At 37.2% G+C, this 144179-nt stretch overlaps 1 protein-coding gene and 1 non-coding gene across 9 annotated transcripts; one reads left to right on the top strand and one right to left on the bottom strand.

The window, feature by feature from the left end:
* Positions 1-45761: 45761 nt before the first annotated feature.
* On the bottom strand, positions 45762-142886 carry SS18 (SS18 subunit of BAF chromatin remodeling complex). 8 transcript variants are annotated; one of them, XR_004277926.1, is made up of 12 exons: positions 142179-142335; positions 139677-139753; positions 126306-126390; positions 99231-99384; positions 95432-95653; positions 71716-71883; positions 70917-71021; positions 67952-68044; positions 67120-67242; positions 64685-64818; positions 52824-52893; positions 45762-47544 (listed from the first exon to the last, which is right to left on the bottom strand). XR_004277926.1 is itself a non-coding variant. In XM_032309647.1 (11 exons), exons 2-11 carry the CDS (start codon positions 139751-139753, stop codon positions 47518-47520), a joined length of 1188 nt encoding a protein of 395 aa, XP_032165538.1. In that variant the 5' UTR covers positions 142687-142886; the 3' UTR covers positions 45762-47517. The 8 variants fall into 8 exon arrangements, 7 of the variants coding, with proteins under 7 accessions (XP_032165538.1, XP_032165544.1, XP_032165545.1 ...); XM_032309647.1 differs by lacking the exons at positions 52824-52893; positions 142179-142335 and adding an exon at positions 142687-142886; XM_032309653.1 differs by lacking the exon at positions 52824-52893 and having other exon boundaries at positions 142179-142399.
* On the top strand, positions 95993-96099 carry LOC116572517. The gene has a single exon (XR_004278377.1). It is a non-coding gene; the product is annotated as a U6 spliceosomal RNA (small nuclear RNA).
* Positions 142887-144179: the final 1293 nt, after the last annotated feature.

The following is a 144179-nucleotide window of genomic DNA, read 5'->3' as shown; positions in this document are numbered from 1 at the left end:
CAATTTGCGTTACCCAAGCAGCCCCCTCCTCGAGACTACAATAAAAATCGATTGTTCAAAAAGAGACATGATTCCTGGTGGCGCCTGGGTGGCTCGGTGGGTTCAAGCCTCTGCCTTCGGCTCAGGTCATGATCTCAGGGTTCTGGGATCGAGCCCCGCATCGGGCTCTCTGCTCAGCAGGAAGCCTGCTTCCTCCTCTCTCTCTGCCTGCCTCTCTGCCTGCTTGTGATCTCTCTCTGTCAAATAAATAAATAAAATCTTTAAAAAAAAAATAAAAATAAAAATAAATATAAAAAAGAGACATGATCCCTGAGATAGTTGTCATGCTTCCTTTTTTTTTTTTTTTTTTTTTTTTTTTGCAGCAAAGGAGAAAGAAGGTTGATTTCTCAAGCCCTCACTGCACTGCTAAGGGATCTCAAGACTCAAGACTTTGATGATTCAAAAAATCCTGCAGTGTTGTATGAGGACAGCCATGTGTACGGAACAGGCCTGAATGTTATGGACTTTAGTAAAAAAAAAAAAAACAGAGACGTGTTGGAAGAAAAGGAGTCTTGAAATAAAGAGTCAAAGAATCCCAGGAGAGCAATGGGCCAGCTGTCCCTCAAAAGAGCCCTTTAGCTGACGGCACATCTTTTCGGACTTCTTCAGTAGACGAGTTCAATTATCTGTTAAACCTCTCCTGACCCTTTCACGGGCACATTTTCACGCGTATCTGTTACTTACAACAAAGTGAGACAAATAACCCAAACGGGGAAACAAAACTGTATAGCAACGCTTACTATAACCAAGAACTTAGAACTTGGCCCTTAAAAATGAGTTATAAAAGTTTCGAATAACTTTGGCTATTTGTCATTTTTATGTAAGAATAAAATGTACAGAATCTGCAGAATGTTCATATGTGCAAATGGCTCAGGAGGCATATGTATAAATTCAGAGATTAAATCCCTTTGGTGTTTCACATATTTGAACTCATGTAAGTCAACAAACTTTGAAGTTACAGATTTCTAGAGCAACCAGAATTTTCCAATTCCTCCACAGTGAATACTTTATACTTTTAAAAATATATATGCAAAACCAAAGTGAGAGACATTCAACAAAATCACTGATCTGCCCTCTTCAAAATGTCAAGGTCACAACAAAGACACACTGGAGATCGTTCCAGATTGAAGGAGATTAAAGAGACTTGATGGTTGAAGCTAATGCATGATCTGGGATTTTCTTTTGGTACAAAGGAAATTATTGGGAAAATCAGCAATTTGAACAAGGCAGATTAGATAATAGCATTACATCAATGCTAATTGTACGATTTCAGTGATTGACTGTGGTTATGTTAGGGAACGTCCTTGCTTTAGGAGACATACAATGAAGTATTTCAGGGAACAGGAGCATCATATCTGCAACTTACTCTTCAAAACAGTTCAGAGAAAACTAATAAAGCGCATATACGTGTGTAAACATGCATTATACACATGAGCACACGGAATGGGGAGGCATAAAGCCAATGTAGTATAACATAAAAATCTAGAGAATCTAATTATTATAGGGCACACTTTGTACTATACTTACAAGATCTCAGTAAATCTGAAACTACATCAGAATAAAGAGCAAATAAAAAATATTTTAAAATAAAAATGTATAAGATTAATTTTTTTTTTTTATTTGACAGAGAGAGATTACAAGTAGGCAGAGAGGCAGAGGAGGAAGCAGGCTCCCCGCTGAGCAGAGAGCCCGACGCGGTACTCGATCCCAGGACCCTGAGATCATGACCTGAGCCGAAGGCAGCGGCTTAACCCACTGAGCCACCCAGGTGCCCCAATAAGATTAATTTTTTTACTACATATATTCCTACGTGACCTTTAGCTGTACTTAATAAGAAGACTGTATTAAAAGGTCAAGACTCTACTAGAGTATTTTATCCTAAAATTACGTATGAAGGAGGACTATCTCAAAAAGGAACTATCTAGCAATAAGAAGTTAAAAAAAAAAAGAGATCATTACATTCACAACCTGATATCTGGAAAAAAAGCTTTACAATGGAGACAAGTTCCTGACAGGTTAGCAATAAATATGTTTTAACATTTGAAGTTTCCTTATTTTCAAAAGGGGAAAACATTATTACCAAAGGAAAGAATCATGCTCCCAAAATATCAATACCTTTTAAAAGAGCAAGATTTAGGGCACCTGGGTGGCTCAGGGGGTTAAGCCGCTGCCTTCGGCACAGGTCATGATCTCGGGGTCCTGGGATCTGCTCAGTAGAGAACCTGCTTCTCTCTCTCTCTTTCTCTCTCTCTCTCTCCCTGCCTCTCTGTCTACTTGTGATCTCTCTCTCTCTCTCTCTCTCTGTGTCAAATAAATAAATAAATAAATAAATCTTTAAAAATAAATAAATAAAAGAGCAAGATTTTTCCCCACCTCCTACTGTGCTAAACACAGAAGTTTGAGGATAGGAAGTAGATGGGAATAGAAGTAACAATACCCATCACTGACAGAAGTCCCAGAGCAAAAAATGCCTTCAACTGGGTCTTACTCTTGGCTTCACTGGGACTGCTTTAACAAATGGTCAAATGGTTTTCAAGGAGCACATAAGAGTTCTTCAACCTCTTTTACAGCAGGCAGTGGATCCCTCCTTCTAACGATGAAAATCGCTCTCCATTTTATTTTAACTCTAAACCACAAAAGGGAGAAAAATATCCTGCAGATTAATTTATCTGGAACAGAGAAATCAAGTGATGGCCCTAGACAGTCTGCAAAATCCAGTGGCAAAACCAAGAGCATATGCCTCCTGGGTTATGTTTTATGTATTTAACATTAATAATTTAGTCATAAACTTAATAACATCACTTTTTAAAATGTCCCTACTTTTCAAGTTAATGTCTAAGAGAATGGGTCAGTCTTCCCACTCTCTACAACACAAGTTCTCCAGACTACAATCAGAGAACCCCATCATAAAACATGAAATAATAAGGCCACATTACCAATCCTAATTTTTTCAATTTCAGTAAAATTTCAAACCACAGTACTTCATTTCCCAATATAAACATTTTATTAACATGTATGTTTGCGTTTAATTTTTATGAGTACAAAAACTCCTCAGTACCGAACAAAGCAAATTTAAAAATTAATCAAGTGGTAACTTGTTTTAGTCCTACCCAAGCATCTCTAAAAAAAACCCTGTGAATTGTCATCAGTTGTCTAAATGGCAGGACACGGCTTCAATTTTTCATAGTCCCATCTAAAATATATGAAACCATTTTTTTTTCTAATTTGACTTCATTTTCCTTGCTCAATGAAAAACTCTACTCACATACAGTTTGAAGTCTATGGCTTAAAGCTCTCTGAGTTATATAAACCCAAAAAGGTCAGATCACTTATTTTAAAGAAGGAAGGTAGTTATTTTACCCTCCTCTGACTCAAATATGGCTAAAGTGACCCAGCTGAAGCTTTAAAATGACTCACCTACCAGTAGTCTGGGAAGTTTTAACTTTAGACAATAGAATCCATAACTTAAAATGAGACTTTTTGGCAGCATGTTCTTTTTTTTTTTTTTTAGGATTTTATTTATTAATTTGAGAGAAGAGAGAGAGAGAGAGAGAGAGAGAGCAAGAAGTGGAATGGGGGGCAGAGGGAGAGAATCTCAGGCAGACTCCCTGCTGAGCACAGAGCCTGACACAGAGCTCAGTCTCCTGACCCTGAGCTGAAAGCAACAATGGGATGCTAACCTACTGAGCCACCCAGATGCCCCCCTTTTTAAGATTTTATTTATTTAGTAGTAGGTTCTTAAATTACCTTGATTACATGTTCTATAGCAACATATGCAACCATTTATCAAAGTTACCAAGTCTTAAACTCATAAGGTTTAAGAATTTAACAAAATTATTGTTTGATTTGGCAATACCCTCTCTAGACTTTAAAGAAAGAGGCTACAAGTGTATTAATAAATTCATTTTTAAAGTAAAGCTGTTCAGTTAAACAAATAGGGTCAGTAGTCATAAAGTAATTATACTTGTTTCCTACTCTCTGGAGCTAGTTTTCCCTACCTCCTTGAATGAAAATTAGGGCAGCTCCCATAGCTTTTCTGATACTCAGGCCACAATAGTTCCTGTGGTGACTCCAGTCTCCCAAAGACTACCAGTTCATTAATAAACTGTTCAATCCCTGATACCTGTTGAACTCTCCAACCATGCTTAATGTTTAGTTGTCTTCCCTTCTGCAGCTAGGCCTTATTCAGGCTGGACATCAACAACGGTGAAGGTGAGCAAGGGTCACCTCATCATTTACTCATCCAGCAGCATCATCCCCCCCAACTCTAACCAACTCTGTTCCAGCCACACCTTAAGCATGGGGTTGGGGGGTGGGTAGGAGTAGCCACATCATGTGAAACGGTCTTCCAGAAGACTTTCTCAACTGACTCTCCCTCTCATGGGCTCTTCCGGGGGATCTTGGGCCATAGAGGATCTCTTACTTGTCAATTCTCACATCTTGGGAAAAAGGTCTTCTTGGGCTGTGAGATTACACCTACTCAGTCCCTGCCATCTGGCTATACTGTTCCAGTATCTTTTGGCCAGGCTCTCCTTACTGTTCCAGCTGGACCCTTGGGTCAGAATCTTGGCCAATCCCATACCAGTTCTACTCTCTAGTGGCCCACACTGGTTCTAGAGAAACCATCAGGCATTTGATGTTCCATAAACCCTGAGTGAGGTCTGTCCCCTTCCCAGTAACCAATATGCCCCATTCTGTCAAAACAAGCAATCAATGTCAGCCCATTGAAGTATCTTTCCCTGGGCCTGAGATGACATAAACACCACTTCCTCCTCTTCCTTTGGAATTGTAGAATATTTCCTAAACTTGCCCCAAAGTTCCTCCCCCTCCCCTTCAACTCTCCTATTAGTCTCTCCAACAGCTCTTACAGACTAGAACAGCTAAGAGTTATAAAACCATTTCCCAGCAACCCTTTCACAATTCCCAAGTTGGTAGTCTGGAACTCAGGAATAGTTGGCACCTACTGTCCTGTGATCTGAGCCAGAACTGATCACATTTTTAACATCCTGTTCTTAATTCTTCTGCAATATCTGTTGAGATAATTACAATTACATTGGAACGTAACAAAGCCAGGATTGGAAAATGAGGTAGTAAGCATTCGGCTTATACTGTTTTAATACATCATTTTTAGATGCAATATTGTATGTACAAGTAAATCTAGAAGGAGGGAAAAAATATATATTACATTCTTATAACAATATTAAGGTGCTTGAGAGTTCCTTTCACAACACAAAACTCTAGTGGAACTATTAAGAGTGGTGTATCCACATGCATGACTTCTGTCTATAATTACCTCGTGACCAGATGCACTGACATTCTTCCAGAGTTCTACAGGACCACTTCAGAAGGATTTGCAGACCCCAACATGGTACTGAGTAAAGAATTTCCTCCCCATGAGAAACTTTGGGAACAAGCAACAAATCCTCTACCCTTTATGTGTTTTCTTTTCTCCAATGCGTCTAGAAGTAACTAAATGAGGTCTACCGTAACTACAAATAAAGTTGACCCAACAATTAATTATAATAACATTGCACAATTTGGTTCTCTATAACATAAGCTAATATAAAGCTATTTGTTCCCTTCCATAAGTAACTTTATATTTGTAATATTTAGTTTCTTTCACTTCCGTTTTAATGGAAAGAGAAAACATACAATAAAGGGAGAACCTATTCTATCCAAATTATTGCATGACAATACTTATCGTTCATTTCTCTCCATCTAACAAAGCAAATTATAGGATTCTGATACTTCTGGAACAAAACAGACTTTAGGAATAATTTGTTCCAAACTAACTGTGTAAGTTTCTTATGGCTGCTGTAACAAATGATCACAAACCCTAGAGGCTTAAAACAAAGAAAATTCTTTCTTTCACAGTTCTGGAAGCTGTCCAACTGAAATGAGTATCCCTGGGCCCAAATCTCGGTGCTGGCAGGTCTCAGCTCCCTCCAGAGGCTCCAGGGCAAGTCCATACTTGCTTCTTGCAGCTTCTGGGGGCTGCCAGCCCTCTTTAGCTCATGGCTGCCTCACTGAAGTCTCTGTCTCCAGGGTCACAGTACGTCTTCCTTTTCTGGGTGAAATCCCAATCTGCCTCCTCATCAGAAGGACACCTGTGATTACATTTAACATCATCCAGGAAAACCTCCCTTCTCAAAATCCTTAATCTAATCACATCAAGCCCTTTGTCTTCTTAAGGTAAGATTTATAGGTTCCAGGGTTTGGGACGTGATCTCTCTGGGGGCTATTAGTCAGCCTACTAACCTGCCTATTTTAGAAACAAGGAAACCCAAGACCAAGAGAAGAGATGTTGCCCCCCAAATCACACAACTAGTTAGAAGTAAAGTCAACATAGAAACATAAATTTCATGATCCCCAGGTGAGCGCAGTTCCCTTCATTACAATGGCTCTGTGATTTTTTTCTATATTTGTAAAATTACAAACTACATGGGCACACATGCATTTGCTTCTCAAAATTGGCATCATAATGTATAAATTATTTGGCATAAACTTCTTTCCATGTCGATTATTATTCTTTCATTTCATTTTTAATCACTAGGTACCATTTTGTGGCAGTTAAGTCAGCAAAATACATATATCACTATCCTTAAATTCTGGGATATTTAGATTGTTTCAAGTTTTTTTGTCAATGAACTTTTTCTCTGTACTGCAATGAATATACTTGAAAATCTTTGCATATATTTGCATCTTGTATGTATTTCTGATTGATTTCTAATGACAAAATCTGAGAAACCCAATTGTAGGGGTGCCTGGGTGGCATGTTCAGTTAAGTGTCTTACTTTGGCGAAGGTCATGACCTCAGGGTCCTGGGATTGAGCCCCACATCCATCAGTCTCTACACTCAGCGGGGAGTCTGCCTGTCACTCTCCCTGTGCCCCTCCTCCGACTCCAGCACTCTCTCACTTACTCTCTCTAGTAAGTAAATAAAATCTTTTCAAAAATGAAATACAATTAATTGTACATGACAGAGTATATATATTTTTGAGGTCATAAAACAAACTGCCCTCCATAAAGAACAAATGTCAGCGTGTTTATGAGTGCCCTTCCCCCAATGCTCTTGTCACCAACAAAAATTGGCATTCTTCTTAAATTTTATCTGGAAAATTAAAAATGGTATCCTACTGCTGTTTTAATTTAAAACCAACTACTCTTCATCCATTCGTGTTTATTACTTGATATATTGCCTACTCTCTCTCTCTTTTTCTTTTTTTGGGCCTACTTTTCTAGTGGGATTTCTATCTTTTTGATATTGATTTTCTGAGCCTGAGCACAAGGTTCGGGACTTTCCACTTCAGCTCCAAACAAACAGCTCAGATTTTCCCTGTTTCTTTATTGGGCTTCCACAAAATGTTCCATTTTTTTCCTAAAGAGTGCCTCTCAGAAACAAAACCCTAATCAAAAGCAGTCTACTTCTTTACAAAAGCCACTTGTGGGCTTTCAATTTCCTATCACCCTCATTGTCTTGCTCTCTGGTAGAACTCCATAAATGTTGGCTGAATTAAGTCACTTGCCCAAAACACAACTGGTGAATGCTAAGTGGGGACTGGAACCTAGGACTCCAGAGACCCAGCCCAGCATTATTAATGCCACTGTCACATTGCTTACAGTTCATATGACCCTAAATTTTATAAATATTTGCTGAATAATTGTGCTAATCTCCTACTCCATAGAAAAATAGATGCATGCTTCAAAAAAATATATTTTCAGTCCTATCGTCATGGTTAGTCATGGTTGGTCACCTTGGCTTTTCTTAAGACTTAGCCTTGAATTGAGGGTCCCCTAGGTAGCAGAATTTGGAGAGAAGTGGCTAAGGCAATACCTGAGAATTTCCAACTCCCAGAAGTCCTTTTATAGAGAATCCTGTTCATCATACTCTTGTTCTTTTAGTATAAAATTTTGCATCACCAGAAGTTCCTTTTTCTAATGCAAATGCTCTTGGATAGGCCAGTTCCTTTGGTCCTTAAAAACTTTGAAAATGAATCAAAACAATGCTTCCCCTGACTGCCTAGCCTTCTCTGGAACTCTTGTTCTAAAGCTCCTTCTGATTCAGCTATTCTGGAGCAGGGCCTGGCTTTCTGCGTTTTAAACAACCTCCCAACCTCCCGCTTGGGGCAGGGAGGCATGGGATGCAGGGTGTGGGAGGGCAGCGTTGGTTTTCCTGAGCTGAGTGGTCCATCTGAAATACGCAAACACATCTCCAGAGAAGATCAAGAGGGAAGAGAATAGAGGCATAAATCTGGTGGCAATGAGGCTTCTGCATGAGCTCCAGACTCAGAAAGGCCACCCCTTGGCGGGGCGGGGGGGGCGGTGGGGTACTGTAGGAGGGTCTAAAAAAATTCTAGGAAGGGCCTGAATGTGCTTATGAGGGGCAAAAAAAGAGCACCGAAACTTTGCTTTCTTGGAAGCTGCCCCATTTGAAAATAATAATAATAGTACAAAGTTGGGTTCATCAAAGGGAATGGGTGAGTCATACAATGAGCAATCTATATGCCTAGCACCCACCTGGGCCTCGAGGAGAGCCGAGTGCCCTGCTTTGTTTAATAAGACCCACTTAGCAGGCTCCCTTGACTTTCAGGTAAACACCTGGGGGGGGAGGGGGTGACTGAGCCATGAGCACACTCGGTCGCACCCAGGCCCGTGATGGCAGCGGTAGCATCTGACCAGAGATGATCTCCATCAAGGCTGGGGGACCAGCGTGTTGGCTGAGCGACCAGCGCGTTGGCTTAGCAGAGTTTCAGTGAGACCCTCACAAAGCTCCATAGGCAGTTCGCCTCCAAGCAGGCAATATTCAGCCTTCCTCCCTCTGTGGTGTTATGCAGGGGCTCAGAGCTTCATTAGCCCCAGCTTAATTTTTACCAGATCCCCGCTGAGCATATACAGAAGCAATGTGTTTAATTGGCTATTTTTTTTATATTTTGTACTTTTCCTTCTTCCCTTTTTTTTTTTTAATTTTTTTTAAACTTACACAAATACTACTGCAGCAGGGAAATGAGTCATTGGCAAAGTCTGGAGAAGTGATGTTGGTTAGGACATTTCGAAGGCATTACGGTAATAATGTTCTTCTCTTAAAAAGAAATAAATAAAAATCAATGAACACCGTTTAAAAGAACATTCTTCTCTTTAAACCTCTCTGACTTAGAAATATATTTGGAGAGAGATTCATTTATGATGGGCATTATCTTTGTATGACAAAATAAAGAAAAACTAGCTCTAAAATATTTCCCCTACTGCATATGTAAAATGTATCATTCATTAATTTGCCCAATTAAGTGTAAATTTAATTTCTAGACATGACAGTTATGCACGCTGTGCTTATCTTGAAAACATCTTTTCTCTTATTGAAAAAAAAATGGATTGTTTTTCTTCTGACTCGTCAGTCACAAGCTTGAGACAAACCCGAACTAGCCCCATCTTGAACTCTCTGAGTTTGTTGACGTCAGGTCGCATTTCCAGAATCTGCTTTGGAGACGCAGTACCCGGTCATGGAGGTGTTTCAATTAGTCAGCACTCAGCGCTCCTCTTCCCAGAAAAGCAAAATTTCCTGCTGGTGATGAGGGTATTCTACCAGGGTTTTTCTAGCTCTGATCTGCACGTCCCATGTTGAGAAGTTTTCCTCCTCTTTTTCTACCACTGGAAAGTTAATGTTATTTTAAAATGTCCCCTGTCACAGCCCAGATTCTCCCGAGGAGCATATTCCTTTCCATAGAATGGGCATTTTCGCAACTTAATATCTTACATTTGATTACCACTGGTGCATATTTAAGTGCTGTCTTGCTCATCTTGTTTATTACATATATGTATTAAAAACTAATAAAAGCAAAATAATACAAAAAAGGAGCATTTCATTTTGGCATCCTCTCTGCTACAAAACCCTGCAGATGTTTGGCTGCCTGTGATATATTTTGGAGGATGGAATTTGCAACTGTTATAATTAAGCAATACCATTAAGTCACCCGAGAGTAAATTAGAAGCTAAACTGGTGCTGTGTGCTCAGGAACCCAAGATTATGGGCTGAGATCTCTATTCAGAGGATGAAGTCAGCTCCTTTCAAACGGATTCTGAAATAAAAGGTGTTATTTCTATTCCCCACCCCCCAAATACATAAGTGTATTAAACATGTCCTTAATATCGATTTGGCATGCCAGTTATAATCTTAAATTGTAGGGGGGAAATGTTTTAGTAAATAGAGCTATTTCTATTTTGTTACTACTGTTTCAGTTGTAATGGGCAAGAGAAATGTGTAGGTCTGGATTATTTCCAGGGATCTGGCTGAGATCCATGGACTTGGTAGCAGTTTAAAAAAAAAGGAAAGAAAGAAAGAGAAATCAAGAGAAAGGGGAAGGAGTCCTACATCCTGTTGCAGTTAGAAATGATAAAGGTAATGTCACTTCTCAGGTTTTCCCCGCATAATACCATCTGGAGAGAGATGATCAAATCCCAACAACCAAAAATAACAAATAGTCAGTGATGTGAATAGGACACTGATACAAGGCAGCGTCCACAACCTAAAATCCAATATATTTAGAAGATTAACAATTACAAACATGTTAACTAACTACCTAATAAAATTAAACATATTATCTCAAACATACCACTGTACTAAAAAGTCCTCTTTGACAACAATTTAAGTTGCCCAAACTATGACATAGTGGTCGGGGGCCCTTGTTACTAGCTCCTCCAAAGGTGGTGTTTAGAAGTAGCCCCTGGCTCCTCGAGCTGTGGTCATTGAAACAGCATTATGAGCACGGTCTGGGAGTTGGCCGGAAATGCAGAATCTTGGGGCCACCCAAGGCCTACTGTATCAGAACCTACGTTTTACCAAGATGCCCAGCTGACTCATTCACATATTTAAGTTTGAGAACCACATATCCAAGACCCTTGGCCTCCTGGTTCCAGAGGCACCTGGGCAGCCCGGTTCACAAAGGCTCTCAGTCCCAGGACAACTGGCATCTTTTCTCTCCCCACTTGTCAATCACTGCCTTGGCTTTTGCAGTTTGGCTGATCTCCCAAAAAACACATTCTGTTTTGGCAGCTTCCAAGAGTTCTTCACAGATATCACTGATGTAGAGGACTGAATCCCCTCTCTTGTTTCCAGAGGAGCTGCTTTCACTGGGCTCCTCACAGAAACAATGACAAGATATTGATGCTGTACGTGCTCGACTTAGTCTTTAGACAGATCTTCCTGGACCTGAACTGCTGCTGGGATGGATCCCTTTTCTCCTCATCCCTGACATATGTCTCCCCCAATCTCACAACCTGCTGCAACTCAGCAGCCTACATTCATGAAGTTTTCTGTTCTTCCAGTCTGTCTTCTCGATATTACTCTGCTTTTCTTCTTCGTCTGTCTGGAATGAACTGGTTTTCATCCGACAGTCTTTATCCAAAAAAAGCAACTCTTTTAGAAGGACATTTGTCCTTTATGTATCTGGCCCACTGGGAGTGTGTCCTCCAGAATAATTCTGCAGGCCTTCTTCCATGGCCTTCTCAGGCTCCCACTCTTTCACCCTATCCCAACAACGCGACAGAACACCGTTTCCCATTTTCTACGATTCTGGCGGAAGACTGCGAAGGACATCTATACATAAGGGCACAGACCCTCTAGTGATCTTTAAGTAAAAGAAAAAACACAAACACAAACCTAACTACACAAGGCCCATGGCGTCATATTTACTCAGATACAAAACGATTTAATTATAGCAATGTTCAGTCAATCATTATAGTAACTCGTACATTGACCAAAAGGCCGAGGCCTGCTTTGTGTTCAAGACAACCTCCGTAGATTCTCCTCCTCCCCAAAATATACTCGCTTGTCAGCTGCCTCCATGACTATGTTCCATGTAAGACGTGCGACATAGGGTTTGCTTTTATTTCTACTTGGCGATTTCGGTATTGCTCTGCCTTCCACGATCTCTAGATCATGAATCACTTGAACAAATAATGAGCCAATAAGCTCAAATCCGAGGGAAATTTCTGCAAAGCTGTCTTTTAACTCTATTTTCACACAGAGTGAAGTGTTTCTTGTCAGAGAATAATAATCTGAGAAAACAAATTCTCGCTAGATCCACTACTTGGTTTCAAAGAGCGTATTATTTTCGTATGTTGGAATAAACATTCCTTTATTCAATCCATATCTTTTCAGCGCCTACTATATGCAAGAACAAAAGAACAAAGGAACAACTCTTACAGCTAAATGATCTTTTTCTTATTTCTTCTCCAATCTAACACGAGGGCCTCCCGGCTAACTGAAAGGTCTCCATGGCTCTCCCTATTCCTAAACCCTCATGTCGGCCCTGGGAGCATCATCAATTCAGAAGAGGCCTTGAACGCTTTTCAGCTCCCCATGGAGGCACTCTCCCAAGCATCTAGAAGAGGGAGCAATTGATGGCAAATCAAACATAATTTTAGTTAATATGTTTCTTAGTCATCTCAGCTTAATTTTTGTCCTCCCCCCACATGGACCATTTTTCTACATGACTTCCAATGGTAACAATTTCCCAGCCTCTTGAAACTCTATGTGCTTAGCACCGTGGGACCTAATCAGGTTTTCTGAACAGCTCCACGCTGCGCTCTCAGCACTCTGGGACAGGGGAAGACAACTCTGAAATAAATCAGGGGGAAACAGGTTTTTCCTTCCCGATTCCCAAGCAGGTAGTTGGTTCTCAACAAGTTTGCTTTGGATGGAACAGGTGGTCATAAAACCTCTGGGTCCCATTGAGAATCCCTGCCCCACCACGATGCATCCCAAGGCCCTGAGAGACTCCTGGGACAGCCGGGGACATGCACCAGACAAAGGAGGGGCGGCTCCGGAGAGCAAGTCTCCACGCTGAATGCTGGCTGCGCAAGTCAGCGGCGGAGGAGAGAGATGTATGTGAGCAAACAGAACCTCACGGTGATGAAAGCGCTTTTATTTCTACTTGGCGATTTCAGTATTGCTCTGTCTCATTCCTGACATCCGCTACCTGCTCTGATCTGGACTGTTTCCCAGTTGCGACGTCCTTCACCTTGGAAGAATTCTTTATTCCATTTGCCTAAAATATTCCCTAGTAAATTCCTCTCTCTTGTAGATGGTAACTTTTTTGTTGTTTTATTGTTGTTGTTGTTGTTGTTGTTGTTGTTGTTGTTGTTGTTTCCAGATCCTTCCTTTCTGTTTCCCCAGAGCTTCCCACAACCACTTTTAGGAGATACCATAAGAAAAAACCACCAACAGAATTATTCAGTTTCGACAAACGCTGTCCGATTCTCAGACAGCCAACAACAAGATTCAGCTATTGCTACCTAGAAAAACAAACCTTATTAATAATCATATGATGCTGCTGATACATTCCCTACTTTCTACTTTGTAAATGAGTCTGCTGTTTTCATCAGTCACCCCTCAGGGTTGGCGAGAAGAGCACTGGAGCCCCAGGTAATATTTTTTTGGCAACCCCTCCCCAAAACAACAAAGCCAGTACCCCACTGCTCGCGCTTCTCCATTCCTCAGGTCGTCCCCATCTCTCTAATTGGTATTCATCCAACGCGGAACAGTAGCTATCAGTACTAGATGATTAACAGCCTTGTGAGACCTTGTGCTAGCAGCAAGAGTTGGCTCTTGTAGCCACCATTTAAAAGGGACGCTAGAATGTGAGAGTCTTGTTTCAAAGAGGTACAGATGGATGGCATTGTGTCCCCACTATCTGAACTGGTCATGGAAGCAAGAGATGTGCAGTGGAGGACGGCCACCAAAGTCCCTCTCCGACACTGCGATCCCTCTCAACGCTGCTCTATTGCTCTATACAAGGGAACTCATTGAGCTTGATCTTGACTCTACATTGCCCCAACATAAATAAATCACTTGACTGTTCCATGTTGAGATACCCCTTTGTATTTCAAAGGGCCTTATGATCTTCATTCATTTTTCCCACACTGATCTTTGTGCAGTCCAGCCCCTCTGACCCCCAGCAACCACAGACAAGCTCGGGACTCTGGACTCCCCACATTGAGCCAACTTCATGGAGTCACGGGAAATTGGGGTCATCTGTAGGTATAGACTTACCAGGGCGTAACCCAGAGCTACATACAGAATTCAGCTTCTATTCTGAACGACCCTAAAGATCCCTAGTTACAAAGAATTTCACATGTCAAGATTATGATCCCACCATATGGGGCTCTTTGCTTTGCATTGGAGTTGGCCACGGGATTTTAAAAAGATGTTTTGGGTCTCTTGGAACTACCAAGTCTGTCTGGACTGCACCAGATTTTATAAGCCATGGAGCAAATGTAAATACTTTTGGATGCTGGTACACATTTTATAAATAATTCTGGCAGCGTTTTAATTCTCTAGGACTTCAGGGGTTTGTTATATTCCATTTTTCATTATTTGTTCATTTCCATGTGGCCTTATTTCTGCAAACACGATTTCTTGAAAAACGGAATTAGGTCCAGATTTAGCAAATACAAAAGGATGATTTGTAACATTTCTCTCATAAACTGGATCCAAGCAAAGCCAAAATGAACTCATTTATACTTAGTGAAACATAATTGTCAATTTACACATAAAAGTTGAAGGGGAAATTGATATTTTAAATTTCGCCAGTCTCTCCAGTCACTATCCTCTCAGGGTGACCAGGCCTTTCTCTCTCCGTCAGTTTTATGCCCACGATCCCAAAGGGCCTGTATACTTGACTAGGGGAAGCAATGACCAAGTGGCCCCAGTGACCAGTTCCGCTCAGTGGAACTATTTCTTCTTCAAGGGCTTCATACTCACCGCTCTGCATTGGTTCTGCAGAGTGACTCAAGGAGAAAAGAAATGGCTCATGTTAGGGGAAAAGTCCCGAACTGTTCACACGAGGACTTGTGAACACGAGGACTTGTGAACACGTGCCACCACGGCCTCACTCACTCACCTCTCGGATCACTCAGCTGCCACCTTAAGGAGGATGTCCCCGACTGCCTGTTTAAAACTGCAACTCCTGCACCCCCAGACCCCCTTCCCCGCTCTCCACCTGCTTGCGCCCCAGAGCCCGCGTGCGCGCGTGCACAGACACACGCCCCGCCAGGATACAGGTGCCATGGGGAAAGAGATCTCCTTTTTGTCTTTTTTTGTTTACTCCTGTGTCCCTCGTTCCCAGCATAGCACGTAGCACAAGAGAAACAATCAGTAAATATTTGCTGAATCAGCGAATGCCTGCAGTCCGCAAACACGGCGCATACACACACAGTCAGCCGCCTGCCTCATACACACACAGTCAGCCGCCTGCCTTGTACACACACAGTCAGCCGCCTGCCTCATACACACACAGTCAGCCGCCTGCCTTGTACACACACAGTCAGCCGCCTGCCTCGTCAGGGTACGCTCGCGCTCCCCCAGTCACGCCCGCCCGCGACTCTGCCTTACTGGGACAGAATGCTTGAAATCCCCTTTAACCTGCTTTCATCTCTACAAAGGTTGGAGGGAGGCGAAAAGGCATTTCCTAAACGCTCCACTTTACTACAAGGAACCAGTCAAGCCTCTAAATGACCTGTCCGTGCCATTATGTCCCCAACAGGCGAGCTCCTCCCCCGCTTCACTCTCCACTCTGAGCCCGCTCAGCCGCACAAGAGCGCTGGGACTCTTCTAGCCCGGTCCCCAGATTCAAGTGAACCAGCCTCCACGGCTCGCCCCCTCTCCTTTCCCTTCCTCCCTTCTCCCTTCCCTGCCCTCGTCCTTCCGTCCCTCCTGCCCTCTTTCCTTCCTTTCCTTCTCTTCTCTCCGGGCCAGCGGCCAGCGGGCCACATTTGCTGGGACTGAGGGCTCCTTTCGTTTGCGGGTGGCCTTCTTAGCAGCTGTCCAGCCCGTTGCCTGGGCTTATCCATTAGATGCCAGGGTTCAGGGCTCAACCTACCATTTACAACTGGTAATTCCCCAGGACTTGTCTCCAGCTCAGGTCTTGCCTCCAAATTTCACACTGTGGTTTCTACTCATTCGCTTCTCTCCACTCGAGGTTTCACAGCCCCTCGGATGCCACACGCCCGGAACCCAACTGCTCATTTCCATGTTCCCTCTCACTGAAAGGTATCCCCAGCTGCCCAGTCGACTAAATTAAAAACCTTGGACATTCCCCTCACCCTCAAAATACTTCCATGGGACAGAGGTCGCCAAACTAGAGTAGGAAGCAGAGGCTTTGGGGCAAAGCAAACCTGGGTTCAAATCTGGACTCTGTGTGACCTTGGGCAAATGATTTAAACTCTCTGAGACTTAACTTTCTTAAATATAAAATGGAGACTTCTGTCATATAATAACAATGCCTATCTTTTTTTAAAAAAAAGATTTGATTTATTTATTTGAGGGACAGAGAGGTAGTGAGAGAGAGCACGAGGCAGTGGGGAAAGGGAGAAGCAGGCTCCTCGCTGAGGAGGGAGTCCTTTGCGGGGCTCCATCCCAGGACCATGGGATCATGACCTGAGCCGAAGGCAGACACTTCAGCTGAGCCACCCAGGTGTCCAACAATGCTTATCTTTAAGAATTGTCATAGGGCTCGTTTGTTCACTCTACAGAAAGCAACGTGTCAGGTACTATGCCAGACACCACAGTTCAACAATGAACAAATTCGGTTGCCTACTCTCTGAACCACATGCTGTAGGAGACCATGAGTTAAGTATGTAAAACATCTTATCCTAAATCTAACAATGCCCAGAACACAGTAGGTGCTCAATAATTAGAAGCTTTCTTCATTATTATCCTAGTCACTAAGATCTGTTAAATTTACGCTATTGATATCTATCAAATCCATACCAACCTCTTCCTCCCCTTCCTCAGATCGGGCCCTTATTATTCTATGCCTGACTTATTTGTTGGAATTCCTCTCCTTCTGCCATAGATCAAATGTCTGTTCCCTCTCCACCACCCCCCCCCACCCAGAATTCCTATGTTGAAACGATGAGGGTGGAGTCCTCATGAATGGCATTAATGCCCTTATAAAAGAGACCCCAGGGGGCTCCCTCAGGCCTTCCACCATGTAAGGACACAGCAAGAAGACAGTTGTCTATGAACCAGGAAGCAAGCTCTCTCCAGATAAAAGAATATTCTGGCACCTTGATTTTGGCTTTCCAATCCCAGAATGATGAGAAATAAATTTGTGTTTATAAGACATCTAAACGATTCCATTATAGGAGTGGAACTGAGACATCTTCTGAAAGGTTTCTTTACTACCATTCATTCAGCATTCTTTCAACAAATACATAAGCTCCTACTTTGTGCTAACCAGGTAAATAGTATTCTAGAATCTGATAACGTAACAGTAAAAAAAAAAAAAAAATAATAATAATAATAGTCCCACCTGCTCCAAAAAAATCCCTTCTTCATGGAAGTTGCATGGTAGTGGGTCTTACCTCACTTTGGTTCATTCTCCCTAATGATGTCGCAAGGCTGTTCCCTGCTCTACACTCATTCTTCAGGCTGGAGCTGAAATGCCACACGCTCAGGAGAGCTTTTCCTCACCTTACAGACTGGGTTGGGTGCCCAGGTCAGATGTCTTCACAGTGTCCTGCCTCTCTTCATTATGGTCCTCATTACTCTTGAAACTGCTTAAAGATGAAATTCAGACTCTTCACCGAGATATGATAGATGGCTTTTACTGCTGGTGGATCCAGCCATCGTGTCCACACTTGCCCTGTGCCCCGTTCATCACCACAGCAGCTTTCCCTCGGTGCATGGTAAACTCTCCATTCTCTGGGCCTTTGCTCAGAACAGGAGCCAGCACTGCCTGATATAGGTCAAAAATGGTACCAGGCACTTTTAATATACTATCTCATTTAGTCTTCAAAACAACCTGTCTAGTCAGAAATTTAAAAAAAAAAAAAAAAAAGATTTTATTTATTTGAGAGACAGAAAGAGCACAAGCTGGTCGAGGAGCAGAAGGAGAGAGAGAAACAGACTCACTGCTGAAAAGGGAACCTGATATGGGACACAATCTCAGGACCCTGGGATCATGACCTGAGCTAAAGACAGACACCCAACTGAATGAGGCACCCAGTTGCCCAATATCTTTGTTTTCATGCCATGGGACAGAGACCCTGGCAGAAAGCAGCTTATACCTAAAGGAGATCTGATTTGTAATAGAAAAGAGAAGTAAAGCTGGTGTCAGACTTGGCCTCATGAAGGTAACAGCAAGAACCTTGAGACCCACTTTTCCTTTTCCTACTTCCTACCCCTGTTTTCCTTATATTTGCATTTCTGTGGGATTTGGGTGGCTATAGAAGTTCTAACCCTACTAATTCTAGGTTCAAGGCTTCCCAGAAAAAGAGAGAATGCAAACAAAAGTCTCAAAATTGAATCTTACCGGCTGTCATGTGTCTCATAGATGAACCACTGCCATCGGGAAGATGCGAGGCATTGAGTGGCCCAGGCCCAAGACATACATATGTCTCCCCTGGAAGCCAGAGTGAGCTCTGCCCTACAAGGCTCAACCGAAGATGAGAGAAGGGTGGTTTCTCCAAAGCAAAATTCGCATACATTAATAATAAGAGAGAGAGATGAAGGAATAACTAACAAAAATAACTAATGTCCAATATGTAATCTGATCATAAATAATGCCCCCCCCCTTTACAGTTCTGGCAACTAAGACTCACAGAAGTTAAGGCATCTGGCAAAGATCACAGAAGCCAGGCTCTCTCTGGTATGACCAGTGCTTCCTAACACCTCTCTGCTCCCTTTGTCTAGAAGGTTCTTAACCTATTTCCTCAGCTGTCTAGCTCCAAAATGTGCTTTGAAATTCAGTTCAAGTGTGACTCTCTTTTGGAAACCTTCTCTCCTGCCCATGCTGATAAGCTGATACTCCACTGGTCAATCTCCCTACTGCCATAACTTTTTCTCTCTTCCTCCATAAGTCTTGACTGTTCATTTGTCTTCAACAGAAAAATTTCGGAGCACATGGGTGGCTCAGTCAGTTAACTCTTTATCTCAGCTCAGGTCTTTAGCTCAGGGTCTTGATCCCAGGGTCATGAGTTCAAGTCCTGCCTTGGGCTCCATGCTGGGTGTGGAGCCTACTTTAAAAATAAAACAAAAAATGTAACTTATTCATCTGTAGACCCTAGTGCCTCAATAATTTTGTTGAGTAAACTGAGCTAACATGGTGCTTTAATGTCACAAACACATATGAGACAGATTATCTGCTCCATTCTATACATGGGAAAACCTGTGGCGTAGAGGACTGATGTGTATCTCCTCTGTTCATAGTATCTTGAACGAGCCAGAGTGGGAACTAGGTCACCATGGGCTGAAGCTAACACTGGATTACTCCGGTAAGAGAGACTAAGAGTGAAGTGAGTTTGAATCCAGGTTTTAAAGAATGCTGGGAGTTAAGAGAGGAGCAAGACAGAAAAACAGGATGCTTGGAAGCATGGGGACACAAGCCAAGCAAGGAGGAGTCTAAACAAGTCCCACAAAACAGAAGAGCTGTCCGCATATCCAAGATTTACATTTACAGGCTGGTGGGTGGAATTGGTCTGAAAATGTTGCAGCCAGGACTCCAAGCTGAGACCCTCTCCCACTAAGTCAAATGCTGTTAACGTTGTTTTTTATGGTATAAAGCTCTTGGTCTCCATAATCCATTGGGTTGCAGATGTCATTCCATCCAACATTTAATAATTTCCCTTGTGTAGCTCAAATTTGGAAGGTGATTAGGAATCAGGAATGTGTACTGAAATAATTTACCTCCATTTTTATGTTAGTAGGAAAAGGACAAGGGAAGAAGAAAAGAATCGGGAGGTCTATGGCTTCAAATACCATGGCTAACAGGGGCACCTCGAGTCAAGGCCATCCACTGCTGCCTAGTCTTGCTAGGGACAGAGCCTCCTCGTTCTGAAAGGGCAGCTGAAGACCTAGCTGCTCAGGTCAGGTGCAGTGTGCTTTCCAAGAAGGCACTGATGCAATGGGCAAGAAAACTGCCTTCTAGGAAGGGGAAACTCTGGAGAGAAATGACCCCATGTCTCCTGAGAGAAGGTAAAAATGATTCAGGAGAGGTAAACATGAGTAAATGGGACACAATAACAATATTTGGGTCTACTAATAATGTGACTTAGAGGACGTTTTTTATGATTCTTGTTTTGGTAGAACTATTTTAAAATCCTTCACTGGCCAAGGCAGATCTGGTACTGTTAGCTGGACCGATTAATTTTACATCTGTTCTAACATAAATAGCCAACAGGCATATTATTTCCACATTTCTAAAGGTTGGTGAATAGCAGTGGAATTAATTCTTGAGTACATATGAGAACATGCTCTCCTCCTATTTATATCCCACCTGTTTTTTTTCTCCTTAGAGATGACACATAAGCAAAAGTTTCCATTCACCATCCCTGATTTCTTACTAAGGCAACTGGATCCCTTCAAAAATTGGAACTAAAAGGTTTTAGAGTTTCTAGTATATGAATGCTACAAAAACTGTGAAATTCATCAAAACTGTGATCCTGGATTTGATTTAGATAAGCTCCTAACAATAACTATAACAAAGTATTTGTTAACATTTGGTTTTCCCCGTGGGGTTTACTTCTGAGAGTAGGTTTTCCATCCAAGTCTAACCCAACAGGGGGAAGGGGAGATAGTGTTCAATTCTACAGTAACTAATGAAATGTAATACTTAACATATGTGTGTGTATACATGTACATACATATATGCATGTACATATATATGTATACATACGTGTACATGTGTACAGGTGTGCATATACATGTGTACGTATGTGTGTGCATATATGTATATACATGCACACATATATGTTGAGTGTTACATTTCATTAGTTACTATACTGTAGAATTGAACACTATTCAAATAGAAAGCACAGAAAAATATCACTGGAATCCTAGGCCTTCAGAGAATATAAAAATGAATTAATAATGGCCCTTGCACCCTGGAAGTTTACAATCTAGCAAAAGGAGAAAACAGTAGGCTTACATTAGAGAGCTTCAAAGAAAATGCAGTGTGGATTCAAAGGAAAAGGATGGGTTGAGTGAGAGATAGGGACTGTTGCATTTGAGGTTCCTGAAACATGTTGGCAGGCATATATCAAGGCAATGAGGAGGAATAGAAATTCGTGGAGTGGCAGACATCTCAGAGGATAGGAAAGCGTGGATATTCCCACCCCATTGCCCTTGGTTCTGAACACTGATCTGTAAGGAACTGCATGACTTCTCTTTTTCTGAAAAAACCAAATTGATTATTAATACTGCACCACCGATTTTTAAAATTTTGTTCTGTTTTAATCATCAGGGCTGTTGATCACCAATCAGTAAGCAAATTCTTGATGTTTATCTGGGCATAACAATCAAAAGAATCTGAATAAATCAAGCTAATTTAATGGCTAATGTGAATATGCCAGATCTTCTATTCATGATTCATTTTTAATTTGCCAGTTGACCCCAAAGTTGTAGTCTTTGACAATAAATAGACAATGTGTAAGGAGACCTCAAAATCAGAACTTGCCCCTCAGTCCATGCAACCATGGACTCAACATAAGACCACTGCCTCAACTTCCTCAACAGATGATCCGCAACCACCCCCTTGAGAATTATCTGGAGTGACTATTTATGAAGTTACATCACTCAACGTTCCTCTTTCCTCTCCTACTAATATATCTTTCCTTTGGAAATGTGCAGAGAAAAAGCAAGCATAATATAATACACATGATAATAATCCAGCAGAACTAACTATAACCAAGGAAAGGAATTTCATGTAGTATAAGAGACAGAAGGACTTTACACTTGAACTCAGACATGCTCAAGTGATAACCTTCTCTAACTCTTCATGTTGCCCTGCCTGTAAAATGGGGCTAATTCAACTCACCTAAATAACCCACAGACATGATGGGAAGATTAATTATTCAGGTTTTACTGAGTGCTTTCAATATGAAAAGCACGATGTATGTCACGAACAGAGGGCTGCGACTTCAGGGGAGACAATAAACAGCAGGCACAGATGAACTTTTAAAAAACAAAGGCCCTATTCTCATGTAAATACTCAATAATAAAAGCTATGGAAAGAAAGCCACAGGAAATATAAAATATAAACAGAATATTTTCCATGAGGAGTCAGCAGATTTTATCAAGTTAATAAATTATTACAATAGAGTATATAAAATCAAACTCATGCAGAATCAGACCAGAGAATATAACGTGTGGCTGCTGGGATTATCTGGTAGGAAAGATCTCATTGATTTTTGTAGAGCATTGGATCTGGGAGATTTTTAAATTAGGCAAGGATGATGACCCAGTTTGGGTGGGAAAAGCTTAGAGGTTCCCAAGGAAGAATACAGCCCAAGATGAAATCTCTAGAGGTAGTTATTTTTAACTTTTCAGACCTGCTTGACATGAAGAGAATTCTGAACACTGAATGCAAAAAGTAAACATTTTAAGAACTTTGGTATCATTTCTCATTGTTATGATCCTAGCAAATAATTTAAAAGAACAGGCAAAGTTTATTTACAATTAAGTAGGGATTTGAGGAAAATAAAACTGAGCTTGTTTTATATTTACCAGTATATGAGGAAACAAAGTTGGGTGAATTTTCTCTTGGACTGTGACTGGACTAAGAAATCCTTGTACAAAATAAAGATCATAAGCATCAAATACAAGACATATTAGAAGTAAGTGTACCAAACTTAAAAATCAGTGGAAACATTATAGGAGCACTAAGAACATTTTTAAAAAATTTTTAATGCCAGTTAGCTATTGCCAAAGCAATGGTGCATAACTACAACCATAAAAACTAGCGACATACAACAATAAGCATTCATTCTAACGTTCTTTTGAATCATGTGGTGTTGTTCCACTTCACAAATGACTCTGGGTCTGCTCCTCATGTCTCTCATCCTCCTTGAGCCAGCCAGCTTATGCTCACCTCATGCTTCTAGACTCACAACTAAAAACTTCCATTCCATTAGCCAATGCAAGAGATGCGGACCAGCTCAAAGTCATGAGGATCCAGCAAGAATGTGAATGCCAGGAAGGGTGAAGAATGAGCCCAAGAATCCCAACCACAATTTGTTCCCAAATTACATATATTTAAAAAAAAAAAAAAAACCCTCTGGAAAAATGGCTAAGAGACAGAAATCAAGACGGACCTGAGATACAGAAACAAAAGCTTTTAACAAAACCTTTGTTATAATAATGATGTGTTTAATTTCCTTTCCATCTATGTGTATATTTTCATACTATGCATATACATATTATATTATGCATATGATAATCTTAATGGCTGACAATCTATTCTTGCTGGTAAAATCATCTAAGAAATTTTTTTTTTTAAAGAATTTTTAAATGGCCCTATAACATGGAGGGCTTAGCTCCTTTGGAAAACATTTCCCACAGTGAAAATTTTTGACTCATTTCTGCATGACAAGTAAACTCTCAAAAGGCGTTCTCCCGAGGGACCATCTCCAACCATAGACTTGAATTCCATTTCCATGAATTTGGGTAGAGCTTCAAACTCACGAAGAGTGAAGGCAGCAGCCCCAGGATTTCTATACCATCTTCGTCATCTCGATAAAATTTGTAACAGAACCTCAGGAAAGGTAACTACTAAATACACTTCTGAATTCAACTACCCAGAGAATATTCTCTATCCGCAGTATCAACCGTCCTGGTGTGAGTTTCTCTTTCACCAACATGATTATTATTTTAAAAAGCTTCTTAAAACCTAATTTAAACCAACAGTGCGCCTGGTGGTGCTGTGGTTCTCTTATTTCAACAGTGTTTGGACAGAACAGACCCAGGGACGCCTCTTCTACCAGCCTCCAACCACCCTCCAACCTTTTTTCCAGTCGCAACCCTCAGAACCATCTTCTTGGAAAACAGCCAACACCCTATTTTGAGCTCAGCTCCTGACTACAGATCAACCGTGAGCCCCCAGATCCGTCAGAACTACCCCACCTAAGTGGGGGCCGCGGGCCTCTGCGGGGTCAGCATGCCTCTGAGGGCCTCCGACACCTACCTCTCTCTGGTCTTCCACTGCAACCCCAGCCACGTGGCTCCGGAGGCCATGGCCACCTCCGCGAGCCGGCCGAGAAGCACGAGGGCGCCGACCATCTCTTGAAAATGCCAAGCCAGCCGGTCGACAGCGCCCTCTTCCAAGAGGTGTAGAAGCTGTCCCAAGATGAGCGTGTGAAACACCGGACGCTGTGCAAGCCACGTTGGCTCTGGACAAGAACCTGAACCAGGCGCGTGTGCGTCTGCACGCCCTGGGTTCTGCCTGCGTGCACACGCACCTCTCCACCCCACCACCCCCTTACCCCCGGGACTGCCAGGACAGCCACTTCCCGGATGAGGAGGTGAAACTTATCCAGGACCTGGGTGACCACCTGACTCACTTCTGCAGGCTGGCCATCCCCAGGCTGGGCTGCGCGAGGAGCTCTTGGAAAGGCTTACCCTCAAGCACGTCTACGACCCTCAAGCCCCGAAGCCTTTGAGGGGCCCCTCTGCCATCCCCTTGGTGCTCGGGCTTGTGCCTGAGCCTCTCCCTGCAGCCACTACGCAGTTTTTTAACCACCCTGGAAACAATGCTTTTTGCAGCAAAAATCAATAAAAATATATGTGTAAACACACACACACACATATATATATACCTATACATATACATTTAAATTTTACACATAGGCAAAACTTGAACCAATCAGATAGAAATACTGATAATGTTCTGTGTTGGTAAAGAATTAAGCAGTATTGGGGCACCTGGATAGCTGAGTGGGTTAAGTGTCTGCCTTCAGCTCAGGTCATAATCCTAGGTTCCTGGAATAGAGCCCTACATCAGGGTCCCTGCTGTGCTGGGAGCCTCCTTCTCCCTCTCCCTCTGCCTGGTGCTCCCCCTGCTTATTCTCTCTTTCTCTCTGTCTAATTAATTAGAATTAAAGAGTATTTACACTGTTTACTGGGAAGTAAATTTAGACAAATTTTTGGAAAGCTGTCCATGTGTATTAGAGAGTTAACGGATCTGTGAGACTGTCATACCCTTTGATCCCATAAGCCCTCTTCTAGGAATTTATCTAAAGTAACTAAGTACAAAAAGGAGTATACATAAAATGTTCATTGTTCTGGTATTTATAATAATAAAAAAGTAGAATCTATTTAGATTCTCATTAATGGAAAATTTGTTCAATACCATGGAATATAGTTAACTATGAAAAAGAACTATGATCATGTAAAAACACCCAAGATATATTACTGACAGAAAGGCATTACATTAAAGACCAGAATATTGTGTATAATATGTAATATATTTGTGTGTGTGTATATATATATACATATATATCTGTATATAAATATATACATAAATATATACAGATATATATATATGGAAACTCCATATGTGCTTCTATATGTAAAAAGAGCTATATACTAACTAAACTGTTAACAATTATTATCTCTGGAAAGAAAGGGTTTTCTGATAGAATGAAGACATGGTTACTTTTGTTTTTCCTTCTTACATTCCTACAATTTTTGATTTATAAAGAATATGTATTACTTTCACTTTCTTTAACAAACAATACCTTTCAAGTATTTTCACTTTCTCTATTCTCAAAAATTCTTTTCAACTGTTTTCACTTTGTCCTCCATACCACCTATACACAATAAAACTCCAAAAATCCTATGTATGCAGAAGCCGAAACATACATTGATTAATATGTGTTATTATAAAGTTAATGGAAGTTTGGATGAGCCTGTAGAGCTAGCTACCTGTGGTCCTGGGGCAGGTGCTGGATCCAAACATGGTTTGACTTTGCCTGTCAGTTGCAATGTCTACTCTGATTTAAATATCAATAAGGACAACTCTGGGCTCATAACTGGCTGAGATTTCAAAGGTGGTGCCAACAACCCAGTTATCACCTTGTTAATTGGTACCCATTTCCAGCTGTGGAAGTAAGTATGAGAGACTACTGAGATGTGGCAACACACTCTTTGCCTCCCAGCTTCCAAAGATGGGCTTAGATGCTACTCTCCTAGCCAGGCCTCTATCCAAGCCACTGCCATCCTCTTACCCCCGTATAAGAACCTTAGCCTGTCCCTATTTGAGAACGGGGCTGAGTAAGAACAAGAGCCAATGCCAACCACTCTATCTGATTTTACTTATTGTGGGTGCCTTGTTGCAGGCTCTACTATATATACTTTTAAGTTATCAGTCTCTACCAGATTGCTTTCGTGCATTTTTTTCCATGCCTTGTCTACATCATTCCCTTCCACATTCCCCCAGGAGATTTTTTCCCCCACCGGCCCTTCAAGAGGCAGTTCAAATGCAGGCCGTTTATGTGAAGCCGTAGAAATTCCTGTCCTCGTCTCAGAAATTGCTTCTCTCTCTTCTCTGATCTTACCCACTACTTTGTACTTCTATCGAAGCACTGTGAACAGTCTTGCCCTGTAATTTGTTGTGTACATTTCTGCCTTCCCAAAAGGTGGTAGGAGCCTTCAAAAACTCTCTCACCACCATCCTCATGCTTTACATACTCTTTTCTGCCTGCACCATACTTACCCAGCAAAATGTCAACACTGGGTTAAGCCAAACACCTGCCTTTTGCACCCCTACACCGAGACTGCTGCAGAATATAAGCAGCAATGCAAAATGCTGTCCCTACTCCATGTCTCCAACAGTAGCTGGACCCTGAGTACTGCCCGGGGCAGCTCCTCCCCCACTGCAGAGCCGTGGCACCCTGCTCAAGCTGTCTGCGCCCATCAGCTTCCTCCCCACCTTCAGCAGGTAATTTGGATTACTATTTTAGAGAGACCACTCACCAGGACATGCCTCAATCCCTTCTCCACTTCCGTCCTTCCCCCACTTATCCCTGTGTATGTAGCCACACCACAGTGAATGCTATTGGTGCCCCACTGAGATCCCCTTTAGTGGCAGGTTTTCTTGTCCCATAGCTGTTCCGAGGACTGGTTGTTCAAAATTTGTAGCTACCGCCTTCCCTGGAGAATTGCCTTCAGCCGGACAAAACCCACATAGCCTGCAAGATTATGCCCCATTCCTCTGATGAGCAGACATGAACCAATGAATGACTGGCACAGGAGGAAAAGGCCAGTCTGGGCCTCTGGGCCTCTGGGTCAGCAACCCTGGGGGCAGTTTGTGATGCTGCCCTTCCCTCTATGTTCACAGCTGATGTTAGTTTTCAGTCAGGATCACACTCGCTTAGCTTTCTTCCCTTATCCTATCATATATCTCTCATTCCTTCTCCCGAGAGCACCCCTGACCCATAATCACTTGAACGAGAATCTCCGTCCCAGGCTTTGTCCCTAGAGAACCTAACTTAGGACACATCCTGATTCCCACCTCCTTTCCTCCTGGCAGTGTGGAAAAGGTGACTCTCTTCTGTCCAAGGCCAATGCGCTCCGGTCCCTGCCTTTTACTTCCTTCTCGCGAATTATCCTGTCATCTGTTCCCTCTCTTTCCTGGAGCTTCCAATTCTCTCCTCTTCATTGCCTCTTTCCCATATGAATATATTCAAGATCATTCTTTCTTACAGCCTAACTAAACAAAAAACTCCATCAACTGTCTCCCTCTTACTTTCTTTCCAGTCTTGATAGATGACACATATGGAAAAAGCAACCTATAACTACTGTTTTCACTTCTTTTCCCTCCTAGGGCATATAATTCTCTAAGATACAGAGTTTCAAAAGAGGAAAAGACATTAGAAGGAAAATGAATTCTGTTTCTGATATGTGAAGTCTGAGATGTCTATCATAATAAATTTAAAATGTCTAATAGGCAACAGATATTGAGGGTTCCAAGAAGTGATGTGATGGTAAATATTTAACTGGCTCTCTGGTGGACAGGGGAATGCACACATATATCTGTAAGTTGTATACATTTTGCTGACATAGAGGACATGTAGTTCCTAATTTACAAATAAAATAAAGCACATACTACTCTTTAGTGTAAATTTCCTATCACCAATCAATTTTCACAAAATGTTTCTGTTGACTTTTGCGAACTCTTGTATCCATAGCCAACCTGTGATTGCAGTTGATGAATAAGGACACTTATGGTACAAGTACGGTTATTTATGTTTACATGAGGAAGTGAGAGAAAGTGAAATGCTAAAAACATGGGACAGAACTTCTCCAGTGGCACCTGGGTGGCTCAGTCCGTTAATCGTCTTCCTTCAGCTCAGGTCATGATCTCAGGCGTCCTGGGATTAAGCCCCACATCAGGCTCCTTGCTCAGTGGGGAGTCTGCTTCTCCCTCTCCAGCTGCCCCTCCCTCTGGCTCATGCTCTCTCTCTCTAATAAATAAATAAATAAAATCTTTTAAAAAAAGAACTTCTCTCATTCACTAGTGATAGCACAATTTTTTGCTGAATCGAATAATAGTTTTTTAATATTAGAATATTTCTTCAATTTTTTGTGTTACTCACCATGTAACAGCTATAGATCACACTATTAAGTGTAATCTACATTATATAGATTTTCTTAGTCACTTTCTTAAGTCTAGACAATCAATAGAACAATAGACTAAGCCTTGATTTGCAGCATTTCCCAAATTCTATGGTGTAGACACCCTACTGCAGCAGCTTTCAAGTGGCCAACGTGACATCACTGAACACGGAGTTGGAAGAGACATGCAGTTGCCCACCATTTTATAGGATTTCCAAAACTACAGTAGATATGTAAAATCTCAAGAGCATTGATAATAAAAGAGTAGCAAGATTGTTAGAAAGTGAGTTTTAAGTATCTATTACCTTTGTTTTTAATATACTTTTCATTGTCAATTTATATAGTTTTAATAATGGCTGGGTTTCCAATCCACTGGCTTACATGATTCTGGAAAATTTAACAACTGGCTCTCATGAGCCAGTACAGGCTGGCTACAATGCACCACGGGTTTAAAATGACTCAGAGCAATGTGGCCCAGGAAGGAAAGTGCATGTGTGGCAGTCAAACCAGGTATATGGATGGAATTCCCTCAGGGAAAATATATTTAATAAAAAGGTAAGAGATGGTAGTGAGGCTGAAACCCTGGAGGAAACCACCATTTAAAGGGCAGACAATAAAATGTGAGCCTGGGAGAAGATGAGAAATAGCTGATAAGGTAGAAATGGAGGCAGCAGAGGGCATCGGTTGCTCAAGAAACAGGGAGTGGTCAACAGTATAAATGACACCAAGAGGTGATCACAAGGAATGAAAATTATCCATACATATATGGGATCATTTGTTCATTCATTCAACATTTATCTATTTGTTTATTTGTTTGTTTATTTTGAGCACTCTCAAGTGCTTGGTGTATTACAGTAGACCTTTTTTAGCTTTACCTTAGGCTGAGGTCCAAAACACACTCCAAATACGGTGCTAGCCCACCTAGATAAGACTTTACTAAGGCTTTTTTTCTCAACACCAACTACAAGAGCATGAAAGATATAAAGTCATGGGCCCGTGGAAATGGAAATTCCTGAAGACAGTTTTCAAAGGGCTGTGAGTGATACCCCCAAGCATATTTCCCTCACTGTAAAGCTCAGGATGCCCTTCGCAACTGCTTTGGAATGCATCCCCCAAGGTTCCTGGAGCTCGAGAGGCATGGCAGACCAGTGCATAACTCACTCCAGAAGAAAGGGTACACCTGAAAGAAGTAGTGAGCTAGTCTACAGCCACGGTCTACAGCTAGTTGCTCTCTGTAGAAAGGCTAGACATGTGTGTTTGGAAGCAGAGATCATACCTCCCACTTACTATACCAGTTTTTCTCCCCTTAGTTTCTGTGACATAATTTCTCCTGCTTCTCTTACTTCTTGATCCCTCACATTGTCTCACTAATGCGCTGTACCTACCCACTCCCCTCAGATGGTTCTCTCTCCCGCAGTTCAGTCCTCCTTATAATACATGAACTCTTCAGGTCATCTCATCCTCTCCATGGCTTCAACATCACCCCTGTGCTTTATGACTCACGATTTCCTAGCACCAGCCTCACCTGTCTCCTGGTTCTGTATTTAGATTTGCAATCGCCTATAAGCAACTCCATGTTAGTTCAAACCTGAACCCTTCATTGTCCATCTCAAATCTTTGTGCATGTTTGGGAGTTTCTTAAAAACTTAAGGATATATCTACCATAAAACCCAGGAATTTCATTCCCAGATATTTACCAAACAGAAATGAAAATAAATGGACAAAGATGTGTCAACAAATGCTGATAGCAACATTATTCCTAAGTACCTAGAACTGGGAACATCGCAAATGCCCATCAATTGATGAATGAAAAAGCAAAATACAGTATATTTGTACAATGGAATACTACTCAACTATAAAAAGGGGAAACTACTGATATGCACAAGGATGAACCTCAAAATCACCAGTGAAAAACCTTAGAAATAAAAAACAGCATACTCTATGACTACAGTTATGTGACATTTTGACAAAAGGCAAAATTATAGCACCATAAAGCAGAACAGTGTTTGCTGGATCAGGGATTAGAACAGATACTATCTACAAATGGGTATGAGAAATGCTTTGGAAGTGTTCTAAAACTGGATTGTGGTGATGGCTCCCCAACTGCAGGAATTTACCAAAACTTGTTGAGCAGTATACCCCAGACTTCTCACTGGTAAATAAATATTTCACTGTAAAAAGAGAGAGAAGAAGAGGGAGGAGGGAGAGGAGAGAGAGCTGTACTTAAACTGGGTGAATTTCATGGCATATGAAGTATACATCAATAAAACCATTTTAAAAAGAAGTTTCAGAATAATCTGCAATGTGCATGATATATTCATTCAAAAAATAAACAAAAATGTAATATTTGTACTGGCATACCTCAGAGATATTGCAGGTTCAATTCCAGACCACTGCAATAAAGCAAGTCAAATAACATTTGTTTGGTTTCCCAGTGCATATAAAAGTTAGGTTCACACTATACTGTAGACCATTAAGTGTGCAGTAGCAGTGAAAAAAAACACAATGTACATACCTTCACTAAAAAGTACTGGTAAAAAATGCTAACCATCATCTGAGCTTTCAGCAAATTATAATTTTTGCTGGTGAAGGGTCTTGCCTTGATGTTGATGGCTGTTGACTGCTCAAGATGGTGGTTGTTGAAGGTTGGGGTGGCCATAGCAATTTCTTAAAATAGGACAATGGAGTTTGCCACATTGATTGACTCCTTTCACAAATGATTTTTCTATAGCATGTGATGCTATTTGATAGTATTTTACCCTTAGAACTTCTTTCCAAACTGCAGTCAATCCTCTCAAACCGTGCTGCTGCTTTCTCAACTAAGCTAAGGAAATGTTCTAAATCTTTTATTGCCATTTCAACGATCTTCACACGGTCTTCCCCAGGAGATTTCATCTCAAGAAACCACTTTCTTTGCTCATCCATAAGAAGCAACTCTTCATTGGTTCAGGTTTGATCATGAGTTTGCAGCAATTTAGTCACACCTTCAGGCTTCCCTTCTAATTCTTGCTATTCCCACTACGTATGTAGTGACTTCCTCCACATAAATCCGGAAGCCCTCCAAGTCATCCATAAAGATTGGAATTAACTTCTCCCAAACTCCTATAAACGTTGATATTTTGACCTCTTCTCATGAATCACGATTTTTTTAATGGCATCTAGAATGTGGAATCCTTTCCCAAACGTTTCCAATTGACTTGCCCAGATCCATCTGAGGAATCACTATCAATGGCAACTATGGCCTTACGAAATGTATTTCCTCAGTAAGAAGACTTGAAAGTCAAAACTACTCCTTGATCCATTGGCTGCAGAACAGATGCTGCATTAGCAGGAATAAAAACAGGACTAATTTTAATGTGGCACCTGTGTGACCCAGTTGGTTACACATGGGACTATTGATTTCAGATCAGGTCATGATCTCAGGGTCGTGAGATCAAGCCCCATGTAGACTCTATGCTGAGTGTGCTTCTCTCCTTCTCCCTCTGCCCCTCCCCCTGTTCAGGAATGTGTGGTCTCTCTCCCTCTCTAAAATAAATAAATAAATCTTAAAAAAATACTCTCATTGTACATCTCTATCAGAGCTCTTGGGTGACTAGAGGCACTGTCAATGAACAGTAATATTTTGAAAGAAAATATTTTTTCTGAGCAATAGTGAACATAGCATATAATTTAATTATATGAACTTGGGAAAAAAATTAGATAAAGGGAATAGGAAGTACCCAGAGGGAAGAGGTTCCTATTTTAAAATGGGAAAACCATACTAATAAGATGACATTGTCCAGAGATCTGGAGAGATGAGTATGGAGTGAGCCATGTGGTTACCTGAGGGAAAAGCAAAATCAAAGGTCTTGAGACAGAAATGTCATGGGCATGTTCAAGAACAGCAGGGAAGTGAGTGTAACATCCTTAAATTAAAAGAGATTACAAACCTAAAACAGTTAAAGTGGTGGGGTTTAGGACAAGGATATAATAATGAAATAAGACAAAGAGGCCAGAAAAGACACTAATATGCAAAAAAGGAAACAGCAAGAATAACAAAATTATATCATGCAAAGGGGGGGAGGGAGGGAAGAACTCCAAAATGTTAATAATGGTTATTACTAAATAGTAGAATTATACACAATTTTAGTTTTCTTCCTTATTAACTTTTCTGTATTTTCTAGTTGTTCTAAAATTAGCACATATTACTTTTTAAAATATTTTAAGAGGAATGGATTAATCAATAAATGTGGTAGGGAAGGTGATAAGCTATTTGAGAAAAAATATTTTTACAATATGACAAATTAACGAAAGTTAATGTAAAAAATAAATCTAAACATCATAAAACAAAGAAAAAGGACTTTCCAAGCTTTCAAGCAAGAAAATATATTTTCCTACACAAAAAATCAAAATCATATATGTATAAAAACCAAAATGAAAAAAACTAGTATGGAAAGTATAACCCTCTGCATAACTTACCCAAATAGATTATAAAAGTATAACTTTTACCTACTGAAATTATCCAAATATATAAGAAGCCTGTTAAAATCATTAAGCATAAATAGATTTTTTTAAAAATAAGGAAATACAAATGGTTAATATACAGGAAAATATTCAATTCAACCACACTAATAACCAAATAAATAAATATTAGAATAAACTGTCTTTACCTATGAGATTAGCAAAGAGTTATCTTTAAAAATGCTAAAAATTGGCAAAAGTGGGATAATATATATTCAATTCATTCTAGGAGTACAAATTAATATAATCTAATTGTGAAGAAAAATCACAGTATTTACCAGAACCTTAGAAAATGTTTCTACACTTTGACAAGGTAATTCTACTTCTAGGAAACTATCCTAAAGAAATAATAAAAATTTACACTTATATAGCACATACTCTGTGCCAGGCACTACTCTATCTCATATATTAACATGTAATGACATTAGGAAGTTTGAGTAGTTTATATCTCATTTAATTCTTACAATTCTGGGGTAAGTATCTCTAGTTTAGGGGTGCAGCACCTGCTGCACAGGGAGGTTCAGTCATTGCCTAAGGTTTTATAACTAGTAAGTGAAGGAACCAAGATTCAAAACCAGGCAGTCTGATTTCAAATCCTATGTGCTTAACCACTCTGCTGTCTTGCCTCTCTATAGAAGAAGCGTACATGCAAAGATATTTACCTCAGCAAAAATGGATTTTCTGCAAGCCAAATTTTATACAATAAAATTTGTACAATAAAAGGATTTTCTGCAAGCCAAATTTTATACAATAGGAGAAATGAGTAACCAAAAGTTATCAAAGATAACATAGTATGCTTGTTTTTTAAAGATATGGTTTTTCTATTATAGGCTTTTCATTAATTTAGGTTATTATAGGTTCTAAGAAACTTTAGTCTACTAAGAAAATGAAAAAGATGTAAATAACATGGCATACTTTTAAAAACATTTATACTGTAATTCATGTAGTCTAAAACACTATTAATTGTAAGAGTAAGACACACCATTATTTTATGTATTATCAAGAGAGAAAAATAATCCCTATTTCAGAGGGAATTAAATGGGTCTTAGATTAGATGAAACATAGTATATTTGGTTCAGATGAGGAGGTAGTATTTCTTTTTGAAGATAATTATAGATCTGAGTTTCCAAATACAAAGTGATAGGATATGGCTTCTTCTCCTTTTCAGCCTGAATTTTCTCTTTTTTAAGATTTTATTTATTTATTTGACAGAGAGAGATCACAAGTAGGCAGAGAAGTAGGCAGAGAGAGAGAGAGAGGAAGAAGCAGGCTCCTTGCCGAGCAGAAAGTCCAATGTGGGACTCAATCCCAGAAGCCTGTAATCATGACCTGAGCCGAAGGCAGAGGCTTAACCCACTGAGCCACCCAGACGCCCTCAGCCCTTAGATGAATCTTCCTTCATCTTCCTGTGGCAAACATACTGATGTGTCAGCCAGAAGATGAGTATACAGATCCCACGCATGCTTACCAAGGGGCTCTTGCTATTTATTTTTCATAGAAGAAGAGAAATTATTGCTAATAATTACACATGCCAGGCCAGCAGCCCATCATCACCCCTCATGTAAGGGAGCTGTCTCCTAGAGGAACTTGGAAATGCTTAGAAGCCATAAAATGTTAATAAAAGAAACAGGTTTAACAGGCAACTTGAACATGGTTGAGTGAATATTACGCAGTAAGGAAAGCCACTTGGAATGTGACCGAATGTTTGGGGAGGGTAATAAAGAGAACGGAGAAACACAGAGAAATAGAAGGAGCATTGTGAAGGCAGAATGGGCAGACAGCCAAGGCCGGGAAGGAGATGTGGAGGGGAGGCCCAAGGAAGCTCACAATGGTAAGATCGTTATATGTATCATATAGCTGGCTATACCGGTATAGGAGCAAGAGAGCCCATTTTCCTAGCAAGCTGTAGAATCCTAATGATTTCGCTTTGGGCACAAGACTAGAGGATCAGAGACCAAAACAGAGGAATGCTGGCATCAATGTCATCATGCTTGCATCTGGGCTCCCACAAGAATATTCTCCCCCAAGGAGACCTTTTTTTTTTTTTTTTTTTTTTAAAAACAAGGGAAAATAAAATAAAGTTAGCTATGCTTACCATTTTATAACCATTCGTAAAATGATTGCAATGCTATAATTCATTAATAAATCACCAGTATGACCAGGAAACCGCCCCTGGCCTATTTAAAAATGAAATGTATCCTTTTATTATATGGCTTAAACATAGGCATTTACACAGGTTCGCAACCCTTTCTCCCGAACTAGGACCAGATGTGTGCATACAGCGTACATTATGCAGTACCTCCAGGGCAATGAGTCAGATAAAGACAGACTATACATAACCTCACCATAGGTCAGGCTAGGTATTGTGGCCAGATACCTCAGGATAGGTCAGGATTGTGAATTGTGTTGAAGGCATTGTGGACCTTACATTAAAGGCACTGTGTTAAGGCGCTGGCTTTTATCTCTAACCCATCTGTCTTATTACTTCATCTATAATTCCAAATTCCTGCATACATACCATTCAGAACCAACATTCTTAATACCATCCTTCAACCAATACTTAATGAAACCCCCATTACATATTAGAAGTTATTCTATGTAGCGGGTGGCTAGCAGTAGACAAAGTCTCCACATTCAGGGAGCTGGAAATTCATCAATGAGCTATAGGTGATTAAAGAATTCAGTTTGAGGGACATCTGGGTGGCTCAGTGGGTTAAGCCTCTGCCTTGGGCTCAGGTCATGATCTCAGGGTCCTGGGATTGAGTTCTGCATCACCTTCCTGCTCAGCAGGGAGTCCACTTCTCCCTCTCCTTCTGCCGCCCATCCCCGCCCCCCCAACTCATGCTCTTTCTCTCAAATAAATAAAATGTTAAAAAAATATTAAATTTGATTCCTAAAGTCAAGGATTCCGAAAGGGGCCAGAGACCATATCCTATGTGGTCACATCTATTTATATTTTGTGATATTAATATCAAATATAAGAAGTTCCTAACTAGGCTTGCTGTATGGCCCTTTTATGGTACACTTTTAGCAAATGTTTGGAATATATAGCACATTTTTAGTCACACTCCTGTTCCTCTTTCTAAAACTGCTTACTTGTGCCTTAACTTTTTTGTCAATTTATAGCTATTATTTTTCAGAGATTTGGTTGTTTTTAGTGATCCTCTTATTGTTGTCTTATGTCATTTCTTTATGCTCTTCGCCTTATTCCCTTTAAAATCCTTCCTTATCGGTGCCTTATCTGCATTTAATTTTAGCTTCCTCATCAATATTTCTTAGTTGGATTCATTTTCCATGTTTTTTGTTTTTATATAAAGGCATTTAAGGCTATCAATTTATTTTTGAGAACTGTCCTATCAGCCCCTTACAAGTTTTGCCACTGACAAATTTTATTGTAGCTTAGTTCTAAAAAAATTTTTTTTATTAACATATAATGTATTATTAGCCCCAGGGATACAGGTGTGTGAATCGTCAGGCTCACACACTTCACAGCACTCACCATAGCATATACCTTCCCTGATGTCCATAATCTAACCACCCTCTCCCTAGTACTAAAAATTTTTATATCTCCACTGCAACTTTCCAACCACAAGTTGTTTATTAATAAATTTTGAAACTTCCTAGCAAGTGTACTGTTTTCAGGAAAAGTGATTTATGATATTCCTTAAAATTTGATCAGAGTTTTGCAAATTCACATAAGGTCAATTTTTAAAATATATATTACATATACTTGAAAAATGTATACCATCATAAATAGGAGCTGAGATCTATCAGATTTACTGCATCAAGACTATCCAGTATAGTAGCCTCAGACGAGTAGCCTGACTGAGCACTTGAAATGTGACTAGTGATGTACTATAAGTTGAAATACAAGCTAGATTCTTTCCTTGAAAAAAATAAATATAAAATGTCTCGTGAATCCTACTTATGTTGAAGTAGCATTCTGGATATACTGGGTTAAATAAAATACATTAAAAGTTTCCGTTTCTGGGGCACCTGGGTGGCTCAGTGGGTTAAGCCGCTGCCTTCGGCTCAGGTCATGATCTCAGGGTCCTGGGATCGAGTCCCGCATCGGGCTCTCTGCTCAGCGGGGAGCCTGCTTCCTCCTCTCTCTCTCTGCCTGCCTCTCTGCCTACTTGTAATCTCTCTCCGTCAAATAAACAAAATCTTTTAAAAAAAAAAAAGTTTCCGTTTCTGTATTTTTTACTGTAGCTACTAGAAAATTTTAACTTACATACAAGGCTGACACTGTATTTCTATTTAATAGACTGGTCTGTATTTGTTGTCTGAGCCAAGTTTCTGCTCTAAGTAGATTAAAATCCTTCCACTACGGTTTTAGAGTTCTACATATTTGTTCCTAATTCTGTTTTTGGTTTGCATATTCTGAAGTTATTATATATTACATGATTTTCTACATACTATTACTTAGGCTCCTACTTTATTCCTATTAATGCTTTTGCTTTAAATTCTACTTTGGTAGGGACGCCTGGGTGGCTCAGTTGGTTAAGCAGCTGCCTTCGGCTCAGGTCATGATCCCAGGGTCCTGGGATCGAGTCCCACATCGGGCTCCTTGCTCGGCAGGGAGCCTGCTTCTCCCTCTGCCTCTGCCTGCCTCTTTGTCTGTGCTCGCTCGCTCTCTCTCCCTCTGTCTCTGACAAATAAATAAATAAAATCTTTAAAAAGAAAATTCTACTTTGGTATATTAACTATATTAATTAATTACCTGTATCAGTGTTCCACCTTTTTGTTATGTTTTGGTAATATCCCTTAATAAGAGTAATAGTTGGGTTTCTCCCTAACTTAATGTCCTTTAATAATAAGTTTAATTTATATTTACAGTTACTGCTGATATAATTAAATATAATCTTACCATATTCTTTTGTGAGTTTCTGGCCACATTTTCTCTTTTTATTCCTTTATTCCTTCCCAATAATGGATTAGTACATTTTCTCTATTTCTCCTCCTCCTACTTTTCCTCCCTCTTTTCTAGCTCCTAAATTTCTGAATTGCATTTTCTCTTTAAAATGCTGATGCTTATTTTTTATACTAATACTCCTAATATTACTCTTATAATTTTACCTGGAAATTTTCCAACAAACCCTAAAGTTTTTCAGTCTATTATTCTCCAGAACATGAAAGACCCTTGAAAGGCTTTATCTATTCATTCATCATGTTTATCTTGTATCTTGCTATTGTATCAGCTATCTATTATTACAATGCTGCATAACAAAGACACACACACACACACACACACACACACAAAATCTGTCACACACTATAGACATTTACTTAGCTTCAGAGTCTGCAGAGTCTAGCTGATCTGGGCTACATTTGCGTATGCATCTGTGGTCAGCTGGCTGGTTGGCTGGGTGGCTCTGCTAATCTTGGTTGGGGGTTGGCTAGTGTTGGCTGTGTTAACTTGGTTTTGTCTCATGTGTCTCTCACATTTCTTAGCAGGTTAGCCTGGGCAGATTTCCATGGCAAAGGCAGATACAGAGCAGAAGTAAAACTGTACCAGTGCTTTTACAAGACTCTTTGAGCCATATCAACTAATACCCCACTAGCCAAATTAAGTCACACCGCCAAACTCAGAATCAAGGGGGCAAGAAGTTTAACTGCCTCTTCAATGAGAGGAACTGCAAAATCCCATGGCAAAGGGGCATGAATTCAGAGAAGGGTAAAGAATTGAGGTCACGAATGTAATCAACCTATCACATTTAACCTTACCTTTTCTTTGCACCCAAAAGAGAAGTGATCTGTTCCCCATAAATAACTATATTTGACAAATTTTATGTAATCTCCATTCTTTTTTGCATCCTATATCTTCTTCTGGGTTTTCTTTTTTGCTCAAGTACAACTTGGATGATGAATTCTTTCAGTCTTTGCGAGTCTAATTTATTTTGCCATCACTACAGAATTATAGTTTAGCTGGGTGTAACATTTAGTCAGACTTTTTCTGTCAGTACTTGACTCCTGTATCTTTGTATTGCAGGGAGTTCTCCTGTCTAAATGGTGCCTTTTCTCTCTCCTAATAGATTGTTTTCTTTCTGAATACTGTCCATGATGTATCTGGATGTAGATTCATTTTTCTTTGTCCTGATTGGACTTAGGGTGGATTTACAATCTGAGTATTTATAGATTCAATAGTGGAAAACTATCAGCTTCTTTTTTTTTCTATGTATTGCTTTTCTACCAACCCTTCCATTTCCTTCTTCTGGAGCTACCTTGTTAAAACTCTGCAATCCCTTCCCTATCTCTTCAATATGAAACAATTTCTCACACTATCATCTAATTCACAAATTTCAACTGTGTCCAGCCTATAGTTTATGCCAATTGAGCTTATTCCAATGACTGTATTTTTTGCTTAGATTTCTCAGTAGTTTTTAAACATATCTGCTTAATTTTGTCCAAGTTTTTATAATTTCATATCTGTTTGAGGATCTAGTGTGAATGGATTATATCCTCAAGCATCTTCAACATTTATACTTTAAAATGTCAGACTCTCCTAATAAAATTAACTTCATGTGGTGGGAATACGTGTTCTGCCAAGAGGTTTGTTGACAAATTTTGGGATTTTAGTTTCATGGGCTTGTTTAAAATAAGAGGTTTTACTTGTCTTTTAATTTTTTCCTGTCTGCCCCACCATTGCTCCATCCTTCTGTACTTGCATTTGTACTCCTAGGTCCCTCCTTTAAGTCCAGAATCAAACCTTTGAGAAATTTTTCCCTACAAAGATTATTTTAGGAATATTTTAGAATTACCAAACTTCAGAATATCTTAGTTCAGCTCCAGATCAAGAAACTAAGTATGTATTTTTCCACATCATTATGCTCAGCTTCCTCAAAACAAGGCCCTACGTGGTGGTCAGCAGCAGCAAGCTTTTCTTTAAACCTCCTTTTAGAAGCCAGAGCAACTGGGGGAGTCACATTCTAGCCTCTGAGGTGAAGCAGTAAACCTTGCTCCAGAATCTGATCTTACAATACTTTTTATCTCTATTTCTTCATAGAGCCAATTTCTCAAATAACACTACCAGCTTCTAGGCTCAGAACCCAGAAAGCCCATAGCTTTAGTCTTATCAATTTACATTTTTGTTCCATTTTGTCCCACATTAAATCTTAGCTTGTTTAAGGCCTGGCCATCTCTGGTTTGGTTCACTTATTTTACCTAGTAGTAATAGTAATAGTAGTAATACTAGTAGTAGTATGTTTGGAGAGGGTATGTCAAAGCATGACATAATGTCTACTTGAACATAAATTTACACTGAATGTTTAAATTGACATATAAACTCACACTTGCGCCAAAACAAACAAACCAAAAAAACCCCAAATGTACTATTTTCTGGCCTTAAGTGACTGAAATTTCCAAAGAAATTTTTTAGGTCAAAAAATGCATTTTTAGTGATACTAATCAACAAACAATAAACAAATTATCTCCCAACAGACTACTGCAAATTAGGGTTTAATGCCATTTAATCATTGGAACGTTTAGGTAGATTTTATTTCAAAGAACCAAAGAGTTTAAGTGCCACAGATTTGCAGCTTGGAATTCAATTCCTTCTTACAAAAATCCAGTTATAACTTATTAAAACTCAAAATGCTTTTGGGGGGGTATGGAGGATGAATGACTTTCAGAATAGCCTGAGAGTCGTGAATAAAGAAAAACATTGCTGTGTTTATTTAGAGAGTATTACCCCTTGGAGCCAGCGTTTGCGCTAATGCATTTTACATTAGCGTGCCGCATCAGGAAATCCTGACTTTTTGGTGCCAAGGGGGTAATTAATATCAGTTCACGTTTTCAAAATGGTTGTGTTTATGTGGGAATGAGGACTGAGCACTAACATGTTGAGCTTGAAGTATGAAAGCTTGCTGTGAAGTGAGATCTTGGGAAAGAATGGAATACTGAAATTAATGAACAGAAAATAGGATTTATATGGATACAAAAATATTAGTACTGAAAAGAAAGCCACAGCTACACTTCCTTGCTCTTAATTTACTAAGCATTAACAGAAATAATTCCCTGGTAGAATCATATTGGTAGAAGCTATAAACAGTATTTTGATCTACTAATATCAGGAGTCCTCAAAGTTAAAAAATTTGATGATCTGGATGAAATAGTACATGAAATCAATAATTATTCCAAAATATCCTTCCAGAGTTAATACAGTTATACCTCCTATAGATAAAAAAATTCTTCATATTTGATCTAAGTTGAATAATGAGAGCCACAATAGGTATAAAAACCAAATGCTTTTAGTACATCATTTTTTTTCCCAAAAGAAAAGTTGGCAGGGAAACTAGAATCAAAGTACACACTTCATATAGCCAAAGTCACAAGAATGGGGAAATTACAAAACAAAGGATTAGAGAAAAAGTGCAAAGACCAAACTAAAGCAGAAGCCAAAATAAAAGTTAAAAACTGAAGAGATTTTGTTAAGTCCTACCTGACACAATTCTTAAAATGAGGACTTAGAAAACATGCTATTTATAAAAGTCTACTAGATACATGCCAAAATGATAAATACAAAGTATATTTTTACCAATACTTTAAAATTAAATCTATTGTTACTAAATACAGCATTAAGTTCATTCAAATGATGGAAAGCAAAGGATGATCTTAGATGAAATAAATGTAAAGAGTGTGTCTTACTTCATGAGTGAAGAACGATTAGTCACTGAACGATTATCAAGTACACTACACACAAAACATTAGCTTGTCATTCCTAAAAACCGTGACTCCAAACAGAATATGGTATAGAGTAATGTCAACTGGCCTTCTGCTACAAGATCCTGCATTAGACTATAGGCTTTGCCGCCAAAACAAAGAGCTTAATAAGACAGGATTTTCTCATGTCAGAGTCCACACCAAGAGGCAATAGAATGGGCTTCATGAGGACATTCAGGGGATTTTTGATTCTATCTAGTTGGCACTGCCATTCTCTAGAATATTTTTCTAATCTAGAAGGTCAAAGCTCCCCACTAATGTATCATGTTACAGCCCTTGGGAAATGGAAAAGAGAAAATGGAGCACATTTTTAAGGATGTGATGATCTAGAAGCTGCACTCGTCATTCCAACTCACATCCCACTGCTCGAACTTAGTCATTGACCATACTTGATTGCAAACGACACTATTAAATGTAGTCACTAGGTAGGCTGTTATGTGTCCACCCAAAACTTGGGGATTTTTTTTTTTTTTAAGAGACAAAGAATATTAGGAAATAATATTAGTATTTCTTAACACAAACCAAAAATGATGGAAGCTCTCAGAATATTCAGGATTTTTATTCATCTGTTTTAACATTAAATAATTATTTTTAATGCACTGTCCCATAAAAAAATTCTCTCAATATGTTACCACAGTTAAATATTATAGCCTAAACAAATGCATCACTTCCATACCTAAGTTCTTAAACTACGGATCTCCATCAGGAAATAGATAAAAATTTTTATATTTATCTCCATGTATGTACAAGTATATAAACCACATGCACATATATATTTATGCCTATGTACATATAAATACATATATGTGTGTATATAATATCCTCTTTTCATTACCAAAAGTTTCCCAGATTAAGCAATAAAATTTATGATCATCTCATGTGTAATCTTTATTGAATTAATGAAAATTATATTGCATTGTCTATTTCTGAGACTTGGGAGTTTTAAAAATTAAAAAAAAAATTATCTTGATTTCTTACCTTTTTAGTAACCAAACTGAAATACTTTGGGACATCTATAGAGGTAATTAATTAGTAAGGTATAAAAAAACTAAACAACTTGAAAACTTCAAACAAGCAAAAACTCCAAGAGGTTCTGGTAATTCTATACAAAATCAAATCACATTTCAGTAATTCTTTTACTGTTATGAAGCCAGTCACTGTTTATACATTTGTGGTTAATTCTTATTCCATAAAAAAACACCACACCTTATCTAAAACAAAACAAACAGGGGCACCTGGGTGGCTCAGTGGTTAAGCCTCTGCCTTCGGCTCAGGTCCTAATCTCAGGGTCCTGGGATCGAGTCCTGCATTGGGCTCTCTGCTCAGCAGGGAGCCTGCTTCCCCCCTCTCTCTCTGCCTGCCTCTCTGCCTACTTGTGATCTCTGTGAAATAAATAAATAAAATCTTTAAAATAAAGCAAACAAAAAAAAAATCCAAAAAAACCCCACCCAAAAATAAAACAGAGAGGACCCACAACTTTATGCCAACAAAACTGCACTTAGGTGAGTCTAACTAGTCTTTGAAATGCCATTAAATCAAACATGTCTTAATTATAATTAGTGTTTTAAATAAACAGAATATGGTGACATCTCAAAGTAGTTGGTTTATTCAATAAGTAATATTGAAACAACCAGTTATCCACATAGGAAAAAAATTATTGCTCTAAACCTTACCAGGTACAATCAAATTTTAGAAAAATGGAAGCAAAAAAGGAAATTTTTAAAAATAAATTCCCAAGTCAGGGAGGTTGCAAGAAGCTATGAAATTGAGTATGTGAAATCTTAAAACTTCAATACAGTAAAAGACATCATAATCTAAGTTAATAAATAATGAACAGACTGAGGAGATGTGCAACATATAGAAAACATAAGATTAGTATTTGCATAGAGAACTATATATAATTATATATATTAGTACATATGTATTTATATTATTTCCTCTCTTACACAGTAAACATCCCAAAAGAAAAATGAACAAAGGACATTAAAGAGGCATTTTGCATCTAAAACTAGTAAAGTGTCGTTAAGCATTTGAAAAGATGTTCAAAATCACAAATAAATCAAATGTAATTAAAATTTAATCCTAAAATAGCACTTTTTAAAGCCTAATACAACTGTAAAAATTAACAAGGCTAATATTCTGGTGCTGGCCAGGATTTATTTTCTTAGGAGGATATTTTTTAAAATGTACATAGCTTTACACCTAATCAAATTTTACCAAATAGAAATATCTCAACAAGCATACCAAAAACAAAAACAAAAATTAAAAACAAAAAAAACAAACCTTTGACAGATCGCTTATGAAAGCTTTGTTTTCCCAATATAAAAAAAATTAAGAACAACACAGAATAGGGAGCATTCAAGATATTTCTAACATTAAAAAAAAAAAAAAGGAAGTTACAAAATAGTATGGCTAGTATATAATTCCATTTTTCTTGAAATGGCTTATGTGTTTAAAATCAAGTTGGAAGGAATGTATCAAACCTTTTAACAACCATTAACTTTAAGAGATGAAATTATGCAGCATGTTCACTTTTCACGTAATCTGTTATGGAGCATGTTCACTTTTCATGTAATCTGTTTTTGCTACTGTCTTAATTATTTAACACAAATTACTTTTTTAAGTAAAAGAAAGAGCAGTGGTTTATTCATACAAATTTTGAGATGGTTTCTAATCAGGAATACTGAAATTACAAAATTTCAAGAGCAGGAAGAGTCCTGGTACCAAAGTGTTTTTAAAATAGTATAGTTAACTCCCTTGAAAAACAAAGGAGTTAGGGGCACCAACTGGCTACCACAGTCGAAAATCCACGTATAACTTTTTATTCACCAAAAACATAGCTACTAATGGCCTCCTGCTGACCAGAAGCCTTACCAATAACATAAACAGTTGATCGTATTTTGTATATGTATTATATACTGTAGTTTACAATAAAGTAAGCTAGAGAAAAGAAACTGTTAAGAAAATCATAAAGAAGAAAAAATTCAATTTATAACTCAGTACTACATTTATCAAAAAAACATCCACATGTAAGGGGACCCATGCAGTTAAAACCCATATTATTCAAGGGTCAAATGTACTTAGAGGTACTCAGTGAAATAATTCAAGGATGTAGTGTTTGCTTCCATTTGTGGGTTGGTATATAGATAACACAAGATTAGCCATGGCTTCTAAGTGAACTAGTTACCCAAGTTAGGTTAACTGTCCATGGGGCCCATTATAATATCCTCGCTACTTTGGCTTCTGTTAGAGTATTCCACTAAAAAAATTAAAAACAAAAAACATGTGCCAAAAACAATGTGCCACTGCAGTTCTACAGAATAATGCTAATATATTCCTAAACAACTACACTAGTACAGTTAAGTATTTCAAAATGTTGATCAATAATTACCAGACTCATTTTTTAGTAACCTTTTGTTTCCAGAATTTTATAGGATGGCATGATATTTCTTCATTATAATACATTTTGATAAAATAATAACTTCAGTTTTGGGAAATACAGTCTATACAGGGATGTCAAATTTGGTAGAAAGCTCCCGGTATAGTCAGTCTTCTTACTAGGTATCAAAGGAGTAAGGTAATTTTTGTCACCACCAATTAAAAACTTTTACGAAATAGGACTGTTATAAAACAATTAAACCTTGCAAATGCACTAGTCTCTAGGAAGAAAGTCCTGGAGGAAATTCTGCTTATTAAAATTGCAATTTTAGTTTCCATTAAAAGGAGAATAAGACAACAGAAGATGGGTTGGCAAGACAAATTATTTCTTAATGTCAGTTGAGCTTATTTCAAATGAGATAACATATCTACACCAGGTTGGGTTCAGTACAATTTTGTCTCCTCAACTCATTTATCTAATTCAGTCATCTTGATTATAGCCTCATGGACTTCATTTTCAGAGAAAGAATTCTATAACAAACAGCCCACACAACATGCTGATTACTGAACAGTTAATTCTAATTAACTTGGGCATGGCAAGAGAATTTTGATAAAGTCCTAGAATACAAATATAGTCTGCTTATACCAGACTAACTTATATAAAAAACCCACAGCTAAGTCTCCAGACAAAACAAGAGAGTCAAAGAGATCTAATTTAAAGAAACAAATGAGAAAATTAAAATCACAAATAATTTATTCTTCCGTTAGAGTTGATACAGTTTTAAATAGCAACAAAGTACACAGTGGTGGAAAATTGGCACAGAACCTATAAGCATTTTCAATCACAATAAGGCTGTCCATGCTTTATCTGTTCAAACTTGATGTCCATTTTCTACTGACCAAGTTCAAAAAAACTCTATTCAGACCTTAAAACACACACACACTCTCTCATACACACACAGAAACACATTAAAATTCCTCCTTTTGATTACAGTATGTTGAGAACAGTACATTTTGCGTATTCAAATTTATGGCACCCCTTCTGTTTTGTTTCCAGTTAGAAGTGGGAAAAACCAATTCAATTATAAAGAATACATCTTATTCCCTGGGCATAGGCAACTGTGATGAAAATAGCAACTTACCTTTGGGCTAGATGTTTTCAGATTATGCTTAAATAATTGTGGTTATAAACTTTTCAATGCATGATTTCCTGCCCAATGCAATATCCCTGAATTTAGCTAAAATAATCAGGCACAGGACAGTCTCAAATATGATTAAATATGCCACGCTAATGAACAAAGTGATCTAGAATGCAACCTCTATGCTTTTAATATAGACCAGAATAAACCTCATCAATAAGCATTTTCCTAAACATCTCTTTGTGTTACATTAACCAAAATAAAAAGGGCAAAATTTAAGAGTGTCCTTTTATAAATGTTATTATTTCCAGGGAAGGAAGTTGAAATAAAGGTTTGTAAAGTCTCCTGAACTATTCTATTATATAAACCAACTGTCCTTCTAATGTTAAAAAATAAAATTACTAGATCAATGTTGACTCCTCTCTGATATTATTTTTAAAATGCTTTGATATTACTTACTAAGTTCCCTGATTACTCAAAGTAAAATTAACACTTCCATTTTCAGTTATTGCTATTTTTGGAGAGAATTACCACTTCATTTACATGAAACTGCTACCAAGATTCTTCAGATCCCACATGAAATAATTCTTATTGCCTCACATTTTAAAACTGTATTATAAATGATCTTTATAAAAAGGTTTTAATCCACAAAACTGGAAAGCTTTTAAAAAAATGTCTTTTTACTCAAAACTATCACAGTGCCCTTGATTATCTAACAGATAAAAGGGATCTGAATTTCCTCTAAAGAACATAACAGTGGACATATGGTGTGCTTTGTCTTCTCCCTCACCTTTATCTTTTATAGTACACCATTTTGAGACCAACACAATCAAGCATCCACCATGCTCCAATCCACATTTTAACAGAGGATTTCGGATTCTGTCCAATGCGTAGTGTACCGCCTTGCATATTCACCACATGAAATAAACATAATATACAAAATATTGCTGCTGTAAAAAGTGTACATTTCCCTCTTCCCCTTACAAAAGAATCTGTGGAAAAGTATTAAATTCCCTTAACCTTCATAAACATACAAAGCTGTTCACACCTTTCAGTCTGTAACAGTCCATTTGAAACACAGTTCCCAAATCATTGCAAATTGGTTATGTCATTGTATTTTCTGTCCAATGTTGCCATCTAGAGTAGAAATGTGAAATCAAGAGTATTTTTTAGCTACTAAAGCCTTTACAACTAAGCCACAAAGGCTGCTTACTGAGGAAACAGCCACTTATCCACAAGGTTTTTCCAAAAACTAGATGGAATGGAAGAATCTCTTCACACAGAGGTGTCCACAGTGCTGAGGTGACAATATGGCTGCTAATAGATACTGGCTATTGGAATGTGAGTACTTTTTCACTGCTGGTAATTTCCATACTGTCCCTAAAAGATAAATTTAAAAATATGATTAGATAATGGTTTGAGCATAGTTTGACCATAATAGCTAGGCACAGAAAATTTTCTTAAATCTTAGCACTGGCATACCACAAAAGTGACTTAACTGACAACAAACAAAACTGTTACATATTTAAGTACATAGTAACTCTGTAACTGCTTCTGATATTACATTCAATTGCAAATGGATTTCAGAATCTTTGAAACTAGAATAGTATCTTTCACAAAGTAGGAATTTAAGTGTTTGGTAAATTTTATTGAATGAATTGAGCAAGAATGAGTGAGTTCTGGTTCTAAATCCTGCTGTGGTATGTACTGTGTATTAATTAAGAGATAGTGTAACAACTTTGTGACTGTTTAGCTTATTATTAATTGCTATTACAAATTAACATCAATAGTATTTGAAATCAGTAGCAAGGATGGAAAGATGCCTGGAAGATAAAGGGAAAAGAACCTTCCATCCATACTAAAGGAGCTGGGCTTTTCCCTGAGGCCAACAAAGTGTCAGCAAAGGCATTCAGACAGGCAGCTGGTACATAAAATCAAGAGAAGTTTGTTTTGTTTTTGTTGCTTTTAATAAGATAGACTTGAAGGCCTGTGGGCCGGCAGGATGGAAAAGACAAAGAGAGTACAGATAAATGAAGTAGCAGAAATTCTACAAGGGAGGTAAATAATGTCCAGTATACAGCTGTTAGGGTTAGATTTTGGAGAAGAGAAGAAATAGCTCTTCCTCTGAAAAAAGAAAAAGAATGGCAGAAGAAAAGCCTACTAGAAAATACATATTTAAGAAAGATTTCTTAGATGTGTTTAAAAAAGATGTTCCTAAAAGCACCTATTTTCCAAAAACAGTATTCACAGAAAGCACATAATCAGCTAACTGTTTCTTTTGGATAAAATTTCCCCCTCCAAGTCATATTAATCATTTTATATCAAGAAAGTATTCTAGAATTGAACTACTTCTAAGCCTTAAGAAATAACACCCTAAAACTTTACATTTCCATCCAAATAAATATATACTTTTGAAAATCTATTAAACACCACTATATATCTAATTGAATAATAAATTATAAAGAGAATTAAGGAATTTAAAAAATATTAATGTACTTTCCATAGGTAAATTCAACAAAATTTAAAGTCAGTGCTCATCTTGAAATATTTATGGGTAGAGTATCAAATCTAGAATTTGCTTTAAAATTCTCTTAAAAGAAAAAAAAGTAGCTTGGGGGTATATAAAACAGCATTAGCAAACTGTTGATAATTGTTGAAGTTGGTTGATAAGATACACGAGGATCCATGATACTCCTCTTTTTTGTACTTGTGTACAGACTGCTATAAAACAAAGTTTAAAATAAGAAATATAAGTCAATGCTTAGCATCAGGAACTTCTTACTCAACTGCTAAACTCAGCTTCAGTATTTAGGTAATCTAAGTCCCAACTCAACTGTTATCTTTCCAACTGAGTCTAAAAAAGATCCTTGAGACTCATTTTTTTCACACTTAAAAGGTGTGACTCTGATGTCTCCATCTCTAGATCTCAATTTTCTTTCCATTCACGGCTACATTAATTCCTACCTCATCTGTTTGTTAGGACACTTAAATAAGAGAGGACATGAGGAAGGACTTTTAAAAATTTTAAAATATTATAAATAAGTAAGCCTCAATGCTGGAGGGAAATGATCCCCTAGTAAATGTGTATAATGTGATATTAATGATGAAAGTGACTTGCACATATTATGAATGATGTGAAAACAGAAGAGAAGTTAATAACTGCTGTGCTATATAAATATAAGCTATAATTTATCTACTATATTATGAATTATTTGAGGGTAGGGAAGGTAGGCACTAGGGCTTATCCATCCTGAGGCCCCAAGTACTGAAGAGTGCCCAGCACTCACACATAAGACTTCTTAGATAATGTCTGCCAAATACTATATTCAAGCAATTATAACCATTTACGGAGCAAATACATGCTCATCACTATAATAAATTTGAAAAACAGGGAAGGTGAAACTTAGAAATAAATAAAGTACAATTACAGCAGTTCTACAAGAGTTCAGAAATGAAAAGATAAACACAACTAAAATAATTAGAAAAATATTTGAGAGAAGGTGGAAACCTTAAGAAAACCGTAAAACTCTGAATAGCAGAAAAAAGAAAATGAGGCACTTCAAATAAAGGAATAGCTAAAGTAAAGGCATATTGGAAAAACAGGTATAGGACACTTAAGGAAGTGGACAATAAAAAGGAATATACAATAATGAGAAGCAGATGCTATTACTTGGTAACACAGAGCCTGACGTAACAGAAAGAAGTGTGGCTAATAATAATAGCAATCTCAATACATAGCAATATAGCAATCTCTGTATCTCAATAACTAAGACCTTACCATGTGTCAGACACTAATAAATGTTTTGTGCCCATCTACAACCTATATAGTAAATACCATCTCCATTTTATACAAGATGAGACTGAGATGAGAATTAAAAAAAGTTGACCCAGACTTGATCACAGTACTGCAACCCAATCAAATCACAAGCCCAAAAAAGTGTACTGTATATCTGTAACCATTAGCAAATTCCAGAATTAAAAGTATGGGTTTGGGAGCCAGAAACCAACTTCTAGCATTAACTCTACCACTTAACAGCTTCTTATCCTTGAGAGAGTTACCTATCCTTCCTTTCTTGATTTTCTCATCTAACAAATAAGAGTAATTATAAACTCCGCCTCAAAAAGAAGAACACCTGAAAATGCTCTATAATACTCAAGTACTCACTGATATTACTGGAGGCAGCTTGAGAAAGTATGTTCTAGTCAGTCACTACAGGCTCTAGTTGCTCAGAATTTGCCAGCCAACTCCACTTCTTGGCTCTATCATCTTGGGCAAATCACTCCAACTCTCTAAAACCTCAGCTTCTCTATGTCTGTTGCTTCAATTTTTTTTTTTTTTTAATTACAAAATTCCTCTGACTAGGGTGTAAAGAATGAATGAGAAAGGAAGCAAGAAGACAGCGTAGAAGGATCCTGCTGTGATGAACCTAGAAGATGTTGATGGTCTCAATAAAGGTAAGACAGTGATTTCAGAGAACTGGATGGATTTAAGAACATGTTAGGAAAAAGGGTTAACAGATTCTGTCGTGTGTTAAATGGAGGGAGAAAACCTAGAAATCTAAAGCGGCATTTGGCATTCTACTTGATGATAATACTTCTCTTTGACAGAGAAAACAGAAAGGAGGAGGAAGTTTGGGTAGAAAAATTGTGAATTTGTTTTGGTTATGCTGAACCAAGACATCTAAGTGGAGATGTCCAGTAGGTATCTAATTTTGAGAAGCGAGAGTCAGACTTCATATAGAGATCTGGGAGTCAACATCACCATAAACTGAGACCATGTGAGTAAATGAGATTGTCGAAGGAGAGTGTACTGAATAAAGAGTCATCCCTAGCCTAGAAACCTGAGCAATACCAATCATCTTTCAATTTCTTTCTTTCATTTATCCAATCATACAAAAGTCTTAAAATTATTCTGTCACAATACTTTTTAGGGATTTCTTTCAGTATTCTTATGAGCACCATTCAAATTTTAGGAAGTAAAGGCCTTTATTTATTCACTTATTTATACTTTATTTTTTTATCAATATCTACTGCTAATTGCTAAGTTCTACTAGGTGATGGAAACTCAACAGTGGTAAGAAAACAGAAGTGGTGATGTCTTTAAAAAGGACTGACATTCTAGGGGAAGAGAGTATGACAATAAATAATACATAATCTATTACATGGAGATAAATGCTACACTGAAATATTTAAGCATTTAACATAACTAATGAAACTTTCCCTCTAAAATGAGTAACAGGCAAGGATGTCCCCTTCTCACCACCCCTTTACAAACACTGTACTAGAATTCCTAGCTTATGCAGTAAGAAAAAGAAACATGCAGATGATAGGATTATCTAGGTAGAAAACCCCAAAGATTCAACAACAACAACAAAATCTTTGAAACTGATAAGCAAAGTTACAGGATACAAGTTAACATACAAAAGTCAATCACCTACCTGTATGCCAGCAATGAACAACGAATTTGAAATTAAAAACACTACTATTTATACTAACACAAAAATGAAAATTGGGTATAAATCTAACAAAATATGTGTAAAATGTACATGAGACAAACTAAAAAACTGATAAAAAATTTTTATAAACTAAATAAATGGAGAAATGTTACATGTTCATGGATAAGAAAATATTGTTAAAATGTCAATTCTTCCTTATGTAATTTAAAGATTCAACACAATCCCAATCAAAATCTCAACAAGTTATTTGTGGTCACTGACAGATTGATTCTAACATTTACAGCAAGAGGTAGAAGACCGAGGATAGCCACACAATATTGAAGAAGAACAAAGCCAGAGGACTGATAGTTCTGACTTTAAGACTTACTATAAAGCTACAGCAATCAAGACAGTGTGGTTGGTACTGGTGAAAGAACAGAAAAACAGATCAATAGAACATTAAAGAGAGCCCAGAAATAAAGCCACATAACTGTAATAAACTGATCTTTGACAAAGAAGCAAAGGTAATGCAATGGAGCAAAGAGTCTTTTCAACAAATGGTGCTAGAACAACTGGATATCCACAGGCAAAAAAGTGAAACAAGACAGAGATCCTCAACCCTTCACAGAATTAACTCAAACTGGACCACAGACCTAAATGGAAAATACACAAGAATAAAACTCGTAGAAGATAACACAGAAGAAAACCTAGGTAATTTGAATTTGGTAATGACTTTTTAGATACAATACCAAATCCATGAAAGAAATAACTGATAAGATGGACTTCATTAAAAGTAAACTTTTGTACTCTGCAGAAGACAATGTCAAAGGAATGAGAAAACAAGCCATGAAGACAATACAATATTTACAAAAGGCACATCTGATAAGGACTGTTATACAAAATATACAAAAAACTCTAAAAATCCAACAATAAGAAAACAAACAACCCAATTAAAATATGGGCCAAGATCTGAACTGACATCTCACTAAAGATATAAAGATGTCAAGTAAGTGTAAGAAAAGATGTCCACATCATGTTATTAGGGAAATGCAAATTAAAACAATGAGATACCACTACCAAGATTAGAATCGCCAAGATTCTGAACACTAACCACACCAAATGCTGGCAAGGATGTAGAATGAGATTGCTGCTGAGAATGCAAAATGCGACAGCCACTATGGAAGACAGTTTGGCAGATTCTCACAAAACTAAATAGACTCTTACCATATAATCCAGCAAGCGTGCTCCTTGGTTTTTATCCAAATGAGTTGAAAATTTATGCCCACACAAAAACCTGCACATGGAAGTTTATAGCAGTTTTATTCATAATTGCCAAAATTTGGAAGCAACCAAGATATCTTTCAAAAAACGAATGGAAAAACAGACTTCAGTACATCCAGACAATGGAGTATTACTCAGCACTAAAAAGAAATATGCTATCAAGCCATGAGAAGGACTTAAATGCATATTACTAAGTGAAATGCCAGTGAAATGAAAAGGCTACGTACTACATGATTCCAAGTATATGACATTTCAGAAAAGGCAAAAATATGAAGACAGTAAAAAGATCATTGTTTGCCAGGGGTTAGGGAGGAGAGAGAGATAAACAGGGGAGCACAGAGGATTTTTAGGGCAATGAAACAATTCTATATGATACTATAATGGTCAATACACGTCATTATACATTTGTCAAAATGTACGACACCAAGAGTGAACCCTAAAGGACGCTATAGACTTGGGGTGATAATGATCTCTTCAGTCTGAGTTCACTGATTATGACAAATGGACCACTCTGGGATGTTGATAGCAGGAGAGGCTATAAATATTTATGGGTAGGATTTATATGAAAACTCTCTGTACTTAGTGCTCTATTTTGTTGTGAACCTAAAACTGCTCAAAACAATAAAGCCTATTTAAAAAAAATTAAAACGTGCTTCCAGTCAAGATGGATTTGCCCCAAAACCACTCAAAACATATGAAATGTTCGCATTCAGGACACAAGGTAATGAAGAACAGCAATTTGAAAAACTGGAAACAAATGAAGTCAGCCCTCTGGTTATACATTTTACTATACCAAGAAGTCTCTACACTGCAGTGTGTGGAGTGGAACTAAGCCTGCATCTGAATTAAAGACAAAAAGCTTAAAGTCTGGAGAGAAAACAGGGGCTAGAGTTCACAGGACAGAGTACTAGAAAGGAGAGAAATGCATAGAAAGAGAACTGTACAGCTCTGCAAAGGAACTCTCTTGAATACTCAGTGTAGTACTGATATGCAAATGCAAGTAGAAACAACCAAACGAATTAGAAGAAGCAATACTTGGCACTCTTAAAGAAACAGAAATAGTGCATATTCCTACCAGTCAGAGTGAAAAATCTCACAATTCAAGGGCATTGGGTTGAGTACTCAAAGTTACTTAGCAGGAATACTTAGCAGAGGACTAAACACTGCTTTGGTCCTGCCTAAAAACCTTAAAAGCAATCCCCATAAGATCAAGATATGTCTACATTACTTAACTGCATTCCAAAACAAAGCTCAAGAATATTTCTAAGAATACATATGTATCCACCACCCAACAAAGTAAAAGTGGCATTCATAATATCTGGCATATAATCAAACATCATGCATACAAAGAATGAGAAAAATGGCCCATAATGAAAAGAAAAAAAAAATCAATCAAAACTGATCCAGATGTTAAGAATTATCAGAAAAGGATATTAAAATAGTTATCATACCTGCATTACACATATTCAAAAATTTAGGCAGAGACATGGAAGACCCAAATTGAAATTCTAGGAAAAAAACCCAAAATGAAATTCTAGAAATGAAAAATACCTGGGAATGGATCAAAAGCAGATAAAACAATGAACAAGAAAACATTAGTGAACTTTAAGACACAGCAGAAGAAACTACTCAAAATAAAACAACAACAAAAAAGGAAAATAAATAACAAAGTATCAGTGAACTATGATGCAAGTTTAAGGAGTCAAATATAAATGTAATTAGAGTTAACTAATCATGTAACTGGAGAGGAAAGAAAGGGATATAGGGGTAAGAAAAGGAAAAATACTTTGTCAGAATTTTTCTAAATTTGATGAAAACCATAAAGCCAGAAATCCAAAAAGATATGTGAACCCTATGCAGAAAAAACAGCCAAACAATTTCACAAAGGGAAAAAATCTCAAAAAACAGCCAAAAAAAGAAATACCAACTACCAGAAAAGAAAGAGAAGAGTAACAGCAGATGTCTCCTTGGAAATAATATAAGCAAGAAGACGGTGGAGCCACATTTTTTAAAGTGTTGAAAGTAAAAATACAAAACAAAACAAATAAACAAAAAGAGAATTCTATACCAAGAATAAATATTTTTTAATAATGGAAGTGAAATAAACACTTTCTCAAACATGCATGAACTGAAGGCCTGTGTTACAATAAATATTAGAAACAATTTCCTTTCCTTCACACAAAGGAAAATGATACCAGATGGAACTATGAATCTACCATAGGAATCAAGAGTACCAGAAATAGTAAATATATAAGATTTTTTCTTATTATTTAAGTATCTTTAAAGGATAACTGCTTTTTTTAAAAACAAAATAAATTCCATATGCAATAGTTTATAACATGTACAAACAAAATTACAATAATAGCACAAAAGTTGAGACGAAATGAAAGTAAACTATTGAAAGGCTTTATACTACACATAGGTGGTATATTATTACCTAAAATATGCTACAAAATGGGTGAACCTTGAAAACATCACACTGAGTGAAAGAAGCCAATCACAAAATACCACCTATGGCATAACTCCATGTATCTCAAATATCCAGAATAAGAAAATCTATACAGACTGAAAGTAAACTACTTGTTTCCTAGGGCTGGATATGTTTAGAGAAAAATGAACAAACTTAAAAAAAAAAAAAAATCCCAATGAATGGTATACTCTAAAATGGCTGAGTTAATTGAATGGCATGTGAATTATATCAGTAAACGTAGTTTTTTTTAAGGAGGAGAAAAGTTCAAAATAAGACAGAAAAAGAAAATAACGTACAACAAAGGGGTAAAAATCAAGATGATAGATTCAGTCAAATCCACAGTCACATAAAAAAACATAATGTTCAAAGCCCCTCCATTAAAAGGCAGATTGTCATACTGGATAAAAAAGCAAGACTTCACAAATGCTGCCTTCATGAAATACAATTTAAACATAAGAAAACACCAATATGTTAAAAATAAAGGGATAAGGGGCACCTGCCTGGCTCAGTTGGTAGAACATGCAACTCTTGATTTTGGGGTTGTACATATGAGCCACACGTTGGATGCAGATTACTTAAAACTAAAATCTTAAAAAAACTAGTAATAAAAGGGTAAAAAAAGATATGTAGTTCTATCAATAATCCAAAGAAAGTTGGTGTGGCTATATTAACACCAAAAGGATCGCAGAGCAAAGAATATTACCATGGATAAAGGAAGTTATTTCATAATAGTAAAGGAATAAATTAAGACATAAAATTCCTAAAAATGTAAAAACCTTAAAAAGGTAGCACTAAGATTCATGAAGCAAAAATGGACAGAACTGCAAGGAAAAATAGACAAACACACAATTATAGCCAGAGATCTAATGTGTTTTTTTAAATAACTAATAGAGCAGAAAGAAAATCAGCTAAGATATAGGAGACTTGAACACTATCAACCAACTTGATCTAACATTTACAGAACATCCTCACAGACCATATTGTGGGCCATAAAGTAATAAGTCTCAATAAACGCAGAAGTTATGTTGATAGAATTATGATGATGGAATTAAATGAGAAATCAGTGAGAGCAAAATATCTGGAAAATCTCCTAATATTTAAAAACTAAATCATATACTTCTAAATAACACTTGGATCAAAGAAGAAATCAAAAGCAAAATCAGAAAATATTTTCAATTGACTGTTAATAAAAATACAACATAAAAAAATCTGTGCACTAAACAGTTAAAAGAAGTACATAGAGGGGAACTTACAGCAATGAACACCTAAATTAGGAAGGAGGGCGGTTCTTTTATGAATGGGAATTCAGCTATTACCCTTAGGAAATCGGAAAAGAAGAGCAAATGAAACCCAAAGCAAGCAGGAGAAAAGAAATAATAATGAAGAGGGCAGAAATCAAGGAAAAAAAGAAAAACAAACAGAGGTGGGGCAGGGGGAGGGGGGAAATCTATAAAAAAAAAAAAGCTGGCTCTCTGAGAAGACCAATGGAAGTACATAAAACAGGCAGCCAAATTACTTGGGGGAAAAAAAAAAAGAGAGAGTGGATACACATTACCAATATCAGAAATGGAAGAGAGATCACTATTGATACTAGAGATACTAAAAAGGATAAAAAGGGAATCATTCAACACAACAAATGAAATGGATAAATCCCTTAATAAATACAAATATCTCAGGCACCTCGGTGGCTCAGTTGGTTAAGCAACTGCCTTCAGCTCAGGTCATGATCCCAGAGTCCCTGAATCAAGTACCACATTGGGCTCCCTGCTCAGCAGGGAGTCTGCTTCTTCCTCTGACCTTCTCCCTCTCATGCTCTTTCTCTTTCTCTCTCTCTCAAATAAATAAATAAATAAAATCTTAAAAAAAAAAAATACAGGGGCACCTGGTGGCTCAGTCGATTAAGCAGCTGCCTTCAGCTCAGGTCATGATCCCAGGGTCCTGGGATTGAGCCCCACATCAGCCTCCCTGCTCATTGGGGAGCCTGCTTCTCCGTCTCCCTGCCACTGTGCCTTTTGTGCTCTCTCTGTATCTCTCGTTCAAATAAATAAATAAAATCTTTAAAAAAATACAAATATCTCCTCAAGAAAAAACAGATAACCTGAATATGCCTATGTCTAATAAAGAAAATAAATTTGTAATTAAAAACCTTCCTGCAGATTCACAGACCTGTACCCCTGGGGATAAAAATATATGTTTATAAAAAATAAAAAATAAATAATATTTTATAAAAAATTTATTTATTTATTTTATAAAAAATAAAAAATATATTTTATGTTTATAAAAAATAAAAATATAAAAAATAAAAATTAAAAAAAAAAAAAAAAAAAAAACGTTCCTGCAAAGAAAATCCAGGCTCAAACAGCTTCACTGATAAATGGTACCAAACATTTTAAAAGGAATAATAACAACTTTACACAAATCCTTCAAGAAAACTGAAGAAGGCTCCTTCAAAAAGGATGCCTAGGTGGCTCAGTGAGTTAAGTGTCTGCCTTAGGCTCCGGTCATGATCCCAGGGTCCTGGGATTGAGTCCCAGATCAGGTTCCCTGCTCAGCAGGAGGTCTGCTTCTCCCTCTGAACTTCCCCCTCTCATGCTCACTCTCTCTCATTCTCTCTCAAATAAATAAAATCTTTTATAAAATAAAAATAAGTATACTTTTATATATAGCAATTAACAACTATAAATTGAAATTAATTTACAGTAGTGGGGCGCCTGGGTGGCCCAGTGGGTTAAAGCCTCTGCCTTTGGCTAAGGTCATGATCCCAGGGTCCTGGGATGGAGCCCTGCATCGGGGGGGTCTCTGCTCAGCAGGGAACCTGCTTCCTCCTCTCTCTCTCTCTGCCTACCCTTCTGCCTACTTGTGTTCTCTGTTCAAATAACAAGAACAAAAAAATCTTAAAAAAAAAAAATGCCTAAACAACTCTGAAAAAGAACAAAGTTGGAAAACTAACAACACCTAATTTCACAACTTACTATAAAACTACAGTAATAAAGAGGTATTGACATAAAGACTAATAAATAGATCAATCCAGAAACGGACATATTTATGATTTTCAGCAAAGGTTCAAAGGCAATTCAGTAGAGAAAGGACAGTCTTTTCAACAAATGGTGCTCAGAAAATCAGCTATCCATTTGAAAACAAAAATACAAACTCCAATTTATGCTTCCTACAAAAATTAACTTAAAATGATTATAGATTTAAATGTAAAGTTAAAAATATAATGCTTCTAAAATAAAGAATGAGGAGAAAATCTTTGTGACTCTGGATTAGGTAAAGATTTCCTACATATAATATCAAAAGCATGATCTACAAAAGAAAAAGTTGATAAATAGGACTTCATAAAAATTTTAAAGTTCCTCTCTTCAAATGAAAATGCTGAAAGAATGAAAAGAGAAGCTATATATTGGATAAAAATATTTGCACATTATATACCTGATAAAGGACCTGTATGTACAATATAGAAAGACCTCTCAATACTCAACAGCAAGAAAATAAGGAACTGAATTTTAAAATAAGCAAAAGATTTGACCAGACATTTCAGAAAAGATATACAGATGGAAAAGAAGTACATGATAAGTCACTATCACCTGTCCTTTGGGACGTAAAAATGAAAAGCATAAGGACCTATCATTATACATCGTTGTTAGAAATAGGTAAAACTGAAAAGACTGACCCATCAAAAAATATCAAATAGTACACTTTTAATATGTGCATTTTCTGGCACATCAATAACACTTCAATAAAGTTGTCTAAATACAGAAGGGTGGCGAAATACAACAGTCCCCTCCTTATCCATGGTTTTGCTTTTGCTTTCTGTAGTTTCATTTACCAGTGGTCAGCTGTGGTCCAATAGTAGAAGATCTTCCTGACACATCTTCAGAAGGTCAAGAGCAGCCGAACACTACAACATAATGTCTATGTCACTCCCCTCACGTCACCTCAACACGTAGGCATTTTATCAGCCCACATCATCATAAGAAAGGTGAATACAATACAGTAAAAAATATTTTGAGAAAGACCACATTTGTATAACTTTTATTATAGTATATTGTTATAATTGTTTTTATTATTCTTTATTGCTGCTAATTTCTTACTATGCCTAATTCATAAATTAAATTTTATCATAAATATATATACATAAGAAAAACATGGTATATACAGGGTTTAGTACTACCTGTAGTTTTGGGTATTTACTGAGGGAACTGGAATGTATCCTTTGTGGGTAAGGGGGGGGCCTACTGCAAAGCAAGGCAATGGAGGATGTTATTATTTTTAAATATTTATTTATTTATTTTAGAGAGAGGGCACCAGCTAGGTGCTCAACGTGGGGCTTGATCTCACAACCCTGAGATCATAACCTGAGCTGAAATCAAGAATCAGACGTTCAACCGACTGAGCCACCAAGGAGTCCAAGGATGTTACTATTTTAAATAGGTAGACTGTGAAGGACTTCTTGATATGACATGGTGAGACATCAGAGCAGAAACTGGAAGTAAGTGAGGAACCCACACATTGCAAGTTATTGGGGAAGAGTTTGGGCAATAAAGGGTGCAGTGAACAGGGAGAAATATGATTGATGTGTATGGGAACAGCAAACAAGCCACGGTGACTGAAGCAAACTAAATGAGGGCAGCTATAAACAGAGATGAGGTGGTGGGACAGGTGAGGGGGGCACAAGGCATGTAGGGCTCTGCAGGTCATTATAAGATCTAGCTTTCACGGGACGCCTGGGTGGCTCAGTTGGTTGGACGACTGCCTTCGGCTCAGGTCATGATCCCGGAGTCCCAGGATCGAGTCCCGCATCGGGCTCCCAGCTCCATGGGGGAGTCTGCTTCTCCCTCTGACCTTCTCCTCGCTCATGCTCTCTCTCACTGTCTCTCTCTCTCAAATAAATAAATAAAATCTTTTTAAAAAAAAGATCTAGCTTTCACTATAAGACTGAAGTCACCACAGGGCTTTGAGCTGTGGCTTTAAAACCAACTAATGTTGGGTGGCTCAGTGGGTTAAAGCCTCTGCCTTCGGCTCAGTCATGATTCCCAGGGTCCTGGGATCGAGCCCCGCATCAGGCTCTCTGCTCCACAGGGAGCCTGCTTCCCCCTCTCTCTCTCTGCCTGCCTCTCTGCCTACTTGTGATCTCTGTCAAATAAATAAGTAAAATCTTTAAAAAAAAAAAAAAAAAGCAACTAATGTTTTTGGGATGCCTGGGTGGCTCAATTAGTTAAGCAATTGCCTTCAACTCAGGTCATGATCCCAGGCTCCTGGGATTGAGTCCTACATTGGGCTCCCTGTTCGGGGAGGGAGCCTGCTTCTCCCTCTACTGCTGCCACTCTCCCTGCTTATGCCCCTTTGCTCTCTCTCTCCATCAAAAAAATAAATTTTTTTTTTTTAAAGATTTTATTTATTTATTTGTCAGAGAGAGAGAGAGAGTGAGAGCGAGCACAGGCAGACAGAGTGGAAGGCAGAGGCAGAGGGAGAAGCAGGCTCCCTGCAGAGCAAGGAGCCCGATGTAGGACTCGATCCCAGGACGCTGGGATCATGACCTGAGCCGAAGGCAGCTGCTTAACCAACTGAGCCACCCAGGCGTCCCAAAAAAATAAATTTTTTTTAAAAGCATCTTTTTTTTAAAAAAGATCATTTTTAAAATTTTAAATATTTTAAAATGTTTTTAAAAGATCATTCTGGGTCCTATGTGGAGCATATCCTATAGCGGAGCTACGATGAAAGCAGGAAGACCAAGAAGGAAGATAATTGCAATAGTCCAAGTGAGTGACAGTTATAACTTTGACTTGGGTAAGAGCAAGAGGTTGTAAAAAACAGCTAGATACTGGATAAATTCTGAAGGAAAAGGTGATGAGAATTGCTGGTTGACAAGATACTTGATTTACAAAAAAGAGGGGAGCCAGGATGACTCGAGCTTTTTAGACTATGGAACTGAAAGAATCAAGCAGCTATTTCTGAGATAGAAAAAAATAATGGAGAAGCAACAGCCTCTAGCAATGATTTCTCTCTCAATTTTTCCCCTCTTTTCGTTCATCACGCACACTGCTCTAAGAATCATCTGCCTAAACCACCACGATAATTATATTACTATTGGATTTAAGAATCTGTATCAGTTTTCTAATCCTTCACTATCTTGAAGATACTATCTAATATCTAATACTTCTATCTATCTAATAAGTCTGTCTAATACTAACACTATCTAATACCTCCCCTAAAATGAAGAGACCAGCAAGTGTTTGGGTTGGGAGATACAGATAAGGTAAAAACCCTTGATAAATGTGGACAGACTAACACTAGAGTAGCTAAGATGGTCCCTTCTCATAGACTTTTTTTTTTTTTTTTTAAGATTTTATTCATTTATTTGACAGAGAGATCACAAGTAGGCAGAGAGGCAGACAGGGAGAGAGAGGAGGGGAAGCAGGCTCCCTGCTGAGCAGAAAGCCTGATGCAGGGCTTGATCCCAGGACCCTGGGATCATGCCCTGAGCTGAAGGCAGAGGTTTTAACCCACTGAGCCATCCAGGTGCCCCCTCATAGCCTTTTCTAGTGGGAAAGGAAATGTGGCTGGCATCTACCTAAACACCATGGGTCTTTATCTATAGTACCATCCCAAATTCCCAAGTAGTTCAGGGGGTGGACTAATCATAATAAAAATGGTAGTATATCATATGTCTATCATATATACTACATACCACACATAATATCATATATGTGTACCAAGTACCACACATAGCTAATATTTTATACACATCATTTAAAACCTTTTATAGGCTCCAAATGATGTCAGGATAAAGTCCAAGTCCCCTAATATGGCTTGTAAGAGTCTTTCTAATCTAACCCTTAACTTTTCTCTCCAATCTTGCCTCTCCCTCCCCATGCTTCTGTTTTATTCTACCACACATCTCAATGCTAGTCCTTTAGGAATGCACTTCATTCTGACTAGAATATCCTTCCCTCCTCTATGTCTACTTATCTAATACCTATCATCCCTGGGCCCTCACACTACTAATACAATACTTCCCAAAGAACATTTTTTCTATTATCTACATTAGGAGCTCACTTCCACAAAAATCTTGCCTTTCTTCACCCAAGTACCTCTCATACTATATTATAACATTTGTTTATTTGTCTAGACTTAAGTTCACAAAGACAGAACTTATGTTTATCTTATTTCCCAATGTACCCCAATTTTAGGTATTTGGCATACAAATATTTCTCAAGAAACATTTACTTAATGACTAACAAGCTTCAGGGATTTAGAAACACATCATTTAGAGAGAATATGGCTAGTTTAGTCCATGACATGCTCAAGTTGATGGAAATAGCAAGACATCCAAAGAGAGATGTTCCATACACAGCTGAAAAAAATGGAGCTGAAGGGTAGTCTGAGGGTACTGAAAATATAAGATGGGATGAATAGAGAGACCAAGAAAAACACCAAGCCAAGGATTGATATTTGGATAAAAGATGAGAAACAAATGAAAAAAATAAAGAAGGAATTACTGGAAGTGTTAAATTTTAAAAAGCACAGTAGTTAGAAGTTAAACAAAACCATTCAAGAATGAAAATAGGAACACACGTCAAATATATCAAAAGTAAAGTCAAGAAAGACCAAGATACTTCACTGGTACAGAAGGGTGCCTGGGTGACTCAGTCAGTCAAGCACCTGACACCTGATTTCAGCTCAGGTCATGATGTCGGACTTGTGGGCTTGAGCCCTGCATCAGACTCCACGCTCAGCATAGAGTCTACTGGACAGTCTCTCTCTCTCCCCCTCTGCCCCTCCCTTCACTCCAAATAAATAAATAAATAAAATCTTTTTTAAAAAGATTGCTCCACCAGCCATAAGAACCATGTCTGTTTTACTCCTTCAGGACCTAATATAGTGTCCAGCACACAAAAAATTAATAAATATTTGCTGATTGAGGGGACAAAAGATCAGAAGCTCACTTTTTAAAAAGTTAACTTGTCTAAAAAGAGCCTAAATCTTGTCCTCAGGAATTTTGCCCTGAGTCATTAGCCACGACTTATTTCATTTTTATTTATTTATCTATTAAGATTTTATTTATTTATTTGAGAGAGAGCAAGCATGAGAAGGAGGAGGGTCAGAGGGGGAAGCAGACTCCTTGCCAAGCAGGGAGCCTGATGTAGGACTCGATCCCGGGACTCCAGGATCATGACCTGAGCCAAAGGCAGCTGCCTAACCAACTGAGCCACCCAGGCGCCCCCTTATTTCACTTTTAAAATGTAAGTAAAATTTCAATCTAATTCTTTGGCTTCATATAGTGATTTTTAAAAAATATTACTCTTTTGTCCTTACCCTTTTAGTTTAAGTCTCTTCTATCTCTTTTACCTTTACCTCTGAAATAGGAAATGTCAGGACAAGGGGCAGTAGGTTTCAGAGAGCATGGAGAGAAGAACTGCTCACGTCTCAAGTTCTAATTAGTATGGTACTGAGTTGTTCCTCAAATCAGATCGTCTACACTGGTCTTAGAAGCCTAACTTACAAAAAAAAAAAAATAAATAACCTATTTTAAAGAACTTAAGTAGTGAGCAGACAAGCTTATCCTCACTAGAAAGTCATTAGACAATACTGAAATCAATCTAAAGAAACTGATAACTTCATAAACCATTTTCATTATAATTTAGAGTACCTATAACAAGATTCACTGCCGCACAGATTAAGTCTGAAAAGTTTACTGACAAAAAGAAGGAACTTAAGTAAATCCTAGGTTCAAGAGAACAGTCATCTTAGAATGAGATACATCTCTACATATATGAAAATAGAAGGAAAGAGAATAGGAGATAAAGATTACTAGTACTTGAGATAATGGACAGGCGCATGAAAGGAGGCATCAGAGACAGGAGGTAAACAGGAATTGAGAGAGGAAGGACAACAGGGATGTGGATGAAGTGCAGTGGGGAAGCTGAAGTCAAGATGAGAGCTACAAAGAGCACTGACACAGATGGACTCCACATCTCCACAGGGCAGTAAACATGAGGGAGATCAGAGAAAACAGGGGCCTTAGGTTAGAGAATGGTGTTTGTAATACCTCCAGGAAGTCGGCCTGGGGAAAGACCAGAGGGAGAGAGAGACTATGAATGAGTAGAATGAATGCTGGTACCCAGAGATTAGCCATGTTTTATATGTTACTGTAAGTAACTACGATCAACTATATGAGCATTCTCTGAAAAAGACTTATAAGTAAATTTCTTTTTTGTTAACTCATATGCTATAAACAAGAGGAGGGAAAAAATGAGCCTTCAAGTCAAAAACACCCTAATGAAGAGTGAACAAACAATGGGGCAATCACACAGTTGGCCAAATAACTTACCTGGTCATATCCATAAGGCCTCTGCTGTGGCGGCTGTGGTGGTCCAGGCTGTGTTGGTCTATAACCCCCATATTGCTGACCTTGTCCTTGAGGGTAGTTAGGATACTGAGGACCTGGACCACCCTGTGAAGGACCTGCAAAATAATTAACACAAACAAAAACCCAGATAAAAACAGAACTCTCAAAAGGGTTTAGAACTAGATGCTATTACGTTTTTATATCTAAACAAAAAAGGATAGTTTGGTATCCTGATCTTCTCAAATACATTTTAAAATAAATTCCACAGGTTGTAAGAGTGAAAATATTATAATACTGTAATACTGCCACCACGTACAAGATGTTTTGATTCGGTATAGCTAATAAGCTATGTGTTAGCCATCAAAAAAATTTTTTTTAATGAGTAAAAGAGACTCAGGAGTTTTCAATGAGTAAAAGAGACTCAGGTTAATTCTATGACATTAAGAAAATTCATCTGTAGCTCCACTAGAAAGTAACCAGTATAAGCAACAGATAAAAGAAGAAGCAAGAAGCAGATTCAAATTAAAATACTGAAATAATTTTTGAATAAAGTTTGAGAATCAATGATATTTATAGCAGTATGACTCTGGAGTCACACTTGCAATCACCAAAGAATCACAAAGAATAATTTTCCATGTAAATTCTAGATTAATATTTGCAATCACCAAAAGAATGCTTTATGCTCTGCATTGGTAAACTTACTATCACAATATTTTCAAACCAAAACTAAAGAAGAGTTGAAAAGCCACAGGTTGCATGTGAAAAAACCTGATTCAAAAGTTATGTTCTGTGTACCAATCACCTTTAATACCTAACCCATAAAAATGAATGATTTCCAATTCCAGAGACGGCAAGGGACTAATCTGGCTTGCCAAACAAATATGTCTGTTTCATAAATTCCACTACTGCCTATTGTAAAGGATGCTTTTTAAAGCATAAGCTGAAAAGCTTTGACACTTTCATGTTTTCTATCATTGCCATTCAAAACCTGCCATTTAAAAAAAAAAAAACAACACACTGATGGTGGAAGAAAGTGTCAAAAGAGAATATATTTCCAAGCTTAAATAAATCCCATCACTCTAATATTTACTTAATTATTATACACCCAACTATTAAAACTCTAAATTTTCTATCAGAAGAAAGTACAATAGAAGCCTATGAATAAGCAAAATGGGAACTTCATTGGGATTCTCAATTTCTATCAAAACGGCATTTAACTACTTAAACTGAAAATATTCAGTTTCATTTACTCTTTCTTCCCATTTAAAATATTTGTATCAATGAATTCACTTGATGTAGCCACACCATAATTTTTTTCCTATAACCACAATAAAATCAGAATACTCTACTTATTCAAAATACAGACATTCAATGGTCACGAAAGGAAAACTGCCATTTGAGAACAGCAAGAAAGTCCCCTTGTAAAAACAAGAAATCCAAGGAATATTTCTAAAGTCATATCTCAAGGAACCAGAACTTATCAGTTGGGGGAAATGCCTGGCTCCCAACACCTGACTTAATTTCAATGCTTATGTTGAAGGCACAAGAGAATTTCAGCCTGATCCTGTTCTTAGATGTGCAATGATGGGTAGAGAGATGTGCCCATAGTAATCGCAGAGCTTAAACTAATGGATGAAAAGAGTAAGATATTACTGATATAAAAAAGAGACCACTGTTAGCAAGAGAAGATATCAGATTAATAAGCAGTTACTTCTCTAACATTAGAACCATATTTTCCTGTATATAAAGTAGTGACAGTAGCTTAAAATTTAAGAATGAGATCAGGTCTTTATCATTCCCCACTCCCTATCTAATGAAGTTACTGAAAGCGAGATACCCAGCTACTAGCTCTCACAGTGAGTATATAATAAGAAAATATGGCCACAGTTCCCCCAAACTCTGTAATATACATAACAGCAATAAATGCACCTCTATGGATGCGTATATTGCTACTGAACCAAAGAATGACAAAAGCATTTTCTTCATGCATTCCAAATACATCTCATTTGTACTAGAAAAATCAATGTTATTTTTCATAGTAACAGTCATTAGTTTTAGAAATAAATTTGCTAAGCAGATTATGTAGATGTGGTTAATAATCACTCAATTCATCAGTTTTCTAAGCACATACAAAGCTGCTGGGTGGTCATGAATGCCAAAGAGGTTTAAGAATTCATTTAAGAACCCATTTTAAATCGATTACATACCTTACCTTTGGTCAATGAACCATCTCTAGTTTATGTTTCTTTTTAAATGGATTACTAGTTTATCTGAGGAAAACATTTTAAAGAAATACTCCAGTAACAGACTGAGGTAAAGAATTCTAGGAAAAATAAACATTAAATATTCACTTGAATATTTCAAAACAGCAACCATCATATTTTTTGTGACAAAAATAAACTGCACCAAGCTATTACCATAGGCCTGCTGCTGCCCTGGGTAGCCTTGCTGCCCCGGGTACTGCTGCTGCTGGGGCGGGTACCCCTGTTGGGGAGGGGGTCCCTGGTAGGCATCTTGCTGTTGGCCATACTGTGAATTTCCTACAGGATAATTGGAGAAGAGAAAGAAGAAACTGAGAAGTTCGCTTAATTAACTTTTTTACTCTAAGATGCATAGCCAACAACACAAGAACAAAATGAAATGCCATATTGATTTTTGAAAGTTAACAAAACAAAGAAAAAACTCAAACCAAACAGAAGGATTTCGGCCAAACAAACTGCAGTTAAAGCCAATTTTGCAAGGTTGAACTGCAGCATTTTCAGCGTCTCTGCCATACGAGCATTACATTTACTGGAACATCACAGTCATAAGATCATGACTATGCTAAATAAAATAAAAAAGACAAAATTAAAGACAGCTACAAGAGCACACACTAGCTACACAAGATCAGCAAGCTGTTTCCTAAAGGCACTATACTTATATGTAAAATTATACATATGTAAACACACACAAGAAAAAAAAAATTGAATCGATGGATTTATGTTCAAATAGAAAATTTCCACTGAGGAAAAATTATTTGTAAATGTTTTAGTCTTTTTATTGTTGTTAGAAATGGCAAGTCACGGTTATACATTTTTAAATATTTGTAAGGAAATTATTTTGATTGTTCTGGGCTCCCTGTAACTTTCAAGACAGCCAGCAACTAATATTCTACAAGAGCTTTGCATGGGTAGAAGATGTCTTATGCAAGAATTTGCATTCCTGTAGAAGGGGATATATATGTGTATGTGTGTGAAGGTATATAGATACCTCCTTCGTAGTAATGTTGTGAGGAATCCTCATAAGGCCTATCGTAGCCTTGTTCAGGATACGACGGTTGCTGATAACCGTAATCATTATGACCTACATCAATTCGACAAGAGACAGGAAGAAACGTTAATGGCCACTGAGTGAAAACCCTAAATATATTTAAACTTTCAGATAAAATTGAAAAAAAGAAAAAGAAATGGAAATACATAAAAAATAATTTCAATTGCATTAGCCAAATATTTACCAATGTGATTGTTTTCATATTGAGATAACGTGCAAATTTCTTAAAAGCAAAAAACAGTAGTTTTAGAAACATTACACTTAGTCTTAACTGATAATCCTCACCAAGAGGGGAAAAAAAAACTTTATCTTCAATTTTTTTTAAAAGAAGAGAGAATGAAAGCATTTAGGCCTTTTACATGTAAATAACTTGAATTAAATTAGAATGAACAAAGGAAACAATTATCATATTTTGTCAAACACCTGTTCTGCTGGTCGCCAATTCCACAGCATATGCTAAAACATGCAAAATATAAAAAATGTAAAAAAGCTCCATAAGTTTTTTTCCCCTGAAAGAAACTGAAATAAATTTTTCACATTCTATTTACTTGCATAAAGTATACATATCTTATAAAGCATTTTCAGATGCAATAATATTATTGCTTAATGCTGCCATTCCTAGAAGCCTTTAGAAATTATTTCTTGAGTATCAAAAACATACACCTTCAAAAACTTATACTGAGTCAAGTGCTAGGGTACACCTTTAGTTTTAAGGTTCAATAAATTTTATGACTGGACTTTAATGAAAATCAATAGTTTAGTTCTTTGAATTAAGTTGCACTGAGAACGCAGGAAATAACGCTTCAGATTAGCTAAAATCTAAACTAAATTTTAAAAGAATACCTAATTAAGAAGAGGAATACAGTTATGAATAAATGTTATATTCAGTGTTCTAGGATTCTAACGTACCCAAACCACCTCATAAATATCCACATTAAGGGCTGGCAAACTATGGCTTGCAATATAAATATGGCCAGCGGCCTGTTTTTTTTGTAAATAAAGTTTTACTGGAACACAGGCATTCCCACTCACATTTTCTCTACCTGTTTTCATGCTATGACAAGGGTTAAGTAATTGAGACCAAGACCATATGGCCTGCAAAGACTAAAATATTTACTCTCTGGCTCTTTACTGAAAAAAGTTTGCCTACTCCTAACCTACATATTTACTGGCATAAATATCTGAATGATAAGAAAATATCCAATGCCATTTAGGAAAATTGTTGTTATAAATGGAATACTCTAGGTAAATGTCAGAAAAATTAATATACACCAATGCAAAAATGACACCAGTTAGATTTTTAAATCCCCTGATGTAATAAATGATTTACATAAACCTTAAAGATCTGATATACACAAAAATAACATATCTATCTGCTTGAGTAGAAAGGTCATATTTGCAACAATATACATTTCACATTTCAGGAAATACTCAGGACCAAAATAACAATGTCAAATTCATTTCAATTATATAAAATCCATTTTAAAAATAAAACAAAACAATTGTTCACTTTCAGCATTTACTTTCAAACTTCCTAATACATAAAATCTGACAAACTAGATTTCACTTCTTTAAAATATCCACAGTCTACAAACATACTGAAGTTTCTCATTAAAAAAAAAAAATCTTAATATAATGTCTACATATGAAAGAAAAACAACAACAAAAAACTCCAACATGTTGAATAATTCAGGGCAAGAAAACGTGAGATTTAAAAAAAGACATCACTTTCCAACAAGAAATACCCATACGTATCACTATTACTAACGAATAATCATTATATGTGAAATTCTACAGATGAGTGAGTGCTCTGCCCATATTGGCAGGGCCTCTTCAGTAAAAAACCAAAGTCCTCATACCGATACAACTTTTATGCTTTATCCATTAACCAAAAAATGGCAGGCTAAATGATTTTTTAAATACAACAAATTATATCTTCTTACTAGTTCACACTAGCTTTGAGTCGACAGTCCCAACACTTCAGCTTTTAATATTTAGTTTGTCCAAGTTTCTCTGCCAAAGAGTTTACCTTAAATATACCAAGGGAGCTTACTAGATAAATGAAGATTTTGACAAATCCTTTCATAACAAGACAAATCGTATTGTAATCTGAATAGCTACCTCTAATTTATCACATTTTTATATGTTTAGATTATTTTTTCCTCAACAGTGTATCAAAAAATTTTCAAACATACAGAAAACCTGAAAGTTCTGTACAGTGGAAGCCCACTTTGGTTGCGTCATTACCAAGTGCAGTACACCTTTAGTGAACGCTTTTTCACAAACCACCTTCCCACTAAAAAAAAAAAAATCATTAAACTAAATAATTAAAATCTGTTTCCAAATGCTTTTCCTACCCTATCAACTCTATACACAGCTACATCATGGATATAATTTAGCTTCCAAAATTTTTCGGATGCAAATGCTAACGTATATAAAACAGAGTTCTTTGAGAAATACTTAACATTGACTAAAATGATAAAACCTGGAAAAATACTCAAGAACCAGATGTTCTATGTATTTATACCATGAATAAAAGTAAACCAATGGGTGAATCTTATACTATGTGAATTATCTCAATAAAGTGGTTATTAAAAAAGTAAGTAACACTTGCTTTGGTTCAAATGAACAATTCCAAACATAAAAGGATCCTTTTATAGAAGAAGGGATTCCAGTGACAGAATGTGATTCATGATGGTACTAACATGAACTATCTAAACAAAACATACTTTGAAATGGATTATAAAACTAAAGCAATGACTGGTGCTTTTGATTATTAAAGTGTTTCCTTTTAGAAGAAACGTATTGTTAGTTTCTTCACCCTCATTAAAATAGTTTGAACAGCTATCTACATTAATCTTGGGCAGGGACAGAAAATGGGAAGATTAACATTAGGAGAGATTACCATCAGGGTAATATTGCTGGTTCATGCCTTCTGGAGGACCTTGTCCACCATGACTGTATTGGTCCCCATAATAGTCTTCCTGGCCTGAGTACTGCTGTGGTGGGCCTGAAAAACCACAACCAGTCAAGAGGTAAATAATTTGTTCTCTAGGTCATCAAAGGCTTTCTTTCTAATCTGATATCGTAAGAGATCACTTCTCACCTGTAGATTCCCCTCCCATGCTCTGGCATTTGAGATACATTTAACTATTCTTATACACACACACAGATACACAAACACAGAGCAACACCACACATCACATTTCACAAAAATTGTTACGACCATACAAGCACTGTCTAACAAAACCATCTTAAAAAAAAAAAAACAACTAACTTCTTAAAAAGAAGTTCAAACTAGTACAAAATTAATTTTCTTTTTGATATTAGAGCAGTTTGGAATAAACTAGGGTTTGTTTCTGACCATATAAGTAACTTCTCAAAATTAAAATAGTATCTTCTGCTATATATTATAGTATATAGTATATTCTGCTATATATTAGTGAGCTTTTGATATAAAATTTAATGATATAACCTTTTCCCAGAAAAGAACAGATAAAAGAAAGCTGTGTAACAGGAAGTTCCTAACCACTTCATGACCCTTTGTACCTACTATATATACTACCTTTTAGAAAAGAATATATAATCATAAAAATCAAGAAACAAAAAGCCCTGATTTTGCCTACCTGCAAAGTTTATTAAAATAAAGACTTTCAACTAGTGTTATTTATATTAAGCAGGAAATCTCCCAAATGTCATCTTACCCTGCTGAGGTGGTCTATAAGGAGGAATCTGTCTCTGACCCATCATATGATTGCCTTGGTTAACTTGACCCATCATTCCCATAGGGGGCTGCTGGCCTTGATAATGCTGCCCACCTCCCTGTGGCATATTGTATTGTTGAGAAGGAGGCTGCTGATGCATCATTGGACCTGAAAACAGACAAAACATCATGCACACAATTTTTCTGCAAATAATTTTAACACCTTAAGAGAAATGCAAAAACTTTTTGTAATATAATCCCCCAAATATATAACGTATTGTAATGAAAACTGACTTCAAGTAATAAAAACAAATCTTTCATTTGAAGTTCACATGCCAAAAACAATCTGCAAACAAGGGAAAACAACTAACCCACTGTAGTGGATTTAAAAATCTCCTGGAAGAGTATTCTAGTAATTTTCCAAAAAGTGAAGTGAATACAATATATGAACATCCTGAATGTATGTATATTTTTATTATATACTACATAATATCTAGCTACACAATCCTTCTGGGAGACATAGAATTCTTAAGCTATATAAGAAAATAAACTAAAACAAAGTAAACTTCACAAAAATCACACAGCAAATCAGTGGTCAAACCAAGGGAAAGAAATCTAATTTCTGGATACCCATTTTTCCTACCTTTTTCAATGCCCACTCATTTCATTACATAATGGTTGACAGGGAAATTACACACTTATAAATACAATTACACAGGTAGAATTTCACAAACATTAATTTTAGGACAAAACTTTAAAGGGTCTTCTTTCCCTTTTCCAACTGTAAGATTTATAAGTGAAAAAAAAAAACATTCCTGAAATCAAAGGGCTGTAGTGCTTCTTAGTAAGTTCTAACACACACACCATCAAAATTAACCAGGCAGAAAAAATGTAATAAGGCAGACTCGGATATCAGAACCACAGTTTCCAAAGCAAGCAATGCTGAAGTTGCCAAACTACCACAGCTATAGTATCACGATGGCAATGGTAAAATATACCGCATGAAATAATCGACAATGGCCATAAAGTTCTGTGTTGCCATCTAACAATGTAAAGAGCTCCTCGGAGGTTCACTGGGTCAAGTTATGGTATAGCAAACTCATCATTCTACCATTAAAACCATTACTGTCTCAGAAGTATGTATAAGTCATCCCCTAGTTTACTGCTTAAATAGCTACCTATTCCTTTATAGACTTATGGACAATTTAAGCACAAAAGGAATGATTAGAGGACCAAGAAAACTTTTACAGGCAAAATTACACAGATGAGCCAATAGCTCATTGTTTATTTAAATAAAAGTTAAAACATGCTCACTTTTTAAAAAAAGATTTATCTATTTAGATGAGACAATGTATGCGCATGAGCAGGAGTTGAGGGGGGTGAGGGAAAGGGGCGGAGGGAGAAGGAGAGGGAGAAGCAAACTACCTGCTGAGCAGGAAGCCAGACAAGGGGCTGGATCCCAGGACCCCGAGATCATGACCTGAGCTGAAAGCAGGGGCTTAACTGACTGAGCCACCCAGGCGCCCTTCCCTTTGCTCATCTCTTTAAACATACTAGCAGCCTACAAAAGCAGCAACATAGCAGGAAGAATTTAATTCTTCTAATTTGAAGAACTGTGTTATCTAAAGTATTTTATCAGAGCTCTTTGTCTATTTGTCTTTTCACTCTTCTACTTCATTTTTCCTTCTAATTTTACCCTAAATACAAACCTTTTAAAGGCTACTCTAGGACTTTTCTTTCAACAAGGAAAAAACCTCTTAATAGTAGGAATAAGATGGCTCAGTGGAGAATGGAAGGGAAGAGAACCTAACACTGCCAGATACACTTTCACATTTATTTCATGTAAACCTCAACTACCAGAGATATGGATCCTAATTTTCAAGTTTTTAGCTAAGGAATGCAAAGATCAAGATAATCAATTAGGAACCAGACAAAACATAGGTATGAAACTAGTTTAACTGAAGTTTTAAAACCAGTTGAAGGGGTGTCAGAGTGGCTCAGTCATGCACTGGACCTTTTTTTTTTTCTTCTTCTTTTTTTTCAGAGAAAGAGAGCACAGGAGCATAAGCAGCGGGAGCAGGAGGCAGGGGGAGAAGTAGGCTCTCCCCTGGGCATGGAGCTCCACTGGGACTTGATCCCAGGAAGCTGGGATCATGAACCGAGCCAAAGGTGGACACTTAACTGACTGAGCCACCCAGGCATCCCTAAGTGTTGGACTCCTGATCTTAGCTCAGGTCTTGATCTCAGGAGTGGAAGATGGAGCACCTGGTTGCACCAGCACTGAGTGTGGAGGCTGGTTAAGACTCTCTCTCTCGGGGCACCTGGGTGACTCAGTGGTTTAAGCCTCTGCCTTCGGCTCAGGTCATGATCTCAGGATCCTGGGATCGAGCCCCGCATCGGGCTCTCCGCTCAGCGGGGAGCCTGCTTCCCCCCGCCCCCTCTCTGCCTGCCTCTCTGCCTACTTGTGATCTCTTGTCTATCAACTAGATAAATACAAAATCTTTAAAAAAAAATGTTAAAAATGTTAAAAAAGACTCTCTCTCTCCCCGGCCCTACCATCCCAAATCATACACATACATGCACAAGTGCACTCTCTCCAAATAAATTAATTTAAAAAACCAGTTTAATTGAACTTACAAGTTTTAAGGTATATTTTGTATATAATAAAGTACTGAATACTAGCATGCATAATTTAGGTTTTGCCTTGATTCTCTTCTCCAACACTGATTAAAGACCTCCTGTCTTACACAAGGTTAACTATAAAACTAATGCATATAATATGCACTGGAACCAAAATTTAAAATAAAGGAGGAAGAAAGCAATAACGTAATAGTGGGGGAAAATCCGAAAGGATACAAAAACAAAAAAATTCTAAGCTTTGCTCTAAAGAAGAAAAGCAATTCTAGCTTAAGCCCTAAATAGAAAAGACCATGCCACTTGTGCTTTATCTTCTGGGACTGTCAGCAGTTTCAATCCCAAAGAGCTCAATTACCACCCTTCTTTTATTCTCTGTCACTTCCCTCCCTCTGAGGATCCTCAACATCAGTCAGGATCAAACCTAAAACCACAGAGAATGGAGAAGGATAGCACTGCTAACACATGATGCTTTTCATCTTTTTCCTTGAAGTCTTACCCCTTTAAAAAAAAAAAAATTACGACTCAACTCTGATTGTTTAAGAATATTATTATTTTCCTTATGACAATGAAATATGCTATACTGGCAAATGTCTACTATCCCTTGAGACACTAACAGGAATGAGAGCTGAATCTCAAAATAAGTTCTAAATCCCAAATAAGCTAAATCTCAAACTAAGTTCTAAAAGTATGTACTACGGACGGACGGAAGACTACAAAATGAGTCCATTATAACCATTTTCATAAGCAAGAACATTAAGACATCACTGTACAGCTTAAAAGTTATTCTTCATCTTTTACAAAAATCATTTTGATGCTAAGATGCACCACAAAGTGTGATGATATATACACTAAGATCCTAATGCCTTAATTGTCTACATTTTATGGAAGTGTTTTAAGAGGACATGTAACAAACGTTCATCACATTATTTCTTTCCGTTTTGAGTTTTATACCTAACAGATAGTCTATGGAAATAATATCCTGTATCTTAAACATATGTAAAATATTCCCCAAATCACCATGTTTTTTATTATTGGAATTCTTTGCTCCAGTGAGATGGTTAATACTTAATTGTATCTTAAGTTACTGGTCACAAAAAGAGTATTTTGAGACTCAACTAAAAAGATAACATTAAGTTTAAATTAATCTGTGAAAAATTTAGGGTTATAGTCTTTTTTTTAAATTCTGTATACATAAATACACACATACATATTCACATCTTCAAATGCAAACCAATACACTAAAGCTCTATAAATCGTATCATTAATCTACAAATTATTTTAAATAAAGGTTAAAAATGACAGCTAACAGTTAATGAGAACTTAGTATAGGCCAGGTACTAACTAAGAGCTTTCTATCTACTATTTATTCTCCCAAATCCTATGAAACAGGTAATACTAAAACTTTACAGGTAAGAAAATTTAATTTAAGGTTTATAAACATCAAGAATCTTACCTAGAGTTGCACAGCTAGTAAATGATGACAACTTTACAGTCATAATCTTAACCACTATGTGTATCTCCTCTCTGAAGTCAAATCCTACCTCTCCCATGTAATATCTTCCAGGATAACAGTTCTATGTAATATTACCTACAATATACTATCAATAATATATACATATATATGTGTGTGTATATATACACACACTATTATAGCGATAACAATGCTACTATACAAAAATATAGTATATAATACATACTAACATAATATAAAAATCCTAAAATGCAAGAAATTTCATCATCCCATCTTTATCTATAGGAATTAGACTACGAAACTGCCTAATACCCTCCAAGCCTAATTTCCAATTCATATTTCACCACCTAGTCTCATTTTACTACTGTTCCTTAAAATTTTCTCAAACTAAAGCATTTTCAGCTCTTATTTGAAGGTATTACCAACAGTTTATTTGCAAGAAAAAAAAAAAACCCTCTATTCTAGAAAACACAATTTGTTAACCCACTATCTACTGAATAGCCTTTTAAAATGAATAGGACTGGGGCACCTGACGGGCTCAGTTGGTTAAACATCTGCCTTCAGCTCAGGTCTTGATCCTGGAGTTACCGGATTGAGTCCCTAGTTAGGCTTTGTGCTCCATATGGAGCCTGCTTCTCCTTCTCCCTCTACCCCTCTCTCTCAAATAAATAAATAGCATCTTTAAAAAAATAAAATAAGGGAGGCCTGGGTGGCTCAGTCAGTTAAGTATCTGCTTTCAGATAATCTCAGGGTCCTGGGATAGAGCCCACTTCAGGCTCCTTGCTCAGCAGGGAGCAAACACACACACTCTCTCTTTCTGACAAATAAATAAAATACTTAAAAATAAATAAAAATTTAAAATTTTTAATTAAAAAAGTTAAATAAAATAAAATGAATGGGATTTTTTACTTACCTAAAATGTACATCTGTCCTCATCAAGAGTTTTCAGTAGTTCATAATAAGGCATTTAGATAAAATATCAAGGATAAAAGAACAGCCAAGTAACTAAGAAAATCCAGAAACTTAGTAAAGTCACTGTAACTAATGTAAACTTAGCTGAGTTTCCTAGTAGCCAATGAAAAAAACCAGAAGCATGGTAGTAAAAAGTACAGTTCATTAAGAGATACAAACTTTTTCATAACATGAAATTCCTAGACAAAATTTCATTTAAAGGGATGCCTGAGTGGCTCAGCCAGTTAAGCATCCGCCTTTGGCTCAGCTCATGATCCCAGGGTCCTGGGATCGAGCCCCGCATCAGGCTCCCTGATTGGTGGGAAGTCTGCTTCTCCTTTCCCCACTTCCCCTGCTTGTATTCCCTCTCTTGCTGTCTCCCTCTCTGTCAAATAAATAAATAAAATCTTTTTTTAAAAATTCATTTAAGTATTAAGAAGTAATAGAACATACTAATACCAATAGCTTTTGTTGTTGTTTCTTTAGTAACACAAACTATATTCATATATAGTTTCTTACACTAACCATTTCTTAAAGCTGTGATTTTCAGCCTTGAGTGATTCTGTTCCCAGGAGACATTTTAGCCAAGTCTAGAGACATTTTTGGTGGTCACAACTGGTATGAGTGGTGATGCTACTGCCACCTAGTGGGTTCCAGGCAGATACACTGTTAAATATCGCACAAGGCTCAGGCCAGGCCCCCACAACAAATTATGCAGTTCAAAATGTCAACAGTGTTGAGTCAAGAAATCCTGGAGTCTCAAGAGCATAATTTTAAATCATAGGCATCTCTACAAACTAGTCTGAGAATGAGATTATATATTTAGTTTTCTGGTGACTGAAAATTAGAAAAGGGATGTACTGTTGCTTAATAAATTCTGAACAATAAAAGATTGAGCACTTCCTTAGAGTGAGGCTTCTTACATAGTTTCAACTATAATGAGTAGTAAAATTAACTTAAAAACAAAGTCACTGCTAAATATCTATTGTAGCTGACCAAAAGGAACTCCAAAAGCCCAAGTAGAAAGCCATGGAGATGGGATACATTAGAACACATGGCTTAGTGTCACTATGCAAGAAAGCTGGAAGAGACTGTCCTGCCTATAATAATCTTGAGGGAATGGAAATTATATAAGCATGACTTAGAATATCTGTTAAAATTTAATTTCTAAAATTTTCCTGTCGAGATTCTGGTTTAGCAGGTATGGGATGGGGTACACAAACCTTTTTTAACAACTACCCCCAGATGATTCTGATCCACACAGTATCAGGACTACACACTGAAATAGAGTTCTAAGAGAAAGAAAAACCAATCATCCACTTTTATCATAAAAGAAGCTACATTATGGTTCATATAAAATGTTTACGTTGGAATAGGTCTACATCCCATAGGGTACTTAAGATGTTAGCTATAAAATAAATCCTAAGGGTTTGTGTTATAAATGTATCGAAACTCATCAAATGATATATTTAAGATCTACTCACTTCACTGTATATAAATGTTACCTAAAGAAAAAAAAATTTTATTTTTTTAAAGATTTTATTGATTTATTTGATAGAGATCACAAGTAGGCAGAGAGGGAGGCAGAGAGAGAGGGGGAAAGCAGGCTCCCTCCTGAGTAGAGAGCCCGATGTGGGGCTCGATCCCAGGACCCCGGGATCACAACCCGAGCTGAAGGCAGAGGCTTTAACCTACTGAGCCACCCAGGTGCCCCCCAAAAAATATTTTAAAAAATAAAATTTTAAAATGTTAAGCCCTAATGACAGGCAGACTAAGGTGCTAATGGGTAAAATATATTAATATCTACAAATTACTCTGAGATGCATTTTGAAAAATATGATGCATTGATGGATTAGTAAATGGAAAGATTTTTTTTTAATTTTTTAAAAGATTTTATTTACTTATTTGATAGAGAGAGCAAGAACACACAAGCGGGGAAAGTGGCAGGCAGAGGGAGAGAAGCAGGATCCCCTGAGCAAGAAGCCCAATGGGAGGCTCAATCACAGGACCCTGTTATCATGACCTGAGCTGAGGGCAAACTTTTAACGGACTGAACCACTCCAGTGTCCCCCAGACAGAAAATAGACAAATCCAGTAAAACACTAACTGTAGAACAAAGGTGGCAACCATACAGGTACAATCCTTCAAGTTTCCTGCATGTTTGAATTTTACATAATAAAGTATTGGGAGAAAATTTAAAAATTAATCCTAGAAGTATAAAGAATTCTCAAAACTCAACAGTAAAAAAACCAAACAATCCAACTAGAAAATGGAAAGACAAGAAGAGACATTTCACTGAAGAGGATATACAGATGGCAAATAAGCACACAAAAAGATGTTCAGCATCAGTAGCCATTAGGGAAATGCAAATTAAGACCACAGTGATTTATCACTATACATTTAGAACAGCTAAGATTAAACAAAGTATATTGACAATACCAAATGTTGACAAGGATCTGAAGAAAGCAGATCTCTCATACATTGCTGGTGAGAACGTAAAATGGTACAGAAACTTTAGTAATCTGTTTGGCCCCTCAAAACAATAAATCTTAAAAAAAAAAAAAAGCATCATAATGAAATTGAGTTTATAATCTATTGAAGAAATTCATCTGAATTTTGTCCCCTAAGCCCAAAAGGTTTTTGTAAAACTGATGATCATCTGTTTTATCTGACAGTAACTGACAGTTTTCTTTGGCTCATTCCTGGAATGACAGTTGACAGATGACAAAGCATAGAGAAGAATGCTAGTTTTCTAATTTGTTATGGCATGAGGAAATCTAGCTAATGTATCAGTCAACAAATAGGACAGCTACAGTAGGGAACAAGACACAGTTCCTGACTTCATAGAACTTAGAGTCTAGGGAAAAATAATTAAATGGGTATTATAAATAATTATGTAATTACAAGTACTCAAATCTCTGCTACAAAGACCCTAAGTACTGCCTACTTACTATACTTAAGGACTGCAGTTTGTCTGCAGAGTAACTTAAAACTTACAGAGTAAGATTGGAAGTGATTTTTATTTTAGGCTTTATTCTTTTCAGTATTTTCCAGGTATTTCATATTAAATATTAGTTATTTTTATAACCAGAAAACTGTCATCATTGGGGAAGGTAAACCTTGAAAAATTCATCTAATATGGCAATGATCAAATTATAATCAAAATATCTAACCTGAACTATAACATAATGACTGTGTAAACCTAAAACTGTAACTAAAAGAAACCTGCAATATTAGCAATATTACATAGATTTGGCAACTTTAAGGTGAAGAGAAAGGAGTATACACACAAATCTCAGATATTCAAATCCACTAGAAACCAAGCATGATATTTCCATGGAATATAATATTTGAAATAATTTCTTCATTTGTAAATTTTCTGGGCTATATTTGAAAGGCGAAAAATAGTATTGTAGTGTTTTTTTCATATGGAAGTTTTACTGTATTGATTAAATTAGAACTCCTGAACCTGAGTGGGGGCTTTGGATCATGGCCAGAAGGACTACACATTAGAGACTAAGATTAGTAACTTGGACAATCAATCAGATCTCCATAATGGAGTGCCAATGTAAAGGCTGAATACTGAGGCTCAAGTGAACTTCCCTGGCTGATCATCACACGCTGGGACCAGGAGAGCATCCTGACTCCCATGAAGAGACAAACCACTTCTGGTACCTCTTCTGGACTTTTCTCTGTGCACTTCTTCCCTTGGTTGATGTATCCTTTCACTGTAATAAATCGTAACTGTGAGTATAACAGTTTTCTGTGAGTTCTGTGAGCCTTTCCAATAAATTACTGACCCTGAGGGCGCTTTTGGGAACCTTAGAACTTGCAATTGGTGTCAGAAGTGAGGCCAATCTTAGGAACCATTCCCTGCAACTTTGCAGTTGGCTGAATTCTCGGAGCTAGCATTTTTTTCGACAGCTTGGCCAACTGTCATTTTCCTTTCTAAGTAAGGATCAGATTCCAGCATTTTATCCTTTGTAATTTCAATGTTATGAAACGTCTCCAAGAATTTCCATATGAAGTATTTTGCTGGTCTTTCTCTGGGACATCTTCATTCTTTTCATCACAACCAGTTTTCTCATGATATGTCAGTGAGTTCACCTTCACTAAGCACCTGCAGAGCACATCTAGGGTCTCTCAAACGGCAGCAGTGTCAACATCCCCCTGTCAGCAATTTCTTCTCTAACTCTATTTACAAAGGATTTGGATTTTATTTCCAGCAGTATTATTACTTCTCATTTCCCTGCTACACTTTTATCTTTTGTAAAGTATCACATAGGTTTATAAGTGGGAGCCAAGGAAGCAACACAATTACGTACTCTGCCCTGTGTGCATAAATGATAGATACACAGTGGCCAATCACTGACAATATCTAAAAGTGACATGAATAGTCACTGATGACAACAGTCATCTGTTATTCATGCAGTGACTCGTAAACTGAAGAGAGAGAAGCTAAGTTTGTACTTCACGTAAGGACTCACAGTTCATATACCATAACCAAATTTCATAAGATTTGTACCATGTCCTTAGGGAAACGGTGTCATTTAGATAAACTGTGGTAACTGAAATTCATGCATGCCAAGACTATACAAATGAGGCCTGCCTATATTACCATGGGATGTGTCTTCTTACCCATGGAATGAAGATAGTAAGAGTACTCCTACTCAAAGATGTTGTGAGGATTAAACGAAAGACAACACATACTTTATCACAGTACCTGGCACTCACTAAATATTAATTCATATTTCTGATATGCACCCTCAACAACAAGTATTGCTACTTGTGTTATACTTGTAATATGATTGTGTTAACCAAAATCAAATCAGTTCCTTTACTGTAAGACTTTTTAGGTATTTTAATATACCAGTAAGCATGCGGAGTCCTCCGAAGTATTTTATTAATAATTATTATGTTAAGTCTATCTGGACCATAATTTAACAAATGTTGAATGAAAGGCCTGACATAATTAATAACGAACTATACTCTTCCACGGAAGTAACGTTACCATTTCAGAATCCTACTAGTAGAATGAGCTATTCTAAAAAGTTAAATTCCTATTCTCCTAAAACTTAAAAATGTTTTCACATATATGAAATAAAGGACAGCCTTAATCCAAAAGAACTCCTTCAAATTTATAATAAACAAACCACAGAAAACAGAACACAAACAAGCAATTCACAGGAAAAAATGCAAATGACTAATGCTATGGTCTGAATATCTGTGTCTCTCAGACATTTTAAGTATTTATATATTTTACTAGCAATTTCATTTCCAAAATTTATTCTACAAGATTCTTGTGTAAGTACTCCAATATATATACAAAAATGTTTGTCCCACAGCTATATACAAAAGAATTAAACTTGATCATTCTCTTATAACACACACAAAGACAAACTCAAAATGGATCAAAGACCTCAATGTGAGACAGGAATCCATCAGAATCCTAGAGGAGAACACAGGCAATAACCTCTTCGACATCAGCCATAGCAACTTCTTTCAAGACATGTCTCCAAGGCAAGGGAAACAAAAGCAAAAACGAACTTTGTGACTTCACAAAGATAAAAAGCTTCTGCACAGCAAAGGAAACAGTCAACAAAACCAGGAGGCAACCCTCAGAATGGGAGAAGATATTTGCAAACGACACCACAGATAAAGGGCTGGTATTCAAGATCGAAAAAGAACTTCTCAAACTGAATACTCCAAAAACAAATAATCAAGTCAAAAAAATGGGCAGAACTTGTTAACACTTTTCAAAAGAGACATACAAATGGCTAAAAGACACATAGAAAAATGTTCACTATCATTAGCCATCAGGGAAATGCAAATCAAAACCACACTGAGATACCACCTTACACCAGTTAGAACGTCAAAAATTGACAAGGCAAGAAATAGGAAGGGTTGAAGAGGTTGTGGAGAAAGGGGAACCCTCCTACACCTTTGGGAATGGAAGTTGGTGCAGCCACTTTGGAAAACAGTGTGGAGGTTCCTCCAAAAAATTAAAAACAGAGCTACCGTATGACCCAGCAATTGCTCCTACTGGGTATTTTCCACAGATGTAGTGGAAAAAATATGTATTTCCACTACAGATGTAGTGAAAAGAAAGGGCCACATGCACTCCAATGTTCATAGCAGCAATGTCCACAATAGCCAAACTATACAAAAAGCCAAGGTGCCTTTCAACAGACGAATGAGTGAGGAAGATGTGGTCCATATACACAATGGAATACTAGTCAGCCATCTGAAATGATGAATACCCAATTTTCCCATCAACAAGGATGGGACTGGAGGAGATTATGCTGAGTGAAATAAGTCAAGCAGAAAAAGTCAATTATCATATGGGTTCACTTATTTGTGGAACATAAGGAATAGCTTCGAAGGCATTAGGAGAAGGAAGGGAAAAATGAAGGGGATGGTTATGGAACACTGGGTGGTATACACAAACAATGAATCATGGAGCACTACATCAAAAACTAAAGATCAGGGGAGGAGTCAAGATGGCGGAGAAGTAGCAGGCTGAGACTACTTCAGCTAGCAGGAGATCAGCTAGATAGCTTATCTAAAGATTGCAAACACCGGCATATCCATCTACAGATCGAAGAGAAGAACAGCAATTCTAGAAACAGAAAAACAACCACTTTCTGAAAGGTAGGACTGGCGGAGAAGTGAATCCAAAGCGACGGGAATATAGACCCCAGGGGGAGGGGCCGGCTCCCGGCAAGGGGCGGAGCAACGGAGCACAAAATCAGGACTTTTAAAAGTCTGTTCCGCTGAGGGACATCGCTCCAGAGCCTAAACCGGGGCGAAGCCCACGCGGGATCAGCGTGGCCTCAGGTCCTGCAGGGTCACAGAAGGATCGGGGGTGTCTAAGTTTCACAGAGCTTGCGGGTATTGGAACGGGAAAACCGGCTACAGAGACAGAGCCGACAGTGAGATCACAGCTCGGAGTTACTTTGAACGGGTCGCAGGCTCGGTGAGCTCGGAGCGCGGCCAGAGGTCAGGCAGACAGGAGTAACTGGGCGCTGTTCTCTGAGGGCACACTGAGGAGTGGGGCCCCGGGCTCTCGGCTCCTCCGGGCCGGAGACCAGGAGGCCGCCATTTGTATTCCCATCCTCCGGAACTCTACGGAAAGCGCTCAGGGAACAAAAGCTCCTGAAAGCAAACCCGAGCGGATTACTCAGCCCCTGGTAAGGGCGGTGCAATTCCGCCTGGGGCAAAGACACTTGAGAATCACTACACCAGGCCCCTCCCCCAGAAGATCAATAAGAAATCCAGCCAAGATCAAGTTCACCTACCAAAAAGTGCGGTTTCAATACCAAGGAGAGCAGCAGAATTCCAGAGGAGGAGAGAGCAAAGCACGGAACTCATGGCTTTCTCCCTGTGATTTTTTAGTCTTGCAGTTAATTTAATTTTTTTCTTTTTCATTTTTTTTTCTATTCTTCTGCTAAATTTTTTTAAACTTTTACCCTATTCTTTTTTAACGTTTTTTTAACTAGTTTATCTAATATAAATTTTTTTTCTTTTTTATACTTTTCTTTGTTTTCTTTTTCTAATTCTTTTTTTCTTTCTTTCTTTCTATTTGAACCTCTTTTTATCTCCTTTCTCCCCATTCATGATTTGGGATCTCTTCTGATTTGGTTAAAGCATATTTTCCTGGGGTTGTTGCCACCCTTTTAGTATTTTACTTGTGCCTTCATATACTCTTATCTGGACAAAATGACAAGGTGGAAAAATTCATCACAAAAAAAAGAACAAGAGGCAGTACTGAAGGCTAGGGACCTAATCAATACAGACATTGGTAATATGTCAGAGTTCATTTCAGAATGACAATTCTCAAGGTTCTAGCCAGGCTCGAAAAAGGCATGGAAGATATTAGAGAAACCCTCTAAGGAGATATAAAAGCCCTTTCTGGAGAAATAAAAGAACTAAAATCTAACCAAGTTGAAATCAAAAAAGCTATTAATGAGGTACAATCAAAAATGGAGGCTCTCACTGCTAGAATAAATGAGGCAAAAAAAAAAGAATTAGCGATATAGAAGACCAAATGACAGAGAATAAAGAAGCTGAGCAAAAAAGGGACAAACAGCTACTGGACCACGAGGGGAGAATTCGAGAGATAAGTGACACCATAAGACGAAACAACATTAGAATAATTGGGATTCCAGAAGAATAAGAAAGAGAGAGGGGAGCAGAAGGTATACTGGAGAGAATTATTGGGGAGAATTTCCCCAATATGGCAAAGGGAACGAGCATCAAAATTCAAGAGGTTCAGAAGACGCCCCTCAAAATCAATAAGAATAGGCCCTCACCCCGCCACCTAATAGTAAAATTTACAAGTCTTAGTGACAAAGAGAAAATCCTGAAAGCAGCCCGGGAAAAGAAGTCTGTAATATACAATGGTAAAAATATTAGATTGGCAGCTGACTTATCCACAGAGACCTGGCAGGCCAGAGAGAGCTGGCATGATATTTTCAGAGCACGAAATGAGAAAAACTTGCAGCCAAGAATACTATATCCAGCTAGGCTATCATTGAAAATAGAAGGAGAGATTAAAAGCTTCTAGGACAAACAAAAACTGAAAAAATTTGCAAACACCAAACCAGCTCTACAGGAAATATTGAAAGGGGTCCTCTAAGCAAAGAGAGAGCCTACAAGTGGTAGATCAGAAAGGAACAGAGACAATATACAGTAACAGTCACCTTACAGGCAATCAATGGCACTAAATTCATATCTCTCAATAGTTACCCTGAATGTTAATGGGCTAAATGCCCCAATCAAAAGACACAGGGTATCAGAATGGATAAAAAAACAAAACCCATCTATATGTTGCCTCCAAGAAACTCATTTTAAGCCCAAAGACACCTCCAGATTTAAAGTGAGGGGGTGGAAAAGAATTTACCATGCTAATGGACATCAGAAGAAAGCAGGAGTGGCAATCCTTATATCAGATCAATTAGATTTTAAGCCAAAGACTATAATAAGAGATGAGGAAGGACACTATATCATACTCAAAGGGTGTGTCAAACAAGAAGATCTAACAATTTTAAATATCTATGCCCGCAACATGGGAGCAGCCAACTATATAAACCAATTAATAACAAAATCAAAGAAACACATCAACAATAATACAATAATACTAGGGGACTTTAACAATCCCCTCACTGAAATGGACAGATCATTCAAGCAAAAGATCAACAAGGAAATAAAGGCCTTAAATGACACACTGGACCAGATGGACATCACAGATATATTCAGAACATTTCATCCCAAAGCATGAGAATACACATTCTTCTCTAGTGCACATGGAACATTCTCCAGAATAGATCACATCCTCGGTCCTAAATCAGGACTCAACCTGTATCAAAAGATTGGGATCATTCCCTGCATATTTTCAGACCACAATGCTCTGAAGCTAGAACTCAATCACAAGAGGAAGTTTGGAAAGAACCCAAATACATGGAGACTAAACAGCATCCTTCTAAAGAATGAATGGGTCAACAGGGAAATTAAAGAAGAATTGAAAAAAATCATGGAAACAAATGATAATGAAAATACAACGGTTCAAAATCCGTGGGACACAAAAAAGGCAGTCCTGAGAGGAAAATATATAGCGGTACAAGCCTTTCTCAAGAAACAAGAAAGGTCTCAGGTACACAACCTAACCCTACACCTAAAGGAGCTGGAGAAAGAACAAGAAAGAAACCCTAAGCCCAGCAGAAGAAGAGAAATCATAAAGATCAGAGCAGAAATCAATGAAATAGAAACCAAAAAAACAATAGAACAAATCAACGAAACTAGGAGTTGGTTCCTTGAAAGAATTAATAAAATTGATAAACCCCTGGCCAGACTTACCAAAAAGAAAAGAGAAAGGACCCAAATAAATAAAATCATGAATGAAAATGGAGAGATCACAACTAACACCAAAGAAATACAAACTGTTAAAAGAACATACTATGAGCAACTCTACGCGAACAAATTTGACAACCTGGAAGAAATGGATGCATTCCTAGAAACATATAAACTACCACAACTGAACCAGGAAGAAATAGAAAGCCTGAACAGACCCATAACCGGTAAGGAGATTGAAACAGTCATTAAAAATCTCCAAACAAACAAAAGCGCAGGGCCAGATGGCTTGCCGGGGGAATTCTACCAAACATTTAAAGAAGAACTAATTCCTATTCTCCTGAAACTGTTCCAAAAAATAGAAATGGAAGGAAAACTTCCAAACTCATTTTATGAGGCCAGCATCACCTTGATCCCAAAACCAAACAAGGATCCCATCAAAAAAGAGAGCTATAGACCAATATCCTTGATGAACACAGATGTGAAAATTCTCACCAAAATACTAGTCAATAGGATCCAACAGTACATTAAAAGGATTATTCACCACGACCAAGTGGGATTTATTCCAGGGCTGCAAGGTTGGTTCAACATCCACAAATCAGTCAATGTGATACAACACGTCAATAAAAGAAAGAACAAGAACCGTATGATACTCTCAATGGATGCTGAAAAAGCATTTGACAAAGTACAGCATCCCTTCCTGATCAAAACTCTTCAAAGTGTAGGGATAGAGGGCACATACCTCAATATCATCAAAGCCATCTATGAAAAACCCACCACAAATATCATTCTCAATGGAGAAAAACTGAAAGCTTTTCCGCTAAGGTCAGGAACACCCAGGGATGTCCATTATCACCACTGCTATTCAACATAGTACTAGAAGTCCTAGCCTCAGCAATCAGACAACAAAAGGAAATTAAAGGCATCCAAATAGGCAAAGAAGAAATCAAATTATCACTCTTCGCAGATGATATGATACTATATGTAGAAAACCCAAAAGACTCCACTCCAAAACTGCTAGAACTTGTACAGGAATTCAGTAAAGTGTCAGGACATAAAATCAATGCACAGAAATCAGTTGCATTTCTCTACACCAACAACAAGACAGAAGAAAGAGAAATTAAGGAGTCCATCCCATTTAAAATTGCACCCAAAACCATAAGATACCTAGGAATAAATCTAACCAAAGAGGCACAGAATCTATACTCAGAAAACTATAAAGTACTCATGAAAGAAATTGAGGAAGACACAAAGAAATGGGAAAATGTTCCATGCTCCTGGATTGGAAGAATAAATATTGTGAAAATGTCTATGCTACCTAAAGTAATCTACACATTTAATGCAATTCCTATCAAAATACCATCCTTCTTTTTCAAAGAAATGGAACAAATAATTCTAAAATTTATATGGAACCAGAAAAGACCTCGAATAGCCAAAGGGATATTGAAAACGAAAGCCAAAGTTGGAGGCATCACAATTCCGGACTTCAAGCTCTATTACAAAGCTGTCATCATCAAGACAGCATGGTACTGGCACAAAAACAAACACATAGATCAATGGAACAGAATAGAGAGCCCAGAAATAGACCCTCAACTCTATGGTCAACTAATCTTCGACAAAGCAGGAAAGAATGTCCAATGGAAAAAAGACAGCCTCTTCAATAAATGGTGTTGGGAAAATTGGACAGCCACATGCAGAAAAATGAAATTGGACCATTTCCTTACACCACACACGAAAATAGACTCAAAATGGATGAAGGACCTCAATGTGCGAAAGGAATCCATCAAAATCCTTGAGGAGAACACAGGCAGCAACCTCTTCGACCTCAGCCGCAGCAACATCTTCCTAGGAACAACGCCAAAGGCAAGGGAAGCAAGGGCAAAAATGAACTATTGGGATTTCATCAAGATCAAAAGCTTTTGCACAGCAAAGGAAACAGTTAACAAAATCAAAAGACAACTGACAGAATGGGAGAAGATATTTGCAAACGACATATCAGATAAAGGACTAGTGTCCAGAATCTATAAAGAACTTAGCAAACTCAACACCCAAAGAACAAATAATCCAATCAAGAAATGGGCAGAGGACATGAACAGACATTTCTGCAAAGAAGACATCCAGATGGCCAACAGACACATGAAAAAGTGCTCCATATCACTCGGCATCAGGGAAATACAAATCAAAACCACAATGAGATATCACCTCACACCAGTCAGAATGGCTAAAATCAACAAGTCAGGAAATGATAGATGCTGGCGAGGATGCGGAGAAAGGGGAACCCTCCTACACTGTTGGTGGGAATGCAAGCTGGTGCAGCCACTCTGGAAAACAGTATGGAGGTTCCTCAAAATGTTGAAAATAGAACTGCCCTATGACCCAGCGACTACACTACTGGGTATTTACCCTAAAGATACAAACGTAGTGATCCAAAGGGGCACGTGCACCCGAATGTTTATAGCAGCAATGTCCACAATAGCCAAACTATGGAAAGAACCTAGATGTCCATCAACAGATGAATGGATCAAGAAGATGTGGTATATATACACAACGGAATACTATGCAGCCATCAAAAGAAATGAAATCTTGCCATTTGCGACAACATGGACGGAACTAGAGCGTATCATGCTTAGCGAAATAAGTCAAGCAGAGAAAGACAACTGTCATATGATCTCCCTGAGAAGAAGTGGTGATGCAATATGGGGACTTAAGTGGGTAGGAGAAGAATAAATGAAACAAGATGGGATTGGGAGGGAGACAAACCATAAGTGACTCTTAATCTCACAAAACAAACTGAGGGTTGCTGGGGGGAGGGGGGTTGGGAGAAGGGGGGTGGTGTTGTGGACATTGGGGAGGGTATGTGCTTTGGTGAGTGCTTTGAAGTATGTAAACCTGGTGATTCACAGACCTGTACCCCTGGGGATAAAAATATATGTTTATAAAAAATAAAAAATAAAAATTAATTAATTAATTAATTAAAAAAAAAAAACTAAAGATCACTGTATGGGGAAAAACACAACATAAAAAAAAAGTCTGTCCCAGAAGTAGTTGTATTAATAAAAGACTAGAAGCATTATCAAAAGGGGATATATATATAGTTTTATTAAATAAATTATGCTAGATCCATATAATGAAGGCTATTTTTAAAATGAGGTAGATCCATTAATATTGAAAACAAAGAGGCACAAGGAAATACACTACTACAACATACATACACAAGTAAGTGGTAGGCTTTTCTCAAGCACATCTACTTGGTACAGCTACTACCAGACAATAATCCACTCTGCCCTTGGCTCAGGTCATGATCCCAGGGTCCTGGAATCCAGCCCCGCATTGGGCTCTCTGCTCCGCAGGGAGCCTGCTTCCCCGCCGCCCCCCCTCTGCTTACTTGTGATCTCTCTCTCTCTGTCAAATAAATAAATGAAATCTTAAAAAAAAAAATTCACTGTATAATAAGATGATAAATGTAACACTCCTGGCTATGATGATATATACTTATTGCCCTTCGTATTTTTTTGCCCTCCATATTTACATAATAAATGTACTGAAAGAAAAAGTTCCCTTATCAAGCCTCCAGATCAGACCATTATCGTTTGCAACTTATTACCTAAATGAATCAGGACTTTCTTAATACTACTCAAACAAAACTAAAACCAGAAACAAAGTTGATGTGCTTAAAAGAGAACAAATGACAAACTATCTCAAACTTTGTTATTTAAAAAAGCGTTTTTTATTCTGACCAAATAATTTCATATGAATTATGCAAACAATTACTGAATTAGGGTTTTAAGCTGCATCGTTTCACTTAACCTTACTTATTATTAAGTAATTTACTCAAAGGTCTCACATACAATAATCTACAGGGCCAAGATCTGGAACCAAGTCTGAAGAATTATACACATTGAACTTGTGAAATACATGTTTTAACACAAATACAGTAATTTGTGAAAACTCCTTATGTTTGAATATGTAATCAGTAAAATGATATTAAATGAGAAAAGCTATAATCTTTAATGCCTAGGAATAAAAAATAGGCTTATTCTATCAAATGTGAATATTGGTCATTTTCAGAAAGCCTTGCTATTTTAATTTGAATTTTAATACTCTAATGAATATTCTGTTGCTTATTAAAGAAATATATTTAAGTTACGAACTCTGTCTTTCCAGATTACTACATGATATTTGAGTTTAATTCCTATTCACTGAAGAAACATATTTTTGTATGCTTAACATCAGACATTGTTTTAGGCACTAGAACAAAAGTGTGAACAGTAAACTTCCTCCTTTTTTGGGGGGGGTAATTCTAATGAATTCAAGTATTTGAATTCTAGTGAAGTTTATACTGTACATAGGAGTAAGCAGATCCAATTATGTAAGACAATGGTGATTCATTTTTAATAGCCCTGAAGTTTTACCTAAATAACAGGAAAGCGTATGTTGGATTGACCATTTACAAGATTTTGCCAGCAGTATAAAAAATAAGTTAAAAACTTCCTAAACTGGGGTGCCTGGGTGGCTCAGTGGGTTAAGCCGCTGCCTTCGGCTCAGGTCATGATCTCAGAGTCCTGGGACTGAGTCCCGCATCGGGCTCTCTGCTCAGCGGAGAGCCTGCTTCCCTCTCTCGCTCTCTCTGCCTGCCTCTCCATCTACTTGTGATTTCTCTCTGTCAAATAAATAAATAAAATCTTTAAATAAATAAATAAATAAATAAATAATATTTCTATCTTCTCAAGTCATAGATACATATAAACCAACAAATCAACTAGAAGTGGGCACCAATTACAATACCATTGTCATATATGCATTTTTTAAGCTCAAAAAAAACTGTTGAAATTTTTTTAAATGATCATGAACACAGTAACATATAATTAACAAATTTAAGGAGTCAACTTTTTGTGCAGCTTTTGAAAAGATATATTTTGTGTGGTAGGTCTGCAAGTTTTTGTTATAATAGTCTTTACACCGATTTGGTTTAATTTTTCAGTAAAACTCAAAAGCTAAAAACAACTTTTAAAGAACTATAAAGCTCAAAAGAGTCCACAATTTCATTCCTAGAAATGATACTTGTATTTTTTTTTTAAGATTTTTTATAATTTATTTATTTGACAGACAGAGATCACAAGCAGGCAGAGAGGCAGGCAGAGAGAGGAAGGGAAGCAGGCTCTCTGCTGAGCAGAGAGCCTGATGCGGGGGTCAGTCCCAGGACCCAGGGATCATGACCTGAGCCGAAGGCAGAGGCTTTAACCCACTGAGCCACCCAGGCGCCCCCATACTTGTATTTTAATACTAGTATACAATGTGCCTTATTATATTAGAGCTAACAGTATAAATTAACAGACTATTTCTTTTTGCTCTCTGAAACAATCAAAATGATAAATTATAAATGTATATCTATCCTTTGGATTAATTTCAATCAGACTCCTAAATTACAATGACAAGATTTTTCAATTATAATTTTATAAAATTAAATTTACAAAATTACAATTTTCCATTTCAAATTACAATGACAAATTACTCTTTCCCCCTTAATTTCATTTGCAAAGCTGAGAGAGAAAAAAGGGAACAGGGAGAGGGTAAAAAGAAAGCCATTTTAAAACTTTCTTTCATATTGTAGAATAAATGCAGTGTTTTGTTTAAAAAACTACTACCACATCATCAGTTAAAGCTCCCAAATACGTTAAATAGTTAGTAACTATTAATATAATAATTAAATAATTGCCTTTTAATCATTCCTTTTTAAAACAAAATTAAAATTCTCTGGATTACTTTTTTTCTATTTTTCCTGTCACTTGACAGAAGTTTAGTGTAAGAAATCCCACAAATATTTCTTTTCCTTGACTAATTAACCCCTTTATTAAAAAATCGTAAGTAGCTTTAACAATTTTTCTAGTATCTCTTGATATAGAGACATGTACTTAGAAATATAGCCAAAATATTTCAATAGCCAAATATTTCAATACTTTGATTTTAACTCAAAGAATAGCTAGTAATATCTCAACAAACATTAAGAAAAACTTTCGAAAGTCAAAATGTTTCTGTTCATAGAATTTGAGTGTTTCCTAAGCATTTCTCAAGGAGGACTATTTAAAGCGTGGTCTCCTCTGGTTTACTTCCACCTATCTATCAAAACAGAAGATTCTGTTTATTTTATTTTGGGGGAGAGGGGCAGAGAGAGAGAGAGAGAGACAGAGAGAAGATCTTAAGGAGACTCCCTGCTGAGCACAGAGCCTAAGAACAGAAAACTTTTAATGTAAAACATGACCTTATTTTTAAAGCTATCTAAGAAAATATTTTTCTAAGATTTATTTTATTTATCTGAGAGCGAGAAAGCACGCATAAAGGTTTGAAGCAGAGAGAAATGCGAGCAGACTCTGTGCTGAGGGCCGAGTCCAGTAGGGGAAGAGGGAAGAATGCCTCGATCTTACAACCCTGATATCAGACCTGAGCTGAAAAAATTTAATGATTAAAATTTTAAAAATTAAATTAATTTAATTTTTAAAAATTAAAATTTAGTGATTAAAATTAATAATTTTAAGTCAGAGGCTTTTTAAAAAGCTCAACAAACTGGGCTATTCAGGTGCCCCCAAGAGAATGTTTTACATGAAGTGACTATTAAAACTTTAAATAAAACTCATATTAAAAAAAATTTTTTTTTATCCAATAGATATCATATAATTAACCTATCTTTACAAAGAACTCATAGGATGAAACAGTAAGTACTGCTACAACCTCATAAAACTTTCTTTTTTGGCAACTAATTTTCTTTGGTGTTCTTTATATATGAAATACCGAAATTTAACTGTAAAGTTTATTTGTCCTGAAGAGATTTTTTAAATACTGAAAAGTTCCCCACTGATTTCCATCCTCTTCTTTCTTGAAAATAACTTGTTTCTTTAAATCAGACCCCTACACAGAAAATAGTTTATATGGAAAATGACTATTAAAAAATTCAGATTATGTAAACAAAGCAGAAAGTGCTATATTATAGTAAAAGGAAAAATTGTACATTACAAATAAAAAATGTGATATTTTTAAAAACAGTAAGTTTAGAATAAAAATTCCTATAAACAACCTCAGTTCCTTTCTCCAAAAAATTACTATTTTCTACATACACATTGCCATAGGCATAATTTTTGGTTCTTCAAATCTTATGATGTCATATGGACCCATTCTACAGCAACATGCATTCCTGTGCACACCCTACTGTCCATGATAGTTTCGAACTAGTGTACCCTCATTACTGTAGTTGCTGTGAGAATTATTACCAATTTTCTTGCTATCTCTCCTTTTAACCAAACTCTATAAAGAAATATCTGGACTCCCTTCTGACTTGGCACTGACTGGATCTTGCTGTTATTTTGAAACTTTAATTGCCCTAATTTAAAAAAAAAAAAAAAAACTCTATCATGGGTACTAAACAACTCTGAGGAAAAAAAATGGAGCAAGCACCAGTTTTGTGAATCTACATTGACAATTTTCTACTGTCTCTTTGTTTTCAGCCCATTTCATCAAAATTACAAAAAACTCTGTATTACTCTTTAAGTATTAGAAAATATGATTTTATCATAAATAATTATCAACAGATTAACCTTAACTACCTTTATCTGGGTGCACTTTAGTTGTTTTTCAAAATCAAAATCTAGAAAATTTTGTTGCATTAACCTCACATTTTGTAATGAAATAACTTTAGGCTGGCAATATGCCAACTGTTTTAAAGGACAATTAGGAGAACAGAGCGCCACTTACTGGTTTTTAGTTATTATTCACAAGAATACTTAAAGAAGAAACATGACAATAATTTCATTCTCTGAGATTGGTAATAAACTTTAATAGACTTCACCCCATTCTAAGAATAGAAGAATACAGCAGCATCTCCACTGAACACTCTAAAAAACAAATTATGTTAAAATAACCTCTTAATGCTGAAATATAACATTAGAAAATTCATAAAAATCAAGGGAAATTCATAAAAATTAATATATCCTTTATAAGTAAAATAAACCATAGAGTAAAGGTTTCTTAAGGAGTTGAACTTGCAAAGATGAAATTATTATTTTCTCAACTTCCTTGCTCTAAACCAAATGTCTGGTTATTCATTTATTAGCTTAAAACAATTTTTCTTAAAAAACACCCAAGAATCTTAAACTGTCCAAAAAACATAAAGATAAATAAGCTTTAAGAGCTTAATTAAGCAAACTTCTAAATGTAAAAATAAAAAATTATTTTAAGCTAGTTTCAAACTCAATGTTCCTTTTTTATGGATATGATTATGGCTCGCTCAAACTTCTATTTTCATCAATCAGCTACCAACTTGAAAAAAAAAATTTTCTTTTCAAAGACTAACACAGCATTCCAGTCAAAAATGACATCAGGGGTTGGAGCACCTGGGTGGCTCAGTTGGTTCAATGTCTGCCTTTGGCTCAGGTCAGGATCTCAGGGTCCTGAGATGAGGCAGAGTCTGGCTCCTGCTGAGCTGGAAGTCTGCCTGCTCCTCCCTCCTTATCATGCTCTCCCAAATAAATAAAATATTCTTTAAAAAAAATGAATGACATCAGGGGCACCTAAGTGGCTCAGTCATTTAAGTGTCTGACTTCAGCTGCGGTCATGATCTCAGGGTCCTGGGATCAAGCCCTGCCTGAAGCCCCACGTGGAACCCCGTGTGTGAGGCTCTCTGCCCAACGGGGAGTCTGCTTGTCCCTCTGCCCCTCCCTCTGCTCATGCTCACTCTCAATCTCTCAAATAAATAAAATCTTTAATGAAAAAAAGAAAAAAAAAAACCTTTAAAAAAAAGAATGACATCAAGCTTATTTACCTTGGTTTGGCTGCATATTCATATTTGGTCTGGGGCCATAGCTTCCTATTGGTTGCCCTTGACTCATCGTCATCTGATTCTGTACTGGCATGCTCTGTGATGATGGCACAGAATGGTTGTAACCTCCCATGGATCCATGGCTACTTGAAGGCATGTTCATGGAACTGTTTGTCATATTGAGTTGATTGGGTCCAGGTCCCTGAATAGGCATATGGTTAGGCCCTTTGAAGAAAAGTGGTCAAAATCAAATACGAAAGTTAATGGTCTATTAAACTTTGTTCTATTAAAAAAGTACTTTAAAAGCTTTTAATCTTTTTGCATACCATAATAATAATACTAAACAATAACTTGAGTATTTAATCAACAGCAAACGAAGTAAATGCTTTCTATGAATGATAGCAAATATTGTGAAGTAGACGCTATTCCCATTTTATAGATTTAAGGAACTGATGCTTTTAGAAGCCAGCAACATTCTGGGGGGAAAAAAAAGGAATGATAAAGGAATAGCTTTATAAGAGAGCAAAACGTATAAAAGAGAAGTAATTAAAAGTATACAGTATTGTGCTCACTTTGGCAGCACATATACTAAAATTGGAACGATACAGAGATGATTAGCATGGCCCCTGCGCAAGGATGACACGCAAATTCATGAAGCGTTCCATATTTAAAAAAAAAAAGTATAGAGTATTAGCACATAAATGAATTAACAGATTAATGGGCCCAGAGTAGAGTCTAAAAACACACCGAAATTTCTAATTTTGTAGAAATTAAGTGGTGAAATTAAGTATTAGTAGGCAAAAGAACGACAATTCAATATGTAGTGTGACCACTGAGTAGCCATCTGGAAAACAGTCTACCACATTCCTTCTACCTAAAATAGTTCCAGATGAATAAAAAATTAAATACTACAAAAGAAAAAAGAAAAAGGAAAAAAAATCTTAAAGGGGAATTTCAAAAAGGAGAACTTTTAAAAATGATCTTGAAGCAGAAGGGTCTTCTTACATGCCAGAAAACCCAGAGCCCTGAAAGACTGCTAAACTAGACTACATAAAAATAAAAAATTAAATATGACCAAACCAGACCAAATGAAAACAATATAGTAATAATAAAAAGTGGGAAAAAATTATTAACAAGACCTATCACAGACTGAACTAATTATTTAACATATAAAATAAGTAAAAGACCACCAGCAATAAAAGAAATGGCAAGGGACATGAATAATCGGTTCATACAAAACTACCAAAGGGACATATATGAGAGGACTGCTTGCTTCACTTATAATAAAAAGGCCAATTAAAACCATGAGACCCTTTTTTCATCTTTCAGATTCCAAAAACCCAAAGTTTTGATCTATGAAGAAAAGTAATTTCAGACACTATTGAGGTATATAAGTATACAAATAAGTACTATTTTTATGTAGAGCAATTTGGCAATAACTACCACATTTTTAAATGCATGTACCTTTAACCCAACAACTGCAGTTCTATAAATATAAGGCCTTTATGTGTACACATGCATGAATGCAAAGCTGTGTATGTGTGTTTATTTACTTACTAGTATACTTTTATTTTACAAGCATATTCACAAAGCATAATTTTTAATATAAGAAGACTAGAAATAACCTGTATTTCCATCATAAGGAACTGTTCAAATAAATTAGGAGCATCCATGAGAAAGAATGAAATACAGTCACCAAAAGCATGAGGGAGCTCTTCATGTATTGAGTGGTCTCTCCAAAATGGTCTCTAAGATCTATCTTTAAGAAGGAAAAAATACCATATATAATACTACATGATGTATGTTACCACTTGTGATTTTTTTTTTAAAAGAATAAGACAAAAGAAAAAAGAGTGTTATGCATATGTTCTGGATACAGAGAATATCTCTTGAAGGATAACTAGAACCGATGACTCTCTGGAATGAAGTATCTGGAGGCAGGGGCTATATACCCTTTGGTACCTTTTGACTTTGGTACCACAGGTTTATTATTGTCTAATTTTTTTTTAATCTGTTAAATGTTTTAAAAAAGGAACATGAGATTGTGGTTATTTGACCAAGATCAAGGAGCACATAAGTACCTCTATAACTTAGATTAGAAAATATTAAAACAAAACTTAAATAGGTTATTAAAAGCCTAGATACAAATTCAAGTGCATACAAAAGCTGGCAAAACTCTATGAAGGAGTATATTAAATAAAGGAAACAAAGTAAGTGGACTTCAATTTCTCCTACACCTACCTAGAACTCTTTTATTAGAGAATTGTTTTGGAAGCTCTACAGTGTTCTAGACAACGCAGGTCATCACTAGTTGAAAATCTCTGGTTTATAAAGAATGTAACTACTCCAGATGACTGTATACAAAAACCCAAACGTCATGTTAACAATAATTACATTGCCATTCAAGTGCTTCTTTGGCCTTAAGCTTTAATTTTACACAGAGAAGTTAAGTCAAAATTCTAATTAACAGTACCACCATAAAAAGTCACAAAACTCTTAACTTGCTAACATGCACTAGCACTACCCTTCTGGTTCAAAAAAACAACAGGTCCTGATGAGTTAAATGTGAATTCAGCAAGAAGCATCCTCCTGACTACAACCTAACAAGTAGTTACATCTTTATTCCCAGCCCCACACAGGGTGTGGGTTGGGGGGAGGGTGGCCATGGATTATGGCAAGCCTCAGAAGGAAACAAGATAGCCACCAAAACAGCGCCAACCTCCTACATGAATCACACATCAATCTTCTATGAACGAGACTACCTGGCTTCTTTTGCTCCGTGCTCTCCTTTACCTCATTTCCTATACCCATTGTCTCTGGACACCAATGTTACCATCCAACACAATCAGCTAAGACAACACTATCCTACGGATGCTAATTACTAATTTTAAAAAATGAACTGCGTTGTTATTCTAATTTATTTTCATTATTCCTATTTGTATAATACTTCCTTTGAGTTAATGAAAATAGCCTTTGTTTTTAGAAAGTACAAATATTCTCATAGTAAATGCAGAAAACAACCCACCAAAAATTATGGGTATGGGTTGTAGCTATTGTTACAAAAACAAAATAGTTTAAAGATACTTTTCAGATTAAAAATTCAAACCAGCAAAAGGTAACTAATTAAGCATCCAATGACCTAGAAGAGATTCTAAGTGACTCCAAACTTAAAATGGATAAGTAGTAAAGAGAATATCTCATTATATAAAACATCTGACATTATTTTTCTTCTTTTAAGTCTGCTTTAATATCAATTTGTATATATATATATTTTGCTATAAGCATATGTATTCATAAAAATCTATACGCAGCTTCAATAGTATCAATGAGGAAATACTAAATATATTAGCATTTTACAGATTTTTTTTCTTTTCCCCATGTGTTTTTTTCAGCAATACTGTTTCTGGGACCAGTACATTTTTAAGTAAATACAAAACCCAAGGAAATGTTATAGTATCTTTATAATCCATAAAGAAATTTTAATTCCTAAGTCATGGCACAATGTCTTTTTTTCCAAAAAGCTTCTAAAGCCAGCTGTATTGCATAGTTTCAGACAGACTAAATTTAGCCAGTTCTGTTCATCAGAGGAATGCTGTGTGTCAGCTACATCAAAGCCCAAGGGCAGCCTGATAAACACTGAATACAGGTCACGTAGCTCTGTAGCTAACAAACTCTAAGAGAGCTTGTACTCCGGGGCATTCAAAGCAGTTTTGTCATCAACAATCTAGTATCCCTTGAGCCCCCATGTCGTTTCAGTTGCTAAGCAACTCTGGTGTTAATGTCTTAGAGGAGAAAAACTTACCAGGCATCTGGCCGTTCATCTGGTTCTGCATGTGTGGTGCAGGAGGACCCCCACCTACCATTCCATCTGAAGGCATGTTGTGAGAGCGTGGAGGTGGGGGAGGGCCACTCTGATTCATCCCTCCAGGACCCATAGGCATATTCTGTGTGGGTGGCTGAAAGAAGACAGTTTAGTAAAACAAGAGAAACAGACTAATATATTAAAGATGCATATAACAGTTGCATATATTATTAAACTGAATAGAAACAAAAACAAAAATGCATTTCAACTTACTCTAATGCATTTTAATCATGGACTAATTATTTACGTCAAATTTAATATACCCCAAAACTTATCTTAGTATGAAGATATCATCTGACTGCCTCAAACCAAAAGAACACCACCAATTAAACTATATTTTACTTTAAAAATTCTTTAACATCCTATAGAAAAATTCACATTTATCTATAAATTCTTTAACATCCTATAGAAAAATTCACATTTATCTATATATAAGGATTTTTAATGTGTCCACTGTACTTAAATTATGTTTTGAAACTTAAGTCTCCTTTCATAATTAATATATTTAGATATATTTACTATTAATATTGGATTTTACCTAGAAAGATGCAATAACAAAAAACTATAAAAGAACCAGAAGCCCCAAAACGTAATATACTTTGTAATACTGTTCGAGGGGGAAATAAAGTAATTTTGGCAAGGGAATGTTTTAAACCACGAAGACTCAGTTCAGTCCAACATTTTTGTGCCGACGACTCCTATAGATCAGAAACATTACTGATGGCCTCCAAGGGTACAGAGACAGCTGCCCCAAAAGGATGCCTTTGGCAAATTTCCTAATGAAAGTGTGAAGAAAATCACTGACTAACCTTGAGAGTTCACAAAAGGGCGAAAGGAAAAACACAGATACAGGGTGGTCTGCAACACCTGGCTCCCTTCTTAGGGGTATTTTGGTGAAGAAAGCAAATGGTTAGTTAGTTGCTTTCCAAATCCCCATTTTTAAGTCTTAGAGGAGAAGGAGCTATATTCTTTACACATCTATTTCTGCCTTCTTTCTCTATTTCTCCATGTTCTGAAAACATAACATCTACTCCTATAACTTTAGTCATTCTCTTCCTCCCACATTTTTACATGCCTAGTTAGCTAGCATTTCTGTACCATCCAGATTTTGTGAACACAATCCTCTCTGGCACCCGTAATAGATAAACACTATCTTTTAACCATCACATGTGAATACTCAAATCCCAACCATTTAATAATCACTAACATTTACACAAATAACCAAGTTCTATTCTAATAGCAACCACTTAAAATTCATACTCTTAGAGCACCTGAGTGGCTTAGTTGGTTAAAGGTCTGCCTTTGGCTCAGGTCATGAACCCAGGGTCCCAGGATTGAGCCCCATGCTGCGTTCCCTGCTCAGCAGTGAGTCTGCTTCTCCCTCTCTCTCTGCTTCTCCCCACAACTCATGTTCACTCTCTTTAATACATAAACAATAAAATCTTAAAAATAAATAAATAAATAAATAAAATTCATAGTCTTGGTTTCTTCACTACTAAATCCAGGAAATAATTGCTCTTTTATTAAATATTTCCTCTTTAATTCTCATTTTAAATTTTTTATCCACTTCGGATTTTCTAAACAATTAATGACTATTCAGTTTTTAAAAATAAATTACCAAACATCAACTTCCTGTCACATATCTTACTATGAAATGATACTTTACTACCCTTGAAACACAGCGGACTGTGACCCGCTCATTTGAAAATAAAAATCCTTCTATATTCTTGTCCAAACTTTCTGCTGAAAATTTATGTTCTCACTCTCAAAAGATATCAGTTTCTTCATTTTCTTGTGATGTACTTAATGAAACATCAGTATTCACGACTCCCATGATAATAGAGTAGCTTATATCAAACTAACCCTGATAAAAGTTATAACATCTGGACAAATGTAAAAATTATTTGAAGATACTAAAGAGCAATATAGGCAAGAGAAGCAGGAGAGGCTACAACTCTTAAGAGAAGGGAAGCACCAAAGATCAGCTCCACAATCTCCTTTGCTTCGCCCTTGACTTTGCTGTATTAGAGGAAAAGAGAGCCCAAGCAGAAGTGGCAGCACTACTGGACTGAGAAGAAGACAGAGTTCTGGGCTATCAGAAAGACAGAAACAAAAGAACAAAGTCCCAGAGTGGAAGAACCACAAAAAAGACAAAAATTCAAGAAAACTAGCATAAAATAGCAGTTAAGAGACTAAAGAGCTGAGTGGAGTTTTTCAGCTTCTGCCCAATGCTGGAGAAACAAAGACTGGATGGAGTGTAGTCTCTACCAAGCCAGAAAGGCCTTCAAAAATAACTCTAGCCCTCTGTTGAGACTTCAGAAGGACCCTCCTTAGATTAAGGTCAAAATGGAAATATCAGCCCTAACAAATCTTAGAGTCAACATTCAACACTCAAGGTAATCTAGTGCTTCACCTTCCAAAGGAAAACTTAACTCTCTTTGGAGGGAAATAACACCAAGTAGAGCCTCTACAATTGTTCATTCATAAGTCCAGCACTTGATGAAAAATTATAAAGCATTCTAAAAAATAAGAATGAACAGCCAACACTCATTAGGATGGCTATAATAATTTAAGAAAGAAAAAAAACTACAAAAAAGTAACAAGGGCTGGCAAGAATGTGGGGAAAATGGAACTCTTATACATGCTGGCAAGACTGTAAGGCGTGCAGCCACTTTGGAAAACAATTTGGCAGTTCCTCAAAAAGTTAAACATAGAATTACCATATGACAGAGCAATTCCACTTCTAGTATAGACCCAAGAGAACTGAAGATAAGCATTCACACAAAACTTACACAAAAATGTTCACAGCAGTATTAACCATCATAGCCAAAAAACAGAAAAAATTCAGAATGTCCATCAACTGATGAATAAACAAAAATATCCTATAACCGAATATTATTCAGTCATCAAATGAAATGAAGTACTGATACATAATCCAACACAGATTAATCTTTTCTTTTTAAAAATTTTATTTATTTGTGGGGTGCCTGGGTGGCTCAGTGGGTTAAAGCCTCTGCCTTCGGCTCAGGTCATGATCCCAGGGTCCTGGGATCGAGCCCCGCATCGGGCTCTCTGCTCAGCAGGGAGCCTGCTTTCCTTCCTCTCTTTCTGACTGCCTCTCTGCCTACTTGTGATCTGTCTGCTAAAAAAATAAATAAAATCTTTTTTTAAAAAAATTTTATTTATTTGTGAGAAAGAGAGAGAGAGTAAACACGCACAAGCAAGGGGATGGGGCAGAGGGAGAGGGAGAAGCAGGCTCCCCACTGAGCAGGGAGCCCAACATGGGGCTCAATCCCAGGACCCTGAGATCATGACCCAAGCAAAAGGCAGATACTTAACCAACTGAGCCACCCAGGTGCCCCAAAAGTTCCCAATTCTATTACGAGGTCACCAAATTCTGATACCAAAACCTAACAAGCACATTATTAGAAAATCTACAAGCCAAACTTTCTCAAGAACATAGACACAAAAACATAAACAAAATTTTAGCAAACTGAATCCAGACTATATTAAAAAGATGATGCATCCTATAACCATACAACCAAAGATGTTAATTCTAAGAATGAGAACTGGTATGACTTTTGGAAAGCAATCGCTGTAATTCACCAAACTACCAAAATAAAATCCACATAATATCTCAATATACAAAGGGAAAGTATTTGACAAAATTTAACACCTACTCATAATACAAACGTTTAAAAATTTAGAGATAAATCCTTAATCTAATAAATCTAATTTATAAAAAAACTTACAGCTAATAACATCTTACTGATAAAATATTGGACTCTTTTTCCTTGATTTCAGAAATAAGACAAGAATATCCATTAACACCGTATCTATTTATCATAATAAATAAACCCATAGACAAATCAATAGTATTAAGAATGGAAATAAAACACAAAAGTAAAAAAAAAAAAATGAAGATTGGAAAAGATACAAAACTGTCATTATTCGCATATGACATGATTGAATGCACAGAATACCAAGAGAATCTATAAAAAATTATTTGAATAAGGTAACTGGATAGAAGATTAATATATAAAAATCAACTGTATTTCTATATATTTTCAAAAAAATAACTAAAAAGTGAACTTTTAAAAATAAGAGTATATATAATCGCATAAAAAATGAATAACTAGAAATAAATCTAATAAGATGTGCAGTACTTCTACATTGCAACGCCGTTGAAAGAAATTAGAATTTACTAAATGGAGGAATATACCATTTTTATTGACTGGAAGACTCAATATACTGACGATATCAGTTTCCCTAATGCTGACCTAGAAATTCCATGAAATCACAGTCAAAATCCCAGCAGGCTTTTTGAAGAAAATTCACAAGGTGATTCTAAAATTCATATAGAAATGCAGAAGAATTAGAATGGCCAGGACATTCTTGAAGAAAAAAAACAAAAAAACCACCACTGCTCCATAATTGACATGTTGCTGGTGCAAAGATAGAGACCAACAGAACAGAAGTAAGAAACAGATCCACACATAGAGTCACCTTCCTTAAAACAACCTGTATTCAATGGGTAAAAACAGTATTTCCAACAAATGGTACTGTATCAATTGAATATTACGTGAACAAAAATGAACCTTGACTGCTAGACTCAGATCATTCACAAATTTAATTTGCAATGGATAATGGATAAAAACTTTTAGAAGAAAATACAAGCATATTTTCATGTACTTGATATAACAAACTATTTTTCAAACAACATACAGAAAAAAAAACATGATCATGGACTTCATTTCAATTAGAAACTGTTCATATAAAGATGTTCAGATAAATATATAAAGAGAATAAAAACAATTTTCAAAATGAGAGAAAACAGTACAGTGAAGAAAACAATTAACAAAACTAAAAAGCAACTTACGGAATGGGAGAAGATATTTGCAAATGACATATCTGGTAAAGAATTACTGTCCAAAATATGTAAAGAACTTATAAATAAAACTGAACACCCAAGAACAAATAATCTAATTAAAAAATGGGCAGAAGGGGCGCCTGGGTGGCTCAGTGGATTAAGCCGCTGCCTTCGGCTCAGGTCATGATCTCAGTGTCCTGGGATCGAGCCCCGCATCGGGCTCTTTGCTCAGCGGGAGCCTGCTTCTCTCTCTCTCTCTGCCTGACTCTCCGCCCACTTGTGATCTCTCTGTCAAATAAATAAATAAAATCTAAAAAAAAAAAAAAAAAAAAAAAAAAAAAAAAATGGGCAGAAGACATGAACAGACATTTCTCCAAAGGAGATATACGGATGGCAAACAGACACATGAAAAGATGTTCAACATCACTCATCATCAGGGAAATACAAATCAAAACCATAATCTCACACCTGTCAGAATGGCTAAAATCAACAACACAAGAAACAATAGGAGTTGGAAAGGATGTGGGAAAAAAGATACCCTCTTGTACTACTGGTGGGAATGCAAACTAATATAGCCATTGTGGAAAACAGTATGGAAGTTGCTCAAAAAGTTATAATACAACTACCCTAACGATCCAGCAATCACACTACTGGGTATTTACCCAAAGAATACAAAAACACGAAATCAAATGCTGCTATACACATACACCCTGATGTTTATAGCAGCACTATTTGCAACAGTCAAGATCTGGAAGCAGCCCAAGTGTCCACTGATGAATGGCTGAAGATTCGTGTGTGTGTGTGTGTGTGTGTGTGTGTGTGTGTGAGAGAGATGGAATATTACAGAGATGGATGTATAATAATGGAATATTACAGAGATGTAATATAATATACTAGAGAGCATTAATGCTAAGGAAGATAAGTCAGAGAGAAAAATACCATATGATTTCACTCATATGTGGAATTTAAGAAACAAAAATGAGCAAGGGAGAAAAAGAGAGCGAGAGAGAAAGACGAACCAAGAAACAGACTCTTAAATACAGGGAACACACTGATGGCTACCAGAGGCAAGGTAGTAGGGGAATGGGTTAAATAGGTGACGGGGATTAAGGAGAGAACTTGTAATGAGGACTGGGTATTATACGGAACTGTGGAATCACACTGTACACCTGAAACTAATGTAATACTGGATGTTAAATGGGATTAAAATAAAAGCTTAAAAATGGTAGAAAATATTACATAGGCAATAAGAGATTTATATCTAGAATGTATAAAGAACTCCTACAAATCAATAATAAAAAAGACAACCCAATGTAAAAATGGACAGAAACAGGGTGCCAGAAATCTTTTGATCTGTATCTATATCTTAACTATAGTGGTGCTTACACAGATTTGTCAAAATTCATCTGTCTATACAATTAAAATAAGTGAATCTTATTTTATGTGAATTATACCTCAAATGACACTCCTTCAAGAAAGCCTTCCAGGACTATCAGAATCATCAGCACCATTATCTCCTGTGTCCTAGGTGTCCTTTCTTCATAGCACCTGCCACAACTGTCATTTAAATGTTTGTGTAAAGGGGGTGCCAGGGTGTTTTGGTCTGTTAAGCATCTGCCTTCCATTTGCCTTTGGCTCAGGTCATGATTCCAGGGTCCTGGGATGGAGCCCTCCATCAGGCTCCCTGCTCAGCAGGGAGTCTGCTTCTTCCTCTGCCCCTCCCCTGACTAGTTCTGTCCATCTCTTTCTCTCTCGCTCGCTCTCTCAAATAAATAAATAAAATCTTTAAAAAAAAATAGAGGTACTCAACCAACAGTCACTAAATGAAAAAATTATTTTGAAATATAAGCAGCACTTCAAATTCAATTAGGGACCGATATTTTTGTGACAGCTTTTGTGTTCTTTATTGTCAAAACTGCTTATACTCTATACTCCACATCCCCATTTAGAAGTCTATCGGACATCTCAAACTTGAAATCTAAAACACTGAATCCGGGACATCTCCACCACCACCCCCTACACAAATCCCTTTACCCGGCAGTCTCAGTTGATGGCAATTCCATCATTCTAGTTGCTCTCTGAAAATCACAGCGTCATCCCTTCCATGTTTCTTATTCTTATCCTCTGCCTCCCACATTCAATTTTCAGCATATCCTTTAGACTCTACCTTTAAAATATACCTATAATTTGACCACTTTTTCCACCTCCTCCTCCTTCCATGCTGATACAAACCACCATCACGCCTCTCATGTTGATTACCTGCAATAGCCTCCTAACTGGATTCCCTGCTTCTATCCATGCTCCTCTATAATATATTTTCCACATGGTTATCAGAACAAGCTTACTGTCAGTTCACTCTTCTGTTCAGAATCCTCCAAGAGCTTCCAATTTCAAGGTAAAAACTAAAGTCCCTAAAATAGCTTGCAAGATAGGATTTGTCCACACAATTTCCTTGCCTTATTCAGTTCTAGCCACAAACTTCATGTTGTTCCTTGAACAAGTTAGGAACAGTTTCACTTTAGGACCTTTCCACTGCTTGTTTCCTCTGCCTAAAACATTCTTCTTCAAGTCTTTGCTCAATTGTCACCTTCTCAATGAAGTCCTCCAAACCACTCTACTTCATACGGCAAACTCCGTCCCCAACATGCAGCACTCTTAATACATCTCTCCCTGCTGTTTTCCTTTTCCACAGTTCTTATCATATTTTAATAAGCTATACGATTTAATCATTTATTATACCTGCCTTGTTTGCTAGAATGTAAAACCCAAGAGAGCAGGAATATTCATCTGCTTTGGTAACTGATGTTCCAAAAAGTACCTACTGCCTGACATAGAGCTGGCACTTAATATTTAATAAATAAATGAACTCTCAAACTTAAATGATTTAGTATAAAAATAAAAATAATTCTGACTATAAAATTATCTTCAATGTTTCTTTAAAATATAAAAATATCACTGTAAAATATAATTTTTAGTTTAATAATAACCCTTCCTGTGTAATATCATTTGTATAACTGTCATTAATACAGTTCCCCACAAGGAGGCACTAAAATGACACATAGGAGATGTAAAAACTTTTATGCAAAACAGAAAATATATATATATGTATATACATACATACATATATATATATGAATGGCACTCCCAAAAGCTGACAGATGACCAATACATACACAAATGAAAGAGTCAACCAAGAATAGTCAACCAAGAATGGATCCAAAAGGATCATCATTACATTTGCCTTACTTCTTAGACCTATTGTCTTGCCAAAAATGAGTTCCATACACATCTGAAACAGTTCAGAAAGATCTTGATTCCTCACTAATTCCACCAGAAATGTTAGGATGCCATCATGGGTAGCCTTGAACTGATGAACTTACCAAATGATTTTGTCAATTTAATAATCTTAAAAAATAATAATCTCATCAGCTGTATCATCTTCTCCCTAAGCTAATATATAATTTAGTCCTACTATATAAAACCTGACCAGTTGAATTTCTATAACTAGTAACATTTATACCTATTTTCACAGCATGATAATTCTCCAAATTTCCTAAGGAGTTAGGCTCCCAAATAATTCACTTACCAACAATAGACCCCCAGTTAGTAATTGGTTCACCGGAAATTCAACCTTTATTTTTTAAATAGCAAACACTCCCACCATAACAAATCCAACATCAGATTATCTCCACTATGAAAAACTAAGTCTACGTAACCCTAATGATGTGAATTACTAAGTAGTTGCTCCAGATCCATATAATGTTAGATAATGAAATAACTGCCTTCTTCCCAGACCAGGAGAATTCTCTGGAATATACTTCCAAAAACACAACTAATCCACTCCTAAAACATGGAGAGACAGGAATCCAAGCCTTTCTTATATTTGTAATAATACCATTAATTAAGAAACAGGAATATATGTAACTGTTTAATCTTGAATTTATTATTTTTACATCTATACCAATCTGGCTAAATTACAGAGTAATGTGTAATTATTACAAAAACAGAAACAATGCAACTAGGAATCATTGCTAAAAACTGTATATACATACCTCCAGAAACTTTTTAAAAATGTACACACACACACACACACACACACACACATACAGTTTTCAAAAGGAGGGTCACACTACTACTGTGTGATTTCTTTTATTCTATAGTACGAATTATTCTTTATCGGCATATAATTCAATCTCATTTAAGAGTGTAAAATTCAACTATATAAGCTATAAAAAAATTTTTTTTGAAGATTTTATTTATTTGGGGCTCCTGGGTAGCTCAGCTGAAAAGTGTCTGCCTTCGCCTCAGGTCATGACCCCAGGGGTCCTGGGTTCGAACCCCACATCAGGCTCCCTGCTCAGTGGGAAGCCTGCTTCTCCCACTCCCCCTGCTTGTGTTCCCTTTCTCGCTGTGTCTCTGTCAAAATAAATAAAATCATTTAAAAAAAAAGATTTTAATTAGTTGACAGAAGACAAATAATGAATGCAGGAACACAAGCAGGGCTAGCGAGAGAGGGAGAAGCAGGCAAAGGATCATGACCTGAGGTAAAGGCAGATGCTTAAGAACTGAGCCACCCAAAGGCCCCTAAGCTTTAAAACCTTTTAACCCACCCTCAATACTAAGACTAGATTCCTAGTTTGGTTTTGTTTTGCTAATATAAACAATGCTTAAATTAACAGTCCCATACAAATCCTTTTCTGTACTCATTCTGTGCAAATTAAGAGTGAATTACATAAATTTCCAACATTTAGGTTCTTTTCTTGCCACCCCCCCTTTTTTAACATGAAAAGGTACTCAACATCTGACACCTGACATCAAATGTCAGGGAAATGCAAATCAAAACTACAATGAAATATCTATAATGAGGAACCTACAATGAAGTATCTCACACTTGTGAGAATGGCTATTACCAAAAGAAGTAAGTGTTGGTGAAAATACAAAGAAAAGGGAACCCTTACACAGGGTTAGTGGGAATGTGCAACCACTATGGAAAACAGCACGGAATTTGGAAAACAGCACGGAATTTCCTGAAAAATTTTAAAAGAGAACTACTGTACGACCCAGCAATTCCACTTATGGGTATTTATCTGAAGGAAATAAAGATACTCACTTGAAAAGATGCCTGCACCCCCATGTTTACTGCAGCATCATAAGTGGGGCACCTGGGTGGCTCAGTCTGTTAAGCCTCTAACTCGGTTTTGACTCAGGTCAGGATCTCAGGGTTGTAGGATAAAGAGCCACCTGGGACTCTGTGCTCAGCATAGAGTCTGCTTGTCCCTTTCCCTCTGCTCCCACCCCCACCCAGTTAGGGTGCACAACAACTAGAACTCTCATAACTTGCTGGTAAGAATACAAAACGGTACAGTCATCCTAGGAAAAAGTTCAGTAGCTTCATGTGGAATCCAAAATAGTCAAACACATAGAAGCAATGAGTAGAATGGTGGTTGCCAGGGGCCAAAAAGATCTAAGACTATGCAAGCATATTGTCACTCAGAGAAATTGGGACTTATCCCCTATTTATCAGGGTCACTGTCTGATAACAATGCACTGAGGGATTCTTCAAAATACTTGCTGCAGATGTCATAAAACCTCTGGTGGCTCAGTCAGCTAAGCGTCTGCCTTCGGCTCAGGCCACAATCCCAGAGGATGGGGACCCACTCCTTGCTCAATGGGGAGTCCACTTCTCTCTCTGCCCCCACCCCTCCTGCTTGCTCTCCCTCTCTCAAAGAAATAAAATCTTGCTCTGGAGGCCACAGAGCTGTCCAAGCAGGCACAAAGCTGGGTCTCCTGGTTTCTTTCCATCAAACAGCCAAGAAGACCACTAGTCGCCCCTGACCCCAGAACCCACCTCAGAGCTGCAGGTGGGGGCAGCCTAGCACGTGGGCCTCTAGGGGCTCTAGCAGCGGCTGCATAAGCCAGGGTAGCCCCAGGGCGGAATGGGCAGAATGGGTTGAAAAGAGTGCCCGGGAAGCCTTCCAGCAGTGGTCCCCAGGCCCCAGGTCCATGCAGAGCAGGCTGGAAGCCTCCTGGCTCTGGCCACCACCCCTCCCATCCAGGCCTCTCCTGGCACGTGTGGGCCCCGCCCGCACCTGAGGGGTCATGGCACTCCCCCTTCAATATTTAGTTTCTTTTCTTTCTTAAGCCAAATAAATGCCTCTTCTTAGCTAAGTGAGCTAGATACATTATTTTCAATTATGACAAAGAGACAATCCTTAGGTTCCTTACTTAGTACATGTAGAAGCTACTGTCACAGATTTAATAATACAGTTCTGCCAAAAAAATGTATATACATACATGTACATAAATATTTATATTCCTTAAAATAAGATATAGCTAATCTCTTTACATATCTGGACTGAATTAGTACTTGAATTTCATATATACTGTCCAGCAAACAGTTAACGTGATTTTTTTCTAGGATTCTGAAAAGACATGATAGGCAGTAATATTGGTAAATGTTCCCTGTAATAACTAATCTAGAGAAATGTACCCCCAAAAATCGATTCTCTACAAAATACAGAGTTACCTCCACTGTGAAACTTTTCCTAATACTCAACAGCAGAACTAATCACTTTTTCTACTATGTAAAATGTACTTTAAGCGTCCAGTACTTTTAAAATAACATGTATTAACACTGTATTCTTACCATATGTTGTCTTTAATTTAAAGAACTTTAGGCATATAGAAAGTTTTATTTTATATTTCTAATAGAATAAAATCATTATCTTCCTTATAGTTTTCTCCTCTGTTTTCATTCTCAATTAAGTCTTCCATACCTCAAAATCAGATAAATAATTGATGCTTTAATCTATCTTAAATCTCATACCAACACAGACTTTAAGACATTTCATCACTTGTGGTCTTGCTTTTGTTTTTAATACCAAAAATGTTTTAATTAGACACCTCTCATTGTGCAGCACCACACTATGTACAAGAGGAAGACTTCAAAAGTAACTGAATAAATCACAGATGACTACTACATTTCTGACTTAGAAAACTCAGGGTTTAAACAACTCACTGGAGATAGGAAATATAAAATTCAGCCTTGTGGGCTGTTTCTCTTCTAACAGCAAAGAAACAACAGAAGGAGAGCTGAGGGAATGGTGTCCTGCCCACATTGTGCTGAGAGACCTGTGGAATATCCAAACGGATTATGTCTACTGGAAGCTGGATTCATGTTTCACACTCAGCCAAGAAGATGCACATTTGGGAGTCACTGAGTAGAGGTGGAATCTGAAGTCAGGAATATAAGAAACCAGGAGTATGGATGAAATTTCCCAGAAAGAATGTATATGGTAAAAGGATGTTCAAGAACAGAACATGAGCAATTGATGGGCACGTTAAAGATAAGAAGCGGAACAGCTAGAAAGGTAAAAAGAAAACTACCAGAGAAGTAAAACAACAAAGTTTTAAAGGAGGAAAAAAATTAACATCATACTGATTAAAAATATATATTATCAGGTGCCTGGGTGACTCAGTGGGTTAAGCCTCTGCCTTCGGTTCAGGTCATGATCTTGGGGTCCTGGGATTGAGGCCTGCATCAGGCTCTCTGCTCAGCAGGGAGCCTACTTCCTCTTCTCTCTCTCTGTCTGCCTCTCTGCCTACTTGTGATCTCTGTCAAATAAATAAAATTTAAAAAAAAATACATATTATCATGTTTATCAAACACTCAGAACTTAGAAATTCTTAAAATGATGGCAATATTTAGGAAAGTTCTTTCCATACTTCTAAGAATGTAAACACTTTCATTTTTATAAAAAATGTAATTTAAAAAACACAACAATGGATGGCAAGGTTCCACCTGCACAGAAAATGGGAAAGTATGTATTTATAGTGGGTCTTATTGCATAATCCAAAACAGAGATGGAAGTGGGGTTCCCGATGACCTTTTGTAGTTTTTGATGTTCTAACCGTATCAAAGTACTAACTATGCGGAATGTGAAGGTAAAATTTATAAATGAAATCTACTCTGCTAATCTATAAGATGTTCCACAGCTCTAAGCATGTTTTCTTTCACTTCAGGGGGATCAAATCTATAAGCAGTGAATTCTGTAATACCAAATTTTATTCAATAATTTACCTTAACAGATGCTTTATCAGCACTGCATCTAAAGACTACGCATATACATTAAAATATATATATATGTAAAAAAAATAAAGACCACATGTTATTACTGTTACTAAATTTTGTGTAATGAAAGGCTAATCAAGTGCTGCAAAGGACTGCTGAGAACACAGAGTGTGTATCATCAAAAAAATGCAACTTAGGAAATATAAACATAAGACTACTGTACTTCCTCTAAATCAATTTTTATTAATAGCCCAGACTTTTATTCTTTATAAAGAACACCTAATAAGCAAAAATTATCTTCAATAAGCTCAAAATTCAAGAAGTATTATCTAATTAAACTGGGGAATTTTTCAACTTTTTTTCTTAGGAATTCAAAAAAAATTTAATACTCAATGAATTAAGTGAAAAGCAGGATAAGCAATTCCTATTAGCCTTCAATCTTCCTTTGAAATTAAGAGACAATCTCAGGAAATGTCACTGTCAGTCAAGTCTCCAAACTCTCTCCCTTACCCTTCATGTGTATTTAGTAATTGAGTCCTGCTAGTCTTACTTCAAATACTCCTGAATAGGACTTCTCGTTTTCTTTATACTTACTAATTATGTACTGCCTTCATCTTCATTACCATCAGTGTTTCCTATGTACATCCTCCATGCTGGACACATGAATTGTTTTATTTAATCCTCATAATGACATTACAGAATAAGTATTATCTTTCCCATATTATAAAACTGATTCATGGTACACAACATCAAATGACATTGCTAGTATCAAAACAGCAATATTTCTTTAATTTACATATCCTCAGAATGTCACTGAATACTTCATTTAAAAAGCATGGAAATAGGGGCGCCTGGGTGGCTCAGTGGGTTAAAGCCTCTGCCTTCGGCTCAGGTCATGATCCCAGGGTCCTGGGATCGAGCCCCACATCGGGCTCTCTGCTCTGCGGGGAGCCTGCTTCCTCCTCTCTCTCTCTCTCTGCCTGCCTCTCTGCCTACTTGTGATCTCTGTCTGTCAAATAAATAAATAAATAAATAAATCTTTAAAAAAAAAAAAAAAAAAAGCATGGAAATATAAGGTCCTCAATTCCTAGATGCACATTAGAATCACCTGAGAAGCTTTTAAAATATCCAGCCAAGGTAGAGAAACACTAGACTGGTTTTTTAAGGTTTTTTCCAAGTTTTTTCCAGCTCTAAAATTTGAATTGTTTACTATTTCCAGATTGTATGTCTTCAAATGAACTACAATAGAAAGACTCTTTACTCCCCCAAGTTTTTCCCAAATAAAAATTAAATTAGTAAAAACTTTTCTTGGGGGGGCACCTCAGTGGCTCAGTTAGTTAAGCATCATGATCTCAGTGTCCTGGTATCAAGTCCCCAGTATCTTAGTATCAAATCCCCAGTCTGGCTCCCTGTTCATTGGGGAGTATGCTTTCCCTCTGCCCCTTCCCCCTGCTAGTGCACTCTGTCTCTCTATCAAATAAATAAATAATCTTTAAAAAGAAAAAAAAAAAAACTTTTCTTGGGGCACCTGGTTGGTGCAATTGGTTGAGTGTCCAACTCTTGGTTTTGGCTCAGGTCAAGGTCTCAATGTCCTGTGTTCAGCATGGAGTTTGCTAGAGACTCTCTCTCTAGTCCTGTGATCAAGTCCTGTGTTCAGCATGAGATCAAGTCCTGTGTTCAGCATGGAGTCTGCTAGAGACTCTCTCTCTCACTCTCCCTCTGCCCCTCCCACTCATGCACATGTGTGCTCACTTGCTCTTTCCCTCTAAAATTAATAAATAAATCTTTCTAAAATAAATAAATAAATAACTTTTTAAATTGAACTGTTCTCTTATAATTCTTTCCTAAACCAATGGGATCACTTTGTATACACACTAATACTACCAGATGACAAAAATAAATAAATAAACAAATAAATATTTGGCTAAAACTTAAAAATGTAATTTCTTCGATGTATGTTTGAGAAGGAAAGACTTACATATAACATAGTCATATTTTCTAATGGCAAAATGTTCCTAGTTTATATATGAAAATAACTGTGTCAATGGTTCATGCTATTTCAGAAAGTAAAAGCAATGCTGAAAACTACTATTCAAATGATCTTCCAAGGTTTACCAAGATAAACAGGGCCCCATGTGCATATACCAAGGGAGCTAAAGTAGTGTACATTTTCTTTTCAGTGAGAGAGGGAACACAAGCAGAGGCAGTGGGAGAGGGAGAAGCAGGCTTCCCACTGAGCAGGGAGCCCAAGGTGGGACCCACTGACCCCAGGGAGCCCAATGTGGGACCCAAGGACCCCAGGACCTGAGCTGAAGGCAGATGCTTAATGTTTGAGACACCCTTGAGCCCCTGGTGCACATTTCCAATTACATCAGCTTTTTATAACTATTTGGTCTCTTTCCACACCACCTTTGCTGGTTATACTTCTTGTATATATGCCTGCCTATAGACCATACTTCCTCATTTCTGATTTACTGTGTCCTAGCTACAGGCTTAAAATTAAAGAAACAAACTTGCTAAAATATGTATAAGGTTAAAAATATAATGAACTTATAATGCTTTTGAACTAAGAATACATAGGGACCGAAACAAAAAAAAATAATAAAATGCCTAAGTGTTAGTGCACTGGCTTTGTAAGTTATTTTTTTTTTTCCTTATAGATCGTTTTCCATCTATTCCTGGTTTTTGAATTCTTGACTTTGTTTCAAACAGGAGAAGCTTGCTAGATGTAGCCTAGTTCCAGATACATGAAATGGTAGTTTAAATACCTAATTCCACTTTGGGGGGGAAATGAAACAAAGTGAAAGTTAAACCTACATATAATCCTATTTCCAATTCTCACAACTAGTTAAATGAAGTGAAAAACTTCATTCTGGAAAACTTTTTTTAACCCAAAACACACAGTTCATTCTCAGGATCAAAATTCCTCAAACTGTACTTACTAACTAGCATGCTGTCCCTTCTGGCAGACTGGCTGTATTTATTATGTACTCATACTCTAGTTTTCTCAAATCTCCAATCCAACTGCTTTCCTTCTAGCTGATTCTTTTCCCCCTCTAAATCCCCACTTTTCTTTACTGGTTCAATTCTCTCTTATTCCTCCTCTGTGAGGATATATTTATTCCTATTTTTTCAAAAACTCCTCCTCCTTTAATTCAACGTCTCAAGCAACTTGACTTCCAAAAGGCTCATATTTTTAAATGAAAATCTGGCCATGTATTCCAAATTAAACCTTGACCAACATTAGGAGGCAAAAATTTTATTTCAAAATATACAAGTGGCAGCTTTTATATTCATTAGTAAAATGTGATATAAAATGGTGACCTCATATTAAAACAGTGAAATAATGGTAAATGGGTAGTAATGAAATTTATCTCTTTCCTTTATGATGGTTCTTAACCACGATGGAAGTAATACCTTCCCTGAATAAGTGGTAACAATTTTTACTATCCTACTTAATCTACAGGGAAAAATGTAAATTCTATAGAAAACAAATGCAAAAAAACTCAGAAGTTTGTAACATAAACTTCAGAATGAGAACAGGGTGAGAACAGAATAGTAAATTCTAGGAGCTTTTGTTGTACCAAAATGAATTTCTATGATAAGCTCAATTTTATCACATTGGCATCTCAAGAATTACTACCTTCCTGAAGACGGGCAAGAGAAATGAGCAACTAAATCTCAAGACACATGATCTGACCAAACATTTTTTGTACTATACATAAAAGCTAGGGACGCCTGGGTGGCTCAGTTGGTTAAGCAGCTGCCTTCGGCTCAGGTCATGATCCCAGCGTCCTGGGATCGAGTCCCACATCAGGCTCCTTGCTCGGCAGGGAGCCTGCTTCTCCCTCTGCCTCTGCCTGCCATTCTGTCTGCCTGTGCTCGCTCTCTCCCCCTCTCTCTCTCTGATAAATAAAAAAAAAAAAAAAGAAAAGAAAAGCTAGAGAGAATATGAGACATATTTGAGAGGCTATAATGTTTGAGGCTTTAAGACATTTCTACATTTTATGGAGACAATATTTTAAATCAAGACAAACTGAAAAAAATCCAGTTTGCACTGTATCATAAGTTACACAAAGAATTTCAATTGGTTAGCTAGAAGGGATACATAATCAGCAGAGGACATTTTGCAAAGTACCACTTCCCAACTACCCACATGATTCTAAATAAGACTACCTAAAGGGAAATGTTCCCCTTTCCACCCTCAATGCCCTGAGACTTGAATCCCTGCCATAATTAGTTGCTACTGATGAGAACATGGTGGGAATCTGTCATATCTTCAGATGCGCTAGAACAGGGAAACTAGGATAAGACTCAATTATAGGTCACCATGGTAATGATAAGCTAAATTCTCTCTCTTTTTTTTTTAGATTTTATTTATCTATTTGACAGAGAGAGAGATCACAAGCAGGTGTAGAGGCAGGCAGAGAGAAAGGGGGAGGCAGGCTCCCCGCTAAGCAGAGAGCATGATGCAGAGCTCGATCTCAGGACCCTGAGATCATGACCTGAGCAGAAGGCAGAGGCTTTTACCCACTGAGGCACCCAGGTGCCCTGATAAGCTAAATTCTTAACCTACCACTCTAACTTATACTTTAGTCCCCAAACTATAAGCAGATCCAGTCATATAACGTTTTTTAAAAATTAACAACCAAGTACAAGAATAATGCTAGACCAAGAAAACAACCAAAAATGACTAAGGCATTCATTTCCATAACAACATAAGAGAATAATCAAGACACTGTAGGTTTTAAAATTCAGATTCAAACTCTATGAAGACCTAGCTAACTTCTCCCTGGATACACCAACTTAAGAGCAAATTGATCAGGATTTTATATTCTTTCCATCCTAGTAGTAACAAGACATGATAGCATAATGCACAAACTACTTTCAGTAAGGCAAGTGTTCAAATTCCATGCCTACCATTTACCAACTATGAGTCCCTGAGCATGTTAATTAACCTGAGACTCTATTTCCTCAACTATAGAATGAGCTAGTGTCTTAAAGGCTTCTGAGGATGAAACACTGAAAGGAGTCAATGCATAGTAGTCATTCTGCAAGTGTCTGTTCTCTCACCAAAGAAAGAGTTTTATGTGAGAATCCAAAGTAACTAATATTCTCTTAGTTATTCCACGGACAGCAAAATGTTAGAATACAATTCTAACATTTGAAAGAATCATCTAAGGTAATGGCAAACTAGGACATTCAAACAACTTTTCACTGAGGACAACCAAAAAAGTGCAACGAATATTTTAAAAATATGTTTAAAGAGGGGCACCTGGGTGGCTCAGTGGGTTAAAGCCTCTACTTTTGGCTCAGGTCATGATCCCAGGGTCCTGGGATCAAGCCCCACATTGGGTTCTCTGTTCAGCGGGGAACCTGCTTCCTCCCCTCTCTCTCTGCCTGCCTCTCTGCCTACTTGTGATCTCCCTCTCCCTCTGTCAAATAAATAAATACAATCTTAAAAAAAAGAAAGAAAAAAGAAAATCCAGAGAGGTGGGCCCAAACTTGGGGGGTGGGGAGGCATAATATTTGCTATGGACATGTTAGCCAGTCTATAAAGACAGCGGATAATGTCTCAAAACTGATAAAAGACATCAATTCACAGATTTCAGCAATCTCAACACACACCAAGGAGGATAAATCAAAGAACTCCACACACATACGGCGGATACAGCAAGATTTCAAGAAAAAGACTTCAGAAAGCAAAAAACAGATTACCATCAAAATAGTAATACCAACAACTATATATTCTAATAGATACAAGCTAGAAATCTGTCCTGGCAAAAATATTCTGTAACGACAATGGTGAAATTGAGGCATTTTCAGATCACCAAAAAATGAACAAACCTGTCCTAAAGAAAATACTAAAATATGTTCTTAAGGGAGTGAACAGAAAATGATCTGAGAAAAAAGACTGTAAATGAAGAGAGAAATTAAAAGCATCAGAAATGATAACAACGATAAGTCTAACAAATATTAAGAAAAAATCATTTGTGGGTGCCTGGGTAGCTCAGTCAGTTAAGCATCTGCCTTCAGCTCAGCTCATGATCCTGGGATGGAGCCCCACATCTCCCTCTCCCACTTGCCCTGCTTGTGTTCCCTCTCTTGCTGCATCTCTCTCTTGTGTCAAATAAATCTTAAAATCATTTGTGAGTAAACATGTGAAGATTTAAAATGCATGACAATAAATCCATCATTGAGAAATGAATAGAAATAAAAGTATCCACGGGTCCATGAATTGTCTGAGATGCATATTACAAACAGTATAGTACCACTGAAAGAATATTAATTTTATAAATACATAATTTCCAAACTAGAAGAGAAAAAAAGGAATAAAAAAATTAAGAGAAGGCAAAAAAGAACAGAAGAAAGGAATATACAACAGATGAGACAAACAGAAAGTACACTGTATGATGGTAACTTTACAGTGATTACATTCAATATTCCAATTAAAAGACTGCTACACTAGATTTTTTTAAAAAATCTACATGCCGTTCATATCTCTAACATAAGAAAATGGAAAGGTGACTATAGCATGCAAACACTAAAGACCAACTGAGTTACTCTAGTATCAGGTAATTAAACATTACGACCAAATAAATGCATTATTACACACAGAGAGGAGAATACTTCATAAATGACAATGTTACAAAAAACCAGAGCTGTAATATTCTAAAATATGTATGTACTTACTAACAATGCCTCAAAATGTGATATTAAGCAAAAACTTGGAAAAGTTACAAGGAAAAAGAGACAATCCCTATATTTTAAATATACATCTCTCAGTAACTGATAGAACAAAGCATCAGAATGGTTAATAAACACCAGTAAAGCTATAGGGGATTCAAGCAAGATCATCACACTTGATCCAGTAAACATCTACAGGCATTTAGATGCTAAAAAATACATATTCTTTATAAGTATACATAGAACATCAGTAAAAAGTGACCATATGTTGTAACATAAAACAAATCTCCAAGAATTCCAGAGAACTAAATCATATAAAATGTTATGTAACCACATGCAATAAAGGCAGAAAACATTAATTAAAAAATAACAAAATTTCCATATGTTTGGAAACTAAAAAGTGTGCTTATCAACCCATGTATAAAGAAAATTTAACACTGGAAATTAGAAAATATTTGGAACTGAATAAATATGAATATACTACATATCAGAATTGTGACTAGGGAGAAATTTATTCCCTTAAATGCATATATTAGCATTAAAAAATGAAAACTTTGATAAAGTAGGCATTCATCTCAAAACTCAGAAAAAGAGGGACGCCTGGGTGGCTCAGTGGGTTAAAGCCTCTGCCTTCGGCTCAGGTCATGGTCCCAGGGTTCTGGGATGGAGCCCCGCATTGGGCTCTCCACTCAGCGGGGAGCCTGCTTCCTCCTCTCTCTCTCTCTCTCTGCCTGCCTCTCTGCCTGCTTGTGACCCCTGCCTGTCAAATAAATAAATAAATAAAATCTTCAAAAAAAAACCTCAGAAAAAGAAGAGCAAAACATAACAAAAGAAAGTAAAAGGAAATAATAAAAACAAGATCAGAAGCTAATCACACTCAAAAACATGCAAAAGAGCATTAGTTCACAAAATGTGGTCCTCCAGACTCTTTTAGAGTCCAAAAGGTCAAACTACTTCCATAACAATACTTTTATGCCATGTTGGAATTTAAAACAATGGTGCAAAAGAAAGAAAGTGGGTGTAACTGCAAAAGCCTTGGCATGAATCCAGGCACCAAACTCTACAGTAAATCATTGTATTATTGATTGCCAGACAAGTCGTTTAAAAAAAAAAATTTTTCACTTAAGAATGTCCTTGATGAAACAGTAAAAACTACTCAGTTAAATATTCTGGGACAAAATGAGAAAATAATAAATATATCTGTTGCATATCAAAGTATGATAAAAGTACTCTGTGACTGAGTTTTCATGGAACACCACTTTTAACTGAAAAAACAATTGGTAGACAAACTATACTTATCCAGACTTGGGTATCTGGCAGACATTGGCTCAAAAATGAACACAGTAAGCCTGGAAAAAAACTAACAGCATTTGCTGCCTATGATTAAACTTGACTTTTCAGGCAAGAACTGGGAATTTAGCAAACTTATATCTACTGTCTTGAGTTTGACAGCATCCTAATACTTAACTTCTAATGAGACTAGTGGCAATTTCAACAAATGTGGTTTTTGGTATCATACAATGAAATATGTCAATATTTAGGGATGTACATAACTCAATGCACTTAATACTTTCCAAATGACCAAAGCATGTTACAAAATTATGCATGATTAGAAGATCCATCCAAAATGCAGGACCACCAATGAACTCTAATGTACCAAAATAAGAAAAATCTATTAATATTTTATCAGATTCCATACTGCAAATAACCTTTAGAAAAAACACTTGTGGAGATCCCCCATACTATCAAAGATTACTGTACAACAATCTGAAAAGGCTATTAAAATATAGTCTTCACTTTCCCAATTCCATATCTGAGCAAAACTGGATTTTGTTCTATTTCACCCAAAACATACTACACTAGATTGAATTCTGAAGTAGATATGAGAATACAGGTGTTTTCTATTAAATCAGACATTTAAAAGAAATCTGCAAAACTACTAAACAGTACTATTCCTTCCTCATTAAATCTGTTCTAAAAGAAATAGTTATTTTTTTCTTTAAAGAATGTTATTTACATTAACATGCAATGGGTTTATTATTGTTCATTTTAAATGAACTGATAAATACTTTAAAAATTTTCTCAGTCTTAATTTTAAAACTTGGGAAAACTTACAAATTTATCAATATATATAACCCATATAAAATTCTTCAGAGTCCTCAATAATTTTTTTTTTTAAGATTTTATTTATTTGACAGAGAGAGAGAGCCAGCACAAGCATGGGGAGCAGCAGGCAGAGGGAGAGCAGTGGGGAGCCCGATGCAGGACTCAATCCCAGGACCCTGAGATCATGACCTGAGCTAAAGGCAGATGCCTAACCAACTGAACCACCGAGGTACCCCTGAGTCCTCAATAATTTTTATTTTTCCTCAATAATTTTTAAGTTTAATGTGGTTCTGAGAACAAAAAGCTTTGGAAATGTTATCACTGTGAAAATCAAAGCCAAAAACTGATTCTTTGAAAAGACACACACACACACACACACACACACACACGGAAAAAAAAGAGAGAGAAGGCATAAAAATAAACTATGTGAAAAATAAAAAAGAAAATATCACCAGATTCTGAGGACATAAGAAAGATATTTCATGAACTTTACGCCAATAAATCTGAAAATTTAGTAAATGCTAAAAAGCACAATTTACCAAAATAGGAAACTCACAAAATGTTATAAATTGTGCAACAACCAATTAAGAAACTGAATTAGTAACAAGCCTTCTCACAAAGAAACTCCAGACCCAGAGAGCTTTTCTAAAGAAGTACACCAATCATTTAAGAAACAGTAACTCTGTGGTACAAACTACTCCAGGTAAGAAAAACTAGAATTCTCCAGCTCATTTTATAAAACCAACATAACCTCAAAATAAAACTCAGACGAAAGCATTCTAAGAAGGGAAAAATTAAAGGTCAATTACACCCAAGAACAAGGACATAAAAATCTTGATCAAAACTTTAACAAACTTCAGTTTGTTACAGCAATTTTTTAAGAGACCAAGACCAAACCAAACCAAAGATCCTGACCAAGTGGGTCATGAAAAAGTAGGTTAATTACAAGAATGCAAGATAAACTGCACATTAAAAAGTAAACCAATGTAATTCACATTAACGATTAAAAAAGAAAAAATCTGTGATCATCTCATTAGATGCAATAAAAGCATTTAATAAAATTTAACATCCATTCAAGATATAAACTCTTATTTAGCAAAACAGAAACAGAAGGGAACTTCCTCAATCTGATAAAAGGCATCTACAAAAAACTACAGCAAACATCATACTTATTAATGGTCAAACAGTGAAAGCTTTCCCTTTGTGATCAGGAACTTATCAAGATAAAGATGTCCTCTATCACCACTTCTATTCAGGAATGTAGTGGAGGTCCTAGCCAGAGAAGTAAGGCAAGAGAAAGAAATAAAGGGTGTAAGGATCGGCAAGAAAGAAACAAAACTCATTATTCACAAATATGTTCGTGAATATAGAAAACAGAAGGTATCTACAGGAAAATTGTTAGAAGTAAGAGTTGAAAAAGATTGTGAAATTCAGTATCAACTGAATTTCCATGTAAATAGCAAATGCAGTTAGAAAACAAAACTTTATTTAAAAAACAGACTCTTGAATAGCCTCAAAAAATATGAAGTGCCTAGCAAAAAGTCCAATGAGAGATGTACACATCCTCTGCAGGAAAAATCATAAAACTCCACTGAAAGGTATTTACAGGATTAAATAAGTGAAAATACATGCAATGATCATGATTTGACAGACTCAATATTGTGAAGATATAAATTCTCCCCAAATTAATTTAGAGTCAAGACAATCTCAACAAAAATCAAAACAAATTATGTTGGACATGCTGATTTTTAAGACATATGGCAACGCAAAGGACCAATAGCCAAGATATTTTTGAAAAACATAAGAAGAACTTCACTTACATCAAGATTTAGAAGACAACGACAAGTGTGAAAAGACAGTGGAATTTATAACAACATACCAATGAGACAGAACAGAGATCAAACAACCACATATATATGCACATTTGATATATATAGATAGAGGTGACAAGAGAAGTTATTGTTTTTCCAATAGATAATGCTGGAACAGAAAACTATCCATATGGAAACAATGAAACTGAACCCATTCCTCACATCATTCACAAAAATAAATTCCACCTAGCTGGTAATCAAGTTCAAAGCAATAACGACATGAAGTATTTCACAGTCAAAAAGAAATGTACTGATTATATATTCCTAGTGGGATACATCTTAAGGACAAACATCTTATTGTTTGGCAAGCTTGATTGTTATACTGAAATTACTTTTATATAGGTAGTAGTATGAAGCAAATAAACAACCATAATAATGTCATTAAGGTACCAAGAGTTTTAGAATAAGACAGAAGAGATTATACATGAAATGAAAGCTAAGGAAAAAACCTTTCCTAAAGGGAAATAGCACTAATTCAACACTTGATTTCTTTTTCTAAAAAATGTGTTTACTAGTTCTGTTCACCAAAAATACCTAGAAACAATGAAAACCCAGTAATAATGAATGCCCCAAACATCCAAAATGTGGTCTCTAAATATCAATTCCCATTGAAAAAGTGCTGCCTGAAAAGAAGAGCTGAGGCAGAATAGTTCTGAGGCAGAAAATATAGTCAGCCTGACAGGTCTCTCAAATCCTGAAAGAAAAGAAGCTATAGGGCGCCTGGGTGGCTCAGTGGGTTAAAGCCTCTGCCTTCGGCTCAGGTCATGATCTCAGGGTCCTGGGATCGAGTCCCGCATCGGGCTCTCTGCTCAGCAGGGAGCCTGCTTCCTCCTCTCTCTCTCTCTCTGCCTGCCTCTCTGCCTACTTGTGATCTCTCTCTGTCAAATAAATAAATAAATAAATAAAAAGAAAAAAAAAAAAAAGAAAAGAAGCTATACAAGAATACTTGAATCATGTCAGATGGACAGAGCAGCCAAATGAACAGGCTCTCACTGATCAAAGTAGAGATAACCTGAAGTATCAAAAAAAAAAAAAAAAAAAAAGATTCCAATGGACACATTAAAAATATAAAACATGTATGTTTAGATGACGTAATAATAAAAAAAATCACTGGTCACCTTCACAGATTGCTAGGGGCCAACTTGTTATTCTGAAAACTGTTAAGAGGCTAGAAACTAGCCTTTAATCATCATTCTCATATAGGGACTCTCTATCTCAGGATAACCAAATACTTGATGAAAGGATTTTTTCTTTTTTAAAAGAAGTACAGCTAATAAATACAGGAGGAACTGTAAAATTAGAGATTCATCATTCTGTGATCCAAATATGAAATAACATATCTGGCCAACAAGCATCAATGACTGCTAAGATCATTAAATGAAAGGTTGATGGGGAAATTTATAACAGAGTCATCAGGATGGTATCAACTGGGCCCATCAATCAATCTTCTTTTTTCTTTAGGTAGATTTCACGCCCAACTTAGGGCTTGAACTCATAATCAAGAGCTGCATGCTCTACTGAATGAGCCAACCAGACACCCTGTCCCGTTCATCAATCTTTTTTAGAAATCTAAATTTCCAGAGAGAACTGCCCTTTTTTTTTTTTTTTAAAGATTTTATTTATTTATGGGGCGCCTGGGTAGCTCAGTGAGTTAAGCGTCTGCCTTCGGCTCAGGTCATGATCCCGGTGTCCTGGGATGGAGCCACGCATCAGGCTCTCTCCTTGGCAGGGAGCCTGCTCCCCTCCCCCACTGCCTGCCTCTCTGCCTACTTGTGATTTCTGTCTGTCAAATAAATAAATAAAATCTTAAAAAAAAATAAAAGATTTTATTTATTTATTTGACAGAGAGGAAGATCACAAGTAGGCAGGCAGAGAGAAAGGGAGAAGCAGGCTCCCTGCTGAGCAGAAAGCCTGATGGGGCTCGATCCCAAGACCCTGAGATCATGACCTGAGCGAAAGGCAGAGGCTTGACCCACTGAGCCACCCAGGCACCCCACCATTCATCAATCTTAACATTACTAAAAATGGAAGAACCAAAATGTTCCCCCCCTGATGTGATACATACAATAGGCAACACAGCACCACCAATGAAATATTCTTTTCTTTTTTAAGTGGAGCTCAACACAGCCATTAAACTCACAACCCTGAGATCATGATCTGAGCTGAGATCAAGAGTCAGACACTCAACCAACTGTGCCACCTAGGCGCCCCTCAATTAAATATTCTTTTTTTTTTTTTTCAGATTTATTTATTTATTTGACTGACAGAGATCACAAGTAGGCAGAGAGGCAGGCAGAGAGGAAGAAGCAGGCTCCCCGCTGAGCGGACAGCCCGATGTGGGGCTCAATCCCAGGACCCTGGGATCATGACCTGAGTTGAAGGCAGAGCTTTAAACCACTGAGCCACCCAGGCACCCCTCAATTAAATATTCTTTTTTTTTTTTTTTAAAGATTTTATTTATTTATTTGACAGAGAGAGATGACAAGTAGGCAGAGAGGCAGGCAGAGAGAGAGAGAGAGGAGGAAGCAGGCTCCCTGCTGAGCAGAGAGCCCGATGTGGGACTCGATCCCAGGACCCTGAGATCATGACCTGAGCCGAAGGCAGCGGCCTAACCCACTGAGCCACCCAGGCGCCTTAACACAAAACTGAATCTAACTCTAATCAAGCTTCTCTACCTAATTATCAGTTTATAGGAAATAAGAGATAAAATGGAAGAATACATTAAAGGACCATGAGGATACATTTAGCCAAATCCAGATATAAGATACCCAAGTTCTTCAACAAATAAATGGACAATAAAAAAGATTAACTGATACAGATTCAAAAAAACTTAAAACACATATCAACCAATGCAACATGTGGACCTTGTCTGGATTCTGCACCAAAAACTCATTTTAACATTTGGGTTTAAGACATTTGATTTAAGATAATCAGTGAAAACTGAAGATAGCCTGGGTATAATAAAAAATTAAGAAACTCTGGTTACTCTTGTTGGGTGGAATACTGCTACTTCTCTGCTAGAGATGCATACTGAAGTATTTACCAGGGAAAGTTTATGATGCCTGGGATTTGCTTTGAAATACTACATGCTTATTCATAAATTATATGTGTAATTACAAATTAAAATAAGTAAATAAGTAGGCAGGTGGGTAAATATGTGGGTGAATGGATGAATGGATATAACTTCTTAAGGAAGGGAAACAATTCTAGGTGAATCGACTCAAATTAAATATGAAAACAAAACAATGAAGCTTTTAGATCATATAGAAGAATACCCTGATGTTCTCAGAAGGCAGAATTTACTAAACAAAACTTCAAAATCACTAAACAAAAATGTGTTATCCTCTACATAACTCTACATAACTCTATGTAAGATTCTGTCTACTTCACACTATTTTAAAGGTACTTACTGCTGGTAAAAGAGACTGCATATTTTGATTAGAATCTGCTATTGTAGCAAGGTAGACCAAGTTCGTATGCAACATCTGCTGATACCTATTAAAACAAAACAAATACCAATATTAAAAATAATTTTCTTCCTACTGCTTAAATACAAATAGCATTCTAATTATTTCTCAAGTTTAATAAAAGATTTCTGTTACCTGAACATCAATAGCCCATCAATTTTTTCCTAGTTCCTCTGTAAAATAATTCCAAATAATAAATACACTCCAAGATAATAACAAACATACAGATCTTACCATGTGCTAGATATTGCTACATTTGTTTTATATACTCCTATATTTCAGTCAATCCTCAAACCCAAGCTATGAGGTAAAAGTAGTTATTTTCTCCATTTTACCAGATGAGGCAACTGAGATTTAGAAAGGTTAGTAACATGCACAATATTTGCACAGCTCAGGAAATGGAATTACTGAGATATGTACTAGCTCTATACATAGCACATGTGTTTTCTTTCTTTTTTTTTTTTTTTAAGATTTTATTTATCTGACAGAGAGAGAGATCACAAGTAGGCAGAGCAGCAGGCAGAGAAAGAGGGGGACGCAGGCTCCCTGCTGAGCAGAGAGCCCGATGCAGGGCTTGATCCCAGAACCCTGGGATCATGACCTGAGCCGGAGGCAGAGGCTTAAGCCACTGAGCCACCCAGGTGCCCCACACATATGTGTTTTCTAAAAACAGAGCTAGAAGGAAGGAAATCAACAAAATTGATATGCTTAATCCCTCCACCCTGCCATTTTCATATTGCCAAAAACCCCAAACCCAAGTTAAGGCAACAGGCTCTGCTGAAAATGTCAGGAAGGAGGCAGGAATCACACTTTTCTTTCTCCAGCAGCAGTAAGCAACAACTGATACCTGCTGCAGATGTACCGAACATGTGTTAGGGCTCAGCATGTAAAGAAAACAATGAATAGGTGTCTTCACTTATACACACACACACACACACACACACACACACGAGTTTATATTATACTATAATATATTATATACACATACATACATCTACATGAGACAGAATATGATAGGGGACTATATCATTAAGAATTAGCTTTAAAAAAGAGGGGCGCAAAAAAAGGGGGGGGCGCCTGGGTGGCTCAGTGGGTTAAAACCTCTCTCTGCCTTCAACTCAGGTCATGATCCCAGGTTCCTGGGATCGAGCCCCACATCGGGCTCTCTGTTCAACAGGGAGCCTGCTTCCTCCTCTCTCTCTCTCTGCCTGCCTCTCTGCCTACTTGTGATCTCTCTCTCTCTGTCAAATAAATAAAATCTTTAAAAAAAAAAAAGAATTAACTTTAAAAAACAAAGCAAAGTCTCACTAGTGCAATGAAGTGGTTAAATATGTTCATGGTGATCTTATGAATTAGTTTTACTAAGTCTCTGCAAATTGGTAGTGATCCAGTTAACTAGTGTTTGTAAACCTTCCAAATACAAACTTATAAATCCTACACCAAACTGTTAGGCTGTTTCAGATTTTTGTTTACCTAGAAACATTAAATACAAATCAAAATAATGAAAGTAAGATAAAAGAACTTTATTCAGCTAAACAGTCTTCTAACACAGATCCCAAATGAAGCTGTTCTCTATACACCATAGGAGGAATCCTAAAAAATCTTTTGCTGCATTATTTTATTTCTATTAGAATTGGCCTTACTACCTTTTTCTTATTAGAGAAAAAAATCTTACTTCTCATTGGCCTTCAATTTTCCTAACAAGTTCATGTTCTCTTGTTTTTTACAGATTTCTTAGAGGCATAACCAATATACAGAGATCCACACACATTTAATTTGTATAATTTGATAAGTTTGGACATATGCAAACACCTGTGACACCATCACCACAATCAAGGTAACAGACATAACCAACACTTCCCTAAGTTTCTTGGTTTCCTTTTGTGTTTTTCTGTTGTTGTTTAAGAAGTTTAGGCTCTTAATGCTCCTCCTCACATATTACACTATGTGGCTCAATCAGACATGATACAATGTTTGTTTTACAGTGATTCTTAGACAAGAGGACCAGGAATTATTACATTGTACTGCATTTTTCATAATGCTTAATTACATTGTCAAAACGTTTAAAACAGCACTAAAGGAAACACTAGCTGGAACTATTTCACTACTCTGTAAAGACCTTGAATGGAATTTAAAATACAGGGTTCCAAAATCTTGCCATTTTTTAAAACCAACCAGGCATTTTTAATTAGAACATATAACCCAGGGGACACCTGGATGGTTCAGTGGGATAAGCGTCTGCTTTTGGCTCAGGTGAGGATCCCTGGGATAGAGGCCTCACGCCCCCCAAACCCATCAGGGCTGATCCCTGCTCAGCGGGGTGCCTGTTTTTCTCCTTCAGCCTGTAGCTCCTCCAGCTTATGCTCTCTTTCTCCCTGACAAATAAATAAATAAATAAAAACTTAAAAAAATATATATAACCCATTTCAAGTTTACACCTCTAAGTTTTTCCTTTCTTCTCTGAGTATTAATATGGCTTTAATATTCAGTATGAGGTTTGCTGACCACCCTGCAAAAATAAAATAACAAAACTTACTAAGAAACTAGGCTTCCTCATGACCCTTCAAGAAAAAATTTTAGTCCTACTGATTAGTACTTACCAAGTCCATATTAGAATACTGTTAAATCTAATCTGCCACACTCTTAAGGCCTCATTTGTAAAAATAAATGGAGTTAAAGTAGAACTCCAAAGTCCCTTAGAGTTCTAAGTATCTATAAATACAGCCTCCTTTTATGGAGTACTTTAAGACATTTCCCAACCTAAATCTTTTTAACTTCTAATTTTTGAAATAATTTTAAACTTAGAGTTTTCAGAATAGTATGAAGAATTCCCAAATATCGTTCTCCCACACTCCCCAATCTTTGGCATTTCACATTTGTCTTACTCCATCTCTAAACACACACACCAGTATGTACATACATACAGGCACACACACACTTTCTTCAAAATCTTTTGACTCAGTTACAGACATAATATCCCACTACTCCCAACACTTCATTTCCGAAAAACAAGGAAATTCCCATATACAAACACAGCAGAATGTTACTACAGTAATACCATGTAATCATCCACAAACCCATTCAATTACTCCAATTTTCCCAACAGCCCCAAATCTTCTACTTAAATTATCTTCTCTAACTTCACTAGGGTTTCTTTTTTGTAATCTGCATTATTTTTATAGCATTTATCAAATAAGTTTTCCTAAGATCCATTCAAGACTTAAAGATAAATATTAATGAAAAGGTAGTATATATTCATATTCAAGTCTGTGTATTTATCACCTAAAAATCAATAAGCAAACATTCCAGAAGAATCTGGTTTTAGCTGACTCTTCTGAAATGATTAAAAAAAAAAAGTAGATTCTTCTACAAATCTTACAGAAATATTTTCCTGAGAAACTTTATTCTGTATATACTTTTACTTTTTTAATGTACATGTTTATTATTTCTAAAATGGTCTATATTAACAAAAAAAAAAACTGAGTATATATGATAAGGACAGATACAAACATTTTACTTTTGATGATGGTAACTTCCTAATAAATACTGCAGATATTCCAAAATACCCATAATTATTAACCTATTAAATGAGAGGCAGTTCCACTTCTACCTCCCAAAGATTCCACTAAGAACCACTACATCAATTATCTGGAGTAGGGTCAAATAACCACTCTTAAATTTATTGATATAATTAAAAAATGGACCGGTTTCTATCTCTGGCACACAGCCCTGTTTGGAGTCTCCAAACCCAGCCAATTCCTGCATCGTGATACTATGCCATTTCTCCCAGGGGAGGAAGGTCCAGTGTCATGAGCTCCAGAGTGGATTCCTTTCCATGGGAAAATGATGAACAGAGGGACTGAGAGCTGAGTGTGCTCCATAGAGTGACCCATGAAATGACTCTGTAAGGACCTTCAAGATTCATGCTGGAGTATAAATGAGGAAGAGGCCAGATTCTGGAGGACAAACAGGCAAATAAGTTGTTGTTTTCAGTAGATACATCTAGAAATTATTAGTTCAAGAGACAGAATAAAAAAAGAAGTGACCCAAAAATGACAAGACATAAAAAGTCACCACAAAAAAAAAGAACAAGAGGCAGTACCAACGGCTAGGGACCTTATCAATGCGGACATTGGAAATATGTCAGATCTAGAGTTCATAATGACAATTCTCAAGGTGCTAGCTGGGCTCAAAAAAGGCATGGAAGATATTAGAGAAACCCTCTCTGGAGAAATAAAATCCCTTTCTGGAGAAAATAAAAGAACTAAAATCTAACCAAGCTGAAATCAGAAAAGGAATTAATGAGGTGCAATCAAGAATGGAGGCTCTCACTACTAGAATAAATCAGGCAAAAAAGAGAGAATTAGCGATACAAAAGACCAAATGACGGGGAATAAAAAAACTGAACTGAGAAAAAGAGACAAACAACTACCGGACGATAAGGGGAGAATTCGAGAGATAAGTGAGTGATACCATAAGATGAAACAGTATTAGAATAACTGGGATTCCAAAAGAAGAAAGGGGGGGGCAGAAGTATACTGTAGCAAATTATAATAGAGAATTTCCCTAATATGGCAAAGGGAACAAGAATCAAAATCCAAGAGGCACAGAGAATCCCCTCAAAATCAATTAAAATGGGTCCACACCCCATCATCTAATGGTAAAATTTACTAGTCTTAGTGACAAAGAAAAAATCCTGAAAGTAGCCTGGGACAAGAAGTCTGTCACATACAATGGCAGAAATATTAGATTGGCAGCAGACTTATCAACAGAGACTTGGCAGGCCAGAAAGAACTGGCATGACATATTCAGAGCACTAAATGAGAAAAATATGCAGCCAAGAATACTATATCCAGATAAGCTATCATTGGAAATAGAAGGAAAGAGAAAACGCTTCCAAGGACAACCAAAAATTAAAAGAAACTGCAAGCACCAAAACAGCCCTAATAGAAATTATGAAAGGTATCCTCTAAGCAAAGAGAGAACCTCAAAGTAGTAGATCAGAAAGGAAGAGAGACAATATACAGTAACAGCCACCTTACAGGCAATACAATGGCACTAAATTCATATCTTTCATTAGTTATCATGAATGTAAATGGGCTAAATTCCCCAATCAAAAGACACAGGATATCACAATGGATTAAAAAAACAAAACTGATCAATATGTTGTCTGCAAGAAATTCATTTTAGACCCAAAGACACCTCCAGATTTAAAGTGAGGGTGTGGAAAACAATTTACCCCACTAATGGACATCAAAAGAAAGCCGGTGGCAATACTTATACCAGATAAATTAGATTTTAAGCCAAAGACTATAATAAGAGAAGGACACTATATCATATTCAAAGGGTCTGTCCAACAAGAAGATCTAACAATTTTAAATATCGATGCCCCTAACATGGGAGCAGCCAACTATATAAACCAAATAACAACAAAATCAAAGAAACACATTGACAATAATAAAATAATAGTTGGGGACTTTAACACCCCCCATACTGAAATAGACAGATCCATCCAAGCAAAAGATCAACAAAGAAATAAAGGGCTTAAATGACACACTGGACCAATGGACATCACAGATATATTCAGAACATTCCATCCCAAAGCAACAGAATACACATTCTTCTCTAGTACATATGGAATATTCTCCAGAATAGATCACACCCTAGGTCACAAATCGGGTCTCAACTGGTACCAAAAGATTGGGATCATTCCCTGAATATTTTCAGACCACAATGCTCTGAAACTAGAACTCAATCACAAGAGGAAAGTTGGAAAGAACCCAAATATATGGAGGCTAAAGAGCATCCTACTAAACAATGAATGGGTCAACCAGGAAATTAAAGAAGAATTGAAAAAATTCTTGGAAACAAATGAAAATGAAAACACAACTATTCACAATCTTTGGGCCACAGCAAAGGCTGAAAAGGACCCAAATAAATAACATCATGAATGACAGAGAAAAGATCACAACCAACACCAAAGAAATACAAACAATTATAAGAACATATTATGAGCAACTATATGCCAGCAAATTTGACAATCTGGAAGAAATGGATGCATTCCTAGAGACATACAAACTACCAAAACGGAACCAGGAATAAATAGAAAACCTGAACAGACCCATAACCAGTAAGGAGATTGAAGCAGTCATCAAAAATCTCCCAACAAACAAGAGACCAGGGGCAGACAGCTTCCCAGGGGAATTCTAACAAACATTTAAAGAATAATTAATACCTATTCTTCTGAAACTGTTCCAAAAAATAAAAACAGAAGGAAAATTTCAAAACTCATTTTATGAGGCCAGCATTACCTTGATCCCAAAACCAGACAAAGACCCTATCAAAAAAGAGAATTACAGACCAATATCCTTGATGAACACAGACGCAAAAATTCTCACCAAAATACTAGTCAATAGGATCCAACAGTACATTAAAAGGATTATTCACCATGACCAAGTGGGATTTACTCCTGGGCTGCAAGGTTGGTTCAACATCCGCAAATCAATGGGATACAATACATTGATAAAGAAAGAACAAGAACCATATGATACTCTCAATAGATGCTGAAAAAGCATTTGACAAAGTATAGCATCTTTCTTGATCAAAACTCATCAAAGTGTAGGGATAGAGAGTATATTCCTCAATATCATCAAAGCCATCTATGAAAAACCCACAGCGAGTATCATTCTCAATGGGGAAAAACTGAGAGCTTTTCCGCTAAGATCAGGAACACAGCAGGGATGCCCACTATCAACACTGCTATTCAACATAGTACTAGAAGTCCTAGCCTCAGCAATCAGACTAACAAAAAGAAATTAAAGGCATTCTGAATCGGCAAAGAAGTAGTCAAACTCTCACTCGTTGCCGATGATATGATACTTTATGTGGAAAACCCAAAAGACTCCAGTCCAAAACTGCTAGAACTCATACAGGAATTCAGTGAAGTGTTAGAATATTAAATCAACGCACAGAAATCAGCTGCATTTCTATACACCAACAAGACAGAACAAAGAGAAATTAAGGAGTTGATCCCATTTACAACTGCACTCAAAACCATAAGATAACCAGGAATTAACCTAACCAAAGAGGCAAAGAATCTGTACTCAGGAAACTATAAAGTACTCATGAAAGAAATTGAGGAAGACACAAAGAAATGGAAAAATGTTCCATGCTCATGGATTGGAAGAACAAATATTGTGAAAATGTCTATGCTACCTAAAGCAATCTACACATTTGATGCAATCCCTATCAAACTATCATCATTTTTTTTTTCAAGGAAATGGAACAAATAATCCTAAAATGTATATGGAATGAGAAAAGACACCGAACAGCCAGAGGAATGTTGAAAAAGAAAGCCAAAGTTGGTGAAATCACAATTCCGGACTTCAAGCTCTATTACAAAGCTGCCATCATCAAGACAGTATGGTACTGACACAAAAAACAGACACATAGATCAATGGAACAGAATAGAGCCCAGAAATAGACCCTCAACTCTATGGTCAACTAATCTTCGACAAAGCAGGAGAGAATATCCAATGGAAAAAAGACAGCCTCTTCAATAAATGTTGTAGGGAAAATTGGACAGCCACATGCAGAAGAATGAAACTGGACCATTTCCTTACACCACACACAAAAATAGACTCACAATGGATGAAAGACCTCAATGTGAGACAGGAATCCATCAAAATCCTTGAGAAGAATACAGGCAGCAACCTCTTCGACCTCAGCCACAGCAACTTCTTCCTAGAAACATCACCAAAGGAAAGGGAAGCAAGGCAAAAATGAACTATTGGGACTTCATCAAGATCAAAAGCTTCTGCACAGCAAAGGAAACAGTCAACAAAACCAAAAGACAACTGACAGAACAGGAGAAGATATTTGTAAATGACATATCAGAAAAAGGGCTAGTATCCAAAATCTATAAAGAGCTTATCAAACTCACCATCCAAAGAACAAATAATCCAATCAAGAAATGGGCAGAGGACATGAACAGACATTTCTGCAAAGACGACATCCAGATGGCCAACAGACACATGAAAAAATGCTCCACATCACTCGGCATCAGGGAAATACTAATCAAAACCACAATGAGATACCACCTCTTACCAGTCAGAATGGCTAAAATTAACAAGTTGGGAAATGACAGATGCTGGTGAGGATGCGGAAAAAGGGGAACCCTCCTACACTGTTGGTGGGAATGCAAGCTGGTGCAGCCACTCTGGAAAACAGAATGGAGGTTCCTCAAAAGTTGAAAATAGAACTACCCTACAACCCAGCAATCACACTACTGGGTATTTAACCTGAAGATACAATTGCAGTGATCCAAAAGGGCATGTGCACCTGAATGTTTATAGCAGCAATGTCCACAATAGCGAAACTCTGGAAAGAACCTAGATGTCCATCAACAGATGAATGGATAAAGATGTGGTGTATATATATACAATGGAATACCATGCAGCCATCAAAAGAAATGAAATCTTGCCATTTGCAATGATGTGGATGGAACTAGTGGGTATTATGCTGAGAGAAATAAGTCAATCAGAGAAAGACAATTATCATATGATCTCCCTGATAGAAGGAATTTGTGAGGCAAAGTGGGGGGCACTGCAGGGTAGGAAAGAAAAAAATGAAACAACATGGGATCGGGAGGAAGACAAACTATAAGAGACTCTTAATCTCAGAGAACAAACTGAGGATAGCTGCGGGGAGGGGGGTGTGGAGAGGGTGGTTAGGTTATGGACATTGGAAAGGGTATGTAATATTGTGAGTGCTATGAAGTGTGTAAGCCTGACAATTCAGAGATCTGTACCCCTGGGGCAAATAATACATTGTATGTTAATAAAAATAATAAATAAAATTTTTTAAAAATGAACCAAAAAAGTCACTCTCATCTTTATGTGATGAGAATATAGTGGTTGTTATCTCATTTTTACATTATCTGTGTTTTTAAATTTTCTACAATTCATATACTACTTTCATAAAAAGTTATTTTATATTAAAAATACACTGTTTTAGGCAAAGTTATCACATCTTAATGAACTGCTTAATTAAAATCGAATAGCCCAGATGGCTATCATTTATTGATGCTCTTCTTCATTTTCCTGTTCCTTCTCCTAATGCAGGAAACAAGAACATTTAAGGTTGAGAGGAAGAATTTTTTTCTTTACTCATAAACCAACACTAAAAACTTAAAAAAGAAAGAATAAAGAGCTTTAAGAATAAAAGAAATGTAAGAATCCATCAGAAAGAGCAAAATGTAAAACTCCATCTAAATCAATTTAAACCCCATCTGCACCAAATATGTGAGAAAATGAGGTCTATTCTAATATGCAGAGAAGGGGGAAATGATTATATATACACACACAAAAACTAAGAATATAGAGAATAAAATAGTATATTCTTTTGTTGACTCAAGTTGGAAAGGCTGATTCTATATATAAATATGTCCTATCCATGCTATGTACTGCTGGGTCCTCTAAGAAACTGAACCCGTACTATGTCAAAATCCTTGGCTCTATCTGGCAGTTTAAAAAGCCACAGGTGAAAATAAGTATTCTAATCAGAGACTGTCAACTTTTATTATCCCATGGCTGATCTGAGGCAGTGATCTCCCTACCACTGATCATTATCCATAGTTAAACTAGGAAATAGATCAGCTAATTAATTTTTTTTTAATTTTTTAAAGAATATTTTGAAATATAAACAGACATGACTCCTTGAAGAAACAATATACATAAAAGTAATGGAAATGATCATATAAAATACAAAATGTACAAATGACTAGAAAAGAAAATATCCTGGTACTCAGACCTAAGTTTCTAAATACCATTCTCTAAAAAAAAGAACCCAGGCTTGAAGAAATGGGTAATTCCAAACTGGGGCAGGAAAAAGAACAAGATGAGCCTAGAACATTCTGTCGTGCAAAAAAATAAGAAAATACTCAAAAAAATCATGGATACATATCAAAAAGCTAGCTTGAGGGGCTCCAGTGGTCAACACTGAGGACAACTTCAGAAAGAAAACAGATGAATGCCTGGGTATCTCAGTTGTTAAGGGTCTGCCTTTGACTCAGGTCATGAGTTCTGGGATGGATCCTTGGAAAGAGCCCTGCAAGGGGCTCCCTGCTCAGTAGAAAGCCGGCTTCTCCCTCTCCCACTCCCCCAGCTTATGTTTCCTCTCTCGCTGTCTCTCTGTCAAAAAAATAAATAAAATCTTAAAGAAAGAAAGAAAAAAAGGAAGGAAGGAAGGAGGAGGGGAAAAAGGAGGGAGGGAAGTAAAGTAGCATTATAACCTAATAAACATAGTAAGAAAGTAACATTAGAACCTAATGAACATAGTAAGAACATAGTAAGTAACATAAATCCATTCACATATAAATAAATGAATGAGTGAATGGGGGCAGGGAATGAGAAATGGTTTCCTTATAGTAGGATTTCAAATAAATATAAAAGGAATGATTGATTTAGTCACCATTTGGCAACCACCACAGTAATAATTGTTTCAATCAAGAAACACTGGATGATGGATACTAAAATAAATGCTAAAAAAAAAAAAAAAACAAAAAAACAAAACAAGAAGGAACAACTTATGTGTGTCTCAAGGATAAGATACTTATGAATTAAAAGGAGAAAAACAGTAACTTCACAGCGGAGAACTGGCAGCCCTCATCTTAACTAAGTGATTAAGATTCTCACAAATACTGGGACAAATCACTATCATACAGCTACTCGAGAATGCATTGAGGACACACCATGACATTTGTGATGCTCCTACGGAAAGGACATAACATGAATCTAATCAAGGGAAACACCAGTCAAACCCAAAATGAGAGATATCCCACAAAATAACTGCTATGTATTCTTCAACATCAATGAAAGGTAACAGACAGAAGAATGATTTCAGATCAAAGGTGTACTCAAGGCATGTGACAATTAAATGTAACATCTGATCCTGCACTGGATCCTAAACCAGAAGAAATATATTAATGGGACAATTAGCAAAATTTTAAACAGGTCTTAAGATTATAGCATTGCATTCTTAATTTTAACAATTATACTCTGATTATTTAAGAATTTGTGCCTATTTTTATAAATTACACCCTGAGGTAATTAAAGGTAAGAGAGAATCGTGTCTGCAACTTATTCTCAAATGCTTCAGAGAAACAATATGGAAAAGAAATGAATGATATGGAGAAAAATGAAACTAAAGTGCATATAGGAATTTCAGGAATTTCTTATACTGTCTTTAAAACATTTTTCTAAGAATGAAATTATTTCAAAATAAAAAGTTCTAGAAAAAGATACCACCAGATGTGGAAAAAATTCAAAAGAAGACTAATATTCAATGTTGGCAGAGGATGTTAGAAACCAAGGCTCTAAAATCTGGCTGAGAGATACAATCTTCTTGCAGGGTAATCTGGCAATTTAGCATGGTCTTTGACCCAGCCATTCCATTTATAAAATTCTAACCTACTAAAAAACAAAATATTTATCTAAATGTGCTTATGTAGATATAAATGCCATGTGTGTAAACACACAGAGAAATGTTTAGAAGGACAGGTACTAAACTATTAAAAGTAGTTACCCCTGAGGAAAGGAGAAAAGCGTTAAGAGTGGAAAGTGAAACGTGACTTACTTTTCTATCTACCAAATTTTGTACTTTTTCTTTTCACAATGACCCTACACGACTTTTTCATTTCAAAAATGCTGTTAAACGAAGAGGGAAAAGACAAAGCAACCAAAAGAGTCTCAAAATTAGATACAGGGTGAATCAAGTGATAGCAAAAGTCCAGTACAACAGGAAAGCGCATGCAGAGGCAAGACCCAGGGTTGCTTAAAAAATCTACTTGAGGACAGACTAGTGAGATCTCTAGAAGAGACAAATGTGTCTCAAAACAATGGTCACAATAAAATATTTTAGAGTTGCACTATCCAAAAAAGTAGCCACTAAGTAGAATGAAATATGGCTAACTCAAATGATGTGTTATTGTGTAAGACTCACAAGGGATTTCAAAGACTAAGTATGAAACAAAAGAATATAAACTATCTCGATATATTTATACTAGTTATGCATTAAAGTGATATTATTTTGGAAATAATGGCTTAAATAAAATATATTATTAATATTAATTTCTCCTGTTCCTGTTTAATGTGTTTATCAACAAATGTAAAATTATGTATGTGGCTTGCAATATATTTCTACTGGACAGTGCTACAGACTTTTTTTTTTTTTTTTTTTAATTTGACACCCAGAGAGCAAGAGAGGGAGAAAGACAGAGAGCACAAGCAAGGGGAGGGGGAAAGGGAGAAGCAGACTCCCTGCTGAGCAGAGAGCCCAATTCGAGGCCCGATCCCAGGACCCTGGGATCATGACCCAAGCCAAAGGCAATCCCTTAACCAACTGAGCCATCAGGTGCCCTATCCTAGAGACTTCTGATAAAATATTGAACTTGTTCTACTACACCTAATTCTATTAAGGATAGCATTTACTTCTGACATATCACTTTAAAATCACAAATTTGGTTCTTATGAATGATAACCAACACTCTGTTAGATACAAGCTTTGCTTTCTCAACCACATATATGGATGTAATTAAATATCCTACATATGTGACGATCTAACTCTTCCACAAATCAGACTACACAGAAATTTGAAGTCATTATTTTACAATGCAGAATAAGTATCAAAGAAAAAAAAAAAAAAGACATCCACTGCAGCCCATAGAACACATTTTTTTTTTACAAAAATCAGGAAAAGTCACACAAAAAATTATACACTACTCTTCACAGAAGTATTCGTAACAGTCAAGAAATGAAAACCCAAATGTCCATTATTGATGGATGAATAAAACATGGTATAAATAAAACACTGAAAAATTATTTGGCAATAGAGAGGAAGTACTGATATATGCTTCATATTGATGAACCTCGGAAAATATTATGCTAAGGAAAAGAACTCAGTCAAAAAAGACCACAGATTATATGAAGTCATTTACATGAATTGTCCGCAACAGGCCAATCTACTCAGACAGAAAGCAAATTAGAGGTTGTTAGGGAGTGAGGAATTAGGAGGTGGGAATGGAAAGTTATTGCTAATGGGTACAGGATTCTTTTAGAGATGATGAAAATGTTCTAAAATGGACTGAAGTGATGATAACACAACTCTATGAATATACCAAAAGCTTTGAATTGTACACTTTAAAAAGGGTGAATTGCACAGTATGTGAATTATATCTCATTAAAGCTGTTTTTAAAAAGAAAAGAAAAAATTAACACGGAAAAATGAATACAAAAAATTTTTTCATATCATTCTTACTGAGAACACTCTGAGGTCTTCCCTTTATTCTGATAGTCCATTATACACTGAATAAGATGGTTATTTTCATCCAACATCTGAAATAAAATTAGAAAAAGTTTATTATAAATCTAGTGCATCACATAAAATTTTTAAAAATCCTTCAGATTTCTAGAAATGTTTATTCATATAGAAATTGAATCTATTCTGGTCTTTTAAGTCTTAGATCTACACCTCTGGAATGGTATCAACAATTTTCAAGTAACTCTATTCCAGTTATTCTCCCTCTGAATATTATTATTCCTGCAGCCCAGGAGGGGTTTCTTTTGTATTCAAACATTTTATTACCTCTACTACTTGTAATAGAAGCTTTAGTCTGTTAAAATTAAGAGGTAAGGGTCCGAGCTGACTGCATCATTCTTATGCTTTGCGGTAGTAAAGAAAAATTTTGTCTTTACCCACAATGAACACATGAAAATGTAGGCCATGAAGCTTGAGGAGATGGATGGCTAGTTTCCAAGTGTTACACAGTATGGTTCTGTGATTCTTCAAATACAGTATAATCAAACATAATAATTTCTAATCATGTATTATTTGTTGCAGACTTTATGAACTTACCTTATAATTAAGTTGTTCCAAAAGTTTAAAAACAAAAAGCTTATCAGTTTATCACTCTATCATCTTAAAGCAATTCAGAGCAATACTGGCTTTAAGGGTTAAATAACTCATTTAAGCAAGGCGGTATTGAGTAAAGAGTACTGATGTAGCAATGAAAAGGTCAGTTAGTTTGAGTGCCAGCTTCCCAATCCTGCGCAAATCACTTGGGATTTCAGGGGCTCAGATTTATCTTAAGGTTAAAGGACAGAAGTAGATGTTCCTCCTGAATGTGCCTCACCCTTCCAATAGTTAATAAAGTATAATACAATAATCAGTCTAATCATTCTATTAAGTATAATACAATAATAATTTAGCTAACGTTGCTCTTTTAAAAACAAAATCCATTTAACCTAAATTGTGACTTTCTTCCTACCTATGAATCACAGTCTTCACTTGCTAGGAAAAAATATATATACTGACATCCTTTTCCAAAAAGTACAGTTATTTCCTAAATAGAATCATAGGATGCAAAAAAAAAAAAAAAAAAAAACTTTAAAAATCCATTAGTCCAATCTAATGATTTCACAACGTATCTCCGTAGGAAAAACTTTTTGGAAACCAACCAACCAACCACAGAACTCTTCTACAGTCCAAAAATAAAAATAAAAAGTGAATCCCTCCAGAAACGCGTCTTCCGTGTATGTACTTGGAGCTGTTTGCCAGGCTGCAGACTCAGCTCAATGTACTACGTGAACGCAGTGCATTTCGAGGCACTGACAAGCGGGTTTATGCAAAAAATAAAGCAACAGTTGGGCAAATGTCAAATGCCACACTAGAAAGAACCTGACAGTAAACAGAAACCCATTAACATAATCCGCTGGACATACAATAGTGTCCTGAGTGGTACGGAAAAGTTGGCTTTTCTTCAGTTTTCATCCTCATCCCAGTGTATACAACATGACCGAAATATTTAAGGTAAACTGCTCAATTTAGCAAGTAACTTTTCAAAGTCTGGCTGACTAAAATTCAGACGACTGCCTTGCTCACAGGCAACAAGGGATAGCGGACAATAAAGAAGCTCTGTGTCCCCAACTGGCAGTAACACAGCAGCGACAGAGGCAGCACTACCCTCTAAAAGGGACGCACCTCCCCGTGTATTTATCACGACTTCTGTAATAGGTCACGATTATCAGATTGTCTCCGCCCCGAGACTCCAAGTTCCATGAAGGCAGGGACCATGGCTCACCACTGAGCCTCAGCACCCAGAGCAGGCGCTCGAGGAGTACTCGCTGCAGATGTACACGGAGAGGGGGTGAATCCGGAAGGGAGAAGGAACTCCGAGGGTAGCCCCTAAGTCCACACGGCCCTCCTCCGCCCGCCCTTCGGGCTCTTGCAACGTCCCCCCAAGTTCTCCCGGGAGCTCCCCAAGTCGGCCGAAGTGCGCAGCGCGGCGGAGGGTGGCGACCCGCGCTTCGACTTCCCCTCGGCCTCCCGCGACCCGAGGTCGGGTGTGCACGAAGCAGCCGCGGCGCGCTGGGCGGGGCGACGCCAAAGTAACTCCGGAGAGACGCGCGGGGCCGCGGGGGGCGCCGGCTCCGACAAACAGCCCTTCCCCGCGCGGCCGCTACGGCCGGGCGCACGCGCCCCGCCGCCCGAGCGCCGCCCCATCCCTAGAGAAATCCGGCGGCGGTTACTTGGGCTTTTGTGCCTGTAGGAAAGAGCCCAAACGCGCGCAGGACTCCGTGGGAGAACCGGTTCGCCGCCTTCCACCACCCACTCAGGCTGAGCCCGCGGCTCGGGTTCCCACACACGACCGCCTCCCTGCAGGCCCGCCTCCGCCCCCGGCCCAGCCGACTCCCGGGCTGGCCCCCCGTGCGCTCCCAAGGGCAGGATGCGCCTGGCATCCCCGACCCCGCGAGGCTTCACCTTCTGAATCGCAGCGGGAGTGATCTCCCCCTTGCCTCGCTGCCTCGGGGCTGCGAACGCCACAGACATGTTGCCGCCGTCACCACTACGGGCAAGTCCCGAGCGCTCCGGGTGAACGGCAAACTGGGGGAGAGACGCCGGCCTCTCGGGCCGAACCACCTCGGGAATGCGGGGAGGGGGGATGCTCCGGCGCCCGACGACGAGCCGGCCGGCCTGGCCTCCAGGAGTTCCTCTGGCCCACAGAAGTCTTCTTTGGGCGCGTTACCGGGAACCACAGCCCTGGCAGCATTGCCCTGTTCTTGGCACACCTCTCGTCCTTCCTCCTTTCCTGCTTCGGCCCCCCTCCCGTTTGAGCTAGTGGTAGAGCCGCGCCCCAGTCCTCCCTCCGCTTCAGCGATTCAGGAAATGGTCCCGCCGCCGAGGGAGAAGGAGAGGCTGGGGCAGACCCTGTCACAGGAAATGCGAGCGGCCCGAGCCGGCCCGCCCCTTGCGCGCGGGTGCAACTTGCCTCCTTCTCCTGCGCGCTGAAGACTCCCTCCAAGTGCGTTTTGGCGCTCGGCTGTGGCTCTGGTTCAGTTTTTCCAACTTCATCCTCACCCCCCGCCCCCGGGAAGAAGTGGCCGCCCTGGGTTGTCCGGACACCGCGGAGAGGGAAGGAGGGTCAGGACCCGCGAGTTCGTGCAAACCCGTGGAGCATCTGCCGAGATGAGCGGAGGTGGAAGGTGTAGATGAACGCGGATTCGCTGGTTTGAACTGCTCGGCTACGCCCCAAAGGCGCACCTCATGGTTCACAAGTCTCGCACGCACACACAGGCGTGCTTTAACAGTTGGAAAGTAAGCCTGACCCCCAAATCGAGAAAGGAAGGCTGTGTCCAGTACTCAGGGCAGTCCGCCAACTTGGCTAGAGAGACTTTGGAGAGTCGTTCTACTCTTGGGACAAAACCTTGGCAGAAATGCGCGTCGATATCGTCCGACGTGGATCTTTCGGGTTAAGTTTTGAGATCGTGCACTTCCACACTTAAACAATTATACATTTAATGCCTTGCAAATTAGGTCAGAGCTGCCAGGCTTCAAATCAGTGTGAGGAAAGAAAAAAAAAAACAAAAATCCAAAACTCTCGAATTATGCCAGAAACACCGGCAAATGTGGGTAATGTGTGTGGGGGGGTGGGGGAGGTTGTCGGGGTTGTAATAATTATTATTCTCTAAATTTGGACATCCATGTAACACAAAGGAAACGTTTATGTAAAATATGACCCAACAGTAATGAGACTCAAAAATCAATCACTTCGCTTATATATAAAACTGGAAAAAATAAGATAAAAATGCACATTGAAAAATTTTTGTTTCAAATACATGCTCTTTGCAAGAGGTCATAAGTTTCATTTATTAAGCAAATGTGGCTGCATTTTGTGTGCTAGTCTGCTTGTCTTTATGCAAGACACCTAGGATACAACTGTGAATAAGGTGAGAATGTAACCAGCTCTCATGGAGTTTATATTCTGATAGGGCTGACAGATTAGAAACAAACAAATATGTAAATACGTAAACGTCTAAAACGATTAGATGCTAATAAGGAATGAGAAAATGATGGGCAATCACATGAGTAAGAGTGGGAAGCCTTCTCTGTTAACTGACATCTAAAGGATGGAAAGACTTAAGCTATCCTAAGAATAAAGAAAGAGAATTCATACTCCTACTAATAATAGTTTTTCTTAGAGTTCTTGTGTTTCACTACCCTAAGCCTTGGGGGGTGGGGGGGGGCCTACCAAGTCTTGTCCACCATTAACACACTATGTCCAACACCTGACTGTCACCATCATGTCTTGATGTTTACACAAAAGCACCTTGGGGCACCTGGCTGTCTCAATGGGTAGATCATGTGACTCAATCTCAGGGGTTGTGAGTTTCAGCCCACATTGGGAGCAGAGGTAACTTAAAACAAAAATCTTTTTTTTTAAATGGTACCTTAACTGTTAAGAGGAATATTTCAGTTGGAAAA

This window comes from Mustela erminea, chromosome 13 (assembly GCF_009829155.1).
Source record: "Mustela erminea isolate mMusErm1 chromosome 13, mMusErm1.Pri, whole genome shotgun sequence".
NCBI classification, from domain to species: Eukaryota; Metazoa; Chordata; class Mammalia; order Carnivora; family Mustelidae; genus Mustela; species Mustela erminea.
Note: the sequence above shows the minus strand (reverse complement) of the source record. Positions and strands in the feature narration are given on the sequence as shown.

Excerpts from the sequence above, each read along its gene's own strand:
- SS18 (XM_032309653.1), bottom strand. The coding sequence starts at position 142,247 with ATGTCTGTGGCGTTCGCAGCCCCGAGGCAGCGAGGCAAGGGGGAGATC. Across the intron at positions 139,754-142,178 it reads CTCCCGCTGCGATTCAGAAG|ATGTTGGATGAAAATAACCA; the intron begins GTGAAGCCTCGC and ends ATTTTATTTCAG. Across the intron at positions 68,045-70,916 it reads CCAGCAATATTACCCTGATG|GTCATAATGATTACGGTTAT; the intron begins GTAATCTCTCCT and ends GAATTGATGTAG.